Source organism: Drosophila subpulchrella, unplaced genomic scaffold, assembly GCF_014743375.2.
Source record: "Drosophila subpulchrella strain 33 F10 #4 breed RU33 unplaced genomic scaffold, RU_Dsub_v1.1 Primary Assembly Seq477, whole genome shotgun sequence".
Lineage (NCBI taxonomy): Eukaryota > Metazoa > Arthropoda > Insecta > Diptera > Drosophilidae > Drosophila > Drosophila subpulchrella.
The window spans coordinates 1325468-1469646 of NW_023665684.1; the positions used below are offsets into that span (position 1 = coordinate 1325468).

The following is a 144179-nucleotide window of genomic DNA, read 5'->3' on the forward strand; positions in this document are numbered from 1 at the left end:
TAAGCATGCAGATTCTATAGATTCTTACGGAGCGCAAGCTTATTTTTGTGCGTGCCACGCCCACAAACACCCATAACACTAAAACCTGTAAATTGTTAAAGATTTTGTAAAAGTGTTATTTGAAATTGATTATATTTATCAACACCTATCTAAATGCTGAGCATGGTGTCAATCATATTGGCTTTTAAACAGTTATGACTAACTAAGTTAAAAAGGGTCTGGCATGGCAAATAGTACCGCTACCGTCCGCTAGGTGCCGTGTCGCTGACACGTGTTGTGTGTGCCGCACTAATAGAAATGCCCTGGAATTTTATTTTATTTGAAATTTAAGCAGAGTAACGGGCATCTGATAGTCAAAAAACTCGACTGTAGCGTTTTATCTTGTTTTAAATTGGTTAACAAACGGGTACATATAAGGATTTTACTGCAGACTTTTCCATGGCCTAGTTTTTTATAATAGTCATTCACACACTATTTTTGCGAATTCATCTCAATGTAACACTGTATCAATGTAACACTGTACCTTTGCATATGTACTTATCTGTTTATTATCACGTATATATACATTAAGCTAAAAATACGAAAATGTAAGTATTATAAAAAAAATGTTTTTATAATAGTTTATGCAAGTACTATTAATATATTTATAAATGTATTTATACCCGTTACTCGTAGTGTAAAAGCGTATATTGTATTCGGGAAAAAGTACGTAACATGTAGAATGAAGCCTTTTCGACCCTATAAAGAATATATATTTCTAATCAGGATCTTTAGCCGAGTCCGTCTATCTGTAAACGCTTCTGACTGAATACAAGTTTGTTATCCGAATGTGGCACGCCCAATTTTACGCCCTCAACCCTAAAGACCATTCATTAAAAAGATATGAGCAATTATAGTTGGAGCCATTAGTTAATAATTTAAATTGGTTAGCGTAGTAAATGAGTATATGATAGTCGAGGCACCTTACTATAACGTTTGATCAAATTTTGGAAATACAGAAATTTATTATAATAAAACTTTATGACCAAGATGTCAAATTGGCTTCTTCAGTTCCATTCCTTTGCGCAGACACTGATTGACGGATTTTAATATATCGAATGTTTATCAAGAATAATTATTCCCGTAGTACTAAAAATACCATATTGAACTGCAAATTTCTTCTAATAGTTATATTACCTTATGAAAGGGAACAGACATAGTCTCTTAATGCGTTTCCTATACACTACACGTATTTATATATAATGTTTAGATACATGCAGTATAAATAATGTTGCCAAAGAGTATGACTTTTGGCAAAAGATACAGAAAATTTAGTTAGTCTGAAGTAATCTATTCAGTAGGTAAGGAGCTAATAATTACTAGGTAACAACTTTAAATTAAAAAATTAATTATAGAAACTAGAGATACAAAAATATTTAAAAAAATAAATGCTTTGTTGCCACAGAAATCACTTCAGCTCTTAGTCGTTTAAAATGTATATTGATGCATATAAAAATCTAAATGGGCGCTTTGCGATTTCTGTGGTACTACGACTAATAAAAAAATTCGGTGCATAAGTATGTATACAACAATTATATATCTATATATACATATATGCTATTTCCAGTTGCAACATTTTTATGAGGATTAACTCCAAGCAAATAACGTCATAATGGCCTACTCCTGGGATAATCGTGTTGATTTTGTAGTTCGATATATGTATGGTATGTAGAAAAGTATACTGTTTTAGTTTTTATAAATATATAATAAATATAATGCCTAACTAAGCCAACTAGTTAATTTTTTTTTAAGAAAAACGAAGAACATAAATGCTCACTCTGAGCGTCATTTACTCAGTTAGAGTAAAACTTTTTTAAAATAGAACTTACGAAAATGAGTACCTTTTTTTTTCTTTTAGAACATTCAGAATGAGAAATTATTTAAATCACTGTTTGAGAATGAATGTAAACTTTCTGAGACAAAATGAAACAAGTTCTCAAATCGGAAAACTTTTTGATTATAAATTGAGAGTGACATACTTGCTTTTAAAATGTTTTCTGAAACCATATTTTATATATATATGAAATATTTACTATATTCAGTCCGAATTTGCCGCTCCTGAGCCGAGGACCATTGACTTCGCGCGCTAACCGAACGCGTGTATTCAGAAATGGAGCCGCGTATAGAAAGTTTAAAGGAAAATATTTGAAGGTGTTGTTTATAAATTTTCTTCTTAAAACAAGAAAAAACTTTTTCACAAAAAAACTATTTTCACAACCTCTCCTAACGTCTTGTGCCCGCATTTGCCCCTTTCGTAATAGCTGGCCTACCGGTTAGTGCTTGCGGTCGTTAGTTCAATCTCAGGAGAAGACGGTATGACATTATAAAACTTATCCCTTTGTGTAAATATGAGCGAAGAGTATAAATCTAAGTAGAGAGCAACATGAGCAAACTTTTTATACCCTTGCAGAGGGTGTTATGATTTCAGTCAGAAGTTTGCAACGCAGTGATGGAGACGTTTCCGATTTCATAAAGTATATATATTCTTGACTAGCATCACTAGACGAGTCGATCCTGCCATGTCCGTCTGTCCGTATGACCGTCCGTTTCTACGCAAACTTGTCTCTCAGTTTTAAAGCTATAGGGCTGAAACTTTCCCAAAAGTCTTCTTTCTTTTGCAAGTAGTATATAAATCGGAACCAGCCGGATCGGACAACTATGTCTTATAGCTCCCATAGGAATAATCGGAAAAAGAATTTTAAAAGTATATCTTAGATGTTTTTTAACACATTAACCTCCTACGCTAGGAATCAATATTTTTTAATAAGCTCCAAATTTCGAATTTGATTTCATCAAAATCGGACGACTATATCATATAGCTGCCATAGGAACGATCGGAAAATTGGTGGGAAAATAATATGAAACAAGTCCTAGCTTCGGTGTTTTTTGACACATTATCTTATACTATTGGGAATTAAATTTTTTTTTCGAATTAAATTTAATAAAAATCGGACGATCCTAACACATAGCTGTCAAAGAAACGGTCAGAGAATTAATGAAATAATTATTTTAAAAAAAATGTGCGTTGTATATTTTGATCTATTTTCTTTTACTCTGGGGTATAGAATATTTTAACTTTTCAGCATTACGAATTTAGTTTTACACAAATATCACTGAAGCTAGCAACTATCCTTAAAATTGAACACGGTGTTACTAACATTGATTATTTCTTATAACTGCAAGTGTATACAAACTTCGGCTTGCCGAAGTTAACTTCCCTTATTGTTTTGTCATACGGCTGTCGGCAAGGCGAAAAGGAGAAAGAACTTGATTAATTATACCCGTTACTCGTAGAGTAAAAGGGTATACTAGATTCGTCGGAAAGTATGTAACAGGCAGAAGGAACCGTTTCCGACCCCATAAAGTATATAAATTCTTGATAAGGATCACTAGCCGAGTCGATCTAGCCATGTCCGTCTGTCCGTCTGTCCGTCTGTCCGTATGAACGCTGAGATCTCGGAAACTATAAGAGCTACAGTACTGTTTGCAAGTTTGTTTCAGAAGAGTGCCATGCCCATTCTAACGCCCACAAACCGCCCAAAACTGTGGCGCCTACAGTTTTGATGCTAGAACAAAGAGTTTAACTGAAATGTATTGTTCTCATCAATACCTACCGAATGACCTAAAAAATGTTTGCCACAACCACAAACCGCCCACAAACTTCAAAAAATCGTAAATATGAACGCGGATATCTCGGAAAATATCTAAGATAGAGAAACGGGATTTCAGACTTAGATTCCGTAGGCTTGAGCGCAGCGCAAGTTTGTTACGCGAATATGCCACGCCCACTCTAACGCCCACAAACCGCCCAAATCTGTGGCGCCCACAATTTTCATGCTAGATACAAAATTTTAACTGAAATGTATTGGTCTCGTCAATACCTATCGATTGATTTAAAAAAAACTTTGCCACGCCCACTTTAACGCCCACAACGCTTAAATCTGTCTACCGCCGGTAGGTGGCGCATTTGCTGCTTGCATTTCTCTATTTTCCTTTGGTCCCTTTAGCTGAGTAACGGGTATCTGATAGTCGAGGTACTCGACTATAGCGTTCTTCCTTGTTCTTAGATTTCGTTTATTGAGTACTCAATGCATAAAATGAAGTGGGCTTTGTGGTCAAACAATTCTTGACAAAATTAAATTTTTTTTGATTTTGATAGATCATGAGCAAAGAACTTTGAAACACTAAAAGGTTTTTTTGCAAAATGCTTTCAACTCAGTCAATGGTCATACTGGTTGAAACGTTGATTAGCGGTGTAAATGCGGTATCGATCCCCGTAAAGGCAAAACTTTTTTTGTAATACTGTCTTTTTTTTCCTTTTATTATAAATAGAGTTATTTGTATACCCGTTACTCGTAGAGTAAAAGGGTATACTAGATTCGTCGGAAAGTATGTAACTTGCAGAAGGAAGCGTTTCCGACCCCATAAAGTATATATATTCTTGATCAGGATCACTAGCCGAGTCGATCTAGCCATGTCCGTCTGTCCGTCTGTCTGTCTGTTTGGATGAACGCTGAGATCTCGGAAACTATGAGAGCTAGGATATTGAGATTTGGCGTGCAGATTCCTGAGCTTCTTACGCAGCGCAAGTTTGTTTCAGTAGAGTGCCACGCCCACTCTAACACCCACAAACCGTCCAAAGCGGTGGCTCCTACAGTTTTGATGCTAGAGTAAAAATTTAAACTGAAATGAATTGTTCTCATCAATACCTATCGTCGCCCACTTTAACGCCCACAAACCGCCCACAAACTTCAAAAAATCGTAAGTATGAACGCGGATATCTCGGAAACTATCAAAGATAGAAAATTGGGATTTTAGATTTAGATTCCGTAGCCTTTTACGCAGCGCAAGTTTGTTATTCGAATATGCCACGCCCACTCTAACGCCCACAAGCCGCCCAAACCTGTGGCGCCCACAATTTTCATGCTAGATAACAAATTTTAACTGAAATATATTGGTCTCGTCAATACCTATCGATTGATCCAAAAAAAATGTTGCACGCCCAATCTAAGGCCCATAAGGCTTAAGTCTGTCTACCGCCGGTAGGTGGCGCATTTCAATCTCGCTTTGCTGCTTGCTAATCTCCATTTCCCTTTGGTCCCTTTAGCTGAGTAACGGGTATATGATAGGCGAGGTACTCGACTATAGCGTTCTTCCTTGTTGATTATAGTTTCTAAACAACTAAAGCTACAGGTAGGTGGTTCATGTCCCTGAAAAGGTAATTTAATATTTTAATCACGCTGCCTTTGCTAAAGTTCTCCAAATGCAATAGATTTAAGGGTATAGCAAACATTTTTTAAGCAACTTTTTGCCTATTCATTCTAAACTATATAGGACTTTATATTTTGCAACTTTTGATTTAAAACACTTATTGAGCGAAAAAAAAGTGTAACCCAATTCAGTTCAGTACGAAAAACATACCACGCTGCCGTATGTCGTGCGGATAAATAGAGAAATAGTTCGAGGAAAAAAAGTTTTAAGTTCTGTGCTAAAAAATTTAGTATAGATAGATTTAAGAGAGGCAGAGAGTCCTACTTTGAGATAATAGTAGTCAAAACATAATACTCTGAAAGGTTCATGCAATTCATAGTCTACAATGATTTAATATTAGGGGGATGTTATTTCTTGTTAATCTGCATGGAACAAAAAAACTTAGCTGGCAAACCAAGTCGAGGCTACCTCGAATAAGGTTATAAGTAAAGACTGTTCCAAGCATAGTTCTGCGGTTGGCTAGGGAGGGAAAGTTAATAAATAGTAATCTACCAGAATAAAGAGTTCAAATGAGGTTTGCAAAAAGCAAAAAGCAGTTCTGCAGAGATTCAATACGATCAACATGAATTCCGTATTGGGGACTCCATACTCCAGTATCGGCCGGATATATTCGGGTTGACTAAGAGGTGCTACTCTAGACAGAAACACGCAGTCCGCTTATTAGATACAAAGCACAGGACCAGTAAACGGCCTAAAGGGTTTCTAATGTAGATAACTAGTTAATATATGTCAAGCAAATCATGAGTGAAGTCATGATAAGCTAATGGAAGTAAGACATTCGTTTTTTCATCTGGTGAACACGAAGTTCCAGGTATATTCAAATCTCCTAGAACTACAAGTTGGTCTCTATTATTAAAATTCCTCGAAAACATGTTTCTTTAATTCAGTACTTGACAAAATAACCAAGTAGACGTGACCTTGCCAACGGAAATATATATACTGATTTTAATGATATTTCAATGGCTCATATAAGTATTAGAGCTAATGTGAATAGAAATGCCATTTTTTAATTGATTCTTGAAAAAAAACTTCGGATATCAAGTTAAAACAGCACTTAACGAGGTAAGGTGTCGTTACGATCGCACCTTCATCTTACAAAATTTTTTATATCAAACTAATATGTCTCCATCCCTCTCACACTCTGTTAAGTTTGCTAATTATTACATACTAGATTTGTCAGAAAGTATGTAACAGTTAGAAGAAAGCGTTTTCGACCCCATAATATATATATATATATATATATATTTACATGAGTCGTTCTTCGCCCGAATAAAAATTCAGGAGATTTTTTATATTTGTTGGTTATTCTTTATTAGAACGTTGGAAAAAGACTAATTGTATGTTACAGAATTGGTTAGAATGAAACCTCGGTTTGCGTCTTAGAATTTACTGTTAGTGCATTAGGTGACGCAATCGCAAGTGGATGATGCGATCGACACTTCTTTGTTTATGTTAACATAATTCGGTCTTATTAGATTTTGCCATCTTATTGGATTTTAACGTTTATGGAATTACGTCATTGTTGACGTTCGGACTTAATCAATTTTCTTTGTTTGTTTGCATTGCGGGATCTCGAGCTTCTGTATCGTTTTTAATCAAAGCCGAAAGTGGCGATTCTGTTTATTTGTGAACGGTTCCGTTCTTTGAACTGGTGGCCGTTGAGAAATCGCAGTGCAGATACGTCACTCCCCCATCACTTAGACAAAATCATATGGTTATTTATGTGATTTTGGGGTAAAGCTTTGGTATTTCTTGTAACTGTTGTGTTTCTATTGTTGGGTCGTCACCTTTTTTGTAATTGTATTTTATAAGTATTCCTTTACGTATTTCCTTAAATTTATAAAGTAGGTACAGTGATATAATTAATATTAAAAGACCCAGTGTTACAATTAAAATTATTTTGTAAATCTGGTTTTCTTTATTTTGTTGATCAGGATCACTAGCCGAGTCGATCTAGCCATGTCCGTCTGTCCGTCTGTCCGTATGAACGCTGAGATCTCGGAAACTATAAGAGCTACAGTACTGGGATTAGGCATGCAGATTCCTGAGATTCCTGCGCAGCGCAAGTTTGTTTCAGAAGAGTGCCATGCCCATTCTAACGCCCACAAACCGCCCAAAACTGTGGCGCCTACAGTTTTGATGCTAGAACAAAGAGTTTAACTGAAATGTATTGTTCTCATCAATACCTACCGAATGACCTAAAAAATGTTTGCCACAACCACAAACCGCCCACAAACTTCAAAAGATCGTAAATATGAACGCGGATATCTCGGAAAATATCTAAGATAGAGAAACGGGATTTCAGACTTAGATTCCGTAGGCTTGAGCGCAGCGCAAGTTTGTTACGCGAATATGCCACGCCCACAAACCGCCCAAATCTGTGGCGCCCACAATTTTCATGCTAGACACAAAATTTTAACTGAAATGTAGTGGTCTCGTCAATACCTATCGATTGATTTAAAAAAAACTTTGCCACGCCCACTTTAACGCCCACAACGCTTAAATCTGTCTACCGCCGGTAGGTGGCGCATTTGCTGCTTGCATTTCCTCTATTTTCCTTTGGTCCCTTTAGCTGAGTAACGGGTATCTGATAGTCGAGGTACTCGACTATAGCGTTCTTCCTTGTTCTTAGATTTCGTTTATTGAGTACTCAATGCATAAAATGAAGTGGGCTTTGTGGGCAAACAATTCTTGACAAAATTAAATTTTTTTTGATTTTGATAGATCATGAGCAAAGAACTTTGAAACACTAAAAGGTTTTTTTGCAAAATGCTTTCAACTCAGTCAATGGTCATACTGGTTGAAACGTTGATTAGCGGTGTAAATGCGGTATCGATCCCCGTAAAGGCAAAACTTTTTTTGTAATACTGTCTTTTTTTCCTTTTATTATAAATAGAGTTATTTGTATACCCGTTACTCGTAGAGTAAAAGGGTATACTAGATTCGTCGGAAAGTATGTAACTTGCAGAAGGAAGCGTTTCCGACCCCATAAAGTATATATATTCTTGATCAGGATCACTAGCCGAGTCGATCTAGCCATGTCCGTCTGTCCGTCTGTCTGTCTGTTTGGATGAACGCTGAGATCTCGGAAACTATGAGAGCTAGGATATTGAGATTTGGCGTGCAGATTCCTGAGCTTCTTACGCAGCGCAAGTTTGTTTCAGTAGAGTGCCACGCCCACTCTAACACCCACAAACCGTCCAAAGCGGTGGCTCCTACAGTTTTGATGCTAGAGTAAAAATTTAAACTGAAATGAATTGTTCTCATCAATACCTATCGTCGCCCACTTTAACGCCCACAAACCGCCCACAAACTTCAAAAAATCGTAAGTATGAACGCGGATATCTCGGAAACTATCAAAGATAGAAAATTGGGATTTTAGATTTAGATTCCGTAGCCTTTTACGCAGCGCAAGTTTGTTATTCGAATATGCCACGCCCACTCTAACGCCCACAAACCGCCCAAGCCTGTGGCGCCCACAATTTTCATGCTAGATAACAAATTTTAACTGAAATATATTGGTCTCGTCAATACCTATCGATTGATCCAAAAAAAATGTTGCACGCCCAATCTAAGGCCCATAAGGCTTAAGTCTGTCTACCGCCGGTAGGTGGCGCATTTCAATCTCGCTTTGCTGCTTGCTTATCTCCATTTCCCTTTGGCCCCTTTAGCTGAGTAACGGGTATATGATAGGCGAGGTACTCGACTATAGCGTTCTTCCTTGTTGATTATAGTTTCTAAACAACTAAAGCTACAGGTAGGTGGTTCATGTCCCTGAAAAGGTAATTTAATATTTTAATCACGCTGCCTTTGCTAAAGTTCTCCAAATGCAATAGATTTAAGGGTATAGCAAACATTTTTTAAGCAACTTTTTGCCTATTCATTCTAAACTATATAGGACTTTATATTTTGCAACTTTTGATTTAAAACACTTATTGAGCGAAAAAAAAGTGTAACCCGATTCAGTTCAGTACGAAAAACATACCACGCTGCCGTATGTCGTGCGGATAAATAGAGAAATAGTTCGAGGAAAAAAAGTTTTAAGTTCTGTGCTAAAAAATTTAGTATAGATAGATTTAAGAGAGGCAGAGAGTCCTACTTTGAGATAATAGTAGTCAAAACATAATACTCTGAAAGGTTCATGCAATTCATAGTCTACAATGATTTAATATTAGGGGGATGTTATTTCTTGTTAATCTGCATGGAACAAAAAAACTTAGCTGGCAAACCAAGTCGAGGCTACCTCGAATAAGGTTATAAGTAAAGACTGTTCCAAGCATAGTTCTGCGGTTGGCTAGGGAGGGAAAGTTAATAAATAGTAATCTACCAGAATAAAGAGTTCAAATGAGGTTTGCAAAAAGCAAAAAGCAGTTCTGCAGAGATTCAATACGATCAACATGAATTCCGTATTGGGGACTCCATACTCCAGTATCGGCCGGATATATTCGGGTTGAGTAAGAGGTGCTACTCTAGACAGAAACACGCAGTCCGCTTATTAGATACAAAGCACAGGACCAGTAAACGGCCTAAAGGGTTTCTAATGTAGATAACTAGTTAATATATGTCAAGCAAACCATGAGTGAAGTCATGATAAGCTAATGGAAGTAAGACATTCGTTTTTTCATCTGGTGAACACGAAGTTCCAGGTATATTCAAATCTCCTAGAACTACAAGTTGGTCTCTATTATTAAAATTCCTCGAAAACATGTTTCTTTAATTCAGTACTTGACAAAATAACCAAGTAGACGTGACCTTGCCAACGGAAATATATATACTGATTTTAATGATATTTCAATGGCTCATATAAGTATTAGAGCTAATGTGAATAGAAATGCCATTTTTTAATTGATTCTTGAAAAAAAACTTCGGATATCAAGTTAAAACAGCACTTAACGAGGTAAGGTGTCGTTACGATCGCACCTTCATCTTACAAAATTTTTTATATCAAACTAATATGTCTCCATCCCTCTCACACTCTGTTAAGTTTGCTAATTATTACATACTAGATTTGTCAGAAAGTATGTAACAGTTAGAAGAAAGCGTTTTCGACCCCATAATATATATATATATATATATATTTACATGAGTCGTTCTTCGCCCGAATAAAAATTCAGGAGATTTTTTATATTTGTTGGTTATTCTTTATTAGAACGTTGGAAAAAGACTAATTGTATGTTACAGAATTGGTTAGAATGAAACCTCGGTTTGCGTCTTAGAATTTACTGTTAGTGCATTAGGTGACGCAATCGCAAGTGGATGATGCGATCGACACTTCTTTGTTTATGTTAACATAATTCGGTCTTATTAGATTTTGCCATCTTATTGGATTTTAACGTTTATGGAATTACGTCATTGTTGACGTTCGGACTTAATCAATTTTCTTTGTTTGTTTGCATTGCGGGATCTCGTATCGTTTTTAATCAAAGCCGAAAGTGGCGATTCTGTTTATTTGTGAACGGTTCCGTTCTTTGAACTGGTGGCCGTTGAGAAATCGCAGTGCAGATACGTCACTCCCCCATCACTTAGACAAAATCATATGGTTATTTATGTGATTTTGGGGTAAAGCTTTGGTATTTCTTGTAACTGTTGTGTTTCTATTGTTGGGTCGTCACCTTTTTTGTAATTGTATTTTATAAGTATTCCTTTACGTATTTCCTTAAATTTATAAAGTAGGTACAGTGATATAATTAATATTAAAAGACCCAGTGTTACAATTACAATTATTTTGTAAATCTGGTTTTCTTTATTTTGTTCAAAAAATATTTCTTTTGCTGTATGTATGATATTGGGTCTAATTTGGTGACATTATTTCTTGTGTATATGCTTTGTGTGTAGTCATGTTTATAATTGATTATGGATAAACCGTTAATGGCAATTAAGCAATTGTGTATTTTGATCATATTGTTTTCTTCAATTACATAATCATTAATTTGTGTAGTTAAGAGCGTTTTTGTGTACCTGCAACTAGTATTTGTTTGATTAACAAGACCTAAAAGACATGTGTTGGTGACAGGGTTTCTTGTTTCTTTGTTATACAAGCTGTTTCTGTATACGTAATATTTGTTTTGGGTATTATCTTGTAATTTTTTATTATTTTCATCTGGATAAGGTAATATTTCGTATACGGGAAGTTTCTTTATTTCTCTGGGTATGTGGGATATAATTAAATTTTCGTTTGAATCTGACCTAAGCCAAGTTGAGGTTTTTATGTTCAGTTTTTGCTTGGTTACAAACATTACACTCATTAATTAAATTCTGAATTAAATTCTGGCAGTCGGGATAATAACAGGTTTCTTTGAAAAGCCTTACCAGTTTTTCAATTCCTGGGTGCAATAGTTCTTCGTGGTTGCTAACAATAATTTCTTTAAATTCAGCGTAAGTTTTTGTCCTGTAATTTAATTACTGCTCTTACAATTTTTGTAGTAGAGTTCATGACTTGTTTAAAAGCTTGTTGAATGATTTCAAAATCAGAGTCGTGTTCGATGTAAAGTGCACTTGACTTGGTATAAAAGTGTTTTATTAATATTTGCTTAGCTTTTTCGATGTTTAATTCATTAAACATTATTTTAATCTTGACTTTCTTATAATAATTTTCACTTTCTTCACCTTCTGTATTGCTTCAAATCATTTCTACCTGTCTAGCGAAATGATTTATTGGTTTTTCAGTAATTGTTATTAAATTTTCATTATCTTCTTCAGCGCTATGTGCTGTTGCTTTGTTACTGCCATAGTATACTTCGTTAATTTTGATTCTTGACAATGCATCGGAACTTATAATTTTGTGGAACCATTCTTTGGGGTTGGTTGGGGTGTGGTTGAATTGAAAGAGCTGGGCCAGGATTAAATTGTTGGGTGGTGTACAAATTAGTGTAAGGGTAGGGGTTACGTGTATAATTTGTTTGTTGATGCTTTTAAATTTTATTAACATTACTATAATGTTTTAAATTTTCATTTTCTTCGTATAGCCCTTCTTGCTGAGCCGCTTGTTTCAGTTTAAGTACTGTTGAAATATCGCTTCTTGCTAATGTCATAAAAATTCTGTCAGGTAATTTTCGTTGTATTAGGTTCTTTGTAGTCCTAAACATTGCTTCCGTGTACAATATTAATTCATTTGGATTTCCCTCAAGTTCTAATTTGTTGCTTATAACTAACTGCTTAAGCTCGATCTCGTTACAAAATTTTCTTAGATTAACTTGAAAATTAGTATTGTATAATCGCCTTAATAGTTCCTCCACAGGGGTTTGCGTTTTGTACTCGTCGACTAGGGCTGCTCTAAGATCTGGCCAGTTGTTGACTTGTAGAACTTGCAGAATCCTCTGGGCATCACCGGTGATTTGAAGTTCTATTTCTCCAAATATGACGCTTGTCTGTCGATAATTGGTTGTAGGATACAGACGCAAAAGGTAGTTAACTCTTCTGACAAAGGTTCCTAGGGTAGATGGATCTCCTTCAAACGTTGGAATATTCCGGATCTGGGACAAAAGCTGACTTAAGTTTTGCTCCGTCAATGGATTGGGTGCCACACCAATTTGTGGTTGCCCTTGAGCTGGTGGTTGTTGGTCCATTTTGTTGTGTTTAATAAAATTCCACTCAACTTTATTACTGACCGAATTGAATTTATTCAGTAGTCGATTTAAATTTAATTTATTATAATATTTTTTCAGTGCCTTTAATTTGCACTTAGGTTCTTTTGCGGATCTCTTAGTTGCACTTTCTAGCTAGTCGAATAAATTGCTTACTTGTGGGCAATTCCACGCGCTGATCTGGATATCCCAGTAGTTTAGAAATATCCTTTTAATTGATCAGTAAGCTCCCGACTTTGTTTTTTCGCAAGGATATTTTTTTAAAGAGATCCTACCGACTGCGCCATTAGCATAAGTCGTTCCTTGCCCGAATATAAAATCAGGAGATTTTTTATATTTGTTGGTTATTCTTTATTAGAACGTTGGAAAAAGACTAATTGTATGTTACAGAATTTGTTAGAATGAAACCTCGGTTTGCGTCTTAGAATTTACTGTTAGTGCATTAGGTGACGCAATCGCAAGAGGATGATGCGATCGACACTTTTTTGTTTATGCTTACATAATTCGGTCTTATTAGATTTTTCGATCTTATTGGATTTTTACGTTTATGGAATTACGTCATTGTTGAAGTTTGGACTTAATCAATTTTCTTTGTTTTTTTTGCATTGCGGGATCTCGAGCTTCTGTATCGTTTTTAATCAAAGCCGAAAGTTTATTTGTAAACGGTTTCGTTCTTTGAACTGGTGGCCGTTGAGAAATCGCAGTGCAGATACATCACTTTATATATATATAAAAATAAATTATATCTTTGGTGTTTTTTAAAATATAACCTCCAAAGCTTGGAAATAACATTTTTTAATTAGTTTTGAGTTTCGAATTAAATTTTATCGAAATCGGACGACTATGATAGCTGCCATAGGAACGATCGCAAAATTGGTGGAAAAATAATATATCCGATCCGATTTTTGGCCAAAAATACTTTTTTTTTTTAAGAAAATGAACGAACTGAGTATGGAGTCCTTTTTATAATACAATAAACTAATTAATGCCAAAGTTTCAAAGAATTCGGGCGAGCAGTTTTCTTTTCCCGTATTTTTAAAGTAAAAAATTAATCAAATATTGATGGAAATGAAAAAAAAATGTAGAAGTCAAAGATGCTGATGTAGCTGTTCGACTTCTTTGCAAAACTTTTAGAAGTCAATATTAAATAGCTCGTATGCCTTACTTGTTTACTAAAAAAAAACTTTTTCGATGACTTTTATACCCTTGCAGAAGGTATATTGATTTCAGTCAGAAGTTTGCAATGCAGTGAAGGAGACGTTTCCGACCCCATAAAGTATATATATTCTTGATCTGTCCGTCTGTCCGTCCGTTTCTACGCAAACTTTTCTCTCAGTTTTAAAGCTATCGGGCTAAAACTTTCCCAAAAGTCCTATATCTTTTGCAGGTAGTATATAAGTCGGAACCAGCCGGATCGGACAACTATATCTGATAGCTCCCATAGGAATAATCGGAAAAAAAATAAAAATAAATTATATCTTTGGTGTTTTTTAAAATATAACCTCCAAAGCTTGGAAATAACATTTTTTAATTAGTTTTGAGTTTCGAATTAAATTTTATCGAAATCGGACGACTATGATAGCTGCCATAGGAACGATCGCAAAATTGGTGGAAAAATAATATGAAACAGATTATAGCTTCGGTGTTTTTTGACATATTATTTTATACTATTGGGAAAATAATTTTTTTTATATTTAAATTTAATAATTATAAGTGCAAGGGTATACAAACTTCGGCTTGCCGAAGTTAACTTCCTTTCTTGTTTTCCTTCAGGTTTTAATGTACGTCATGCGCGCCAATATTTGATTTTAGTTTGCCTAACATCTTACATCGGAAAAAAAATAAAAAAAAATATATCTTTCGTTTTTTTTTACAAATTAGATTAAGCTTAGAAATAACATTTTTTAATTAGTTTTGAGTTTCGAATTAAATTTTATCGAACGATCGGAAAATTGGTGGAAAAATAATATGAAACAAATTAAAGCTTCGCTGTTTTTTAACATATAACCTCCTACGCTTGGAAATAACATTTTTTAATTAGTTCTGAATTTCGAATTTAATTTTATCAAAATCGGACGACTTTATCATATAGCTGCATTGGAACGATTGGAAAATTGGTGGAAAAATAATATGAAACAAATTATAGCTTCGGTGTTTTTTGACATATTATTTTATACTATTGGGAAAATAATTTCTTGTATTTTTAAATTTAATAATTATAACTGCAAGAGTATACAAACTTCGGCTTGCCGAAGTTAACTTCCTTTCTTCTTTTTCTTCAAGTTTTAATGTACTTTATGCGCGCCAGTATTTGATTTTAGTTTGCCTAACATCTAAAATCTTCCTTATACCCGTTACTCGTAGAGTAAAAGGGTATACTAGATTCGTCGGAAAGTATGTAACAGGCAGAAGGAAGCGTTTCCGACCCCATAAAGTATATATATTCTTGATCAGGATCTCTAGCCGAGTCAATCCAGCCATGTCCGTCTGTCCGTCTGTTCGTCTGTCCGTATGAACGCTGAGATCTCGGAAACTATAAGAGCTACAATACTGGGATTAGGCATGCAGATTCCTGAGATTCCTGCGCAGCGCAAGTTTTTTTCAGAAGAGTGCCACGCCCACTCTAACGCCCACAAGCCGCCCAAAGCTGTGGCTCCTACAGTTTTAATGCTAGAACAAAAGTTTTAACTGAAATGCATTGTTCTCATCAATACCTACCGATTGACCTAAAAAAAAGTTTGACACGCCCACTTTAACGCCCGCAAACCGTCCACAAACTTAAAAAAATCGTAAGTATGAACGCGGATATCTCGGAAAATATCAAAGATAGAGAAACGGGATTTCAGATTTATATTCCGTAGGCTTGAGCGCAGCGCAAGTTTGTTACGCGAATATGCCACGCCCACTCTAACGCCCACAAACCGCCCAAGCCTGTGGCGCCCACAATTTTCTTGCGAGATAAAAAATTTTAGTTGAAATGTATTGGTCTCGTCAATACCTATCGATTGACCCAAAAAAAACTTCGCCACGCCCACTCTAACGCCCACAACGCTTAGATCTGTCTACCGCCGGTAGGTGGCGAATTTAAATCTCGCTTTGCTGCTTGCATATCTCCATTTTCCTTTGGTCCCTTTAGCTGAGTAACGGGTATCTGATAGTCGAGGTACTCGACTAAAGCGTTCTTCCTTGTTTTTTTATTCATTCTTTTATTTCTGAAACCAAACAATCGAATGTAATATCGAAAAGGGAAATATCCACTTTTTTGGCTCTTCTTTAAAAAATGTTGACAATTTCTGTCATTCATAAGGGAGGACTTAGTATGCCTAAAGGTATGCTGCATTTCTTGCACTTCCTTCGGATGAGAACTAAAATATATTATACAAATATATATGTAGCTTAAATAAATACGGAGTCGAAGGCTTCGTAGCTAGCACTACACCCCCTATGTTAGTATTCGTTTTGTAAACTTTACTATGATCTTAAATAAATTAATAAATAAATAAATGAAGCATACTTTTGTGATGACTTCAGAATATGTCAAATTAACATTAAACAAATTAAAAAACAATATTTTACAAACAATTTTTTTCTAATAATTTGATTATAAGAATCTAAAAAAGTAGTGGGAGTATACGAAAGCGGCGGTTTTCGCAGCGGCGGTTTGGACGCTGCCGAGACTGCCGCTGCGATGACCGCCGCTGCGGTCTTATACTCTAGTTTTTCTTATATGTTATACGATTCCTTTTGAGGAGTGTGTCTAGGAAAAATGAGCTGAAGAATCACTTTAATGTTCAAGTTGTATAAGACTTATAGGATCACTTTTCAGGGCTGAGGATATACAAAATTGTTTGTGTCTACGATAAAGTTAGACGGATGTCTAGGAAAAATGAGCTGAAGAATCACTTTAATGTTCAAGTTGTATAAGACTTATAGGATCACTTTTCAGGGCTGAGGATATACAAAATTGTTTGTGTCTACGATAAAGTTAGACGGCTGTGTATAGAAAAATTAGGTAGTGGGATCACTTAAAGGTTTATGTTTTAAATTTATTATTGGGAACACTTTTCAGGGTTTATATCTAGAGACCCAATAATATTTATGTATAGGATAAGAAGTTTAGTTTTAAGAATTTCTTAAAACGAAGCACTGAAGCGGAAAATTGTAACGAATTTCAAATTCTGCCTCCTCCCGTATATTCCCACTACTCGACTGAAAAAGGCAAAAAACGACGATGACCGCCGATACTGTAATTAGTATACCCCCTCACTAAAAAAAAAAAAAAAAAAAAAATTTGGTATCATTGGAAAGCATTTTTCAAGCCCTTTCCAATGGTATAATTTTCTCTGTTCTGCACATTTTGAACAAAACTCACAAAATTGAAATTTCACACCTTCGCGCACAAGCAATCATGAGCAAGGACTCGAGGGTAGGGGGTGAGATTCGGGTTCGTGGGTACACACGTTCACTTTCTCCTGCTCATTCTCAGAAGATAAAGAGGGGTCACAATATTTGAAATGCAATAAAACGGGAGGGTTCCGTGGAATACCAAACACACTGATTATGGGATGAGTATACGTTGCAATTAAAAACAACTCATACAAAATACATTTAAAACCGCCTAAAAAACCTCCGCAACCGCTTTTAATAGCTACTCTTAGCTTAAGGCTTAGGAAATTCGAATGGTTCATCGCGACATCTTATGCCAATGCTGGCCCGACCTTAACTGACCATTTATTCATATATTGCTTACACAGAGATTTCCTTTCCTTAACCTATGTCAAAGTTGTACACCTTCGATATTTACCTACATCCTAACCCCTCCTACACCACGTTCACCCCCGGTAACTTGTTATCAATACTTGTGTTCGTTTTCCTTCTAATAACCATTATACTGGGGTGTTGGGCTGCTCCTTATATTCGAGAACCAATCGGATTGGTTCTAGGAGTACAACATGCCTGTATGCACTCCCTGTAGATGTCAACCTGTTAAGTGAACATTCTAGACTATAAAAATGACACCACTCAAATTGCTCAGGATCAGTTCTTCAAATGCCTGAGTACTGTATTCTAATAAAATAATTAGATCCACATCGGTCCTTGTAATCGCGCCTAACAACTCAAATCGTTAAAACCTTTTTAACGAGTGGGTGAAAATTGTTAACAACATAACAACATATAACAATATATTTTTTGAATATTGTTAACAACATAACAACATATAACAATATATTTTTTGAATAAAAAAAATTAAAACTAAAACCCTAAAAATGGAGTCATTCATTGCTTGTGATTTGTGCACCAAAAATGTGGAGATGAGTGAGTTTGAAGCTCATTATGCTCAGTGCTCAAAGCCTCGGAATGCCTTCGAGGTTTTAATGTGTCAATCGAAAATAAGGTGTGACTTATGCTTAGTTCATAATTATGAATTTGACGAGCACTATCAAAATTGTAATGGACCAAAAAATGCATTCAATATTTTAATGAATGTTGAAAAACGGCAACCCCAAAACAAAAGGCAAAATCATCTGGACGATCATCCTACAACATCATCAAATGCTCTCAAACGGATGAGAATGGATGAGGGTAAGGAAGTAAGCAATCAAGAAAAAAAAGCTAAGATTAGCGAAAATAAAAAGGATTTAAAATTAGAACTTTTATGCCCTACTTGTGGTGACAAATATCTTGCATCAAGGGAACGTCAACACATATTGACCGATAAGCATAAAAATGCATCAGCCAGAGAAGTAAAAAATAATGAAAATATAATTCTTCTTAACTCACAAACTGTTTTTCCTGTAAAATCATATCGAATCAATAGTACAGTCCAAAGCACTATTGAATTAAAAGATTTTTATCAGCATTGGCAAAAAAATATAATTGAAATTATAAAGCATTGCATGATAGAATATAGAGCCATTAAATTCAACCTAAGAGTTTATGGTATGTAACGAACTGATTTTTGTATGTCTGCTCGCTACGAGATTCGTGCGGCTAGCTCAGAAGATTGTGTGTTCGTCCCACCAAATTTATATGACGTGACTGCCCCGTAGATCAGTGAGAAAACAAAGGTTCAAATGGCCACAGTGGGATTTATTCTCGTGGTATTGGTACAGCGGGTGTGTGGCTATGCTGGCTTCTGTATCTCCTCGTTCTGGTTCCGCCGGCTGCTGGTGCTCCTCCTTCTGGCTTGTCGACGCGTTGACTCGGCTTCCGCTTGGCTCCTGGGTCTCGGGACGCTCGTAGTGGCCGCCTCTGCTCACTCGCCGACGTGCTGCCTCGGGGTCACTTGTTGCGCCTTAGACTCGCAGAGAGTTCGGCCTTGTGGGCTTAGGGAAGCGTCACCGTTCTCAGACTAGGGTGAACAAGCCTTGCTCTCCAGGCCGACGCCATTCGAGGCAATACCTGTCCCTTGCTCTGTCCCGGACGGTCCCGCTAGGTTCTTGCTCAGATCGCGCTGACAGTCCAGGCTGTCGCCAGGAGGCTGCCTAGCAGTTCACTTCGCTTTACGCCTAGCGCAGACGAACGTTCCACCCGACTTCACCCTACTGCTTATCGTCCGTGACGCGCCTGCGCTCCCCAATGAGCTCCGCGCGGCGATGGTAACGTGGCTACCGGAAAATGTCTGCTGGCGTCGCTGCCGATGTCTTCTGCGTTGTCTCCTGACCAGTAGCTTGTCGTTCTGGCACTCGGGGAGTTGGGCGGTTGCTGTTCAGGAACTTCGCCGGTAATCGCAGGGCTCTCCAGGCGTTCGCCTCTTGAAACCGCAAATCGATCTACCGCTCGTCCGTCACGCCAGGTCCTGCTTGGTCGGGCAAGGTACGCTGGGTCTCAGACAACTTTCCTCCCCAAACTGACGGTTCCTCGTCGTAGGACTCTTCCGCTTGTCTCTGACAGACCCGCCGGGCGACTCGCCAGGGTGTGGTCGTGACAAAGTTGGAAAACGAACGCCTTGACTTAGCCGTGTGATGCCCTCCGGAACTCAGCCACTTGTGTCTCAATTCGGAGATTCCTGATGTCCCAATCCCGAACGTCTCGACGTGGCGATCTCGCTCCTTGTGTGCTTCCCACGGCGTTGCTTCCGACGACTCGCTTGGTTGTAGCTCCCTCGTAGATTACTTGCTTGACTGGTTGTTCACTTGGTACATTTGACTGATCTTGAAGGTTTGACTCCTCGTGATCGACTGATCCAGCTGCCAGCGCTCTGCGGCCTTATATAGGGCTTCCGGGAACCGTTATTCCCCTTTTGCGCACGGCACGCTGGATCTCTCCACTCCGGGTCCAAAGTCCGCGCCTCCTGGTTGACCCACTTGTCCTTCACGTACCGCTTCCAATCGATGCTCCGCCCACTGCTGATTCCCACGATGTTTGTGGCACGCCTGTGTGCCACTCCACTGCCGAGATGTGACACTTCTTCTCCCGGTCCAAAGTTCACGGGAGAGTCCAAAGTCCGGTGAAGTTCCGTTATCCGCTTTTGCACACGGCACTCTTGCTCTGCCCGCGAAGTCTCCATTCTCTCTCGATCTCCGCTCCTTGGTCTCCAATCTCTCTCGTTCTCCACCCAAGTCTCCAAACTCTCCTGTTCTCCATCCAAGTCTCCAAACTCTCTTGTTCTCTATCCAAGTCTCCAAACTCTCTCGTTCTCCTCGCCGCGCCGTTACTACGCGAATTCGCCGCGTATCTGGTAAGCGGCCGGCCATCTGCTGCTGCTTCTATTTGTGGGGAGTTATTCAACTCCTCACATTCCCCCCTTACTTCGGGAAACATTTAAGACTGGTTCCTACTCTCCGGCGTTTCCTTGCTTATCCCAGCCTTCGAGTCCTTGTGATTCCCGCGGCGCTCCCTCGATGCTCCCTCGACGCTCTTAACTCCGTTGAGTTTCTACAGCGCTGGTCATCCTCCTCGTAGCAACTTTAAATCTCCCGCGCCGATATTTCCTGTGTTCCCACTGGGACATCGATACTCCTGGGCTATCGATCCCCAGCTCGCTGCTCATTGCTGCGTTCCCTTCCTTTTATCGCTTCCTCCGCCTGGTCACACCATTCGTGCGTGATCGATGTTTATTCGTTTATCGATACCGACGGTGCGGCGTTGCCACCTGCTCGTTGCGAAATTTCCACCTTGGGCCGATATTACCATTTGACGTGTACCCATCGATCGCACTTTCATCTAATGCCAATCGACCGCCTATCGAGGCGCCCCCTTCCCTGGCTCGTGGTGATTTTGCAACTTTTTGATCTGACCGCACAGCTTCTGGCTGATCTGTCTTTTCCATTTTATCTTCTCAGCTCCTTCCAGCCTATGCCGTTCGTTGCCCTCAACCTCCAGTACAATGGCCCCAGCGGCCTTGAATAACGTTTGGCCTTCGTTTGTAGCAGAGCTTTTTTTTTCCGTGGTGAGTTGCACTTTTGGTTGAACCGGCATTTACTTTCCTTTCCTTTCAGGGTTTGTTCGTGTTTTTTTTTTCCTGTGAACCGTTGGTGCGATGCGTGTTTCTGTCTTTTGTTACCAGCTGGCTACGGTGTAGATCTGATTCTGCACCGTCCTCCCCCTTTCCTCGGGTAACAACTAGACGGGTTCGTCCGACGCCTTCCGTAAAGAATCTCCGGATGCTACGGTGTGCCTGGACTGCGCGCCTTGTGTTGCTTGTCTCCCTCCGCGCATACTCTCTTCTACGTGGCATAAACGGTTGACTCTGGCTCGCGCCCGACGCTGAAACCTGTTGCCTTGCCTGTCTGTTGCCGTTTTATAAGTGTCCCTTCCGCCTGGCGTAATCGCGGCTGACTCTGGCAACTGCCCGACGTTGAATCCTGTTGCCTTGCGGTTGGGATCACCAACCATCCTTATCCACGTCCTTGTGACCTATCCTTGTAATTGTCCTTTCTGCGTGGCGTGTGGATGACTCTCGCTTAGGCCTGACGCATAATCCTGTGGCCTCGCAGTCTGGATCAACGTGAAATCCTTATCCATGTCCATGTGCTGTCCTGATTGTCCTTTCCGTGTGGCGTATGGATGACTCTCGCTTCGGCCTGACGCCTAATCCTGTCGCCTCGTACCTGACGTTTCTGCTGTCTGCTCGTTTTGTTGTTGCTTGAGCTCGCCAACGTGAACCGTCCTTTCTTTCTTCGACTGTGTGTGGCGAATTTTGCAGATCACTGGAGAGACGAAATCTACCACCTGGTAAGGGCCATCGTACCTCGGGGCTAGTTTTGCAGCGAATCCTTCAGCCGCTTTGGACAGGTGATGTTCCTTGGCCCACACTATGTCGCCCACCGCTGGTGACCATTGCCTTCTTCTCAGATTATAGTGTCTGGCTTGGTCCTGGGACGCCTTTTCCATATTTCGCCGCACGATCTCGAATACCTCTCTTAGTTTGTTGGCATTTTCCTCAGGGGTCTCCGTAGCTCGTCCAGTTCCTAGGTTTTCCTTATCGTATAGGCTGTTGGGTAGACGTGGTTCCCTTCCCTGGGTAAGAAACGCCGGTGTATGGCCGGTGGATTCCGATGTGCTCGTGTTCACTGCTAGCATAATCTCCGGCCACTTCTCGTCCCAGTTTCTCTGGTCCTGCCCTGCGAACTGCGCAATCATGGTCTTGACCGTTCTGTTTGCTCGTTCGGTCGGATTCTCTTGTGGTGTGTATGGCGCGGTGAATTGTTGACTGATACCCATCTCAGCCAGGAAATTTTTAAATATGCGGCTTGCAAACTGTACTCCATTGTCCGTTATGACCACCTTCGGGACCCCGTACCTTGCGATTATGCGCTCCCTAAACGCCTTCTTGAGCGACTCTGCTGTCGCACTGCGTAGGGGCACCAGTTCCGTCCAATTCGAAAACCTGTCAATCATGACCAGCAGCATTTGGTTCCCGTGCTTAGATCTTGGTAGGGGTCCCACGAAGTCTGCACATACCGTGGCCCATGGTTCCTCCGCGCCAGATGTAACGAACTGATTTTGTATGTCTGCTCGCTACGAGATTCGTGCGGCTAGCTCAGAAGATTGTGTGTTCGTCCCACCAAATTTATATGACGTGACTGCCCCGTAGATCAGTGAGAAAACAAAGGTTCAAATGGCAACAGTGGGATTTATTCTCGTGGTATTGGTACAGCGGGTGTGTGGCTATGCTGGCTTCTGTATCTCCTTGCTCTGGTTCTGCCGGCTGCTGGTGCTCCTCCTTCTGGCTTGTCGACGCGTTGACTCGGCTTCCGCTTGGCTCCTGGGTCTCGGGACGCTCGTAGTGGCCGCCTCTGCTCACTCGCCGACGTGCTGCCTCGGGGTCACTTGTTGCGCCTTAGACTCGCAGAGAGTTCGGCCTTGTGGGCTTAGGGAAGCGTCACCGTTCTCAGACTAGGGTGAACAAGCCTTGCTCTCCAGGCCGACGCCATTCGAGGCAATACCTGTCCCTTGCTCTGTCCCGGACGGTCCCGCTAGGTTCTTGCTCAGATCGCGCTGACAGTCCAGGCTGTCGCCAGGAGGCTGCCTAGCAGTTCACTTCGCTTTACGCCTAGCGCAGACGAACGTTCCACCCGGTTTCACCCTAATGCTTATCGTCCGTGACGCGCCTGCGCTCCCCAATGAGCTCCGCGCGGCGGTGGTAACGTGGCTGCCGGAAATGTCTGCTGGCGTCGCTGCCGATGTCTTCTGCGTTGTCTCCTGACCAGTAGCTTGTCGTTCTGGCACTCGGGGAGTTGGGTGGTTGCAGTTCAGGAACTTCGCCGGTAATCGCAGGGCTCTCCAGGCGCTCGCCTCTCGAAACCACAAACCGATCTACCGCTCGTCCGTCACGCCAGGTCCTGCTTGGTCGGGCAAGGTACGCTGGGTCTCCGACAACTTTCCTCCCCGAACTGACGGTTCCTCGTCGTAGGACTCTTCCGCTTGTCTCTGACGGACCCGCCGGGCGACTCGCCAGGGTGTGGTCGCGACAAAGTTGGAAAACGAACGCCTTGACTTAGCCGTGTGTTGCCTTCCGGAACTCAGCCACTTGTGTCTCAATTCGGAGATTCCTGATGTCCCAATCCCGAACGTCTCGACGTGGCGATCTTGCTCCTTGTGTGCTTCCCACGGCGTTGCTTCCGACGACTCGCTTGGTTGTAGCTCCCTCGTAGTTTACTTGCTTGACTGATTGTTCACTTGGTACTTTGACTGATCTTGAAGGCTTGACTCCTCGTGATCGACTGATCCAGCTGCCAGCGCTCTGCGGCCTTATATAGGGCTTCCGGGAACCGTTATTCCCCTTTTGCGCACGGCACGCTGGATCTCTCCACTCCGGGTCCAAAGTCCGCGCCTCCTGGTTGACCCACTTGTCCTTCACGTACCGCTTCCAATCGATGCTCCGCCCACTGCTGCCGTCCCGCTGATTCCCACGATGTTTGTGGCACGCCTGTGTGCCACTCCACTGCCGAGATGTGACACTTCTTCTCCCGGTCCAAAGTTCACGGGAGAGTCCAAAGTCCGGTGAAGTTCCGTTATCCGCTTTTGCACACGGCACTCTTGCTCTGCCCGCGAAGTCTCCATTCTCTCTCGATCTCCGCTCCTTGGTCTCCAATCTCTCTCGTTCTCCACCCAAGTCTCCAAACTCTCCTGTTCTCCATCCAAGTCTCCAAACTCTCTTGTTCTCTATCCAAGTCTCCAAACTCTCTCGTTCTCCTCGCCGCGCCGTTACTACGCGAATTCGCCGCGTATCTGGTAAGCGGCCGGCCATCTGCTGCTGCTTCTATTTGTGGGGAGTTATTCAACTCCTCACATTCCCCCCTTACTTCGGGAAACATTTAAGACTGGTTCCTACTCTCCGGCGTTTCCTTGCTTATCCCAGCCTTCGAGTCCTTGTGATTCCCGCGGCGCTCCCTCGTTGCTCCCTCGATGCTCCCTCGACGCTCTTAACTCCGTTGAGTTTCTACAGCGCTGGTCATCCTCCTCGTAGCAACTTTAAATCTCCCGCGCCGATATTTCCTGTGTTCCCACTGGGACATCGATACTCCTGGGCTATCGATCCCCAGCTCGCTGCTCATTGCTGCGTTCCCTTCCTTTTATCGCTTCCTCCGCCTGGTCACACCATTCGTGCGTGATCGATGTTTATTCGTTTATCGATACCGACGGTGCGGCGTTGCCACCTGCTCGTTGCGACATTTCCACGTTGGGCGCCAGATGTAACGAACTGATTTTTGTATGTCTGCTCGCTACGAGATTCGTGCGGCTAGCTCAGAAGATTGTGTGTTCGTCCCACCAAATTTATATGACGTGACTGCCCCGTAGATCAGTGAGAAAACAAAGGTTCAAATGGCAACAGTGGGATTTATTCTCGTGGTATTGGTACAGCGGGTGTGTGGCTATGCTGGCTTCTGTATCTCCTCGTTCTGGTTCCGCCGGCTGCTGGTGCTCCTCCTTCTGGCTTGTCGACGCGTTGACTCGGCTTCCGCTTGGCTCCTGGGTCTCGGGACGCTCGTAGTGGCCGCCTCTGCTCACTCGCCGACGTGCTGCCTCGGGGTCGCTTGTTGCGCCTTAGACTCGCAGAGAGTTCGGCCTTGTGGGCTTAGGGAAGCGTCACCGTTCTCAGACTAGGGTGAACAAGCCTTGCTCTCCAGGCCGACGCCTTTCGAGGCAATACCTGTCCCTTGCTCTGTCCCGGACGGTCCCGCTAGGTTCTTGCTCAGATCGCGCTGACAGTCCAGGCTGTCGCCAGGAGGCTGCCTAGCAGTTCACTTCGCTTTACGCCTAGCGCAGACGAACGTTCCACCCGACTTCACCCTACTGCTTATCGTCCGTGACGCGCCTGCGCTCCCCAATGAGCTCCGCGCGGCGATGGTAACGTGGCTACCGGAAAATGTCTGCTGGCGTCGCTGCCGATGTCTTCTGCGTTGTCTCCTGACCAGTAGCTTGTCGTTCTGGCACTCGGGGAGTTGGGCGGTTGCTGTTCAGGAACTTCGCCGGTAATCGCAGGGCTCTCCAGGCGTTCGCCTCTTGAAACCGCAAATCGATCTACCGCTCGTCCGTCACGCCAGGTCCTGCTTGGTCGGGCAAGGTACGCTGGGTCTCAGACAACTTTCCTCCCCAAACTGACGGTTCCTCGTCGTAGGACTCTTCCGCTTGTCTCTGACAGACCCGCCGGGCGACTCGCCAGGGTGTGGTCGTGACAAAGTTGGAAAACGAAGCGCCTTGACTTAGCCGTGTGATGCCCTCCGGAACTCAGCCACTTGTGTCTCAATTCGGAGATTCCTGATGTCCCAATCCCGAACGTCTCGACGTGGCGATCTCGCTCCTTGTGTGCTTCCCACGGCGTTGCTTCCGACGACTCGCTTGGTTGTAGCTCCCTCGTAGATTACTTGCTTGACTGGTTGTTCACTTGGTACTTTTGACTGATCTTGAAGGCTTGACTCCTCGTGATCGACTGATCCAGCTGCCAGCGCTCTGCGGCCTTATATAGGGCTTCCGGGAACCGTTATTCCCCTTTTGCGCACGGCACGCTGGATCTCTCCACTCCGGGTCCAAAGTCCGCGCCTCCTGGTTGACCCACTTGTCCTTCACGTACCGCTTCCAATCGATGCTCCGCCCACTGCTGCCGTCCCGCTGATTCCCACGATGTTTGTGGCACGCCTGTGTGCCACTCCACTGCCGAGATGTGACACTTCTTCTCCCGGTCCAAAGTTCACGGGAGAGTCCAAAGTCCGGTGAAGTTCCGTTATCCGCTTTTGCACACGGCACTCTTGCTCTGCCCGCGAAGTCTCCATTCTCTCTCGATCTCCGCTCCTTGGTCTCCAATCTCTCTCGTTCTCCACCCAAGTCTCCAAACTCTCCTGTTCTCCATCCAAGTCTCCAAACTCTCCTGTTCTCCATCCAAGTCTCCAAACTCTCTTGTTCTCTATCCAAGTCTCCAAACTCTCTCGTTCTCCTCGCCGCGCCGTTACTACGCGAATTCGCCGCGTATCTGGTAAGCGGCCGGCCATCTGCTGCTGCTTCTATTTGTGGGGAGTTATTCAACTCCTCACAGGTACCTATATTAAACAAACAGACGAAGGAGTTACTGTTGAAACAATAAAACATTTTGGGACTGCATATTAATCTGTATACCAAAATGAAGACATTATCGATGAACTAAATATGGCAGTAGATAGCTTATTAGCATCGAGCAGTGAGTTTCAAGAAAAAGACTCTGGTTGGGCAATAAAAAATTTCAACTATTTTGAAATTACTATAATCAAGCTAGAAAACATTCCTGCTAGCGGATACATACAGGCCCCGAAGAATATAAGAGCCCGAAATGCACTTATAAACGTACAGAATACTGACGTATTTTGTTTCAAATGGTGCATACTGGCATTCATAGCTAATAAAACTCATGAGAGTGCTACCTTTACAACAGCAAAGCAAAAAAAGTATTCACGAGAGAAAATGACAAAGCCCACAACTTACCACATTAATATTAATAACGAAATAATTGTATATGACGGTATAAGATTGGATTTTTCAGGAATCGAGTTTCCAATCACCAATAAAGGAATTATTCATTTCGAGAAAAATAATAAAGATTTTAGCTTAAATATTTATGAGATCGATGCTGATGGTGACAAAATTATCGGTCCAACGTTTAGAACAAAATGTTTTCGAAGTAACCACATAAATGTATTGGGAATAAATAACGTTAACCAAGAAAGTATGCATTACGCTTATATTACAAGTGTAAAAAGATTATGCTACTCACAGCATTCCAAGGCTAAATCAGGAGGATATTTTTGTGATAACTGTCTACAGTTTTTCACGGTTAATAATACTACCCACAACAAATTTGAATGCGGAAAAGTGGCCTCGTTTTACCCTGAAGCAAATACTACAACTTCATTCAAGGGCTTTCACAAAAAATTATCTCCTCCGGTGGTGATATATGCCGATATTGAGGCTGTTCTTGAAAACTATAGAACATGCCTAAATTCGTCTTCAACGTCGTCAACAACAAAAGTGCAGAAGAATACTGCATGTGCCGTATCATTTTATATAGCTTATAAATATAATCCTGATCTTAACGAATTGTGGACATATGAAGGTATGTAAAAAACATCAAAAAATTAATATATTACTATTTTAAAAACTAATTCAAATTTTGTATAATTTTATAGGCGCTGACTGCATACAAAAATTCTGCAAATCACTAAAGGAAAAAACTACGAGCTTGTTTTACATGTACTGGTCAACCCCCAAAAACCCGATTGCTAGCACAATCCATGAACAGGAAGGCAACTGCTGTGCCTGTGAAAAGGAAATCAACGCTGACGACCTGGACAAATATTTTGATCAATTTTCTGGAAAATACATGGGTCCCATTCATAAAAATTGTAAGCCAAAGTACAAATTAAGTGATCCCTTCTTTCCTGTAGTATTTCATAACTTATCTAAATATGACATACATTTATTCATTACTGAATTAGAAGGAGACTTAAGCCCCATACCATGTAGTAAAGAGCTTTATATAGCGCTAACGCAGACAATTAAAATAAATGCCTCAAATAGATTCAAAATAAGATACATCGATTCGATTAGATTTTTAAATTCGAGCTTAGAAAAACTATCGAGCTACATGGAGGACAAAGATTTTAAAATTCTAAGTACTAAATTTCAGGGAGAAAAATTTAAGCAAATGCGTAGGAAGGGTGTTTTCCCTTACGACTATTTAGATAGTTTTGAAAAATTTGAGGATACCCAGCTTCCTGACATTGATAGTTTTTACAATTCTCTCAGCGAAGAAAATTGTAGTATAGATGATTACAATTTTGCCCGAAAGGTTTGGAAAACACTCAATTGTAATACTATAAAAGATTATATAAAACTTTATTTAGAAAGTGATGTTTTAATTTTGACCGATGTTTTCGAAAATTTTAGAAAAATTTGTCAGAAAATTTATAAGCTAGACCCTATTAACTATGTTACAGCACCGTCAATATCTTGGGATGCTATGCTGAAGTATACTAATGTAAATTTAGAACTTATTAGCGACGGAGACATGTACAATTTCTTAAAAAGAGCGATAAGGGGTGGGTTAACTCAATGTACCCAAAGAATTTCTACAGCTAATAATAAATATATAACTAACTTTGATTCAAGTAAACCAAATAACTATCTGAGCTATATTGATGCAAATAATTTATATGGTTGGGCAATGAGTCAACCTTTACCGCTATCAGGATTTAAATTTTTAAGTAATGATCAATTAGAATCGTTCGATTATAAAAATATTTCTGTTAAGGGAAATGTAGGATATATATTAGAAGTTGATTTAGAATATCCTACTGATCGGCATGACTCACATAACTACTTGCCTTTCTGTCCAGAAAACAAAGTTCCTCCAGGAGGTAAGCAGAAAAAACTTATAGCTGATCTAACGAATAAAAGCGAATACATTATCCACTTAAAACAGCTTCAACTTTGTATACAGCATGGTTTAATTGTAAAAAAAATACATAGGGTTTTGTCTTTTACACAATCATGCTGGTTAAAGCCTTATATTGATTTAAGCACTGATCAAAGAAAACTAGCCGAAAATGATTTTGAAAAAAATTTTTGTAAGTTAATGAATAATGCAGTATACGGCAAAACAATGGAAAATGTTGCCAAGCGAAGAAATATAGTATTAGTAAAACATTATAAATCAAGGCAAAATTCGCCAGGCTTCAGGCAACGCATAGCTAGACATGATTTCCATAGCGTTGAGATATTCGGGACAGCGATTGAATCAACACCATCAAAAATTATGTATGATAAACCAAAATATATAGGAGTTGCTGTTTTAGAATTATCTAAATGGTTAATGTATGAATTTTATTATAATTTTCTATTACTTAAAAGTCCTTCTTCGAAAATAATTTATATGGATACAGATTCATTTATTTTATCTTCAGAGGAAGACTTTTACGAAACTATAAAAGAAAATCCCGAACGATTCGATACCTCAAATTATAAACTAGATAACCAATTTAATATAGTTCAAGCTAATAATAGGGAACCTGGAAAAATGAAGGATGAACATGCAGGTAGGGTTATGACTTCTTTTGCTGGACTTAAGGCTAAGGCATACTCTTGTTTAGTTGATAAGGAAGGAAACGAAAACGAATGTATAAAAAAAATTAAAGGAGTTAAGAAATCAGTTATTAAAAAACTGAATCATGAAGATTATATAGAATGTATAAAATATAAAAAAACATTTTATGGATCCCAGCGAGTTATTCGAAGTAGGTCGCACATCCTCTATACTGAAATTATGAACAAAATAAGTCTTAATTATAAGGATGATAAGAGATATATTTTACCAGATAATTGTAATACATTGGCTCATGGTCATTATAATATTGAACATATATTAAATAGTATCCAAAATTAAACCCATTATTAAATAAATGCTTATATATTTATATTATAAGAATAAAAATTTGTAAATAAATAGATAAAAAATTAAACTTGTTATTGTTGCGTTTTATTACTTTAGCAGGTCATTTACAGATATCCATGAGTTGTGGCTGGAATCGAAACCGCTCCATTTTACAAGCACTTGATTATTTTTCCTTTTTAGTATTTTCTCTACTAGGAAAGCATTTTTGTCTTTCACTTGTTGAAGTTCCTCTTCATAAAATGACCTATTAATAGGGGTACCCATGTAATCTTGTATTTCATATGTTACGGGGTATGTAGACTTAACTTTTAAAACTTTAAAAACTTCTGTGGTCCAATTTGGTTCGTACCCTTTCATAAATGCTCCCTTGTATTTACTTTTTCTAACAAAATCACCTACTAAAAATTTATGTCTTGGAAATATTTTTGGTATATTATATACTGATTTTAAAATAAACTCTTCATTTTTCGTGCAGACATCTATAGGCTTCATTTTAATTGTTCGGTGATAAGAATTATTGTATTGATTTACGAGATAATTGATGTTATGAATCCACTTATATTTACCCTGCATACTAAACATTTTCCACATACGATTTTTAAATGTTCGATTAAAGCGTTCACATATAGAAGCCTTGAGATGCGTATAAGTATGATAATGATTTATATCAAATTTATCCATTAATTTCCTAAAAGTGGAATTAAAAAATTCTTTCCCTTGATCTGACTGAATATTCTTGGGTGTACTTTTACTCTTTTTAAAAACAGATTTCATTGCCTCTGCTACATCCAGGGCAGACTTTGTCTTAACTGCCTCGGCGTATGCATACTTTGAGAACGTGTCAATAACGGTCAGTAAATATCTAAAACCCTTATTTTCTTTCCAAAACGGTATCATTTCAACTAAATCAATTTGCCATGTGTCATTTATCCCTTTTTGAACGAACTTTCGCCGTATAAAGTTTTTTCGCGCTGCCTTATGAATTTCATCGACAACTTGTTGTTTGCTCATCTTAAGGTGTTGATTTATTAGTGTTATTTTTTATTTGATGACGATGGTTGCTTAGTCAATAATGCTTGCTTATATACAAGAACATCTCTTTTTATTTCTGTACGCATCTTCTTGGAAATTTCAAAACATAATCGGGTTAAATCTATTTGCACATCTTTATCATAGGTACTTTCTAAATCAGATAGTTGAATATCGAATTTTTGTAAAGATACACACTTAGGAATAATATGATTATTGTAAAGATATATTACTTGCTGTCGTAATATGGAGTTCCAACATAAAAATGTAGTAAAAAATATGCCTAATCTTAGTAATGATCTCCAGGACTCTGAATCAAACTCAATTTTGTTACCATACTGATTAATCACAAAAACGTATTGATTATCTGATTTCCTAAATCTAAAGTTACATTTTATGGAATGCAAGCACGGATGATCAATAATTGTATCAGGCATCAAGAAGTCATACTGGTCCAGTTTCAACTGAATAAATTCCTTATACGTAAGCAGTTGCATCCATTCGTCTTTGTCAAATCCAATGAAATTATTTTTACTTTGCTGCATCCAAACCATTGGCAAAAATTTTCGAGTAGTTGACAGACCACATTTCAATTTTAAGTTATGAACAACATAATACTCGAATCCAAAAATGACTTCGTGATCCTGTTTCTTTCGAGAAGTTTTATTTCTTTTAGTTACACACATGTCCATCAGGTAAGACTACTTTAAATAAACTGTAAATATGTTCTAGTCTTACCGGTATATAAAGGAGAAAGCCCCAGCAGGCACACCCTCAGTTGATTAAAAAATCTCAACCAATGATGAACACAGTCGATCGTAATTCAAGCATTATAGTAGATTTTCAATATGTACTTGGTAACAACAAACAAGTTTTCGTTAAAGAGCTGGCGTTTATGCCTGCTGGAACTGTTATACCTAATTTTTTCCATTTCAAACCGCCATATAACATAAAAGAATTGGATAATGGAGCTCTTAAGCAGCAGCACCTTAACCAGCAGAACGTAAACGGATTGGATTGGTCAGCTGGAGATATTCCGTACACAAGTCTTGAAGAAATACTAACACCACTCAATAAGTATCACGCAGTTCTTGTTCGTGGTGAAATTAAAAAGAATTTTTTAATCAAGTATTTATCAACAAACATTATCGATATAGATATTGGAAGAAGTTTAACTCAACTACCCAATTTTTTTACAAATTGTAGAATACATAAGAAAAAACTTCCACTTCGATGTTTATTAAATAATTTATTTAAGCTGTTTGTTTTCTTAGAAAACACCAATTACGAAATATATAGCAATGGTGACACATGTGTTTAAAATTTAGTAAAAAGAAATTCATGGTCCTATCAGGTTGTCTCTTATTATGGATTCTTTTAAGAGATTTTTTGGAAATGATCCCCGTAAAAATGGATACACGCAACTTATTTATTGTAATTATTGCGGATCTGATACTCATTTCGAGAAGAACTGCTCCAAGAAACGCGATCAAGAGAGTATTAATAAAACCTAGTGTAACTTTAAAACATTATATAAGCAATTAGTAATAATATAATATATTAAAATTCATTCCGAAGAAAATAAATTTTTTTAATAAAAAAAATGTTTGCAGAATTTATACATCCTTTTACAATGCTTATTTGTGGACCCTCAGGATCGGGAAAAACAACCTTTTTAGAAAATCTAATCACCAAAAAGAATGATCTTTTTAATATTTCAATAGATCGAATTATTTGGTGTTATGCAGAGGAGAGTGCCAAGCCCAATTTCGAAAAAATTGAATATTTTAAAGGAGTCCCTGAAACAGTTGAAAATGAAACGAATGAACCAATTCTTTTAATATTGGATGACTTGATGATGGGAGCCTTTAATAAAAATGTGTGTGAGCTGTTTGCAAAAGGATCACACCATAGGAATTTATCAGTAATAGTGGTAACTCAGAACATATTTCATAAATCTTCGCACACCAGAGATATTTCACTTAATACCAAATACATTGTTGCTTTCAAAAATCCTCGTGATAAGCTTCAATTTCAATGTTTAGCAAGACAAATATACCCAGAAAACCCAACGGAGCTATTTAGAATATATAAAGAAGTAACGGAACAACCTCACGGATATTTACTTATTGATCTCACTCAGGGCATTAACGATCTCTTAAAATTTAGATCTGACATTTTTAATTCAGAATATTCTGTGTGCTATTCAAATGAAAATGGTTTACAAAAAGAGCCTAAATCGCTTGAAAGCGAACAAACATTTATTGCATGTGCTCAAAAAGGCCGACAACAGACTACGTAAGGCAATTATAAGCAATAGTAATAGTGACCTGGTAAAAACAATAGTAGAGAATAAAGTTACTAAATCCCATCCCATAAAGTTACTAAATCCCATCTTAATGCTCTAAAAAAGTATAAAAATGCATTGCGCTACCTTTCGTGCCCAAAGCGTACATTAAACTCTAAGAGAAAAGTCCTTATTCAAAAAGGGGGATTTCTACCGATTCTAATAACTTCATTGCTTTCTGGAATTTTTGGAAAACTTTTAAAAAATGATTAAAAATAAACATAATTTAAGCAAAGTAATTTTAATGCATCCTAACAGCTATCAGAAATTGTTAAACAATGATAGAGGAAATGAATTAATAAATATAAAATTTTTACCAATTTTGAATAATAACAAAATAAGTAATTTCGATAAATGGCTCAAAATTCGTCAAGAATTAAGTTACTATCAAAATAAAAAACGTAATAAATCATGGAATCTTCAAAATGAACAAAAAGCGAATCCTATTACAACCAGAACAAGTGAATCCCAAACCACTGATTGGATAGATATAAAGCCCAGCACATCAAAATCAACATCAAAGCATGAACACTCACGTCAGGAAAAATTTGAGTTCCCCGATTTACCGCCTGAAAGTGATGATGAGGATTTTAGTTCAAATAAAAAAGAAAATGTAGTATCAGATAAACGAAAAGTGAGTGATACCTCTTTTTTAGATAGTCAAACAGATAAAAAGAAAATAGGATTAGAGAAACCAGTGCTCAAAGTGAAGCTTAATGAACGACAACGTAAATTAAAAGCAAAACTACAAAAATTAAAAACGGAAACTTTACCTTATCAAAATTTTAAATATGTAACAGGACGTCAAAGGTTAATGCGATCGGTTAGAACAAAAAACACAGTACAAACCGGTAAAAATAAATTAAATTGGATTTCATATCATTAACTTCCATAAAAAATCAGATATGGGATATTTAAATGAGATTTTTATCACATTGTTAAGTAATGACTCAATGAATGTTTTTCCTGACAACGTAAAGTGTGCATTTACAAACATTGTAAACATTCCAGAAGACATGAACGATGATTGGGAAGTCGGTATTACAGATATATATTTGAATAATTACATTAAATATACACCTAACCAAGATAAAAATGTCGTTGAAGAAACCGAATTTGTTAGTCTTGTAAATGCTGAAACATTTAGATATAAAAATGTATCCATTCAAACGAATATACCTGAAAAACGGATTGATTTTTATTTACACGGACATAATAAAACCAAGGTCAGTAGGTAGTAAAAGACCACGATGCCTTCGTGTATTGCATTATAATGGAAAGGAACAAAATATTCAATTTAATAATATTGAATATTATCCTTTGGACATATGGTCACCAAATGAAATCTCAATATTAATTACTGATTCCAATGGATATAAGGTACCATTTGAAACTTCAGCTGTTCCGATTTTCGTTACTCTTCACTTTAGAAGAAGGAGAAGGTCAAGACTATAAATAATGCATACCCAAATATTATTTATTTAGAACTAAAATAGTCATCATGGTGAAATCTTATCAGGATTATTATGTAAATCAGTGTGGTGGGGGCTTAAGTAATATCGGAAGTCTTTACATATCTCCCCATATAGTGCAACAAGGACTTTAGCGGTCTTTTTAATTACATAAAACCTCTTTTTCTTTCGGGCATAACTGCTATAAAAAATCAGGCTGCTGAGACTGGTAAGGCTGTAATCAATGAATTTGGGAGAAAGCCTTTAAGAGATATAATTCAAGAACAAAGTAAAATTGCTTTAACAAATCTTTCAAATAAAGCAATTGATAAAATTACCCGTTTTCAAAGTGGAAGTGGAAAAAGAAATAAAAGGCTAGGTAATAGGAAAAAACGACTTCATTATACATCTAAACGACAACGTAAACATACCCAAACGCAACCTAAAAAAAAAAAAATCAACAAGAAAATTAAATATTAAAGATATTTTTTCTAAAGCAAAATGAGTACGCATATCGAATGTATGAAAAGTGAATTAGATTTGTTTGCGGCAAACCCCACTCAAAGTTCTATCCTAAGAACTGAAGAAGTATCATACAATCCCATTGCTTCTTTTTACGGCGCCTCTTCAATCGAATTTGTTTGCTTGGGAAATGGTGAAACGTATCGAGATTTATCAAGTGTTTATTTACGACTTGTTGTGCAACTTAAAAAAAATGATAACAGCAGCATTGAAGGAAATGCTGTTGGTGTTGTAAACAATATTCTACATTCAATATTTAGAAGTTCATCAATTTATTTAAATAATATACTGGTATCGCAAAGTGATAATAATTATCACTTTAGAGCGTATTTGCAAACAATTTTAAACTATGGAAGTGACGCCTCTGAAAGTCACTTGGCCTCCCAAGGTTATTTTCCAAATTTTGGTAGAATAACAGCAGGAAAATATGTATATCCGGACTCGAATGAGACCCTTAAAAATATGTTTCAAAATAGTAACAAGGTTGAGTTATTCGGAAAAGTTCATGGAGATATTTTTAATCAAACCAAACTGCTTGTTAACAATGTTGATTTAAGAATTAATTTCAATATTGAAAAAACAGCATTTTATTTAATAGAAACTGGTACTGAATCAAATTTAAAGATACTAGAAGCACAACTTTTCATGAACCATATAACAGTTAACCCAAGCATTTTATTGGCTCATCATCATGTTTTACAAACAAAAAATGCTTTGTACCCATTCAGCAAGGTTGAAGTCAAATCATTTACAATATATCCAGGAAACAATACACTGTCGATAGACAACGCAGTTATTGGTCAAATACCAAATTTTCTGGCCTTTTGTATGGTTAAAAACCGCTCATACTCAGGAAACCGAACCTTAGACCCATTTCAATTTGAACATTTTAAAACTCAACGCTTTAACCTATTGGTTAATGGAGTTCAAGTTCCTTCCCAGGCTCTGGAGTTCGATTACTCGAACGCTGAAAAGGTTCAAAGCTCAAGAGGTTATAATATGCTTTTTAGATCATGTGGAATTAAACATTACGATCGGGGACTACAAATTACCAAGGAAATGTTTGATTCAAACAGTTTTATATTAGGCTTTGACTTAACTGCTGATCAATCAAATTCAACTATATGTTCAAATTTAATCTCTCAAGGTACTATAAGAATCGAAGGAAGATTTTCGGAACCACTTGCTGAAGCAGTTACTTGCTTGGTATACTGTGAATACGATTCAATGATTGATATTGATAAGCATAGAAATATTCGTACGCTCTTTTAAAATGAATACTTTACAAATTGAACATTTTCTTTCTAAGCATCCAAAGACAAAATCTATTTTTAAAGGAGTTTTTCCTTCGGAGAGGTTACCAAAAACTATTTTAAAGTATCCCGCACTAATAATTGCGAATACCGACACTTCAGATCAACCTGGAACTCATTGGATTGCATTTTATTTTGATAGTCGTAGGTCAGCAGAATTTTTCGATTCATACGGTCAATATCCCCAGAAAAAAGAATTTGTAAAATTTTTAAAATCTAACGCTTATAAATTTTTTTTTAATAAGCAACAACTACAGGGATACTTTTCTAACACTTGCGGACATTATTGTATGCTGTACGGTCTTTTTAAAAGTAAAAAGAAAACACTAGATTTTTTTTAAAGAAAATTCAAGAAAAACGACTATTCATTTAATGACAAATTAATAATAAAAATGTTTAAGAACCATTTTAAAAAATAAAAAACATATATATTTAAGTAAAATTAATTCGTTTTATTCATTGTTTTGGAGCAATACGTTTGTTTAACTTATAATATTTAATCATTAGATTAAGGGCTTCCTCTTTCAGTGCAGGCAGCATATGACACTGACATGTGTCTGGTCCAGATGAGGCACCATCGTCGCTCCAGGGACAAAGCTTATAATGGAATCCGAACTTCGAATGGATCAACTCTTTTTTCTCTAAATCCTCCAAAGTAGCTTTTAGGAACTCCATCCTTTGTAGGTGTTGCTCGAAAAGCATGCCTTTAAATTGCATCAAGAATAGTTCAATCTGTTGAGCGTACATTTTTAAGGAAAACTATTTCTTTTTCAGACCGATTTAAGACTGTTGTTGGATTAAAAAACTCAGCTCTTTATATTGAAGAATTTTATTTACTTTACTTATTTACTGATAAAAATTCAATTTGAGCACAACTATATCTGTTCAGATCTTTTCCTTTATATACCATATGAGTTATTCCATTCTCATTTAATTTCCTAAATGGTGTCTTTGTAGAAAATTTGTTCACATAACTTTTAGGTAGAAATATTCAAACATCTTTGTCGTCCTTGTCAGTTAAATACAGTGCTAATTTAGTTCCATATGGTGTTTTTTCAGCTTACACCCAGTGATCTTATACTCAAATCCAATACATAGATTTTCAATTTTTGTGTAGCCAATCACAGGCTTCACATCATTTAAGGTCTTTAAGAAGTCCTATCAAATTTAACAGAATTAGTTGATAATGTATTTACTTTTAATTTATATGCATACCATTTTTGATCCTCGTAAGATTGGATTCGTTGTGCACTAGTACCTAACTGTTGTATACTAATTCTTTAACCCGAAATTACATGGTCTTTTATACTTGTCAAAAACTATATATTTCTATCAATTCATGTGGAGTAAATGAGATAACAATATGTCTTCATTATACATATCAAAATACTTATTCAAACTATGTAATACTTGAGAATCAAGAAGAAGAATCAGAAATACATATCAGTATGTCTATCTCTTTTTATATTTATATAAATCTTTCAATAGCGTTAATATAAAGTTAGTGTATATAACGTAAGAATTGTCTCTCAGATGCTATATAAGATACATTTTTTATAGAAAAGTCAGTTTATTTTTAAAAACATCGAAATGGTGAAGTATCATTGCGAGTTGTGCTCAGAAACAAAATCCTTTACTACTCGCAGCGGCCTAAAAGCGCATACCTTAAAAATACACAACTTCGCCTATCAGAAATCTAAATCTTCCTATTATTATTGTTATTTCTGTCCTAAAGTACGGAAAATTTGGTTGCGATACGACTTTAATATGCATCGTCTGTTGGTTCACAACGCAGAGCTTAAAAGTATTTTTAAACCAAATAAAAATTGTCCAATAAATAAAAAACAATTATAAGATCTCAATTTAAAAAATAGTTTTTACTTTATTTTCCTTTATTTAATGTATATTTATAATTAAAAAGTTAAGAATCTAGATCAAATAAAACATCTACATAGTAATGCGTTGTCATCTCCATCATCCAGCAAAGTTAAATAATGGTTAGTCGGTGGCGGTTGAGGTCCCATAAGTTCTTCAAAGATGTGGTCGTCGTTAGGGAAAACATCTTCTTCTGGCCTGGATAGGTCGTCGTCCAATTGAAATTCCTGTGCACACTGATATTCACCTTCGCTTTCATCGTGTGTGATAAGGGATTCCAAAAAAGCCTGCGTAATAGTCCCTAATAGAAACTGGCTCCATTCAAGAGACTCCAATTCTCGGTCCCTTTTTTGGGTCGATGATGCAGCCGGTTGAAATACGCTTTGTAGAAGGCGATCAACCGAATCTTCTGATTCGGAAACCTGCACAAGGTCCAGATCCGAGTGTTCAACTATTTCAAGATCAGAATCTTGCGTGGGTGGTAATTCCAGGTTGTCAATCTCAACCTCGTTTTCCGAATCGACAAATTCAACGGTTAGATCCATAGGTATGCAGTACTGAGGCATTTGAAGAACTGATCCTGAGCAATTTGAGTGGTGTCATTTTTATAGTCTAGAATGTTCACTTAACAGGTTGACATCTACAGGGAGTGCATACAGGCATGTTGTACTCCTAGAACCAATCCGATTGGTTCTCGAATATAAGGAGCAGCCCAACACCCCAGTAGAATGGTTATTTGAAGGAAAACGAACACAAGTATTGATAACAAGTTACCGGGGGTGAACGTGGTGTAGGAGGGGTTAGGATGTAGGTAAATATCGAAGGTGTACAACTTTGACATAGGTTAAGGAAAGGAAATCTCTGTGTAAGCAATATATGAATAAATGGTCAGTTAAGGTCGGGCCAGCATTGGCATAAGATGTCGCGATGAACCATTCGAATTTCCTAAGCCTTAAGCTAAGAGTAGCTATTAAAAGCGGTTGCGGAGGTTTTTTAGGCGGTTTTAAATGTATTTTGTATGAGTTGTTTTTAATTGCAACGTATACTCATCCCATAATCAGTTTGTTTGGTATTCCACGGAACCCTCCCGTTTTATTGCATTTCAAATATTGTGACCCCTCGTTATCTTCTGAGAATGAGCAGGAGAAAGTGAACGTGTGTACCCACGAACCCGAATCTCACCCCCTACCCTCGAGTCCTTGCTCATGATTGCTTGTGCGCGAAGGTGTGAAATTTCAGTTTTGTGAGTTTTGTTCAAAATGTGCAGTTTTTATTTTAGAACAGAGAAAATTATACCATTGGAAAGGGCTTGAAAAATGCTTTCCAAAAATACCAAATTTTTTTTTTTTTTTTTTTTTTTTTAGTGAGGGGGTATACTAATTACGGTATCGGCGGTCATCGTCGTTTTTTGCCTTTTTCAGTCGAGTAGTGGGAATATACGGGAGGAGGCAGAATTTGAAATTCGTTACAATTTTCCGCTTCAGTGCTTCGTTTTAAGAAATTCTTAAAACTAAACTTCTTATCCTATACATAAATATTATTGGGTCTCTAGATATAAACCCTGAAAAGTGTTCCCAATAATAAATTTAAAACATAAACCCTTAAGTGATCCCACTACCTAATTTTTCTATACACAGCCGTCTAACTTTATCGTAGACACAAACAATTTTGTATATCCTCAGCCCTGAAAAGTGATCCTATAAGTCTTATACAACTTGAACATTAAAGTGATTCTTCAGCTCATTTTTCCTAGACATCCGTCTAACTTTATCGTAGACACAAACAATTTTGTATATCCTCAGCCCTGAAAAGTGATCCTATAAGTCTTATACAACTTGAACATTAAAGTGATTCTTCAGCTCATTTTTCCTAGACACACTCCTCAAAAGGAATCGTATAACATATAAGAAAAACTAGAGTATAAGACCGCAGCGGCGGTCATCGCAGCGGCAGTCTCGGCAGCGTCCAAACCGCCGCTGCGAAAACCGCCGCTCCCGTATATTCCCACTACTCGACTGAAAAAGGCAAAAAACGACGATGACCGCCGATACCGTAATTAGTATACCCCCTCACTAAAAAAAAAAAAAAAAAAAATTTGGTATCATTGTAAAGCATTTTTCAAGCCCTTTCCAATGGTATAATTTTCTCTGTTCTAAAATAATAACTGCACATTTTGAACAAAACTCACAAAATTGAAATTTCACACCTTCGCGCACAAGCAATCATGAGCAAGGACTCGAGGGTAGGGGGTGAGATTCGGGTTCTTGGGTACACACGTTCACTTTCTCCTGCTCATTCTCAGAAGATAACGAGGGGTCACAATATTTGAAATGCAATAAAACGGGAGGGTTCCGTGGAATACCAAACACACTGATTATGGGATGAGTATACGTTGCAATTAAAAACAACTCATACAAAACACATTTAAAACCGCCTAAAAAACCTCCGCAACCGCTCTTAATAGCTACTTAAAAAGATAACAAGCAGAAAAAGATAGAAAGTTTTGTTAGGTCGATTATTAAATAAACGTTGAAGTGGGAGCCTCCGAAAGTAGCAATTTTTAACGGTTCATAAATCTTTAACGACATAATCTTTCATAGTGGTGTTAGTTTTTATACCCGTTACTCGTAGAGTAAAAGGGTATACTAGATTCGTCGGAAAGTATGTAACAGGCAGGAGGAAGCGTTTCCGACCCCATAAAGTATATATATTCTTCATGTCCGTCTGTCCGTCTGTCTGTCCGTCCGGATGAACGCTGAGATCTCGGAAACTATAAGAGCTAGGCTATTGCGAGTAGGCGTGCAGATTCCTGAGCTTCTTACGCAGCGCAAGTTTGTTTCAGCAGAGTGCCACGCCCACTGTAACGCCCACAAACCGCCCAAAGCTGTGGCTCCTACAGTTATCATGCTAGAATAAAATTTTTAACTGAAATGTATGGTTCTCATCAATACCTATCGGTTGACCCAAAAAAGTTTACCACGCCCACTTGAAAGCCCACAAACCGCCCACAAACTTCAAAAAATCGTAAAAATGAACGCGGATATCTCGGAAAATATCAAAGATAGAGAAATGGGATCTTAGATTTAGATTCCGTAGCCTTGTACGCAGCACAAGTTTCTTACGCGAATATGCAACGCCCACTCTAACGCCCACAAGCCGCCCAAGCCTGTGGCGCCCACAATTTTCATGCTAGATAAACAATTTTAACTGAAATGTATTGGTCTTGTCAATACCTATCGATTGATAAAAAAACTTTGCCACGCCCACTCTAACGCCCACAACGCTTCGATCTGTCTACCGCCGGTAGGTGGCGCATTTAAATCTCGCTTTGCTGCTTGCATATCTCCATTTTCCTTTGGTCCCTTTAGCTGAGTAACGGGTATCTGATAGTCGAGGTACTCGACTATAGCGTTCTTCCTTGTTTTGAATTTGTTTTCTCTCATACTTAATCGTGTATGAAAATGGATTGAGTGCGACTTATAGTTATTTTTATAAAAATAAAAAACCAAAAAGTTCGTAAAATTTTTCGATTTTGCTATACCATATAAAATTCAATAAATTTTATTTTTAGTTCGTTGAAAAGTTCAATCTTTTAGCGGAAAAACGCAAAAAACTGCATTCTTCCATTAATTCCAGAAAAGAAATTACAGATTTTTGGCCAAAAAATTAACTTTCTGGCCCAGTGCTTGGCGTTTGCAGCGAACGATACATACAACGACTGTAAATAATCGACGTGAACTGCAAGTGGAGCTGCAATTATTCTCAGCGCTAAAAGAGCGCCCCAATGCATCAAACTGGAACCGAGAGGCGATGCGAGCTAAAACTGGGGAAATCAAATGTTACCAGTGTGGAAAACTAGGCCACAAAAAGCAAGACTGTAGATCTGGATCCCATGTTTCGGCAACTGGAAAGGAGTGGCGGTCAGGGTGCTACAGATGTCAGGAGCCGGGACACACAGCCACTAATTGTCAAAAAAAGTGCAGAATACCGGATTGGGAGTAAGAACGGAAAAAAGAGTGGAGCTATGCGCTATAGTGGAGCCTCAATTGAGTATGCTGGTCAATAGTGAGAGATTTCTAATTACCTTTGATTCGGGAGCTGAGTGCTCATTAATTAAGGAAAGCGTTTCTAATAAGATAGTTGGTAAGAGGATTCATAGCGTTATTTCTTTAAAGGGGATAGGTAATGCCAATACCTACAGTACCGCACAAGTTGAATCAAACATTATGATTGATGGAAATTCCTTGGTTGTTTTGTTTCATATAGTACCAGACGAATGTATGAAAAATAATATTGTAATCGGCAGTGAAATATTGGCTCAAGGGTTTTAAGTAGAAGTCTCCTACGATAATTTTAAAATTTTTTAAACTAAAGTTGTAAACATTTGTGAAACCGCAACCTACTATTTTGATAAGATTGAAACTGAAATGGTCGAAAATGAAATTGGAATTTTAATATCATTGCAAACGCAAACGCGTGTGATTACTGGGGAAATGCGTATTCGTTTGATTGAATCGACTAAGACTGTGCAAAGGCGACCATACAGGCTTAGTTCAAGCGAACGGGAGTTAGTCCGTGCTAAAATTAAAGAATTGATCGAATATAAAGTTATCAGGCCTAGTAACTCACCATTTGCGAGTACTGCATTATTAGTAAAGAAGAAAAACGGCTCAGCTAGACTTTGTGTTGATTATAGAGAATTAAATAAAAATACCGTAGTTGATAAGTTTCCATTACCGTTAATATCACATCAAATAGCTAGACTTAGGGGAGCTAAATATTTCACTTCTCTTGACATGGCTAGCGGGTATTACCAGATTTCAATGCAGTCTGAATCAATCGAATATACTGCTTTTGTTGCCCCTGATGGGCAGTACGAATTTCTTGCGATGCCTTTTGGATTAAAGAACTGAGCCTTGCTCATTCGTTTCTAATTGTTTATATGGACGATATATTAATTGTTTCAGAAACGAAGGAAGAAGCGTATGATCGTTTAAAACTTGTAATAGACGTTTTAGTGAAGGCAGAATTCTCTTTTAAAGTGCTTTTTCTTGAAAACTACAGTTCGCTACCTTGGCTATGAGATACAAGCGGGGGAGATACGTCCAAATCTTATCAAAATAGAATCACTAGTGGCGTTGCCTCCACCGAAGTCAGTTGCTTCTTTAAGACAGTTCATTGGGTTGGCGTCACGTTTCCGTCAATTCATTCCGGGGTTTTCTCAACTGATGAAGCCTTTATATCTTCTCTCATCTGAAAAGAATAGTTTTGATTGGCAAACACAACCTGAACAAATTCCCAGTAAAATCATAAGTGTATTAACAAACAAGCCTGTCTTGATTATTTTTCATCCTCAATTTCCGATAGAACTGCATACCGACGCCAGCTCTATCGGACATGGTGCCATCTTTTTGCACCGCATAAACTCTAAGCCACGTGTGGTTGCATACCTTAGCAGAGCAACTAGCCCCTGTAAGTCCAGGTATACATCATAAGAATTGGAAACGTTGGCTGTCGTGAATGCTGTAAAACATTTTCGTCACTATCTGCATGGGATGAAATTCGTGAAATAAAGTCGAGTTGTCATCTAAGATTTATCGTTGGTGGAAGTTTCTACAAACATTTGAATTCCAAATTTTATACAGGGATGGTAAACGTATGGCACACGTGGACTTTCTATCTAGGAACCCGGTGTGTCTAAAGAAATATTCAGTACTAAATAAAATAGAAGAAAAACGAATTGACTTAACAGAAATATCGGAGAACTGTATACTGGTGGAACAACAAAAGGATCCAGAAAATCAGAAATTTTAACTAAGTTGAAGAATGACGATTTACCATTGGCATTAGTGGCCACTTATGAAATTAGATCAAGTGTCTTGTATAGAAAGAATCAGAGGAATTCAGAAACGTACTTTTCGCTGGTCAGTTATAAATCAGGTATATGAGTCTATCATGCATCTAGGTTGGGAGGAAACACTGGATAAAGTGTACGATCATTACTGGTTTTCGGGTATGGGAAAATATGTTCGAAGATTTGTGGAGAACTGCATTACATGCAGAGTTTCTAAGGGTACGTCAGGAAAACCTCAGATGGAATTACACCTAATTCCAAAAATAAGCAATTCTTGGCACACTGTTCACATAGATATATCGGGAAAATTGAGCAGAAAAAGTGAATAAAGAATAAAGAATATATTATTGTAAAAATCGACGCTTTTACAAAATACGTTTATCTATTATCACACCTTTTCCTTGGATGCTAATACTTGTATACACACAATGAAATATTCGATTGCCATTTTTGGCGTGCCAACACGTTTAATTGCCGATCAGGGGCGCAGCTTCACGGGCACAAAGTTTGTGCAATTTTGTGCTAGCCAAAAAATACAATTACATCTAATTGGAACGGGCGCTAGTCGAGCCAACGGACAAGTTGAAAGGGTCATGAGTACACTGAAGAATCTGTTGATGGCTGTTGAGACAAGCTCTAGATCGTGGCAGGATGCACTGGGGGATGTGCAGTTAGCTCTTAACTGTACAGTTAATCGTAGCACTAAGTGTAGTCCCTTAGAACTTTTGATTGGTAAAGTTGGGCGACCACTGGGGTTGATACTTATTAGTGATACCGAAGATGAAATTGACAAGATTAAATCAAGGGAATTGGCCGCTAAGAACATGGAGCAGGCCGCTGGATATGAGAAGACCAAATTTTAAAAAAATATGGCTAAAGTAACAAGGTTCTGTGTGGGTGACATTGTGCTGCTTAAAAACAGCGAGAGACAGCAAACGAAATTAGATCCAAAGTTCAGAGGACCCTTTTTAGTGGTCGAGGTGTTGGACGAAGACCGATTCGTTTTAAAGTCTACACAGAACATTAGGCGTTACAAGTACCCACACGAAAGTTTGCGAAAGTTACCGGATGTGCAAGTTCCAGAAGAGCTTGATGTAAATTACAAAGAACACAATCAGTTGGAAAATCCTGTTGAAAAAGAGAGTGTACGTGAAGCCATGTGATTGGCGATGGACGAGAGTTGCTTTATACATAAATGTGTTTGATAATTTCGTGACGTCGAGTTGCTTTACAAATGTTTTTGATGAATTCGTGAAGCCAAGTTATGGGCGATGGACGAGGAATGTGGTTGATGAATTTGTGAAGCCATGTTTTTGGGCGATGGACAATTTAAATTGTTTGAAAATGTGTGAAGCCATTGTGTTTGGCGAAGAATTTAAAAGTTGGCTAGTAAAAGTCTAGTTTTGTATTTTGGCTTACGAATTAACCATTTGAACTGATTAATGTATAATTTGAAAATGTTTTATTGATCTCTTGTTTGGAAATGTAAATGAAAAAAAAAATGGGTTTTAAGAGAATATAACAGAGATATGTTACAATAGCCTACATGTTAAAAATAGAAGTTAACATTATATGGATTTGAGATTATGTGGTTAAGTTCTTCGGAAGCATTCAAAAAAAATTATTAAGTGGAATGAAATTCAGATGTTTATTATAGACACGAGGATGTGTATATGTCAGGATGGCCGTGTCGGAGAGGAGGTAATTCAGTCTTTCGTTAGGCATGAGACTTTAAGGTGTGACCATGGGTCGTGTTGGTACATACCAGTTCTGGTATGATGGGGACTCAGTTTGCGAACTGAGTTTTTGTGTGGATTCGTTGCGTTTCTAGACCTGGTCTCTCCCCTCTCTCTCGTCCCGAGCTATAGCGTGGTGTACAATTGAGGATTGCTAAAAGGTTAATTATTATAAGCAACAAAGGCAACGAAGACTCGCTGCATCAGCCAGAACACAATATGGAACAACAACAAGCAATCGATCAAGCGACTAATGAGAACCTGCATGGAGAAGGCTCCAATTTTCCTATATATATACATATATATATATATATATTTCCGTCTATCCGTCTATCTGTCCATTCATAAAGCTGTGATCTCGGAAACTACAAAAACGAAGAACATAAATGCTCATTCTGAGCGTCATTTACTCAGTTAGAGTAAAACTTTTTTAAAATAGAACTTACGAAAATGAGTACCTTTTGAGAGATTTTGAGAAATTATTTAAATCACTGTTTGAGAATGAATGTAAACTTTCTGAGACAAAATGAAACAAGTTCTCAAATTGGAAAACTTTTTAATTATAAATTGAGAGCGACATACTTGCTTTTAAAATGTTTTCTGTAACCATATTTTATATATATATGAAATATTTACTATATTCAGTCCGAATTTGCCGCTCCTGAGCCGAGGACCATTGACTTCGCGCGCTAACCGAACGCGTGTATTCAGAAATGGAGCCGCGTATAGAAAGATTAAAGGAAAATATTTGAAGGTGTTGTTTATAAATTTTCTTCTTAAAACAAGAAAAAACTTCCTTACAATCAGAACAAACGTTCTTAAGTAAAGAAAAAGATTTTCTTTTCTTCTTAAATCAATCTCAAAGTAGAGCGGGGCCTAGCGAGTAGATGGCTCGAAATATTTCCTTAGGAAAGCGCACACCGGAGGTCGAGTTCACGAAAAGACGTTCTGCAAATATTTTTATTTTCACAACCTCTCCTAACGTCTTGTGCCCGCATTTGCCCCTTTCGTACTAGCTGGCCTACCGGTTAGTGCTTGCGGTCGTTAGTTCAATCTCAGGAGAAGACGGTATGACATTATAAAACTTATCCCTTTGTGTAAATATGAGCGAAGAGTATAAATCTAAGTAGAGAGCAACATGAGCAAACTTTTTATACCCTTGCAGAGGGTATTATGATTTCAGTCAGAAGTTTGCAACGCAGTGATGGAGACGTTTCCGATTCCATAAAGTATATATATTCTTGACTAGCATCACTAGACGAGTCGATCCTGCCATGTCCGTCTGTCCGTCTGACCGTCCGTTTCTACGCAAACTAGTCTCTCAGTTTTTAAGCTATAGGGCTGAAACTTTCCCAAAAGTCTTCTTTCTTTTGCAAGTAGAATATAAATCGGAACCAGCCGGATCAGACAAGTATGTCTTATAGCTCCCATAGGAATAATCGGAAAAAGAATTTTAAAAAGTATACTTAGATGTTTTTTAACACATTAACGCTAGGAAACAATATTTTTTAATAAGCTCCCAATTTCGAATTTGATTTGATCAAAATCGGACGACTATATCATATAGCTGCCATAGTAACGATCGGAAAATTGGTGGGAAAATAATATGAAACAAGTCCTAGCTTCGGTGTTTTTTGACACATTATCTTATACTATTGGGAATAACATTTTTTTTTCGAATTAAATTTAATAAAAATCGGACGATCCTAACACATAGTTGTCAAAGAAACGGTCAGAGAATTAATGAAATAATTATTTATAATTTGTATATTTTGATACATTTTCTTTTACTCTGGGATATAGAATATTATAGAATATAGAATAGAATATAGAATATTAGTTTTACACAAATATCACTGAAGCTAGCAACTATCCTTAAAATTGAACATGGTGTTACTAACATTGATTATTTCTTATAACTGCAAGGGTATACAAACTTCGGCTTGCCGAAGTTAACTTCGTTTATTGTTTTGTCATACGGCTGTCGGTAAGGCGAAAAGGAGAAAGAACTTGATAAATTTTTAGATTTCGTTTATTGAGTACTCAATGCATAAGTTTAAGTGGGCTTTGTGGGCAAACAATTCTTTACAAAATTAAATTTTTTGATTTTGATAGATCAAGAGCAAAGAACTTTGAAACACTAAAAGGTTTTTCTGCAAAATGCTTTCAACTTAGTCAACGGTCATACTGGTTGAAACGTTGATTAGCGGTGTAAATGCGGTATCGATCCCCGTAAAGGCAAAACTTTTTTTGTAATACTGTCTTTTTTTCCTTTTATTATAAATAGAGTTATTTGTATACCCGTTACTCGTAGAGTAAAAGGGTATACTAGATTCGTCGGAAAGTATGTAACTTGCAGAAGGAAGCGTTTCCGACCCCATAAAGTATATATATTCTTGATCAGGATCACTAGCCGAGTCGATCTAGCCATGTCCGTCTGTCCGTCTGTCTGTCTGTCCGGATGAACGCTGAGATCTCGGAAACTATGAGAGCTAGGCTATTGAGATTTGGCGTGCATGTTCTCATCAATACCTATCGTCGCCCACTTTAACGCCCACAAACCGCCCACAAACTTCAAAAAATCGTAAGTATGAACGCGGATATCTCGGAAACTATCAAAGATAGAGAATTGGGATTTTAGATTTAGATTCCGTAGCCTTGTACGCAGCGCAAGTTTGTTATTCGAATATGCCACGCCCACTTTAACGCCCACAAACCGCCCAAACCTGTGGCGCCCACAATTTCCATGCTAGATAACAAATTTTAACTGAAATGTATTGGTCTCGTCAATACCTATCGATTGATCCAAAAAAAATGTTGCCACGCCCACTATAAGGCCCATAAGGCTTAAGTCTGTCTGCCGCCGGTAGGTGGCGCATTTCAATCTCGCTTTGCTGCTTGCTTATCTCCATTTCCCTTTGGTCCCTTTAGCTGAATAACGGGTATCTGATAGTCGAGGTACTCGACTATAGCGTTCTTCCTTGTTGATTATAGTTTCTAAACAACTAAAGCTACAGGTAGGTGGTTCATGTCCGTGAAAAGGTAATTTAATATTCTAATCACGCTGCCTTTGCTAAAGTTCTCCAACTGCAATAGATTTAAGGGTATAGCAAACATTTTTTAAGCCACTTTTTGCCTATTCATTCTAAACTATATAGGACTTTATATTCCGCAACTTTTGATTTAAAACACTTATTGAGCGAAAAAAAGTGTAACCCGTTTCAGTTCAGTACGAAAAACATACCACGCTTGCATTAAATGTCCAAAACTATGCAACAATATTTTGATAAAACAAAATTCTAATTATATATTTTCTTAGCATAACAAAACATTTAGATTTCCACCGACTACATTTTTTTAATACATAAATTATTAAAGTCCCGACAAATTTTGTAGTTTGAATTTTCGATGTCTAACTACAAATACTTTTATTTTTCTTTTTTCGCTCGGGATTCCACGGCCACACCTTTCGCCCAACCGACCGCTGCCGTATGTCGTGCGGATAAATAAAGAAATAGTTCGAGGAAAAAAAGTTTTAAGTTCTGTGCTAAAAAATTTAGTATAGATAGATTTAAGAGAGGCAGAGAGTCCTACTTTGAGATAATAGTAGTCAAAACATAATACTCTAAACGGTTCATGCAATTCATAGTCTACAATGATTTAATATTAGGGGGATGTTATTTCTTGTTAATCTGCATGGAACAAAAAAACTTAGCTGGCAAACCAAGTCGAGGCTACCTCGAATAAGGTTATAAGTAAAGACTGTTCCAAGCATAGTTCTGCGGTTGGCTAGGGAGGGAAAGTTAATAAATAGTAATCTACCAGAATAAAGAGTTCAAATGAGGTTTGCAAAAAGCAAAAAGCAGTTCTGCACAGATTCAATACGATCAACATGAATTCCGTATTGGGGACTCCATACTCCAGTATCGGCCGGATATATTCGGGTTGAGTAAGAGGTGCTACTCTAGACAGAAACACGCAGTCCGCTTAGTAGATACAAAGCACAGGACCAGTAAACGGCCTAAAGGGTTTCTAATGTAGATAACTAGTTAATATATGTCAAGCAAACCATGAGTGAAGTCATGATAAGCTAATGGAAGTAAGACATTCGTTTTTTCATCTGTTGAACACGAAGTTCCAGGTATATTCAAATCTCCTAGAACTACAAGTTGGTCTCTATTATTAAAATTCCTCGAAAACATTTTTCTTTAATTCAAACTACTTAACTACTACTTAACTACTACATACTTGACAAAATAACCAAGTAGATGTGACCTTGCCAACGGAAATATATATACTGATATTAATGCTATTTTAATGGCTCATATAAGTATTAGAGCTAATGTGAATAGAAATGCCATTTTTTAATTGATTCTTGAAAAAATACTTCGGATATCAAGTTAAAACAGCACTAAACGAGGTAAGGCGTCGTTACGATCGCATCTTCATCTTACAAAATTTTTGATATCAAACTAATATGTCTCCATCCCTCTCACACTCTGTTAAGTTTGCTAATTATTATACCCGTTACTCGTAGAGTAAAAGGGTATACTAGATTTGTCAGAAAGTATGTAACAGGTAGAAGAAAGCGTTTTCGACCCCATAATATATATATATATATATTTACATGAGTCGTTCTTCGCCCGAATAAAAAATCAGGAGATTTTTTATATTTGTTGGTTATTCTTTATTAGAACGTTGGAAAAAGACTAATTGTATGTTACAGAATTGGTTAGAATGAAACCTCGGTTTGCGTCTTAGAATTTACTGTTAGTGCATTAGGTGACGCAATCGCAAGTGGATGATGCGATCGACACTTCTTTGTTTATGTTAACATAATTCGGTCTTATTAGATTTTGCGATCTTATTGGATTTTAACGTTTATGGAATTACGTCATTGTTGACGTTCGGACTTAATCAATTTTCTTTGTTTGTTTGCATTGCGGGATCTCGAGCTTCTGTATCGTTTTAAATCAAAGCCGAAAGTGGCGATTCTGTTTATTTGTGAACGGTTTCGTTCTTTGAACTGGTGGCCGTTGAGAAATCGCAGTGCAGATACGTCACTCCCCCATCACTTAGACAAAATCATATGGTTATTTATGTGATTTTGGGGCAAAGCTTTGGTATTTCTTGTAACTGTTGTGTTTCTATTGTTGGGTCGTCACCTTTTTTGTTATTGTATTTTATAAGTATTCCTTTACGTATTTCCTTAAATTTATAAAGTAGGTACAGTGATATACTTAATATTAAAAGACCCAGTGTTACAATTACAATTATTTTGTAAATCTGGTTTTCTTTATTTTGTTCAAAAAATATTTCTTTTGCTTGTATGTATGATATTGGGTCTAATTTGGTGACATTATTTCTTGTGTATATGCTTTGTGTGTAGTCAGAATTATAATTGATTATGGATAAATCGTTAATGGCAATTAAGCAATTGTGTTTTTTGATCATATTATTTCCTTCAATTACATAATAATTAATTTGGGTAGTTAAGAGCGTTTTTGTGTACCTGCAACTAGTATTTGTTTGATTAACAAGACCTAAAAGACATGTGTTGGTGACAGGGCTTCTTGTTTCTTTGTTATATAAGCTGTTTCTGTATACGTTATATATGTTTTGGGTGTTATCTTGTAATTTTGTATTAATTTTCATCTGGATAAGGTAATATTTCGTATACGGGAAGTTTCTTTATTTCTCTGGGTATGTGGGATATAATTAAATTTTCGTTTGAATCTGACCTAAGCCAAGTTGAGGTTTTTATGTTGGGTTTTTGCTTGGTTACAAACATTACACTCATTAATTAAATTCTGAATTAAATTCTGGTAGTCGGGATAATAACAGGTTTCTTTGTAAAGCCTTACCAGTTTTTCAGTTCCTGGGTGCAATAGTTTTTCGTGGTTGCTAACAATAATTTCTTTAAATTCAGCGTAAGTTTTTATGTCCTGTAATTTAATTACTGCTCTTACAATTTTTGTAGAAGTGTTCATGACCTGTTTAAAAGCTTGTTGAATGATTTCAAAATCAGAGTCGTGTTCGATGTAAAGTGCACTTGACTTGGTACAAAAGTGTTTTATTAATATTTGCTTAGCTTTTTCGATGTTTAATTCATTAAACATTATTTTAATCTTGACTTTCTTAAAATAATTTTCACTTTCTTCACCTTCTGTATTGCGTCGAATCATTTCTACCTGTCTTGCGAAATGATTGATTGGTTTATCAGTAATTGTTATTAAATTTTCATTATCTTCTTCAGCGCTATGTGCTGTTGCTTTGTTACTGCCATAGTACACTTCGTTAATTTTGATTCTTGACAATGCATCGGCTACGTGATTTTGCTTTCCTTCTAAATATTTTATTTCGAAGTCATATTCGCCTAACCATATCTTCCATCTTTGCAGTTTCATATTAGGTTCTTTGATATTGTTTAGCCAGACTAACGGCTTACTTAATATCTCAAATCTTCTTCCGAATAAATAGGGTCTTAAGGTTTTTGTTGCCCATACTATAGCTAATAATTTCTTATCAATTGTACTGTAGTTTTCTTCATGTGCATTTAGAGTCCTACTAATGTAACTGATTGGTCTGTTATCCTGAGAAAGAACTGCTCCTAATGCAAAGTTGCTAGCATCAGTAGTTAATTTAAACTTTTTTCCAAAATCTGGACAAATCAGTATGGGATCGTTTATGATAAGTTGTTTTAATTTATTGAATGCTGCAATAAATGTATTCTCTTTGAATGTAACTTTAGAACCAGCATTTAAACATTTAGTTAAAGGCCTTGAAATGTCTGCGAAGTTTGGAATGAATTTTCTGTAATAGCCGCAAAGACCAAGAAATGATTTTATTTCATTTTGAGTTTTGGGAATTGGAAATTTATTGATTGCTTTAACCTTTTCTGGATTTGGCATTACACCGTTTGGTCCAACTATGTGTCCCAAAAATTCTGTTTCTTTTTTCAAAAATTCACATTTGTCTAGTTGTAATTTTAGATGAGCGTTTTTAAGTTTTTCAAAAACAATTTTTAATGAAGTAAGGAGTTCGTCAAGGGACGTAGAGAAAACAATTATATCGTCCAAGTATACAAGGCAATGCTTGTTTATTAATTCACGAAGGACATTTTTCATGCATCGGTGAAAAGTTGCAGGTGCATTTTTTAATCCAAATGGAATTCGTGTGTAGTCGTAGTGTCCGTACTTTGTGGAAAACGCTGTTTTGTTTATGGAATTTTGGTCCATTTCGATCTGGTGGAAACCTTTAGCCAAATCAATGGTGGTAAAATATTGACACCGTCCTAGCTTGCCTAGTATTTCGTCCATATTGGGAATGGGAAATTTATCACTAATAGTGATCTCATTTAAGCCCCTGTAGTCTACTACAAGTCTAAATTTTTGTTTACCTGAAGCATCTTTCTTTTTTGGTACTATCCACAATGGACTGCAATAAGGTGATTGGCTGTGCCTAATTATTCCTTGCCTTAACATATCCTGTGTTTGAGACTCAACTTCTTTTTCAAATGAAAAAGGATACCCATACGGTTTTTTATAAATTGGATTTTCATGATGAATTTTTATTTCATGCTGAACAACATTCGTAAAGGTCAAATTTTCACCATCACGATATTGAATGCATTTATATTGGTTAATTAATTTTAATAATTTAACTTTTTCTTCTTCATTTAAGTGTTCTAAGCGATAACTTTTTACCTCTGCTAATTTATTTTGTACAGCATAATTTATTTAATCAGTATAATTTTTAGATTTTATTTGTCATTTATTTGTCTTGGATTTTTTAAACTAATGTTTTTGTGTAAAATAATGCGCCCACTAATAGTAGTGCGATTATTTAAATAATCAATATTTGCCTGGTTTACCTCTAGTAACTTTCTTTAACTGGAAGAAAAGTCGTGAATATAAAAAATTTGTTCTTGAGTAAATAAACTATTAGGTGCAACTTTTACAAATTCATTTACTTCATAATGAGCTGTCATAGTGCGTATAATTGTCGGATCTTTATGTATGCTCCAGTTGAAAAAATTCTTTTTCATTAAGTTAATTGATAAACCGGTATCGACGAGGCAACGATGATAATGATTATTTATAGTTATTTCTATGTATGTAATTGGTCCAAGGCTTGCATTGGAAAATTTTCATTTTCATTATAAACATCTTCTTTGTACTCCTTATTTTGTTGATAATTTTCGTCTACTTGCATTCTTGATTGTCCACTATTACTTTCTCTGACTCTCTTTTGTGATTGGTTGGGTACTGAGCCCGATCGTCCACTTGGCTGTTGGCTTTGATTCATTGTATTATTTTGCTGTCCCTGAATTAAATTTCTTCGAAACTCTTGGTAACTTCCCCTATTTTGGTCAAAAGTATTATTTCTGTTATTCGATTGGAACCTATAATTTTGTGGAAACATTCTTTGCGGTTGGTTGGGGTGTGGTTGAATTGAAAGAGCTGGGCCAGGATCAAATTGTTGGGTGTTGTACAAACTAGTGTAAGGGTAGGGGTTACGTGTATAATTTGTTTGTTGATGCTTTTAAATTTTATTAACATTACTATAATGTTTTAAATTTTCATTTTCTTCGTATAGCCCTTCTTGCTGAGCCGCTTGTTTCAGTTTAAGTACTGTTGAAATATCGCTTCTTGCTAATGTCATAAAAATTCTGTCAGGTAATTTTCGTTGTTTTAGGTTCTTTGTAGTCCTAAACATTGCTTCCGTGTACAATATTAATTCATTTGGATTTCCCTCAAGTTCTAATTTGTTGCTTATAACTAACTGCTTAAGCTCGATCTCGTTACAAAATTTTCTTAGATTACCTTGAAAATTAGTATTGTATAATCGCCTTAATAGTTCCTCCACAGGGGTTTGCGTTTTGTACTCGTCGACTAGGGCTGCTCTAAGATCTGGCCAGTTGTTGACTTGTAGAACTTGCAGAATCCTCTGGGCATCACCGGTGATTTGAAGTTCTATTGCTCCAAATATGACGCTTGTCTGTCGATCATTGGTTGTAGGATACAGACGCAAAAGGTAGTTAACTCTTCTGACAAAGGTTCCTAGGGTAGATGGATCTCCTTCAAACGTTGGAATATTCCGGATCTGGGACAAAAGCTGATTTAAGTTTTGCTCCGTCAATGGATTGGGTGCCACACCAATTTGTGGTTGCCCTTGAGCTGGTGGTTGTTGGTCCATTTTGTTGTGTTTAATAAAATTCCACTCAACTTTATTACTGACCGAATTGAATTTATTCAGTAGTCGATTTAAATTTAATTTATTATAATATTTTTTCAGTGCCTTTAATTTGCACTTAGGTTTTTTTGCGGATCTCTTAGTTGCACTTTCTAGCTAGTCGAATAAATTGCTTACTTGTGGGCAATTCCACGCGCTGATCTGGATATCCCAGTAGTTTAGAAATATCCTTTTCATTGATCAGTAAGCTCCCGACTTTGTTTTTTCGCAAGGATATTTTTTTAAAGAGATCCTACCGACTGCGCCATTAGCATACGTCGTTCCTTGCCCGAATAAAAAATCAGGAGATTTTTTATATTTGTTGGTTATTCTTTATTAGAACGTTGGAAAAAGACTAATTGTATGTTGCAGAATTGGTTAGAATGAAACCTCGGTTTGCGTCTTAGAATTTACTGTTAGTGCATTAGGTGACGCAATCGCAAGTGGATGATGCGATCGCCACTTCTTGGTTTATGTTTACATAATTCGGTCTTATTAGATTTTGCGATCTTATTGGATTTTTACGTTTATGGAATTACGTCATCGTTGACGTTCGGACTTAATCAATTTTCTTTGTTTTTTTTTGGCATTGCGGGATCTCGAGCTTCTGTATCGTTTTTAATCAAAGCCGAAAGTGGCGATTCTGTTTATTTGTAAACGGTTTTGTTCTTTGAACTGGTGGCCGTTGAGAAATCGCAGTGCAGATACATCACAAACCGCCCAAAGCTGTGGCTCCTACAGTTTTTATGCTAGAACAAAATTTTTAACTGAAATGTATGGTTCTCATCAATACCTATCGGTTGACCCAAAAAAAGTTTACCACGCCCACTTGAAAGCCCACAAACCGCCCACAAACTTCAAAAAATCGTAAGTATGAACGCGGATATCTCGGAAAATATCAAAGATAGAGAAATGGGATCTTAGATTTAGATTCCGTAGCCTTGTACGCAGCGCAAGTTTGTTACGCGAATATGCCACGCCCACTCTAACGCCCACAAACCGTCCAAGCCTGTGGCGCTCACAATTTTCATGCTAGATAAAAAATGTTGATTTAAGTGTATTGGTCTCGTCAATACCTACCAATTGATCTATAAAAACATTTGCCACGCCTACTCTAACGCCCACAAACCGCCCAAGCCTGTGGCGCCCACAATTTTCATGCTAGATAAACAATTTTAACTGAAATGTATTGGTCTTGTCAATACCTATCGATTGAGAAAAAAAACTTTGCCACGCCCACTCTAACGCCCACAACGCTTAGATCTGTCTACCGCCGGTAGGTGGCGCATTTAAATCTCGCTTTGCTGCTTGCATATCTCCATTTTCCTTTGGTCCCTTTAGCTGAGTAACGGGTATCTGTTCGAGGTACTCGACTATAGCGTTCTTCCTTGTTTTGAATTTGTTTTCTCTCATACTTAATCGTGTATGAAAATGGATTGAGTGCGACTTATAGTTATTTTTATAAAAATAAAAAACCGAAAAGTTCGTAAAATTTTTCGATTTTGCTATACCATATAAAAATTCAATAAATTTTACTTTTAGTTCGTTGAAAAGTTCAATCTTTTAGGAGAAAAACGCAAAAAACTTCATTCATCCATTTATCCCAGAAAAGAAATTACAGATTTTTGGCCAAAAAATTAACTTTCTGGCCCAGTGCTTGGCGTTTGCAGCGAACGATACATACAACGACTGTAAACAATCGACGTGAACTGCAAGTGGAGCTGCAAGTATTCTCAGCGCTAAAAGAGCGCCCCAATGCATCAAACTGGAACCGAGAGGCGATGCGAGCTAAAACTGGGGAAATCAAATGTTACCAGTGTGGAAAACTAGGCCACAAAAAGCAAGACTGTAGATCTGGATCCCATGTTTCGGCAACTGGAAAGGAGTGGCGGTCAGGGTGCTACAGATGTCAGGAGCCGGGACACACAGCCACTAATTGTCAAAAAAAGTGCAGAATACCGGATTGGGAGTAAGAACGGAAAAAAGAAGGGAGCTATGCGCTATAGTGGAGCCTCAATTGAGTATGCTGGTCAATAGTGAGAGATTTCTAATTACCTTTGATTCGGGAGCTGAGTGCTCATTAATTAAGGAAAGCGTTTCTAATAAGTTAGTTGGTAAGAGGATTCATAGCGTTATTTCTTTAAAGGGGATAGGTAATGCCAATACCTACATTACCGCACAAGTTGAATCAAACATTATGATTGATGGAAATTCCTTGGTTGTTTTTTTTCATATAGTACCAGACGAATGTATGAAAAATAATATTGTAATCGGCAGTGAAATATTGGCTCAAGGGTTTTAAGTAGAAGTCTCCTACGATAATTTTAAAATTTTTTAAACTAAAGTTGTAAGCATTTGTGAAACCGCAACCTACTATTTTGATAAGATAAATGGTCGAAAATGAAATTGGAATTTTAATATCATTGCAAACGCAAACGCGTGTGACTACTGGGGAAATGAGTATTCGTTTGATTGAATCGACTAAGACTGTGCAAAGGCGACCATACAGGCTTAGTTCAAGCGAACGGGAGTTAGTCCGTGCTAAAATTAAAGAATTGATCGAATATAAAGTTATCAGGCCTAGTAACTCACCATTTGCGAGTACTGCATTATTAGTAAAGAAGAAAAACGGCTCAGCTAGACTTTGTGTTGATTATAGAGAATTAAATAAAAATACCGTAGTTGATAAGTTTCCATTACCGTTAATATCACATCAAATAGCTAGACTTAGGGGAGCTAAATATTTCACTTCTCTTGACATGGCTAGCGGGTATTACCAGATTTCAATGCAGTCTGAATCAATCGAATATACTGCTTTTGTTGCCCCTGATGGGCAGTACGAATTTCTTGCGATGCCTTTTGGATTAAAGAACTGAGCCTTGCTCATTCGTTTCTAATTGTTTATATGGACGATATATTAATTGTTTCAGAAACGAAGGAAGAAGCGTATGATCGTTTAAAACTTGTAATAGACGTTTTAGTGAAGGCAGAATTCTCTTTTAAAGTGCTTTTTCTTGAAAACTACAGTTCGCTACCTTGGCTATGAGATACAAGCGGGGGAGATACGTCCAAATCTTATCAAAATAGAATCACTAGTGGCGTTGCCTCCACCGAAGTCAGTTGCTTCTCTAAGACAGTTCATTGGGTTGGCGTCACGTTTCCGTCAATTCATTCCGGGGTTTTCTCAACTGATGAAGCCTTTATATCTTCTCTCATCTGAAAAGAATAGTTTTGATTGGCAAACACAACCTGAACAAATTCCCAGTAAAATCATAAGTGTATTAACAAACAAGCCTGTCTTGATTATTTTTGATCCTCAATTTCCGATAGAACTGCATACCGACGCCAGCTCTATCGGACATGGTGCCATCTTTTTGCACCGCATAAACTCTAAGCCACGTGTGGTTGCATACCTTAGCAGAGCAACTAGCCCCTGTAAGTCCAGGTATACATCATAAGAATTGGAAACGTTGGCTGTCGTGAATGCTGTAAAACATTTTCGTCACTATCTGCATGGGATGCAATTCGTGAAATAAAGTCGAGTTGTCATCTAAGATTTATCGTTGGTGGAAGTTTCTACAAACATTTGAATTTCAAATTTAATACAGGGATGGTAAACGTATGGCACACGTGGACTTTCGATCTAGAAACCCGGTGTGTCTAAATAAGTATTCAGTACTAAATAAAATAGAAGAAAAACGAATTGACAACGGAAATATCGGAGAACTGGATACTGGTGGAACAACAAAAGGATCCAGAAAATCAGAAATTTTAACAAAGTTGAAGAATGACGATTTACCATTGGCATTAGTGGCCACTTATGAAATTAGATCAAGTGTCTTGTATAGAAAGAATCAGAGGAATTCAGGAACTCGTTGTTTACCTGTAGTGCCTCGTACTTTTCGCTGGTCAGTTATAAATCAGGTATATGATTCTATCATGCATCTAGGTTGGGAGGAAACACTGGATAAAGTGTACGATCATTACTGGTTTTCGGGTATGGGAAAATATGTTCGAAGATTTGTGGAGAACTGCATCACATGCAGAGTTTCTAAGGGTACGTCAGGAAAACCTCAGATGGAATTACACCTAATTCCAAAAAAAAGCAGTCCTTGGCACACTGTTCACATATATATATATCGGGAAAATTGAGCAGAAAAAGTGAACAAAGAATAAAGAATATATTATTGTAAAAATCGACGCTTTTACAAAATACGTTTATCTATTATCACACCTTTTCCTTGGTTGCTAATACTTGTATACACGCAATGAAATATTCGATTGCCATTTCTGGCGTGCCAACACGTTTAATTGCCGATCAGGGGCGCAGCTTCACGGGCACAAAGTTTGTGCAATTTAGTTCTAGCCAAAAAATACAATTACATCTAATTGGAACGGGCGCTAGTCGAGCCAACGGACAAGTTGACCCTTTCAAATGAGTACACTGAAGAATCTGTTGATGGCTGTTGAGACAAGCTCTAGATCGTGGCAGGATGCACTGGGGGATGTGCAGTTAGCTCTTAACTGTACAGTTAATCGTAGCACTAAGTGTAGTCCCTTAGAACTTTTGATTGGTAAAATTGGGCGACCACTGGGGTTGATACCTATTAGTGATACCGAAGATGAAATTGACAAGATTAAATCAAGGGAATTGGCCGCTAAGAACATGGAGCAGGCCGCTAGATATGAGAAGACAACATTTTAAAAAAATATGGCTAAAGTAACAAGGTTCTGTGTGGGTGACATTGTGCTGCTTAAAAACAGCGAGAGACAGCAAACGAAATTAGATCCAAAGTTCAGAGGATCCTTTTTAGTGGTCGAGGTATTGGACGAAGACCGATACGTTTTAAAGTCTACACAGAACATTAGGCGTTACAAGTACCCACACGAAAGTTTGCGAAAGTTACCGGATGTGCAAGTTCCAGAAGAGCTTGATGTAAATTACAAAGAACACAATCAGTTGGAAAAGCCTGTTGAAAAAGAGAGTGTACGTGAAGCCATGTGATTGGCGATGGACGATAGTTGCTTTATACATAAATGTGTTTGATGAATTCGTGACGTCGAGTTGCTTTACAAATGTTTTTGATGAATTCGTGAAGCCAAGTTATGGGCGATGGACGAGGAATGTGGTTGATGAATTTGTGAAGCCATGTTTTTGGGCGATGGACAATTTAAATTGTTTGAAAATATGTGAAGCCATTGTGTTTGGCGAAGAATTTAAAAGTTGGCTAGTAAAAGTCTAGTTTTGTATTATGGCTTACGAATTAACCATTTGAACTGATTAATGTATAATTTGAAAATGTTTTATTGATCTCTTGTTTGGAAATGTAATTGAAAAAAAAAATGGGTTTTAAGAGAATATAACAGAGATATGTTACAATAGCCTACATGTTAAAAATAGAAGTTAACATTATATGGATTTGAGATTATGTGGTTAAGTTCTTCGGAAGCATTCAAAAAAAATTATTAAGTGGAATGAAATTCAGATGTTTATTATAGACACGAGGACGTGTATATGTCAGGATGACCGTGTCGGAGAGGAGGTAATTCCGTCTTTCGTTAGGCATGACACTTTAAGGTGTGACCATGGGTCGTGTTGGTACATACCAGTTCTGGTATGATGGGGACCCAGTTTGCGAACTGAGTTTTTGGGTGGATTCGTTGCGTTGCTAGACCTGGTCTCTCCCCTCTCTCTCGTCCCGAGCTATAGCGTGGTGTACAATTGAGGATTGCTAAAAGGTTAATTATTATAAGCAACAAAGGCAACGAAGACTCGCTGCATCAGCCAGAACACAATATGGAATAACAAGAAGCAATCGATCAAGCGACTAATGAGAACCTGCATGGAGAAGGCTCCAATTTTCCTATATATATATATATATATATATTTCCGTCTATCCGTCTATCTGTCCATTCATAAAGCTGTGATCTCGGAAACTACAAAAGCTAGAAAGTTGGGACTAGGCATTTAGATTCTAGAGATTATTAGGCAGCTCAAGTTTATTTCACCAATAAGCCACGCCCAATCTAACGCCCACAAGCCGCCCAAAATGGTGGCTATTAAAGTTTAAGTGCTAAAATAAAACTTTACTTGATATGTATTATTTTCGTCAATATCTATCGATCGACCCAAAATATGCTGCCACGCCCAATTTAACGCCCACACGTCAAAAAATCATCCCTATGAACGCTGAGATCTTGAAAACTATTAAAGATAGAGGGTTGGTATTTATACCCGTTACTCGTAGATTAAAAGGGTATACTGGATTCGTCGGAAAGTATGTAACAGGTAGAAGGAAGCCTTTCCGACTCCATAAAGTATATATATTCTTGAATAGGATCACTAGCCGAGTCGATCAAGCCATTTCCGTCTGTCAGTCTGTCTGTTCGTCCGTATGAACGCTGAGATCTCGGAAAGTATAAAAGCTAGAAAGCGTGGATTTGGCATGCAGATTCTGGAGACAGCGCAAGTTTATATCAGCAGGGTGCCACGCCCACTCTAACGCCCATACGCCTACGCTGAAGCCTGTCTAGCGCCTACATTTTCATACCCGTTACTCGTAGAGTAAAAGGGTATACTAGATTCGTTGGAAAGTATGTAACAGGCAGGATCAGGATCACTAGCCGAGTCGATCTAGCCATGTCCGTCTGTCCGGACGAACGCTGAGATCTCGGAAACTATAAGAGCTAGTCTATTGCGATTAGGCGTGCAGATTCCTGAGCTTCTTACGCAGCGCAAGTTTGTTTCAGCAGAGTGCCACGCCCACTCTAACGCCCACAAACCGCCCAAGCCTGTGGCGCCCACAATTTTCATGATACATAAGAAATTTTAGCTGAAATGTATTGGTCTCTTCAATACCTATCGATTGACCCAAAAAAAAATTTGCCACGCCCACTTGAACGCCCACAAAAAAATTCAAAAAATTGTAAATATGAATGCGGATATCTCGGAAAATATCAAAGATAGAGAAATGGGATCTCAGATTTAGATTCCATAGCCTTGTACGCAGCGCAAGTTTGTATTTGTCTTGTCAATACCTATCGATTGATAAAAAAAAACTTTGCCACGCCCACTCTAACGCCCACAACGCTTAAATCTGTCTACCGCCGGTAGGTGGCGCATTTAAATCTCGCTTTGCTGCCTGCATATCTCCATTTTCCTTTGGTCCCTTTAGCTGAGTATCTGATAGTCGAGGTACTCGACTACAGTGTTCTTCCTTGTTTTGTTTAAGTTTAATGAGATTTTGTCTTGATTTTCAATAAATACCAATGCCATCGAGCGAGGAATATGTAGATTATAACTTTTAAACGAATGGTTTAATTTGAATAGTTTTTGGGTATTGTAATAGATGGGTATTGATAATAAGAACAAAGTCTCATTCAAATTGTTACGAAATTAAAATAAAATTGTGGACCCTGGACAGGTTTGAGCGTTATGGCCTTTAGAGTGGGCGTAGCACAATGCTGAAATAAACTTGCTGAAATCTATATGCCATAGGGTCGGAAACGCTGCGTTCTACCTGTTAAAAAATTTCCGACGAATCTAGTGTACTCTTTTACTGTACGAGTTACGGGTATAATCATCCATTTCTGAAAGTATAAAAGTCTATGTATAAGGATTAGCAAATAATTTTAAAACTAAGAGCAAATATACAAAATTAAAAAATCATTTTTACTTACAGTTTTTTTTAAGACTTAAGAACTCTTAAATAAAAACAAGGAAGAACGCTATAGTCGAGTACCTTGACTATTAGATACCCGTTACTCAGCTAAAGGGACCTAAGGGAAATGGAAAAGCGAGATTGAAATGCGCCACCTACCCGTGATCTCAATATATAGATGTGGGCGGTAGAAAGATTTGAGCGTTTTGGGCGTTAGAGTGGGCGTTGCAAATTTTTTTGGATCAATCGATAGGTATTGACGAGACCAATACATTTCAGCTAAAATTTCTTATGTAGCATGAAAATTGTGGGCGCCACAGGCTTGGGCGTTTTGTGGGCGTTAGAGTGGGCGTGGCATATTCGCGTAACAAACTTGCGCTGCGTACAAGGCTACGATTTTTTAAAGTTTATGGTCGGTTTGTGGGCGTTAGAGTGGGCGTGGCACCCTGCTGAAACAAACTTGTGCTGCGCGAAATTTCAGGAATATGCATGCCTATTCCCAGTAATCTAGCTTTTAAAGTGTCCGAGATCTCAGCGTTCATATGGGCAGACGGACATGGCTACATCGACTCGGCTAGTGATACTGAACAAGAATATATATACTTTATGGGGTCGGAAACGCTTCCTTCTGTCTGTTACATACTTTCCGACGAATCTAGTATTCCCTTTTACTCTACGAGTAACGGGTATAAAAACAATGCCAACGGATCTTGATTTAAGAAATTATGTTTTAAATAAAAAACATTCGGTATTCACTCAATTTTATGACCAAACGTTCTTCAATTAGAAACATTTTTGCATATGCTGTCTCTACCTAATACATATGTACTTTTTTTGTTTAAGCTTAGTTCTAGTATTTTTAAAATAATTTTAACGTGCACTTCAAGTGTGGAATTCTTTTCAAGAAGCATTTAAGAACAGGTAAATGAACTAGACATTTTGGACGGGACTTGACATTAACGATATGACATGTTTGCTACCTTATCTTACCCACCGGGATACCCTACCTTAGAATAAAATGTTTCGAATTTTAAATTACTTTTAGATATTGACAACAATGGATTCTTGGACCAGAATGACTTTCTTTGCATGGCAGTTAGAGCTTGTGTCGTTGAAGGAAAGGGAGATTGCAGCACTTCTCGATTAGATGACTATAAAAAACTTATGAAAAACTTATGGGAGGAAATTTCTGCGATCGCTGATGATGATAAGGTATATTTATATACATGGTTTTAATACCTGTAACACAAACAAATACTAACTTTCATAATCATAGTGTTGCTTTTATTTGGATTTTTTAAACTGGATAAACCATATACGTATACAAATTTTTAAAAGTCCAAGTTAAAATGATGCAAAGTTGAGTTTATTCTTACAGTTAAAAAAATTTGTTTCTTTTTTTTCGAACATGCTACCCTTTTTATACCCGTTACTCGTAGAGTAAAAGAGTATACTAGATTCGTCGGAAAGTATGTAACAGGCAGAAGGAAGCGTTTCCGACCCCATAAAGTATATATATTCTTGATCAGGATCACTAGTCGAGTCGATCTAGCCATGTCCGTCTGTCCGTCTGTCCGTCTGTCCGTCTGTCCGTCTGTCCGTCCGTCCGTCTGTCCGTCTGTCCGTCTGTCCGTCTGTCCGTCTGTCCGTCTGTCCGTATGAACGCTGAGATCTCGAAAACTATAAGAGCTACAATACTGGGATTAGGCATGCAGATTCCTGAGATTTCTGCGCAGCGCAAGTTTGTTTCGGAAGAGTGCCACGCCCACTCTAGCGCCCACAAACCGCCCAAAACAGTGGCTCCTACAGTTTTGATGCTAGAACAAAAATTTTAACTGAAATGTGTTGCTCTCATCAATTCCTAGCGATTAACCTAAAAAAAGTTTGCCACGCCAACTTTAACGCCCACAAACCGCCCACAAACTTCAAAAAATCGTAATTATGAACGCGGATATCTCGGAAAATAGCAAAGATAGAGAAACGGGATTTCAGATTTAGATTCCCTAGGCTTGAGCGCAGCGCAAGTTTGTTACGCGAATATGCCACGCCTACTCTCACGCCCACAAACCGCCCAAATCTTTGGCGCCCACAATTTTCATGCTAGATAAAAAATTTTAACTGAAATGTAATGGTCTCGTCAATACCTATCGATTGATTTAAAAAAAAACTTTGCCACGCCCACTCTAACGCCCACAACGCTTAAATCTGTCTACCGCCGGTAGGTGGCGCATTTGATGCTTGCATATCTCCATTTTCCTTTGGTCCCTTTAGCTGAGTAACGGGTATCTGATAGTCAAGGTACTCGACTATAGCGTTCTTCCTTGTTTTCATATATAGTCAATTGGGTTAAGTTGGCATATTATTGGCCGAGTCCTGAAAAGCCAAGGGGGAGCTTCCAAAGATCAGGCACCATTTTTGCCGGCATAAACTACGTCGCATTTGGGTAGTGGGATCTTTGTAAGCCTCTCCCCTCTTCAACCAATATTTAGAGTGCCTGAAAAGTAATATTAGAGCGTGAAGTTCGTCAGTCGTCACTCCACACTGCCCCACAAGCTTTGCTGTCGCTTAATCGCAATACGATCGAGGTATGCTTCGGCCATATTCCCTCCCCTTCACACATGCGTGTGATAAATGGATCGTCGAGGTTGTCCGTCGAAAATTATGTCATTGTTCTTGACCTACTCCACTTCTCGCGTCAGCACACCCCCTCCCACACTTTGTTAAAGAATATATAGTTAAATGTTTATAAGTTATTAATTGAGTCGAGCTAATGCAACGTCAATTGCCGAAGGCAATACCTTTCCATTGATGCCAAAGTTTACAAGAAGTAAGTTCAAATTATGACTATACTTAACTTTTGTTTTGTCAAAATACTTATGCCGACCACTGTATTTATAATGCCGGAGACATGCGACGTCTTTAACGGCTGGTGGAGAGACTCGTCTTTTCTTATTGTTCATCATGATTCGAACTTTGTCTATCGATTCGGTTTACTTAAATGTATTCAATATATTTTGAATGTTTTTATTTTTACTTGTCCTCCAAGTGATTTGTAGTGGACTATCGGACTTTGGTTATGTATAAGTTTACTTTTGATTGGCTCTATTAACACATATTTATTGTATCACTACTTTTCCCAAAGTATTCTATTGGTGAACACGCCATTGAACGAATGGCGCGTACATCTTAACAATTTCCAGGAGCATGGGGATCACGAGTACTTCGGCCACAGACATCACAGTATGCCGGATGTCGTCCTTATGGTTGATTCTCTCCACGATCTTTGATTACTCTTGCAGCGGTGGTCCGACGCTTAAGAATCTTTCGAGCTGCTATTCGGGTCCTCCTCAAGGACAGTTGGATAGAGTAGCTGGTCCTGGTAGCGTAGACTCCGTGGGCGGATGCCCAAGCCCATGGGAAAATGGCTTTTTTTCGGAGCTGGCGGCTCCCGTACAAAATGAATTCTCGACTTCTCTACTCAGCTTATGTCTTTTATACTAGATTACAAGAACTACACAGAAAAAAAATGAGTCAGGATCAATTTGACATGCGCATGGTAAACTTGTGTTTTTTATACACATATAATTTTTACCATGAAATAATGTCATATTGATACCAAACAAGGAAGAACGCTATCAGATACCCGTTACTCAGGTAAAGGGACCAAAGGGAAATGGAGATATGCAAGCAGCAAAGCGAGATTGAAATGCGCCACCTACCGCCGGTAGGCAGATTTTAGGTATTGACGAGACCAATAATTTTCAGTTAAAATTATTAATCTAGCATAAAAATTGTGGGCGCCACAGGCTTGGGCGGTTTGCGGGCGTTAGAATGGGCGTGGCATATTCGCGCTGCGTACAAGGCTACGGGATCTAAATCTGAGATCGCAATTCTCTCTCTTTTATAGTTTCCGAGATATCCGCGTTCATATTTACGATTTTTCGACGTTTGTGGGCGTAACCGTGGGCGTACGAAACTTTTTTTTAGGGCTAATCGATAGGTATTGATGAGGACAATACATTTCTGTTAAAATGATTATTCTAGCATCAAAACTGCAGGAGCCACAGTCTTGGGCGGCTTCTGGGCGTTAGCGTGGGCGTGGCACATTGCTGAAACGAACTTGCGCTGCGTAAGAAGCTCAGAAATCTACATGCCAAATCTCAATAGCCTAGCTTTTATAGTTTCCGAGATCTCAGCGTTCATCCGGACAGACAGACGGACAGACGGACATGGCTAGATCGACTCGGCTAGTGATCCTGATCAAGAATATACATACTTTTTGGGGTCGGAAACGCTTCCTTCTGCCTGTTAAATACTTTCCGACAAATCTAGTATAGCCTTTTACAAGGTGAGTTCGAAAGTAAACAGGACTTGTAAAAAAAAGACAGAACAAATAGTTTTTTCGGCAAAATCAATTTATTTTCTTCAAAATAGTCCCCTTCCGCTTTAATACAGCGTTTTGCACGGTCCAAAAGCATGTCGAACGAGTGTTTTAGCTCGTTGCCCGGTATGGCCGCCAGTATGCCGGTGCAAGCCTTTTGAATGGTCTCTACGTCTTCATAACGCTTTCCTTTCATCGGCAAATGCATTTTTCCGAAAAGGTAGAAGTCGCACGGTGCCATATCAGGTGAATACGGGGAGTGGTTGATGGTTAAAATGTGATTTTTGGTCAAATAGTCGGACACAAGTGTCGATCGATGAGACGGCGCATTTTCGTGCAACAAACGCCAACTTCCATCTTCGCGATATTCGGGCCGAACACGTCGAATACGGCACACCGAACGCTTCAAAACTCCAAGGTAGAATACCGTATTAACGTTTTGGCCGGGTGGAACAAATTCTTTGTGGACAATACCCTTGGAATCATAAAAACAAATCAGCATTGTCTTCACTTTTGACTTCTCCAGGCGCGATTTTTTGGGTTTCGGCTCGTCCGGCGCCTTCCATTCAGCACTCTGGCGTTTCGTTTCGGGATCATATTGAAAACACTACGTTTCGTCATCAGTCGCAATCTTGTAAAGGAAGTTCGGGTCTTTTTTTGCCTCTTTAATGATGTCCTTCGAATGTTGAATTCTGAGCAATTTTTGGACGTCAGTCAATTTGTGCGGAACAAACCGTGCACACACCTTTTGTAAGCCCAAATGTTCGGTCAAACTGCGATAAATCGATGTTTTGGAGATGTTCAATTCTATTTCCATGAATTTCAATGATGATTTCAGCTGATTTTTTATGAATTCACGCACAGTTTCGATGGAATTTTCGGTGATCGTGGATTTTGGTTGGCCCACATGCTCATTGTCATGAAATGTCATGTAATTTTTACTGGAAGTCGATAAACGATAGCAGATTCTAACGCACCAGTTGACATATAGATGGCGCCACTAGAGGGCGATAGATTCAAAAAGTCCTGTTTACTTTGGAACCCACCTTGTACTCTACGATAACGGGTATAAAAATGTCAAGTTGTCGATTTCTCTCTTTTCGGAAATCCCTTGACACCGAAAAAGAGAGGATATAGCAATATGGCGACATCAATCACGTGAGTGGAAGGTAAAAATATATATTCGAAATTCGAATTGGTATACTTCGATCATGTTGACTCGCTTGCACTAACATACGTCTTAGTGGATATTTCGCCACTTGAGTTTTATCGTGAAGCCGGTCAGACGTACAGTGTCAGTGTTTCACTTAGCGCAGAACAAGGAAAAGGTGAGTCAACTTTATATACAATGTGTGTATGTATAAAGTGTTATGAGATTAATAATAACATAATAAGTGGAAAAAACTTAAATCGTGTGCGGTTTTCTGACTGCCCTACGACAACGAAAGCACTTGCAACTATGTATGTACATACATACGTATGTACGTAAGCGTGTTGATGTGTACACCCAAAAAAAAATCGTCATCAATATGCCATTATTTAGGTGTCAATGTGATACTATTGAGTGTCAAAAAATCTCTGATACGAAGCACATCTAATTGACACTATTTTGGTGTCATTTTGATAATTTCGAAAATATCAATTTGACACTTTTTGGTGTCAAAAGGACACTACGCATTGGCATTTTTTAGTAAGAATATGTGGTCACATTGACAATATTTCGCAGTAATTTGATACTCATTCGGGGTAAAAAAGGGCCATTTTTTTGGGGTCAACTTGATACGATTTTAGTATCAATATGAAACGAATAAATTGTTGATTTCACACCCAAAAAAAGACTAATAATTTATTTATCATTTTTTTTAATACAAATTTGGCTTTTTTATTGAAGTTATGTGTATATTTTTAATTTTATAAATTTGCTGCCGTCGACCAGGTGTACATACGTGGATAGGCGGGCCATCTGCATAGAAACGTTGTCCTCCGTAGTGAACTTAAATGAGAAAAAAAAATATTGCATTAAAAAATTGCAAGCGATGTCACCGTCAGTGCTTACATGCTTACATATATATATATGTGCAGTGTGTATCTATGAATTCGAAGATCGCTGTAACGAATAGATAAACATTCTTGCGTAAATATGTATGTATGTAACCGCAAAGTACATTACATATTACATATTATATTATTAGGGATGTACTTACCTGATTCAATAAACACTAGCACCTTGCACTGAAATATTTGTCTGTTTTACGCAATGTCGAGCTGACAATGATTTATCGATAACTGCGCTTGCTTGCACGATAGGCGCAGTTCGAATTTCGAAAATAAAAATACAATTATTGGTATCGACGAGACCCTGGATTTGGTCAAAATGACACTAATTAGGATCAAAATGATTTTTCATACAATGTAGTATACTTTTGACACTCACTTAGGATCAAATTGATCCCAAAAATTTGATCCTAGGTGTAGTGTCATTTTCACCCACACTTATCAAATTGACACTCGAAGATTTTTTTTTGGGTGTAGAGGCTGTGCCATCGTGAAAACAAAATTTATAAGTATGTCTATCTAACATTAAACATAATTGCATTTAAACATAAACATATTTTAAAATGCGCTTAAGTTTATGTTTAGATGTATGTACATTAGGGCGGTGCACATTTGTTTGGAAATTTTTAAGGTCCTCTCTCAACGGCCTATACGGACCACCCTAATGTACATGCCTATTAATTATACCTGTTACTCGTAAAGTAAAAGGGTATACTAGATTCGTTGGAAAGTATGTAACAGGCAGAAGGAAGCGTTTCCGACCCCATAAAGTATATATATTCTTGATCAGGATCACTAGCCGAGTCGATCTAGCCATGTCCGTCTGTCCGTCTGTCCGACTGTATGTCCAGACGAACGCTAAGATCTCAGAAACTATAAGGGCTAGGCTATTGAGATTTGGCATGCAGATTCCTGAGCTTCTTACGCAGCGGAGTGCCACGCCCACAAACCGCCCAAAACTTTGGTTCCTACAGTTTTGATGCTAGAATACAAATTTTAACTGAAATGTGTTGTTCTCATCAGTACCTATCGATTGACCCAAAACAAGTTTGCCACGCCTACTTTAACGCCCACAAACTTCAAAAAATCGTAAATATGAACGTGGATATCTCGGAAACTATCAAAGATAGAGATCTGAGATTTAGATTCCGTAGCCTTGTACGCAGCGCAAGTTTGTTACGCCCACTCTTACGCCCACAGACCGCCCAAACCTATGACGCCCACAATTTAAACTGAAATGTATTGGTCTCGTCAATACCTATCGATTGATCCAAAAAAAAGTTTGCCTCGCCCACTCTAACGCCCGTAACGCTTAAATCTGTCTACCGCCGGTAGGTGGCGCATTTTAATCTCGCTTTGCTGCTAGCATATCTCCATTTCCCTTTGATAACTTTAGCTGAGTAACGGGTATCTGATAGTCGAGGTACTCGACTATAGCGTTCTTCCTTGATTTTTTGTCTATGCCGCCCTGCAAAGTCTCTTCTCATACACACATATACTATGTTTATGCTATGAATATCATGCATTCTCCAACATATGAAATTATAACAGCCTCTGTTTATACAACACAGACCAACTCACGAAATAATATTAGTAAAGCTGTAAATTTTTTGGAATTTTATTTAGAGCTCTATAGAGTAGTAGGCTGTGAAGTAGGCTGTGCCTCAGCATTTCGTATATTGGGACTGAATTCATATACTGCGTTTATGCGATGGCCATTTCACGCTTTCATTTCATGAAATGTGCTGATTCGTGTGTGCATAAACACCGTTTCATGAATTCGACAACACACGAAAGATGACTATGAATTCAACCTCAAAGCGTGAAATGGTGACAATTAAACTCCGGTAACTCTATATAACTATCGGAGTTGCCAGATCGATATAAATACATAAATACACCTTACAATAAAAAAATTATTTGTTCATTCAGTGCCAATGGAAACTAATTTTCATCTTTTATTTTGAAGGTAAAAAATGTTATGTTAATGTAATATTAGCAAGATTATTTCATGTGAATCGAAAAAAATAATCGGCTTAATAATCCCTAACACCTTTTTCCACCGGTCCGGCATCTCTGTCAGCTGAGATTGATAAAATGCATGAATTCGTCCGTGTCGCATAAACAGGAGCAAATTTTATTTCACGCCTTTAAGAAATCATGAAACCCTTAGCATAAACATAGTAATAGTCAACTTTCGTGTGTTATCGAATTCATTAAATGGTGTTTACGCACACGCGAATTTGCTTATTTTATGAATTTATTTCATGAAATAGGCATGGCATAAACACAGTAATAGTTACGTACATATATGTACAAAGGATTACTCATCCACATTATCTCACGCAAGCTAGACCATAACACTCAGGAAAGATGGGAGGAGGTACTACCATCTGGCAAGCTGCCCAGCTGGGCTGATATATCAACCTTCTGGAAAGGAGATGTCGCTACTGGAAAATCTCAATAGCGCTACGGTACCAGCACAAAGCCTTCAGGTGAGCCGAAGCTCCCATAGATAAATCGAAGCTCTTCCATTTTCACATTCAGCAATAAGCAGCGATTCTGTCTATGCACTATATCGTGAAGTGCCCACACCCAAAAAAAAATCTTCGAGTGTCAATTTGATAAGTGTGGGTGAAAATGACACTACACCTAGGATCAAATTTTTGGGATCAATTTGATCCTAAGTGAGTGTCAAAAGTATACTACATTGTATGAAAAATCTTTTTGATCCTAATTAGTGTCATTTTGACCAAATCCAGGGTCTCGTCGATACCAATAATTGAATTTTTATTTGCGAAATTCGAACTGCGCCTATCGTGCAAGTAAGCGCAGTTATCGATAAATCATTGTGAGCTCGACATTGCGTAAAAGAGACAAATATTTCAGTGCAAGGTGCTAGTGTTTATTGAATCAGGTAAGTACATCCCTAATAATATAATATGTAATATGTAATGTACTTTGCGGTTACATACATACATATTTACGCAGGAATGTGTATCTATTCGTTACAGCGATCTTCGAATTCATAGGTACACACTGCCCATATATATATAAGTATGTAAGTATGTATATAAATATGTAAGCATGTAAGCACTGACGGTGACATCGCTTGCAATTTTTGAATGCAATATTTTTTTTTCTCATTAAAGTTCACTACGGAGGACAACGTTTCTATGCAGATGGCCCGCCTATCCACGTATGTACACCTGGTCGACGGCAGCAAATTTATAAAATTAAAAATATACATATATCTTCAATAAAAAAGCCAAATTTGTATTAAAAAAATTATAAATAAATTATTGGTCTTTTTTTGGGTGTGAAATCAACAATTTATTCGTTTCATATTGATACTAAAATCGTATCAAGTTGACCCTAAAAATGGCCCTTTTTTACCCCGAATGAGTATCAAGTTACTGCGAAATATTGTCAATGTGACCACATATGCTTACAAAAAAATGCCAATGCGTAGTGTCCTTTTGTCACCAAAAAGTGTCAAATTGATATTTTCGAAAATATCAAAATGACACCAAAATAGTGTCAATTAGATGTGCTTCGTATCAGAGATTTTTTGACACTCAATAGTATCACATTGACACCTAAATAATGGCATATTGATGACGATTTTTTTTGGGTGCATTATTTATAGATCTGTCTCCAAGCTTGCGTCTCAAGGAAGCCAAGCGATTAAATCTATGCCTAAACTGCCTCCGGAAAGGTCATGACTTACTGCAATCTCGCTCGGGGATTGCAAGCATTGTCAACAAAAACACCAATCGCTGTTGCACTTAGCCTCTTTAACGGCTCATGTGCACCTGGCTCGCAGCTTGCAATAGCATCCCAGCCAAGTACACCAGATGTATCAATGCCTTCATCTTCCGCTCTCTTACGTTTTGCTTCCTACTGCAATTTCTAACGCCAGAAGCCATGCATGCGTACATATACCATTCATATATACCCAAAAAAAATCGTCATCAATATGCCATTATTTAGGTGTCAATGTGATACTATTGAGTGTCAAAAAATCTTTGATACGAAGAACATCAAATTTACCCAAATATAGGATCACTATGCCACTTGAAAAAAGTTTTCTACAAAAAAGCTTTTTGTCACAAAAAAGCATTTTGCAGCTTGATAAAAAATATAGGAGTGGCTCAGACTGCTAGCGCCTGAGGGTTAGTGGTTCGAGTCCCGCTCATGACAAACTCTATTTTCTTTTTTATTTGAAATCTGGAAACGTTTTAAATATAACTTTTTTATTACAATTGATAGAGAAATGTTACACCAAAAAAAAATCGTCATTAATATGCCATTATTTAGGTGTCAATGTGATACTATTGAGTGTCAAAAAATCTCTGATACGAAGAACATCTAATTGACACTATTTTGGTGTCCTTTTAATATTTTCGAAAATATCAATTTGACACTTTTTGGTGTCAGAAGGACACTACGCATTGGCATTTTTATACCCGTTACTCGTAGAGTAAAAGAGTATACTAGATTCGTCGGAAAGTATGTAACAGGCAGAAGGAAGCGTTTCCGACCCCATAAAGTATATATATTCTTGATCAGGATCACTAGTCGAGTCGATCTAGCCATGTCCGTCTGTCCGTCTGTCCGTCTGTCCGTCCGTCCGTCTGTCCGTCTGTCCGTCTGTCCGTCTGTCCGTCTGTCCGTCTGTCCGTATGAACGCTGAGATCTCGAAAACTATAAGAGCTACAATACTGGGATTAGGCATGCAGATTCCTGAGATTCCTGCGCAGCGCAAGTTTGTTTCGGAAGAGTGCCACGCCCACTCTAGCGCCCACAAACCGCCCAAAACTGTGGCTCCTACAGTTTTGATGCTAGAACAAAAATTTTAACTGAAATGTGTTGCTCTCATCAATTCCTAGCGATTAACCTAAAAAAAGTTTGCCACGCCCACTTTAACGCCCACAAACCGCCCACAAACTTCAAAAAATCGTAATTATGAACGCGGATATCTCGGAAAATAGCAAAGATAGAGAAACGGGATTTCAGATTTAGATTCCCTAGGCTTGAGCGCAGCGCAAGTTTGTTACGCGAATATGCCACGCCTACTCTCACGCCCACAAACCGCCCAAATCTTTGGCGCCCACAATTTTCATGCTAGATAAAAAATTTTAACTGAAATGTATTGGTCTCGTCAATACCTATCGATTGATTTAAAAAAAACTTTGCCACGCCCACTCTAACGCCCACAACGCTTAAATCTGTCTACCGCCGGTAGGTGGCGCATTTGATGCTTGCATATCTCCATTTTCCTTTGGTCCCTTTAGCTGAGTAACGGGTATCTGATAGTCAAGGTACTCGACTATAGCGTTCTTCCTTGTTTAATAAGAATATGTGGTCACATTGACAATATTTCGCAGTAATTTGATACTCATTCGGGGTATAAAAGGGCCATTTTTAGGGTCAACTTGATACGATTCTAGTATCAATATGACACGAATAAATTGTTGATTTCACACCCAAAAAATAAAAACCAATAATTTTTTTTGCATTTTTTAAAAATAAAAATTTGGTTTTTTATTGAAGTTGTATGTGTATTTTATAATATTTTGAATCTTATAAATTTCCTGCAGTCAACATATATATATAGATTTTATTTATTTCTAAATAACAAAAAAAATAATAATAAAAAAATATAATTAAATAAATATTGTTCAATTAATTGTGTAACAGCAAACGAACCAGTTAAATTTGTTAGACATCCTTCGTCTAAATTGGTTTCCTCAACAAATTTGAGCAGCTTCTGCATAGCAACGTTTTCCTCCATAATGAACTTAAATGAAAGAAAAAACAAATGCATTCAAAAATTGGTAGCGATTTAATCGCAGTAACGAATATATACACATTCCTGCGTAAATATGTATGTATGTAACCACAAACTACATCTTGTGCATTCTCTTGTGCAATTGCATTAAACCATTAATATGAATATTTATTCCTACACCCAAAAAAAAATCTTTGAGTGTCAATTTGATAGTGAACTTAAATGAGAAAAAAAAATATTGCATTAAAAAATTGCAAGCGATGTCACCGTCAGTGCTTACATGCTTACATATATATATATGTGCAGTGTGTATCTATGAATTCGAAGATCGCTGTAACGAATAGATAAACATTCTTGCGTAAATATGTATGTATGTAACCGGAAAGTACATTACATATTACATATTATATTATTAGGGATGTACTTACCTGATTCAATAAGCACTAGCACCTTGCACTGAAATATTTGGTCTGTTTTACGCAATGTCGAGCTGACAATGATTTATCGATAACTGCGCTTGCTTGCACGATAGGCGCAGTTCGAATTTCGAAAATAAAAATACAATTATTGGTATCGACGAGACCCTGGATTTGGTCAAAATGACACTAATTAGGATCAAAATGATTTTTCATACAATGTAGTATACTTTTGACACTCACTTAGGATCAAATTGATCCCAAAAATTTGATCCTAGGTGTAGTGTCATTTTCACCCACACTTATCAAATTGACACTCGAAGATTTTTTTTGGGTGTAGAGGCTGTGCCATCGTGAAAACAAAATTTATAAGTATGTCTATCTAACATTAAACATAATTGCATTTAAACATAAACATATTTTAAAATGCGCTTAAGTTTATGTTTAGATGTATGTACATTAGGGCGGTGCACATTTGTTTGGGAATTTTTAAGGTCCTCTCTCAACGGCCTATACGGACCACCCTAATGTACATGCCTATTAATTATACCTGTTACTCGTAGAGTAAAAGGGTATACTAGATTCGTTGGAAAGTATGTAACAGGCAGAAGGAAGCGTTTCCGACCCCATAAAGTATATATATTCTTGATCAGGATCACTAGCCGAGTCGATCTAGCCATGTCCGTCTGTCCGTCTGTCCGACTGTATGTCCAGACGAACGCTAAGATCTCAGAAACTATAAGGGCTAGGCTATTGAGATTTGGCATGCAGATTCCTGAGCTTCTTACGCAGCGGAGTGCCACGCCCACAAACCGCCCAAAACTTTGGTTCCTACAGTTTTGATGCTAGAATACAAATTTTAACTGAAATGTGTTGTTCTCATCAGTACCTATCGATTGACCCAAAACAAGTTTGCCACGCCTACTTTAACGCCCACAAACTTCAAAAAATCGTAAATATGAACGTGGATATCTCGGAAACTATCAAAGATAGAGATCTGAGATTTAGATTCCGTAGCCTTGTACGCAGCGCAAGTTTGTTACGCCCACTCTTACGCCCACAGACCGCCCAAACCTATGACGCCCACAATTTAAACTGAAATGTATTGGTCTCGTCAATATCTATCGATTGATCCAAAAAAAAGTTTGCCTCGCCCACTCTAACGCCCGTAACGCTTAAATCTGTCTACCGCCGGTAGGTGGCGCATTTTAATCTCGCTTTGCTGCTAGCATATCTCCATTTCCCTTTGATAACTTTAGCTTAGTAACGGGTATCTGATAGTCGAGGTACTCGACTATAGCGTTCTTCCTTGATTTTTTGTCTATGCCGCCCTGCAAAGTCTCTTCTCATACACACATATACTATGTTTATGCTATGAATATCATGCATTCTCCAACATATGAAATTATAACAGCCTCTGTTTATACAACACAGACCAACTCACGAAATAATATTAGTAAAGCTGTAAATTTTTTGGAATTTTATTTAGAGCTCTATAGAGTAGTAGGCTGTGAAGTAGGCTGTGCCTCAGCATTTCGTATATTGGGACTGAATTCATATACTGCGTTTATGCGATGGCCATTTCACGCTTTTATTTCATGAAATGTGCTGATTCGTGTGTGCATAAACACCGTTTCATGAATTCGACAACACACGAAAGATGACTATGAATTCAACCTCAAAGCGTGAAATGGTGACAAATAAACTCCGGTAACTCTATATAACTATCGGAGTTGCCAGATCGATATAAATACATAAATACACCTTACATTAAAAAAATTATTTGTTCATTCAGTGCCAATGGAAACTAGTTTTCATCTTTTATTTTGACGGTAAAAAATGTTATGTTAATGTAATATTAGCAAGATTATTTCATGTGAATCGAAAAAAATAATCGGCTTAATAATCCCTAACACCTTTTTCCACCGGTCCGGCATCTCTGTCAGCTGAGATTGATAAAATGCATGAATTCGTCCGTGTCGCATAAACAGGAGCAAATTTTATTTCACGCCTTTAAGAAATCATGAAACCCTTAGCATAAACATAGTAATAGTCAACTTTCGTGTGTTATCGAATTCATTAAATGGTGTTTACGCACACGCGAATTTGCTTATTTTATGAATTTATTTCATGAAATAGGCATGGCATAAACACAGTAATAGTTACGTACATATATGTACAAAGGATTACTCATCCACATTATCTCACGCAAGCTAGACCATAACACTCAGGAAAGATGGGAGGAGGTACTACCATCTGGCAAGCTGCCCAGCTGGGCTGATATATCAACCTTCTGGAAAGGAGATGTCGCTACTGGAAAATCTCAATAGCGCTACGGTACCAGCACAAAGCCTTCAGGTGAGCCGAAGCTCCCATAGATAAATCGAAGCTCTTCCATTTTCACATTCAGCAATAAGCAGCGATTCTGTCTATGCACTATATCGTGAAGTGCCCACACCCAAAAAAAAATCTTCGAGTGTCAATTTGATAAGTGTGGGTGAAAATGACACTACACCTAGGATCAAATTTTTGGGATCAATTTGATCCTAAGTGAGTGTCAAAAGTATACTACATTGTATGAAAAATCTTTTTGATCCTAATTAGTGTCATTTTGACCAAATCCAGGGTCTCGTCGATACCAATAATTGAATTTTTATTTGCGAAATTCGAACTGCGCCTATCGTGCAAGTAAGCGCAGTTATCGATAAATCATTGTGAGCTCGACATTGCGTAAAAGAGACAAATATTTCAGTGCAAGGTGCTAGTGTTTATTGAATCAGGTAAGTACATCCCTAATAATATAATATGTAATATGTAATGTACTTTGCGGTTACATACATACATATTTACGCAGGAATGTGTATCTATTCGTTACAGCGATCTTCGAATTCATAGGTACACACTGCCCATATATATATAAGTATGTAAGTATGTATATAAATATGTAAGCATGTAAGCACTGACGGTGACATCGCTTGCAATTTTTGAATGCAATATTTTTTTTTCTCATTAAAGTTCACTACGGAGGACAACGTTTCTATGCAGATGGCCCGCCTATCCACGTATGTACACCTGGTCGACGGCAGCAAATTTATAAAATTAAAAATATACATATATCTTCAATAAAAAAGCCAAATTTGTATTAAAAAAATTATAAATAAATTATTGGTCTTTTTTTGGGTGTGAAATCAACAATTTATTCGTTTCATATTGATACTAAAATCGTATCAAGTTGACCCTAAAAATGGCCCTTTTTTACCCCGAATGAGTATCAAGTTACTGCGAAATATTGTCAATGTGACCACATATGCTTACAAAAAAATGCCAATGCGTAGTGTCCTTTTGTCACCAAAAAGTGTCAAATTGATATTTTCGAAAATATCAAAATGACACCAAAATAGTGTCAATTAGATGTGCTTCGTATCAGAGATTTTTTGACACTCAATAGTATCACATTGACACCTAAATAATGGCATATTGATGACGATTTTTTTTGGGTGCATTATTTATAGATCTGTCTCCAAGCTTGCGTCTCAAGGAAGCCAAGCGATTAAATCTATGCCTAAACTGCCTCCGGAAAGGTCATGACTTACTGCAATCTCGCTCGGGGTATTGCAAGCATTGTCAACAAAAACACCAATCGCTGTTGCACTTAGCCTCTTTAACGGCTCATGTGCACCTGGCTCGCAGCTTGCAATAGCATCCCAGCCAAGTACACCAGATGTATCAATGCCTTCATCTTCCGCTCTCTTACGTTTTGCTTCCTACTGCAATTTCTAACGCCAGAAGCCATGCATGCGTACGTATACCATTCATATATACCCAAAAAAAAATCGTCATCAATATGCCATTATTTAGGTGTCAATGTGATACTATTGAGTGTCAAAAAATCTTTGATACGAAGAACATCAAATTTACCCAAATATAGGATCACTATGCCTCTTGGATAAAGTTTTCTACAAAAATGCTTTTTGTCACAAAAAAGCATTTTGCAGCTTGATAAAAAATGTAGGAGTGGCTCAGACTGCTAGCGCCTGAGGGTTAGTGGTTCGAGTCCCGCTCATGACAAACTCTATTTTCTTTTTTATTTGAAATCTGGAAACGTTTTAAATATAACTTTTTTATTACAATTGATAGAGAAATGTTACACCAAAAAAAAAATCGTCATCAATATGCCATTATTTAGGTGTCAATGTGATACTATTGAGTGTCAAAAAATCTCTGATACGAAGAACATCTAATTGACACTATTTTGGTGTCCTTTTAATATTTTCGAAAATATCAATTTGACACTTTTTGGTGTCAGAAGGACACTACGCATTGGCATTTTTATACCCGTTACTCGTAGAGTAAAAGAGTATACTAGATTCGTCGGAAAGTATGTAACAGGCAGAAGGAAGCGTTTCCGACCCCATAAAGTATATATATTCTTGATCAGGATCACTAGTCGAGTCGATCTAGCCATGTCCGTCTGTCCGTCTGTCCGTCTGTCCGTCCGTCCGTCTGTCCGTCTGTCCGTCTGTCCGTCTGTCCGTCTGTCCGTATGAACGCTGAGATCTCGAAAACTATAAGAGCTACAATACTGGGATTAGGCATGCAGATTCCTGAGATTTCTGCGCAGCGCAAGTTTGTTTCGGAAGAGTGCCACGCCCACTCTAGCGCCCACAAACCGCCCAAAACAGTGGCTCCTACAGTTTTGATGCTAGAACAAAAATTTTAACTGAAATGTGTTGCTCTCATCAATTCCTAGCGATTAACCTAAAAAAAGTTTGCCACGCCAACTTTAACGCCCACAAACCGCCCACAAACTTCAAAAAATCGTAATTATGAACGCGGATATCTCGGAAAATAGCAAAGATAGAGAAACGGGATTTCAGATTTAGATTCCCTAGGCTTGAGCGCAGCGCAAGTTTGTTACGCGAATATGCCACGCCTACTCTCACGCCCACAAACCGCCCAAATCTTTGGCGCCCACAATTTTCATGCTAGATAAAAAATTTTAACTGAAATGTAATGGTCTCGTCAATACCTATCGATTGATTTAAAAAAAAACTTTGCCACGCCCACTCTAACGCCCACAACGCTTAAATCTGTCTACCGCCGGTAGGTGGCGCATTTGATGCTTGCATATCTCCATTTTCCTTTGGTCCCTTTAGCTGAGTAACGGGTATCTGATAGTCAAGGTACTCGACTATAGCGTTCTTCCTTGTTTAATAAGAATATGTGGTCACATTGACAATATTTCGCAGTAATTTGATACTCATTCGGGGTATAAAAGGGCCATTTTTAGGGTCAACTTGATACGATTCTAGTATCAATATGACACGAATAAATTGTTGATTTCACACCCAAAAAATAAAAACCAATAATTTTTTTTGCATTTTTTAAAAATAAAAATTTGGTTTTTTATTGAAGTTGTATGTGTATTTTATAATATTTTGAATCTTATAAATTTCCTGCAGTCAACATATATATATAGATTTTATTTATTTCTAAATAACAAAAAAAATAATAATAAAAAAATATAATTAAATAAATATTGTTCAATTAATTGTGTAACAGCAAACGAACCAGTTAAATTTGTTAGACATCCTTCGTCTAAATTGGTTTCCTCAACAAATTTGAGCAGCTTCTGCATAGCAACGTTTTCCTCCATAATGAACTTAAATGAAAGAAAAAACAAATGCATTCAAAAATTGGTAGCGATTTAATCGCAGTAACGAATATATACACATTCCTGCGTAAATGTGTATGTATGTAACCACAAACTACATCTTGTGCATTCTCTTGTGCAATTGCATTAAACCATTAATATGAATATTTATTCCTACACCCAAAAAAAAATCTTTGAGTGTCAATTTGATAAGTGTGGGTGAAAATGACACTACACCTAGGATCAAATTTATGGGATCAATTTGATATTAAGTGAGTGTCAAAAGTTTACTACATCGTATGAAAAATCTTTTTTGGTCCTTATTAGTGTCATGTTGACCAAATCCAGGGTCTCGGCGATACCAATAATTGTATTTCTATTTTCGAAATTCGAACTGCGCCTATCGTGCAAGCAAGCGTAGTTATCGATAAATCATTGTGAGCTCGTCATTGCGTAAAAGACGACAAATATTTCAGTGCAAGGTGCTAGTGTTTATTGAATCAGGTAAGTACATTCCTAATAATATAATATGTAATATGTAATGTAGTTTGCGGTTACATACATACTTATTTACGCAGGAATGTGTATCTCTTCGTTAAAGCGATCTTCAATTCATAGATACACACTGCACATATATATGTATGTAAGCATGTAAGCACTGACGCAAAGCAAGCAAATTTATAAGATTATAACTTCAATAAAAAAAAACAAATTTGTTTTAAAAAAAAAAATTAAAAATAAATTATTGTTCTTTTTTTGGGTGTAAAATCAACAATTAATTCGGGTCATATTGATACTAAAATCGTATCAAGTTGGTCTTTTTATACCTCGAATGAGTATCAAAATACTGCGAAATAGTGTCATATTCTTACTAAAAAATGCCAAAGCGTAGTGTCCTTTTGACACCAAAAAGTGTTAAATTGATATTTTCGAAAATATCAAAAGGACACCAAAATAGTGTCAATTAGATGTTCTTCGTATCAGAGATTTTTTGACACTCAATAGTATCACATTGCCACCTAAATAATGGCATATTGATGACGAATTTTTTTGGGTGTATAAGATTAGTTTAAACTTAGCATATGAACACGTCGATGTAATTAATTTTTCTTTTTGCGTACTTTGCCGACACTTTTTTTCGAATTGCGCACTTACATACTTTCTAAATATTTAACTTAGTGCAAATATACTATTAGATATGTACTCACCTGATTTAATGAACACTAACACTAAAACTTTTGAATTTAATCACATTCGGCAAAACGTCGTCTTTTTCTTTGCGTCGAGCTCATAATGATATATCGATAACTACGCTTGCTTGCACGATAGGCGCAGTTCGAATTTCGAAAATTGAAATACAATTATTGGTATCGACGGGACCCTGGATTTGGTCAAAATGGCACTAATTAGGATCAAAAAAGATTTTTCATACAACGTAGTATACTTTTGACACTCATTTAGGATCAAATTGATCCCAAAAATTTGATCCTAGGTGAAGTGTCATTTTCACCCACACTTATCAAATTGGCACTCGAAGATTTTTTTTTGGGTGTAGATATTATTCTTAAAAATCGTACAGCATGGTCGCGCACTTGAACCGGGGACCTTTCGCACTAAGGGCATTTTTAGGGTCAACTTGATACGATTTTAGTATCAATATGACACGAATTAATTGTTGATTTCACACCCAAAAAAAGACCAATAATTTCTTTTTCATTTTTTTTAATACAAATTTGATTTTTTTATTTAAGTTATATGTGTATTTATACCCGTTACTCGTAGAGTAAAAGGGTATACTAGATTCGTCGAAAAGTATGTAACAGGCAGAAGGAAGCGTTTCCGATCCCATAAAGTATATATATTCTTGATCAGGATCACTAGCCGAGTCGATCTAGCCATGTCCGTCTGTCCGTCTGACCGTCTGTCCGTCTGACCGTCTGTCCGTCTGTCCGTATGAGCACTGAGATCTCGGAAACTATAAGAGCTACAATACTGAGATTTGGCCGGCAGATTCCTGAGATTCCTGCGCAGTGCAAGTTTGTTTCAGCAGAGTGCTCCTACAGTTTTGATGGTAGAATAAAAATTTTACTTGAAAAGTATTGTTCTTATCAATACATATCGATTGACTTGCCGTGGGAGTGGCCACAAACCGCCAACAAACTTAAAAAAATCGTAAATTTGAATGCGAATATCTCGGAAACTATCACAAGTAGAGAATTGGGATCTCAGATTTTGATTCCGTAGCCTTGTACGCAGCGCAAGCTTGCTACGCGAATATGCCACGCCCACTCTAACGCCCACAAGCCGCCCAAGCCTGTGGCGCCCACAATTTTCATGCTAAATAAAAAACTGAAACTGAAATGTATTGGTCTCGTCAATACCTATCGATTGATCAAAAAAAAAGTTTGCCACGCCCACTCTCACGCCACCATAACTCTTAAATCTGTCTACCGCCGTTAGGTGGCGCATTTCAATCTCGCTTTGCTGCTTGCATATCTCCATTTCCCTTTGGTCCCTTTAGCTGAGTAACGGGTATATGATAGTCGAGGGACTCGACTATAGCGTTCTTCCTTGTTTTAATCTCTTAAATTTGCTGCCGTCGACCAGGTGTACATACGTGGATAGGCGGGCCATCTGCATAGAAACGTTGTCCTCCATAGTGAACTTAAATGAGAAAAAAAATATTGCATTCAAAAATTGCAAGCGATGTCACCTTCAGTGCTTACATGCTTACATACTTATATATGTGCAGTGTGTATCTATGAATTCGAAGATCGCTGTAACGAATAGATACACATTCCTGCGTAAATATGTATGTATGTAACCGCAAAGTACATTACATATTACATATTATATTATTAGGGATGTACTTACCTGATTCAATAAACAATAGCACCTTGCACTGAAATACTTGTCTCTTTTACGCAATGTCGAGCTCACAATGATTTATCGATAAGTACGCTTGCTTGCACGATAGGCGCAGTTCGAATTTCGAAAATAGAAATACAATTGTTGGTTTCGACGAGACCTTGGTTTTGGTCAAAATGACACTAATTAGGATCAAAAAAGATTTTTCATACAATGTAGTATACTTTTGACACTCAATTAAAATCAAATTGATCCCAAAAATTTGAACCTAGGTGTAGTGTCATTTTCACCCACACTTATCAAATTGACACTCAAAGATTTTTTTTTGGGTGTAACTGACTACCAACCGATCTTTGACTTCGACATCTCCAACTGGAGCATTACTAAAAGCATATCGCACGTTTTTCAAATTTCGGAGAATTTATTTATTGCTTGAAGCTGGTCTATTTTTATACCCGTTACTCGTACACAAAAAGAAAAATTGATATGATATGATGGTCAATTTGATGAAATCCAGTATTAATTCGGCCTTGATACGGCACATATCAATTTGATATGTTCGAAATGGTAAAAGCGATATTTCGGTAATATCAATTTTACATTATATACGGAATATAAAAAATTTTTAAATCCAGTTATGTTCGGTTGTATTTTGGCCTTACAGGCACTCGTTACCGTTACTCGTAGAGTAAAATGGTATACTAGATTTGTCGGAAAGTATGTAACAGGTAGAAGGAAGCGTTTCCGACCCCATAAAGTCTATATATTCTTGATCAGGATTAGCCGAGTCGATCTGGCCATGTCCGTCTGTCCGTATGAACGCTAAGATCTCGGAAACTATAAGAGCTAGGCTATTGGAATTTGGAATGCAGATTCTTGAGCTTCTTGCGCGAGTTTGTTTCAGCAGGGTGCCACGCCCACTGTAAAGCCCAAAAACCGCCCAAAACTGTGGCTCCTACAGTTTTGATGCTAGAAAAGTTTGCCACGCCCACTTCAACGCCTACAAACCGCCCACAAACTTCAAAAAATGGTATATATGAACGTGGATATCTCGGAAACTATGAAAGATAGAGAATTGGGATTTCAGATTTCGATTCCGTAGTCTTGTACGCAGCGCAACTTTGTTACGCGAATATGCCATGCATACTCTAACGCCACAAACCTGTGGCACCCAGAATTTTCATGCTACATAAAAAATTTTAACTGACATGTATTAGTCTCGTCAATACCTACCGATTGATACAAAAAGAGAATTGGGATTTCAGATTTAGATTCCGTTGCCTTGTACGCAGCGCAAGTTTGTTACGCGAATATGCCACGACCACTGTAATGCCACAAACCTGTGGCAACCACAATTTTTATGCTACATGAAACATTTTATCTGAAATGTATTAGTCTCGTTAATACCTATCGATTTATCCAAAACAAGGTTTGCACCACCCACTCTAACACCCACAAACCGCCTAAGTCTTTTGGCGCTTAGAATTTTCATGCTAGAACCATTTTTTTTCCAGAAGACAAAACTAGGTTGGGTGGCTTGGGGTGGACACTCTCTCGTTCGCAACGGACATTCATCTCTCGCAACCCTTCGTAAAGTCCCTTATGCTGAGGAAGACTCCTTATCAGAGATTACTAAAAGATTCTGGGAATTCGACAATCCCTGCGTAGAATCTAACACAATATCCGCTGATAACAAAATGTGCGAGCAGCATTTCCTACAGGGCTACTCTAGACATAAGTCAGGTCAGTCATCAGTTAGGTTGCCGACTAAATTCAGCATTTGGGCCGTTCTTTTACAAACCGAACAGCTTTTTTAAGTTGACATTTTTGATATGCCTGAAACTTTTTTTACATATACTATTCGGTAAATAAGTAAGCACGTTTATCAGGATTTGGCCGAAAAAAATTTATTTTTTAGTTAGAACTTTTTAAAGTTTGTAAAATAAAGCTAGTTTTCAAAAAGGACCTTCTGTTTGCAAGTCTATATCTCCATCTGTAGTTATCCGATTGATTTTATGTCTTTTGCATAAAATCCTCTGAAACCTCTAATCTTTGAATAAATTTTTTTTAACACACAAAATTTTTAATTTCCTTATAATAAAAAAAAATTTTAAGTTTAAAAACTTTTTTAACTATTGCCCCCACAAAAAAATTTTTTTTTGATTTTAAAATATGCCCCCATTTGTCACCTACAATCGGTTTTTTTTATAGGTTGGACCCATTTTTATACCCGTTACTAGTAGAGTAAAAGGGTATACTAGATTCGTCGGAAGTATGTAACAGGCAGAAGAAAGCGTTTCCGACCCCATAAAGTATATATATTCTTGATCAGGATCACTAGCCGAGTCGATCTAGCCATGTCCGTCTGTCCGTCTGTCTGTCCGGATGAACGCTGAGATCTCGGATACTATTAGAGCTAGGCTATTGAGATTCCTGAGCTTCTTACGCAGCGCAAGTTTGTTTCAGTAGAGTGCCACGCCCACTCTAACGCCCACAAGCCGCCCAAAACTGTGGCTCCTACAGTTATGATGCTAGAATAAAAATTTTAACTGAAATGTATTGTTCTCATCAATACCTATCGAATGATAAAAGAAAAGTTTGCCACGCCCACTTTTTTTTTTATATTTATTTTTTTTATTATAAGGAAATTAAAAATTTTGTGTGTTAAAAAAAATTTATTCAAAGATTAGAGGTTTCAGACGATTTTATGCAAAAGACATAAAATCAATCGGATAACTACAGATGGAGATATAGACTTGCAAACAGAAGGTCCTTTTTGAAAACTAGCTTTTTTTTACAAACTTTAAAAAGTTCTAACTAAAAAAATAAATTTTTTTCGGCCAAATCCTGATAAACGTGCTTACTTATTTACCGAATAGTATATGTAAAAAAAGTTTCAGGCATATCAAAAATGTCAACTTAAAAAAGCTGTTCGGTTTGTAAAAGAACGGCCCAAATGCTGAATTTAGTCGGCAACCTAACTGATGACTGACCTGACTTATGTCTAGAGTAGCCCTGTAGGAAATGCTGCTCGCACATTTTGTTATCAGCGGATATTGTGTTAGATTCTACGCAGGGATTGTCGAATTCCCAGAATCTTTTAGTAATCTCTGATAAGGAGTCTTCCTCAACATAAGGGACTTTACGAAGGGTTGCGAGAGATGAATGTCCGTTGCGAACGAGAGAGTGTCCACCCCAAGCCACCCAACCTAGTTTTGTCTTCTAGAAAAAAAATTGTTCTAGCATGAAAATTCTAAGCGCCAAAAGGCTTAGGCGGTTTGTGGGTGTTAGAGTGGGTGGTGCAAACCTTGTTTTGGATAAATCGATAGGTATTAACGAGACTAATACATTTCAGATAAAATGTTTCATGTAGCATAAAAATTGTGGTTGCCACAGGTTTGTGGCATTACAGTGGTCGTGGCATATTCGCGTAACAAACTTGCGCTGCGTACAAGGCAACGGAATCTAAATCTGAAATCCCAATTCTCTTTTTGTATCAATCGGTAGGTATTGACGAGACTAATACATGTCAGTTAAAATTTTTTATGTAGCATGAAAATTCTGGGTGCCACAGGTTTGTGGCGTTAGAGTATGCATGGCATATTCGCGTAACAAAGTTGCGCTGCGTACAAGACTACGGAATCGAAATCTGAAATCCCAATTCTCTATCTTTCATAGTTTCCGAGATATCCACGTTCATATATACCATTTTTTGAAGTTTGTGGGCGGTTTGTAGGCGTTGAAGTGGGCGTGGCAAACTTTTCTAGCATCAAAACTGTAGGAGCCACAGTTTTGGGCGGTTTTTGGGCTTTACAGTGGGCGTGGCACCCTGCTGAAACAAACTCGCGCAAGAAGCTCAAGAATCTGCATTCCAAATCCCAATAGCCTAGCTCTTATAGTTTCCGAGATCTTAGCGTTCATACGGACAGACGGACATGGCCAGATCGACTCGGCTAATCCTGATCAAGAATATATAGACTTTATGGGGTCGGAAACGCTTCCTTCTACCTGTTACATACTTTCCGACAAATCTAGTATACCATTTTACTCTACGAGTAACGGTAACGAGTGCCTGTAAGGCCAAAATACAACCGAACATAACTGGATTTAAAAATTTTTTATATTCCGTATATAATGTAAAATTGATATTACCGAAATATCGCTTTTACCATTTCGAACATATCAAATTGATATGTGCCGTATCAAGGCCGAATTAATACTGGATTTCATCAAATTGACCATCATATCATATCAATTTTTCTTTTTGTGTACGAGTAACGGGTATAAAAATAGACCAGCTTCAAGCAATAATTAAATTCTCCGAAATTTGAAAAACGTGGGATATGCTTTTAGTAATGCTCCAGTTGGAGATGTCGAAGTCAAAGATCGGTTGGTAGTCAGTTACACCCAAAAAATGAGAATTCTAGACGACATTCAGCTCTACCACTTATGGAAAAACTCGATAGTTTGGCGGTAAGATATGTCGTTAGAAAGGTATTTTAAAATACTTTGTACGCCTTTCTAACATGGTTTGTCTAAATACGACCGTTTCAATAACATAATGATTTTTAAGAGCAACCAAAAAAAATACATCTAAAAAGTTGTAGTAAAATGATGAAAAAAGAAAAAAATACATATTTAAAAAAAAATGTAAAATAAAACACAGCTTTAGAGTAGAATCGAACCCCGAACGCTCTATCCGCGGGCCACTAACTTATGCAATGCGCTACAGTCCATTTATAATTGTTCAGCGCAATGTGTCTTTTAGGTTGATTTCTTTTCGTCTACTTAGTTAAAAAATTGACTAATGAGTCAAATACTGAATTTCGACTTTTTGGCATCGCGGAGTGTCGGGAGCGAGAGAGCAAGTGACAGAGAGAGAGAGAGAAGCCAGGTAACGGCACTCCAAAATTAGATTCATATTCGTGTGAGCCATGTTTGCAATAATGACCCCGCCTGTGTATGCACATTTTTATACTCTTGCAGAGGGTATTATGATTTCAGTCAGAAGTTTGCAACGCAGTAAAGGAGACCTTTCCGACCCCAAGAAGTATATACATTCTTGATCATCATCACTAGACGAGTCGACCTAGCCATGTCCGTCTGTCCGCCTTTCCCTCCGTTTCTACGCAAACTATTCTCTCAGTTTTAAGGCTATCGGGCTGAAACCTTCCAAAAGTCTTCTTTCTGTTGCATGTAGTACATAAGTCGGACCCAGCCGGATCGGACAACTATATCTTATAGCTCCCATAGGAAAGATCGGAAAACAAAATTTAAAACAAGAAAGAACGCTATAGTCGAGTGCCTCGACTATCAGATACCCGTAACTCAGCTAAAGGGACAAAAGGGAAATGGAGACATGCAAGCAGCAAAACCAGATTTAAATGCGCCACCTACCCGCGATCTCAATATATGGTGATGTGGGCGGTAGACAGACTTAAGCCTTATGGGCGTTAGAGTGGGCGTGGAAAACGGTTTTTTGGATCAGTCGGTAGGTATTGACAAGACTAATACATTTTATTAACAATTTTATACCTAGTATGAAAATTGTGGGCGCCACAGGCTTAGGCGGCTTGTGGGCGTAAGAGTGGGCGTGGCATGTTCACGTGACAAACTTGCGCTGCGTACAAGGCTACGCAATCTAAATCTGAAATCCCAATTCTCAATCTTTCATAGTTTCCGAGATATCCGCGTTCATATTTACTATTTTTTGAAGCTTGTGGGCGGTTTGTAGACGTTAAAATGGGCGTGGCAACCTTTTTTTTGGGTCAATCGATAGGTATTGATAAGAACAATACATTTCGGATACAATTTTTATACTAGTATCAAAACTGTAGGACCCACCGTTTTGGGCGGCTTGTGGGCGGTAGAGTGGGCGTGGCACCATGCTGAAACAAACTTGCGCTGCGCAAGAAGCTCATGCAATGTTACTTACTTTCCGACGACTCTAGTATACCCTTTTACTCTACGAGTAACGGGTATACAAATTATATCTTTGGTGTTTTTTAATATCTCCTACGCTTGGAGATAACATTTTATAATTAGTTCTGAATTTCAAATTTAATTTTATCAAAATCGGACGACTATAGCATATAGCTGCCATAGGAACGATCGGAAAATTGGTGGAAAATAATATGATACAAATCATAGCTTCGGTGTTTTTTAACATATTATCTTATACTATTGGAAATATAATTTTTTGTATTTTTAAGAATATCGAATTAAATTTAATAATTATAACTGCAAGGGTATACAATAATTTGATTCCTTTCTTGTTTTACTCGTGGTAACGCATCTTGGTATTTTATAGTATTTGGTTCTTCCTTGGTGCGTCTCAGACCGCGTATAGGATATATATACTTGATCAGCATCACTAGCCGAGTCGATCTATCCATGTGCGTCTGTCCGTGTATCGCTGTGAGCTCGACTGAGATTTTAGACTTACACAAACCTGGCGCCCCCAACCCGCCCAAAACTGTGGCTCCTACAATTTTAGTGCTAGAAAAACTCGACCTACAAATAATGTTGCCACCCCCACTTTAACGCCCACAAACCGTCCACAAACTTCAAAATATCGTAAATTTAAACCCTGATATCTTCTTAACTAAATTACGTTAATAACTGATTTATTCTTAAATTGACACTACTTGAAATACGGGAGCTTAGTGTAATGAATAGCGAAATGAGTATTATTCTTAAGGAGGTCAGGGAATTTTGATTATGGTAGCAGTTTGCGTAGTTGGCTCGACTGACACTGCAAAACGTACTGACCGCATTGGCGGGTCAATGTGCCGTTGACTCGATGAGGTAGTGAGACATAATATGCAGATCAGCAATTCTCATCTGCAGTGGGTACTGAGCGCCTGGTACTGATCCCAACTTGGCTACTGCTTGATTTGTTGGGTGCTGGTCATGTTGAGCACCCTTGGGTACGAACATTCTCCCCCATTGAGGGATACCCTCAATTAAGGCGTGATGTTGGTCAAGCCCTGGCCGAATTGTATAGAAAGCATCTTCTTGATACTGCCTAACGCTCCCCTTTGCGACAAAAGTGGCATTGCCGTTGGGACTGAAATTTTTCCCTCGTAGAAATTGGCCGTTTGGCACGTTTATAGGATGTGGACCTCCTGCAACCAAGCTAGATATTTCTTGGTAAAATTTAGATATGTTGTATAAAAGTCAGAACTCTTGTAGTTGTTAAGTTGATGAGAAGTCGGTTCTATATTGATTGGTTTTTCTCTTGCAGTATAATGTTCAGTCAGTGGTCGTCGATCGGACGAGTCAGTGTCGCTAGTTCTTGATTGGCTAAATAAATCTTTTTTTTTAGATTTTACACTAATCCAAGTCTTGATCATGGTTTCGTGGCGTGCAGACGCGTTTTTGCATTGCTGCGAAATTCTTTGTAAAGATTCTATGGGCAAGTCAAATCAATTTGTATTTGTAAGTCAGGCAGCTAAAGCTGTGCTCAGACTCTCCGTTAGCTCTGGTGAGTCGCGAAAACAAGTGAAACAGAGATCAAAAGGCAACAGTTGCAATTTGTTGATCTGGCAAATCACCGCTACAGTTCAGCAGTCTTTCTTGACGTCAAAGAAGCTTTTGACCACGTTTGGCACGATGGCTTGCTAGGTTAGGTTAGAGCGGCTGCCAAATCATTGACACACTTAGTCCTTAAAAGGTCCATTGTGGTACCGCGTGGATCTGTATCCCCTTTCTTAAAAATCTGCTGCCATTATTGCAGCTGGCTTAGCATAATTCCCATCCGGTTGCTTTAATGAACTTTATTATTCGTTTTAGGCTTATGTTCGCCAGTTCGGATAGACTGCTCATGAAGGGATTCCCTAAGTGGTACAGTCTAGATCTGCACAGGGCCGGGCAGGAACAGAGCAGGTGTTCCACCGTTTCCTCTTCCTCCTCGTCCCTGCAGCTTCTGCAGAAATCGTTTCGGGGCGCGCCCAATCTGCTTGCGTGTGTGCCAACCAACCAGTGGCCTGTTAACACTCGTATTACCATTCCGCACTCGGTACGGTTTAGTTTTAATAGTTCCGAAGTTCTCTTCGCGTCGATGATTGGCCATGTCTGGCGAGAGATGCGACAGTGCTTAACATGTGTCTATGCTAGGCTCGCAAGTTTCTTGTATTGATTTCTAATGTTAAGCTTGCAGGTGGCCATCGGCATACCAATGTTCTCCTTGTCCGGAAGGAGAGGAACGGTAGTGCCATGCCTGGCCAGCTCATCTGCAATACAATTGCCTGTAATGTTCCGGTGACCCGGGACCCATATCAGGTAAATTTTAAACTGCAGAGCCATCTCGTGCAGAGATTTGCGGCAGTTTGATATGGTGTGGGAGTTTGTATTGGTCGAGATAATCGACCTGATAGCCGCTTGACTATCACTATAGATGTTAATCAGTTTATTCTGACAGTTTGCATCGTTCAGAAGCATCAAAGCTTCAATTATGGCAAATACTTCCGCCTGGAAGACGCTACAGTGATCCGGAAGTCTGAAGGATTTCCTGATATTAAGTTGTTCGGAGTATATGCCTCCTCCGACTTGATTATTTAATTTTGAGCCGTCAGTGTAGAAATTGACTGCCTCTGTAGGGCCCGGCTGGCCTTGTTCCCAGTCTTCTCTGGTTGGGAGCAATGCTTCAAATGGCTTGCTATTTAAGCTGAAAACTCTCCTGCCTACTGCCCAATATCTTCTCCCGAAATCATATCTCTTAGAACGAAATTTTATGGTAGGTGTGAGAGGCGAAAGATCGTCCATCAGATACATTCGAGCTGGCGTACCTCAGGGTAGCGTTTTGGGTCCTGTTCTATACACTCTGTATACCGCTGACCTGCCAAACCCTAGGGAACTGGGTACCCTCTCAGCCTTTATTGCCAACTCCACGTGTCGAATTGAAACAACTTAAATCACACAAAACTTTTTGGATTTGTATGGCGAATGGACGAATCGATGGAATATCTCGATAATCGGAAATAAGTCTCAGCACTGCAACTTCTCTCTTAGAAGTAAAATTCTCCCCAGAGTGAAATTCCAGGACACAGTCATACCGCAATCAGCCCAGGCTCAGTAATTGGGCTTGATTTTGGAGGCAGCACATCACTAAAATTACAGCAACATGTCGCGCTAAACTGCGGAAACTAAATTGGATGCTTAAAGGTACAAGTGAGCTCAGCCTTAGCAACAAGATGTTGCTGTACAGGTCGATAGTGGTTCCTTCATTCACTTATTGCATACAAATATGGGGTACCGCTTCAGACTCAAATGTCATGATGGTCCAAAGAGTGCAAAACCGGGCGCTACGTACGATTGCGTACGTACGATTGGTACGTAAGGAACGATGTCCTAGCTTGCGATCTTCACATCCCCACGGTGCGAGAGCAGATAATCATGCCCTCAAGCCGTTACAAAGACCGTCTACTAGCCCACTCGAACCATCTAGCAGCATCCCTGGCAATCCAAATTACAACGAGAAGATGACTGATGCGTCGGCACCCTGGCGATCTCTGGGCACGAGGACGTCATCGTACCCGTGTCTTAAAACAATAATGTAGAAGTGTCACTGTTATAAATTTGTTAACTTCCTTATCTCTGTTATGTTTCATGTTATTTTTTCCTTTATTACTTCCATGCGTTTTATAGCCATAAGGTTGGCTGATCAACGCTTAAATAAATATTAGCACGCTATCTTCTATAACAAATTGGTTATTATTCACCGGATTTTCATCTTTCTATGGCTCATAAGCAGAGTTCGGTCATGCAAGATCGTCTACGTCTTCTTCCAAAATAGGGGTGATTTCCGTAATAGATGAGATTTCTTTATTGAGAAAACCTGTGACTACATAACCAAGCCTTGTGCCTTGTGCCAAAGATTTATTAGGTCCTAGTCTAAGGAGTTCACCGGTCATTAAACAAGAATATACACCAAAACCCAAGTCAATGGGTCCAGGTTGCCGAAAGTCAGGCTCTGCTTACGGTAGTCCGTCGGGAATATTAAGATCGTTTGAAAATAACGGTCGGTTAATAATGATTGTGGGAATAATAAATTCCTCTACTAGTGTTTCAAAACCTGATGTTAATAATGAGAGCTTTAGTATTGATCTAATTGCAGTAGTTAGTTCCAGATATTTCAATCGGGTACGACATTTCCTTAAGAGATAGCAGACCTGCTATCCTCCTTGAGATAAGATTCACCTGTGATCTTGGCGGTCGCGAGCAGAAGATATCCTCTAGGGTTGTCGTAGCCTGCAAAAATTGCTGCGCCGACCACTGGATTGCTAGTCGGTCCTTGGTATAACAGTGAATGATGCCGTCGCTGGCAGACTCGACAAGTGGCCAGTGATCCACAGTTTTCAATTTTATGAGCTGAAGACAAACAATTTGTGCATGCTCCTACTTTAATAATGGCTTGGAGCCGCGTTTTGGGGTCCATTTCCTGGAAACGGCTACATGCTCTGAGATGATGTGGTCCTAGGTGACAAATCGTACAGCTCTCTTTGTTGTGAACTGACTGATGGCGGAGCGTTGTTGTAGGTTGTGCGCTTATCGTCTCCAGCATGCAACCGCGCCGTTCAATAAAAGTCAGTACACTTCTTAACGTTGGAATTTCCGTTGGTGAGTCCGCTGAATTTTTTAGTATACTGGTCAAGCTTTCGACGCACTAGAAACCCTATAATTGGATCCCAGGTTTTTGTGCAGATGTCCAGGTTTTTTAGAGTATTCATTGAGTTTTTGATAGTGCCATGGAGGGCCCTTAGTTGCGGCGAGGAGCCGTCTACAGGCTCATAGTCAACCATTTTTGCTGTGGCGGCGAAGACTAGTATTTTTCCGTTCTGGTACCTGGCCTTCAATTACAACCAGGTGTCGTCATAGCCAACCTGCGAGAAGGCTGTAGTTTTGGACTGGCCGAATATGGTTTATTACGTACCAATTCTAAAAAAAGATCATGGAACCGTGGCCAGTCTAGATACTCGCCGTTGAACTCCGGAATGCTAACTGGCGGACGTGCGAGGTTTAGGCTCCTTGGGGCGTCGTTTTCTCGAAGCAGGTTCATTTCGTATTCCTCGTATAATGTGTGGAATTGAGCTAGCTCTGCTACTGCCAGAGCTGGTTCTCCAGGTGTGCTATCCAGTTCGTCGCGGGCTTGCCTCAGTAGAGCCCAATGGAGGTCCAGGTGCCTTTGCACTAGAGGCTAATGTTAAGGTCGGAGCGTGCTTTAGATGAATCAAAAAATCGATTTTATTGGGAAGGATAGAAATGTTCAATTAAAATGAAACTTTCCGGTTTCGTTGTTATATATTTCAGCAGTCTTCTCAAATTTTTTCAATTAAATATATGTAATATTATGCCTGGTACAAGCATTTCGCCGAGGCGCTTCAAGTGTGCATATGTCCTGCGACGGGAGAGATGCATTTCGCAATTTCTATCCGAGACAAACAAAACTAAAAAATTGTATATATTTAATAGTGTAGCTTCTAGTTAAACCCAATAAATTGAACAAAAAGTGAAAAATTAAAAACTTTTTTTAAATTAAAAAAAATTACCTTTAGATTGCGTAAAAATTAGGTTAATCATAACTTTGTAAAGTATTTTTAGGTTCAACTAGAATATAATTGTATCACGAATACAATAAATGTTGTCTCGTTCTGATAGGCCGTACACTTTTTCGCTATCTTTCCCGACAATTCGGTAAAATCGTAAAATGTAAAACCGAGAAATCGCACGTCAAAGTCTTCCGGCCGCTCGAATACCTGCTCGACTGTTGCTCACTTTTTCTTTCGAAACCTTAAAAGTACTTGGAATTTTTTTTTAATTTTTGTGGACACATTCTTGGATAGTTTGGGTACACATTTATGCAAAATAAAATCGATTTTTTGACGCCTCTAAAGCAGGCTCCCCCCATAATGATGATTCCAGTTAGATGCATCTTCTCTGCAACTGTCGGATAACCGTGTCAATTGTGAAGTCTCTCTTGACTTGATATCCTGTTGTAATATTGATGTTGGCCGAAGTTCGTCTGCGGGCCTTGGGAAGCCCGCTTCCAGTCGGCATGCTGTCCAGAAATATTTGTTAATATTTTTCGACCAGCACCTTAAGTGGTACTAGTCGTGAAGCGTAATCACTTCCAGTGGGTAATGCCGCTTGCTGGACCTCTTCATCTAGATTACAAAATTGTTGCCAGAGCTCCCTTAGTTGTTCTAATCTACCGGCATGAAACCCTTCTCGGTGGCGTAGTTCTGCAGAATCCTTGCCATAATTCTTAATGAGCTGTTGGATTGGGCCTTGCAGGTCGTTTTGGTCATCTAAAAGACGATTGTGTAGGTCGATTCTGCTTTGGTTCGTTTGTTCTATGAATGAAGTTAACATAATGTGATAAGTTAAAACTCGTGTTTTGCAAACGAAGAATCCATTGTAGCCGGATAAAGCTGTGTGTTCTGTGAAGCTGGATTAAGCTGACTATCCTGTGAAGCTGGATGAAGCTGAGTATCCTGTTAAGCTGGATTAAGCTGACGATCCTGTGAAGCTGGATTAAGCTGCATATCCTGTGAAGCTGGACGAGCTATGGTTTTCAGGGTTTCTGGGTCACGCCGCGGGACAAGGTGGTAATTAGCACTTGTCGCTGGCACGGGGACGCTTTGATGGCAGGACGATTGCGTCGCGGCAATGGAAGCGATGGTTACTACGATTCCGGACCACAGGCGATGCTGGAACTGCGCTCAGGTTTAGCTAACGTAGTTTAGATGCTAGTTGAGTGTAGGATTACGAGCTCTTTTCTCGGAGGTGGAAAGTAGAACCGCAGAGCTCTAAGCTGTGTTGATACCTGATTTATTCTTAAATTTATATATGCTTATATACTACTTGGAGTAAAATTAGATATATTATCAAAGCGCAGAGGGCTAAGGGTCTAGTCCCTTAACTGCTGAACTTGTGGGACCGAGTTAAACTCCGAATGAAAACAACCTTTGACCTTGAAACATAGGTTGGACAGATCATAGATATTTATTACTGTTTCGATTTCCAACATCATGAGGGAAATCATGCTAAGTTCGACAGCTCTGCAGAATATATCCCATACCCATTGAATTGACCTGGAGCCGATATTTTGTAGGATATATTGACAAGAGATCGAAAATATGTGGCAATTATTTAAAAACAAGTAGACAGATTGAATTCCCCTTTCAAAATTTGCATTGCTGAATAAAAGTTTTCTTGCTGTACAAGCATTGCAAGTGGTTTAACTCCCCAGATAAATGTTAAAGTAGCTATTCGCAGCAGAACGCCCAAACTTCATTGTAAGGGGGTATACTAGATACGTCAGAAACTATGTAACAGGTAGAAGGAAGCGTTGGCCATACCCACAAGCCGGCCACACACTTAAAAAAATGGTAAAAATGAACTCGGATATTTCGGAAACTATCAAAGATTGACAACCGGGACTTCAGATTAAGATTCCGTAGCCTTGTTCGCAGCGCTAGTTTGTTACGCGAACATGCCACGCTCACTCTAACGCCCACAAAGCGCCCAATCCTGTGTCGGCCACAATTTTCATGCTAGAAAACAAATTTTAACTGAAATGTATTTGTGTCTGGGCCACCTATCGATTGACTTAAAAAAAGTTTACCACACCTAACGCCCATTACGCTTAAATCTGTATGCCCCCCACAGAACCATATATTGCGATTAACGGTAGGTGGCGCAATACAATCTCGCTTTGATGCGTGTTCATCTCCATCTCTTTGCTCCCTTTAGCTGAGTAACTGGTATCTGTTAGTCGAGGCACTCGACTATACCGGTCTTCCTTGTTATTACCCTTACTCGTAGAGTAAAAAAAAAGATTACAAAACTGTAACCAATGGAGTGACCCAAGAATATTTGCCACGGCCATTCAAACGCCTACAAACCGCCCAAAACTGTGGCGCCTACAGTTTTTATGCTCCTTCACTGCGTTGCAACTTCTGACTGAAATCATTATACCCTCTGCAAAGGGTGTAACGATGTAGGAGCCGAAGCTTATGAAAACAATTTGATTAAAACGGCCACATTAGTAGCATAGCACCTTTAATTTTAGAGGAACTGATCACGTAACGCATTGTTCTCTTTAAATATATTCAACAAGAATGGAAGCCAACTTTGGCATGCCAAATTTTCTACACGCTTGCATTCAGTTCGCGTGGGAGCATTGTATACACAGAGGTTTCAGATTTGCTGCTTGGTCTTTTCCATCTTTCTTTTGATCCTTTGTGCTGAGTTACGGGTATCTGATAGTCGAGGCACACGATCATAGCGTTCTTTCTTTTTATACCCGTTACTCGCAGAGTAAAAGGCTAAAAGCCGTCTCTCCGTCAGTCCGTATGAACGCTGAGATCTCGGAAACTATAGCTGTTAAGCTTTGGAGGAAGCTTTGGTGACCCAGCTGACAATTTATATACCCTTGCAGAGGCTATAATGATATCAGTCAGAAGTTTGAAACGCAGTAATGGAGACGTTTCCGAACCCATAAAGTTGATATATTCTTGATCAGCATCACTAGACGAGTCGATTTGGCCATTTCCGTCTTTCCGTTTCTACGCAAGCTAGTATCTCAGTTTTAAAACCATCGGGATGAAGCCTTCTCAAAAGACTTATTTCTATTGTAGGTAGATTATAAGTAGAAGCCAGTTGTCCGATGCGGCCGATATCATATAGCTCCCATAGCAACGATAAAAAAAAATAATTTTTTTTTATTGTAAAAAATTATAATCTTGGTGTTTTTTGACATATATCCTTTTACTCTTGAGAATATCATTCTTTTTATGTTTCACAGTTTAGAAAAAAATTAAAAAAAACTGGACGACCTTATCGTATGGCTGCTATAGGAACAATCGGATAATTAATGTCAAAATAATACGAAGACTGTTATTTTTCGTTTTGGGTATCGAACAAATCGAACATTATCCTAAAATTTCTGTAAATAGTTTTTAGTTTTCCTAAAATCGGAAAGCTGTGTACATACAATGCTTCCACGGGAACGAACTGCAAGAAACTTCGGCGTGCCGAAGTTGTCTTCCTTTCTTGTTAAATTTCAAGTCATTCAGCCCTTAATATTCCTCAACGAAGGAAGATACTGTAACCAAGCAGAAGTGACCTCGTCACCGGAAATATATATTGATTACAAAAGCTCATATGAGTACCACAGCAATAATGAATAGAACTCCCATTTAATAATTGATTTTTAAAACAAAAACTTCTGACACCCAATAAAAACACCTCTTAACGAGGTAAGGGGTCGTGACGATCGCACCTTCAACATACATAAGTTGTGATATCAAATTTAGCGACGAAAAATTATTGTTTATTTGACTAAATAACTACATATGTTCTCATTTATGCAGTATGCTTTAAAGCTTAATATTTTGCTTAAGCGGGCAAAATGTCAAATAATTCAATTATTTTTTGTCACTAAATTTGATTCAAGAAGTAGAACCATCATGTTGTGAATACCTTACTTTCTACAAGAATGAAATAAAATGTGATATTACGATTAGAATTTTCAGGACCCAAAAATACAGTTTTGGGACGACCGACATAATGATAAGCCAAACACAATTTTCATTTTGAGAAGTCCTCCAAAATCTTGTTTTGCGTAAAACTTTTCAACGGAGCATCGGATTTTAATAAATGAGGTGTCATTCGACGCGTTTTTTAAGTGAGAATACAACTGGACTAATGAACTTCTGAACTTCTTTCTCCCAAACCAATTTTTTTTTTAAGTATTGGTATGCAATCCTCTTAGTTTTTGCAATACCTTTTGATGGGTATGTCACGTATGTATCGTAACGATCAAACGATCGATAGAATTTAATCATCTAATTTGTTCCTTAGTTTTGATTCCTGTATTAAAAACTAAAATTTACCCTCATATGCTTCAGCCTTAGTTTGTGCAGTTTTTCCCTTTGTTGTGTCCCGTCTTTATTTGCTCCATCCTTCCTTGCCGAACCGTATTTTTCCCGAAATGAGAAATGGACCCACTTGCTTGTGTTGCTCTTAGTGCATCAAAGAAAAGCGAGATTGAAATGCGCCACCTACCCGCGATCTCAATATATTGTTATGTGGGCGGTAGACAGATTTAAGCGATAAGGGCGTTAGAGTGGGCGTGTCAAACTTTTTTTGGGTCAAACGATAGGTATAGACGAGACTAATACATTTCAGTTAAAATTTTTTTCTAGCATGAACATTGTGTGGGTTTGTCGGTTTGTGGGCGTTAAAGTGGGTGTGGCGAACTTATCGATCGATAGCTATTGATGAGAACAATACATTTCAGTTAAAATTTTTATTCTAGCATCAAAAGTGTAGGAGCCACAGTTGTGGGCGGTTTGTGGGCGTTAGAGTGGGCGTGAAACAAACTTGCGCTGCGCAAGAAGATCAGGAATCTGCATGCGAAATCCCAATAGCCTAGCTCTTATAGTTTCCGAGATCTCAGCTTTCATACGGACAGACGGTTATGGCTAGATCGACTCGGCTAGTGATCCTGATCAAGAATATATATACTTTATGGGGTCGGAAACGCTTCCTTCTGCCTGTTACATACTTTCCGACGAATCTAGTATACCTTTTTACTATACGAGTAACGGGTATAAAAACCAAAAAAATAAAGCTTAGGCGACAATCTCGACTATCGGACACATGTTACTCACCTAAAGGAATCAAAAGGGCGATGCAGATACACAAGCAGCAAAGAGCCATCTTTACGCGAATTCAATACGAGTAAATGGTAATGTGGGTGGCAGACAGATTTAAGCGTTTTGGTCGTTTGTGTGCGTTAAAGTGATCAGTCGGTAGGTATTGACGAGACTAATACATTTTAGTTAAAGTTTGTATCCTTTGTAGGAGCCACAGTTTTGGGTGGTTTGGCGTAAAAAATTTGCGTTGCTTACGAAGCTAAAGAAACTTAATCTTAAATCTTAACTTTCTAGCTCTTTTAGTTTTCTAGATCGACTCGGCTAGTGATCCTGATCAAGAATATATAGTTTATAGGGTCGGAAAAGCTTCCTTTTACCTGTGGCTGTGACTGTCGCCGTTTTCAAACTCGAAGCATTAGCTCACTCAGCCAAACAGTTTCTGTTATCCAAACACTCAAAATAAAAGACCAAAATTGTCATTAGTTATTCGCCATTGATTGGAGTCGATGGCGGTTGACCATATATTTAAGAAAGGGGTGTTCTTAAATATAGAAAAAAAATTTTAAAAAGGAGAAATACCTTTCTAAATTTAATAAAAATGTAACTAGTAGAAGGAAGGAATTCCGACCACATAAATTATCAAGCAAAAACACCACATAACGAGCTAAAACAATAGTGATAACCGCACCTTTAACATACGAAAGTTCTGATATCGACTTTTTTGACGAAAATGAACTATACGATGTATTATACGAAATGGATAAGAAGATCGCACGCCGCTTTTATTTAATCGAGAGCTCAACTTTTGGCACATTTAATATAGCTTATTTATTTTATCGAATGTAATATGATTTTTCGTCACAATTGTTGATATTAGAAATTTTTGTTAAAAGCGCGTCCGCCACTAAGAGGTGTTTTTGTTTGATATCAGAATTTTTTTTTGCACAAGACTTTTAAGTACCCCAATACCATACTAGGAGTCGTCCCCATATGGTTTGGCTTTTGAAAAACCAATCTCACGGATTCGACCCCTAATCTTAGCCGAACGCCACCTTAAATTAGGCACTGTAGCGTCATTACCAGTCTGCACCCTCGAGGAGGGTTCAGTATGGGGATTTTTGCCAACCAAAACAAATGTAAATATTTTATGCAATAACTTAAATTATGTTTACTACACTTTATACTTCTTTGTAACTATAGATACTAAATTTAAACACTTATTTCTCTTTATAAAAACGTATATAAATATATTTGCTGTTCCGGGGCCAAGAAGATTTAGTTATTGTTGCATCATCGGCTTTGTATAGATTTCCATCTTTTCGTAAAATAGACGTATAATGTCCTTCGTTAAAACCTTGACCATGATGAAATATTGCACTTGATAAACAGTATCTCTTATTTTCAAATCTTAACTCACTTTGTGGGGTGTTTGTTAAATTAAAATTGGTTATCTTCGAATACGCCTGATCGACTAAACTAAGTGAGAACACAAGTATTTGGCCTAAATTTTCAATAAGGGACTGACGTTGAATATGACTGGCGCAATGCGTTCAAATTCTGATTTCAATAGTTCGCCATGAACTATAATTATAGCTTATTAATTCTTTTATTGTACATTTTCTACTTTCGGGAATATGAAGTTGAGCAACCAAGTTTTCATCTATTTGTCTGTTTCTCCTATCATCACAGTTAGAGCACTTTATAATTTCTATATGCTTATGTATAAAAAATGGTTTAATTTATTGCAAGGAAGGACATTCCGAAAACTGGCTCAAAAAATCTCCACTGTCTTGTTGTTCAATATTATTAAATATTTCCGAACGAAAATCGGAAATGTCTAAATTTTTCCCAATTAATAAAGGGTTTGTGTAATGTAAAAATGGTGCCTTTAAAATGTTATTATTCGGATCATTTAATACTGATTCCTTGATAAACCTAATACTTATAAGGCACTGAAAAACCGAGCTCGCACATATTTGTAAAAGAACGGCTCATATATATATTAGCAGGACGAATGATGGAAATGGTAGAAATGGCCAAAATGACTCCATAATATCAATAATAAGAGTATTTATTAAATACTATTAAAATGTTCTTAATATTAACTGTTTCTGAATAATACCCCTCTTTAACAAGTTATATTTCTCCTTTAGTTATGCATAATTTTTGGACTTAATAATGATAACACCGTAACATTTACGGTGCGAATGTTTTCTAAAAACAACATAATTATAGGGAAAGTACTTGCATATATTCCTGAAATCGTTCGTTTATCCTAGGACATACAATCTCAATACTCATTTTCAGTGAGTTATATGTCCCAATTCCTGCAAAAGTAATATATATACATAGATACATTTGTATGCACCTTTTGCTTGGATACTAAAACAGAATAGATCCATAATATTTGCCGGACGTTCTGAAAGTACAAAGTAATCATTGGAGAAGTATTTGCTTATTTCTGAAATGGTTCCTTTATTTTCCTGAAATAGTTTTTTATTTATCCAAGGACACATAATGTCAACACTTATTTTCAAAGGGTAATATTTTCCAATACCTACAAAAGTAATCTATAAATATATGTACAATGTACATTATGTAATTGTTACGTAGCTACTAAAATGTTCTAAGAATTGTAAGATAAGTTTTTTAGTTTTACTTTAGTTTTTTAAGTAAATAAATATATAATTCTAAAAAATGTATAAAGACCATAATAAACTTTCACGTTCCACTTTGGCATAACTTTATTCTAATAAGGTATGGGTATGTCGTTTCTTTTATTCCCCGCCAAACTAGCGGGTTTTTCCAAAGTGGTAGAACAAATAGATCAAGTTTCCTATTTCGATTAGCTTCATGCAAGTAAAGGACCCTAAACCCATGATAGATTTTCCGTTTGAAAAATCTAATAGGAATATTTTTCATCAAATTGGTTTCTTTCTTGTTTATTCCAATAAGTATGAAGTATTTCGTGTACGGAGCTGAAACGAGTTGCACAGTTGCAGTTTATCGCTTAATATCTTCCAAACGGCAATTTTTTGGGCAAAAAGTGTTATACATCAAAAGTTGAGGAATCTCAAGGGCTATATGATTTGAAATTTAAAAAGAAATCGGTTGTCTCAATTTTGAGAAAATAGTAAAAAAGTGGTTTTAAAAAATTACTTTTTGTCATAACTTTAAATCTATTATATTCAGACAATTTTACTATATGAAAAATATTTAGCAAAGTAAATTATCTTTTCACAGATATATAGCACGTTTAGTTGTTTAGATACTATACGCATTTTAAATCTGGCTTTTTTTTTTAATTTTCCGCTAAACTAGCGGGTTTTTCCAAAAGTCGTAGAACAAACGTTTTCTATTTCAAGCTACTTTATGCACCCATAGGGTTTTCAAAACCCTAAAACTAAGATGGGATGCATACAAATCCACAAATGGACAAACATTTTCATTTTGGGAATAAGAAAAAAATCTTGTTTTTGAATTACTTTTGAAATGGACTTTTCGGATTTCAAAAAATGAAGTGCCATTCGACGCGTATTCTCAGTAAGAATAAAACTAGCTAAACAGCTGGGGGCTTTATCCCCACCGTATCCAGCAGCTCCAATTTTCTAAATTTTAACTTTTACACTTTCACCGCTTTTTCTCCCAAACAAATCTATATTTCGAAAGTCTTCGTATGCAATCTTCTTAGATGTTGCGATACCTTTCGATTGGTGTATTACTCGTTACGATCGGACCATAATGTCAGATTTTCAATTCTGCGTCTATATATAGTAGTTGTCTTCGCACGCTCTCTTGCGCGCTTCGCCATTACGTGTACTGCTGTCCACAGTGATAATATTTTGTAAAAATTTAAATGAGATTTTGTTCTTACAATCAATACCCATCTACATGCGAAGTATTATTAAAATGAACCATTCAAAAAAAGTTATAGCCAAGAAATAATAAAAATCAGCAAGTGCAATAGAATGCGAGAGAGATAGAGATATATTCATATAGCAAAATGGTTGCTTAAGAAATTTCACTAGCTCCACCTAGGTTTCACGTTATGTGTCGTGTTAGTGAAATCTCGTTAACAACCGATAGGAATGAAAGATAGGTTGCGCTTTGTTAGCTGAGTAACGGGTATCTGATAGTCGAGGCCATCGACAATAGCGTTTTCTCTTATTTCTATATTTATCTTAAAAACTTGAAAACAAAGCATTCAAATGTTCCCTTACCTTGAAGCCTTTCCCCTCGTGACATCGCTTTAGCGAAAGAAAGCAAGAAACGAAAAGAAAGAAAGCGAATCAATCTCGTGTTTTGTTGTAATTGCACTCGCTCTCTTGGAAAATTAAAAATCTATGAAAAATACTTGAATGCATGTTGGAGATTTGAAAAAAAACAAGGAAGAACGCTATAGTCGAGTATCTCGACTATCAGATACCCCCGTTACTCACCTAAAAGGACCAAAGGGAAATGGAGATATGCAAGCAGCAAAGCGAGATTGAAATGCGCCACTTACCGGCGGTAGACAGATTAAGACGTTATGGGCGTTAGATTGGGCGTGGCAAATTTTTTTTGGATCAATCGATAGGTATTGACGAGACCAATACATTTCAGTTAAAATTTATTTATCTAGCATGAAAATTGTGGGCTGCACAGTAAAAGGGTATACTAGATTCGTCGGAAAGTATGTAAAAGGCAGAAGGAAGCGTTTCCGACCCCATAAAGTATATGTTTGTGCTTAACCGAAGTACGGGGGCGCTTTGCTGGCAGGACGATCGCGTCGCGGCAATGGTAACGATGGTTACTGCGATGCAGTTGAGCTAACTTGGTTAGCTGCTAGTTAAGATAGTGAATTACGAGCCCTATTCCCAGAGGCAGGAAGTAGAACCGCGGAGTTATGAGGTGCGTTGATAGCTGATTTATTCTTCATTTGACACATGCTTATATACTACTTGGAACACGGAAGTTTGGTGTAATGTTTAGTGAAATAAGCTATATTCTAAGGAAAGTCAGGGAATTATGATTATGGTAGCAGCAAAGACCATAGAATAACAAGATGCGTAACAGCCATACAACGGAATGTACGGCAAAATTTTTGGTGTGGATTTTCGATGTGGATTTTCGATTTTGCTAGTGTGCGTTGTCCGTGTAAAGCTCTTTGGTTGTGTTGGTGAATCATTTCGTGTGGTCTGCTGCAATAAGGGCTCAATTTTGCATTTGACTAACGTGAGGTGTCAATGGCCTGTAGGCCAGGGGTCTAGTCGGTCAACCGCGGGAATTGCAGGTCGGAGTTCAACCCCGACTGGGAACAACTTTTCTTTTTATGCAATCGTTTTTTTTTTTTAGATTAATGAAAATCATGAGTGTTATTCACATAAAATGCTAATGTTAGATAAATTGATTACAGTTTTGCTGTACAAACATTGTTAGTGGCTAGACTCCCCAGACAAATGTAAAAGTAGCAATAAGCTAAATATACTTCGTCAAAAATAAATAAATATCTGGGGGTTATGAACAGTAAAGCTTTAATCCATTTATCAAAAATTTGCATTTTGCACTCACCATGTTCAAGAAAATATAATGAAAAATCGTTTTCTTGAGTACACATTACGCTTTTATTCAAAGTGAATTACTTATTGTGTTCATGTTTTTATTGTTATTAGATATTTTTCTAAAGCCTTCGATATGTAATTTACACAAAAAAAAATATATCTCTAGGAGCGATTAATTGCTAAAGTCCCAATTGGTACATTTAAAAAAAATTTCGGCTATAAAAACATAATGTAAAATAATAAAAAAACTAAAAACAAACTAAAAAAAAATTGTCAAAAATGTACAGCTAAAAAATATTAAAATAAAAAAAACTATAAAAAAATTAAGTTGAATCCAGCCTCTGAGTGGACTCGAACATGGAAATCAAATCCATTATCCACGGGTCACCAACATACGCAGAGCGCCACAGCCCGCTTATAATTCGCATGAGCAATGCGTCTCTTAGATCGATTCCTTTTCGTCAACATAATTCAAGAATCGACAATTGAGACAAAAATTGAATTTTGACTTTTTCACAGCGCGAAGAGGGAGAGAGAAGGAAGCAAAGCAACGGCATTCTAAAAATAGATTCCTATACTTGTAAGGGTTTCTTTGCAAAAAATTAGCCCGCCTGTGTACATTTTCTTACTCCTAGTTACGCATCTTGTTATTCTATGGGCTTTGGTAGCAGGTTGCGTAGTTGGCTTTGCTGACACTGCAAAATGTGCTGACTGCACTGGCGGGTCAGTGTGCCGTTGAGTCGGTGAGACAGTGAGAAATCTAATATGCTGATCAGCAATTCTCATCTGCAGTGAGTGCTACTGAGCGCGTGGTACTGTTCCCAGCTTGGTTACTGCTTATTTGTTGGGTGTGGTCATGTTGAGCACCTTTGGGTACGAACATTCTCCCCCCCATTGAGGGGTACCCTCAATTAAGGCGTGATGTCGGTCAGCCATTGGCCGAATTGTATAGAAAGCACCTAACAAATCATTGTCCGAGGAGGATTTTTCCTTCAACTGCGGCGGTTCATGTTTGTGATTCAGGTCCTTCACATCTTCTTGATGCTGCTTAGCACTCCCCTTTGCGATTAAATTGACATTACCGTGGGGGCTGAAATTGTGCCCTCGTAGAACTTGATAATTTGGCACGTCTATGGTATGTGGACCTTTTGCAACAAAACTAAGATTTTTCTTGGTTAAGTTTAGAAATGTTGAACAAAAGTCAGACTTCTTGTAGGTTTTAAATTGATGAGAATTCGGTTCTATATTAATTGGGTTTTCTCTTGCAGTATAAAGTTCAGTCAGCTGCAATGAATGATTCTCGATCGGACGAGTCAGTGTCGCTAGTTCTTGATTGGCTACATACATCTTCAGTCTCTTTTATTTTATGATCCACCAATGCTACGTTCGTTAAATGAATCCTGTCTTCATCGAGTGAAATCTCATTTTGCCTTTTGCTTTCTTCTATATCAAATTGATTATTATTCATCGGATTTTTATCTTTCGTTGGCTCATAAGCAGCGTTCGGTCCTACAAGATCTTCTCTGCCTTCTACCAGAATAGGGTTGATTTCCGTATCAGATGAGGTTTCCTTATTGAGAAAACCTTTGATTACATAACCAAGCCTTGTGCCTTGTGCCAAAGGTTTATTAGGTCCTCGTTCAAGAAGTTCACCGGTTATTACACGAGAATACACCTCAACCCCTAAGGTTAGGTCAATGGGTCCAGGTTGCCGAAAGACGGAATCTGCTAACGGCAGTCCCTCGGGAATACTAAGATAGGTATAAATCGGTACTGACGGTTGGTCTGTAATGACTGTGGGAAGAATAAATACCTTTATTAGTGATTCAAAGTGTTGATCTGATTGCTGTTGATATTTTTCCTCCGATTCCAGATATTTCAATCTGTGACATTTCCTTAAGAGATCGCAGATCTGCCATCCTCCTTGAGATAAGATTCACCTGTGATCCACCATCTATTACAGCGCGACATGTTTGTAGTTGACCGTTTGGCCCTTGTTATGATGCCTTGGCGGTCGCGAGCAGAGTATATCCTCCTACGTGGTCGTAGCCTGCAATGGTTGCTACTCCGGCAACTGGATTGTTAGTCGGTCCTTGGTGTAACTGGCTGGTGATCCATTGTTTTCAACCTTATGAGCTGTAGACACACAATTTGTGCATGCTCCTACTTGAATAATGGCTTTGCGCCGCGTTTTGGGGTCCATTTCCTGGAAACGGCTACATGCTCTAAGATGATGTGGTCCTAGGTGACAAATCTTACAGCTCTCTTCGTTGTGAACTGACTGATGGCGGAGTGTTGCTGTAGGTTGAGCGCTTATCGTAACCAGCATGCAAGCGCGCCGCTTAATAAACGTCAGTACACTCCTTAACGTTGGAATTTCCGTTGGTGCATCCGCTGAATTTTCCAGAGCAGCTAGAGGCTGCTGGTCTAGTTTTCTTCTGATAATAAAACACAGGATTGGATCCCAGAATTTTGTGGTGACATCGAAGTTTTTAAAAGTACTTATTGAGTTTTTGATAGTATCATGTTAGGCCCTTAGTTGGCGCGAGGAGCCGTCTATAGGCTTATAGTCAACCTTTTTTGCTATAGCGGCGAATACTAGTATCTTTCCGTACCTGGCCTTCAATCGCAACCATGTGTCGTCTTAGCCCTGTGAGAAGGCTGTGTCTGTCAAAACGTTCCTCGCTTCACCACGAAGCGAACTCTGTAGAATATGTAGTTTTTGACTGGCCGAATATGGTTTATTATATAACAATTCCACAAAGAAATCATGGAACCGTGGCCAGTCTAGATACTCGCCGTTGAACTCCGGAATGCTAATTGGTGGAAGTGCCAAGTTTAGGCTCATTGGCGCGTCGGGTTTTCGAAGCAGGTTCATTTCGTGTTCCTCGAATAATGTGAGGAATTGGGCTAGCTCTGCTTCTGCCAGAGCTCCGGCCCCAGGTGTGCTGTCCAATTCGTCGTGGGCTCGCCTCAGTAACGCCCAATGGAGATCCAGTTGCCTTTCGGCAACTGGCTAATGTTAATGATGATTCCAATTCGTTGCATCTTCTCTGCAACTGTCGGATCACCGTGTCAATTGCGGAGTCTCCTTTGAATTGATCTCCTGTTGTGATCTTGATGTTAGCTGAAGTTCGTCTGGGGGCCTTCGAAAGCCCGCTTGCAGTCGGCATGCTGTCCAGAAAGATTTTCTGGTATTTTTCGACCAGCTCCTTAAGTGCTACTAGTCGTGAAGAGTACTCACTTCCAGTGGGTAATGCCGCTTGCTGGACCTCTTCATCCAGATCACAAAATTGTTGCCACAGCTCCCTTAGTTGTTCTAATCTACCGGCATAATAGCCTTCTCGGAGGCGTCGGTCGCCAGAAGCCTTGCCATAATTCTTAATGAGCTGTTGGATTTTCCCCTGCAACTCGTTTTGGTTGTCTAGTAATCGATTGTGTGAATAGATTCTTGTGTGACTTGTTTTCTCTATGAATGACGTTGACATAATGTGTGTCTTGGAAACAAAGAATCCTGTGAAGCCGGATAAAGCTGTGTGTCCTGTAAAGCTGGATGAAGCTGTGAGTCCTGCAAAGCTGGATTACGCTGACGATCCTGTGAAGCTAGATGAAGCTGACGATCCTGTGAAGCTTTATGAAGCTGAGTATCCTGTGAAGCTAGATGAAGCTGAGTATCCTGAGAAGCTGGATGAAGCTGAGTATCCTGTGAAGCTGAATTGAGCTGAGTATCCTGTGATGCTGGATTAAGCTGAGTATCAAGAAGCGTATCCTATGAAGCTGGATTAAGCTGACGATCCTGTGAAGCTGGATGAAGCTGACGATCCTGTGAAGCTTTATGAAGCTGAGTATCCTGTGAAGCTAGATGAAGCTGAGTATCCTGAGATGCTGGATGAAGCTGAGTATCCTGTGAAGCTGAATTGAGCTGAGTATCCTGTGATGCTGGATTAAGCTGAGTATCCTGTGAAGCTGGATGAGCTATGATTTCCAGGGCGGGTGGATGTAGTGAACTTAACGGGTCTTCTCACCATTCAGAGGTTTAGCTTTTTGTGGAAAGGGGGTTGCTGGAGTGTGATCCTTTGTTGGTTAAGGATCACGTCGGGGTCACCAATGTTTGTGACTAACCGCAGTAGACACTTCTGTGTCACACCGCGGGACAAGGGGGTAATGAGCACTTGTCGCTGGCACGGGGACGCTTTGCTGGCAGGAAGATCGCGTCGCGGCAATGGTAACGATGCCGGACCACAGGCGATGCTGGAGCTGCGCTGAGGTTGAGCTAACGTGGTTAGCTGCTAGTTGAGATAGTGTATTACGAGCCTTATTCCCAGAGGTAAGAAGTAAATCCGCGGAGCTATGAGGTGCGTTGGTAACTGATTTATTCTTCATTTGATACATGCTTATATAGACATTTCCAGGGGTCGCGAACGTACGTTCAAACGCACTTAGTGCAAATAAAAAAAAGAAAAAAATCTTTTCTGAAATTTTTTTCTTTGCTATTGGATACCATTTGGTTAGTTCTTTGCTTAGTGTAAATGATGGGATTTATTGAGCTATCGTTTTCATAATATTGGCAAAAACATGCGGTCGCGAACATACACAAAATGGAAGTCGACATTGGCCTCATCTAGTAAAATGCAAATATCTGCAAATTGGGACGGAATATTCTAAAGCAATAACTTTACTTTTAAAATGGATTCATGTAGCTTTCATTCGAGTCTGTTCCCAAGGAAATATCTCCATTTGTTTTTTTTTATTGAATTAAGTACCGGTCGCGAACGTACGGTTCGCGAACGTACGATTTTTCCATGTTGTTTTAATAACAGTAATTTGACAATTTTTCAGTTTTTAGGGAAATTTCTGCAACTAAACAAATGAAATATGCTTTGGTTCCACTGTGTTATAAAAATATGGCCATTGATTTGTAAAAATACGAAAAAAATTCGTTGATTTTGAAGATTTTTTTGTTTTGGTCCTGGTTGACCATTTGGCGGATTTGCCCATATACTACATGGAACACGGAAGTTTGGTGTAATGATTAGTAAAATAAGCTATATTCTAAAGTAGGTCAAAGAGTTATGATTATGGTAGCAGTTTGCGTAGTTGGCTCGGCTGACACTGCAAAATGTGCTGACTGCATTGACGGTGAGTTGGTGAGACATATAATATGCTGATAAGCAATTCACATCTGCAGTGAGTGCTACTACTCCTACTGCTAAGTGCTACTTGGCTACTGCTTGATTTGTTGGGTGTGGTCATGTTGAGCACCTTTGGGTACCAACAGTATATATATTCCTGATCAGGATCACTAGCCGATTCGATCTAGCCATGTCCGTCTGTCCGTCTGTCCGTATAAACGCTGAGATCTCGGAAACTATGCAAGCTACACTACTGGTATAAGGCATGCAGAGTCCTGAGATTCCTGCGCAGCGCAAGTTTATTTCAGCAGGGTGCCACGCCCACTCTAACGCCCACAAACCGCCCAAAGCTGTGGGTTCTACAATTTTGATGCTAGAATAAAAATTGTAACTAAAATGTGTTGTTCTCATCAAGACCTATCGATTGACCCAAAAAAAAAGTTTGCCACGCCCACTTAAACGCCCACAAGCCGCCCACATGTCGGATATGTCGGTATCTATCAAAGATAGAGAATTGGGATCTCAGACTTAGATTCCGCAGCCTTGTACGCAGCGCAAGTTTGTTACGCTAACATTCACTGCCCACTCTAACGCCCACAAACCGACCAAACCTGTGGCGCCCATAATTTTCATGCTAGATAAAAAATAAATGAAATGAAAATAAATGAAATAAATTGTTCTCATTAATACCTATCGATTGACCCAAAAAAAAAATTTGCCACGACCACTTGAACGCCCATAACGCTTAAATCTGTCTACCGCCCACATAACCATATATTGACATCACGGGTAGTTGGCGCATTTCAATCTCGCTTTGCTGCTTGCATATCTCCATTTGCCTTTGGTCCCTTTAGCTGAGTAACGGGTATCTGATAGTTGAGGTACTCGACTATAGCGTTCTTCTTGCTTTTTTTTTTATACGTGGGCTAAATATTTGTTTTCTCGTTTAAGATTTTTTTTTTTCATAAACAAAATATTTGTGAAAATATAAATATAATAAAAAAAACACATAAGGAGTTATGGGGCATTTAAAATTATTTATTTTGCTCCTTAAGTCTTATTTTGGAGCTGTTTGGAGTCACTGGGGGGACATATCGAATATTAGTGGGCACCTAGGCCCCTATGAAATGTTGAGTTAAAATTGGCTGCTCTAGCTCTTACGGTTTGCACTGTGGACGTATCCCCTTAATTATCGCTTTTTCAAAATATATTTCTTTAGAGATGAGGTTGTAAATGGTGGTGCTTGGTGGAGCTCGTTAGCAATGTCGGAAACAGTCGCTTTGCTCCTGTATACTCTCTTAAGGTATTTCTGATAGACGTCGTACTTGACTATATCATTATTTGTTTTTATTATTTATTATTATTATTAAAAAATTAGGATTAAGCATACGAACTCTAGGGGTTCTGACGATGCGCAAGATTGTTTCAGCGCAGTGCCACGCCCACTCTGACGTCTACAAACGACCATTGACTATAACCTGTCCAGCGCCCACATTTTGGAGCATGTTGTAAAAGTGTTTGTTAAATCAGACCATTCAATAAAAAGTTATAAGCTAATAAATTGTGCAATCTCGGAATCGGCGATTTGCTGCATGCATTTCTCGATCTCCATCGCATTCCCTTTAGTATCTAATAGTCGAGGCCGTCGTTTATTAAAAAGCATACAAAAAAATTCAAGATTAGACTGAAAGTTCCTTTAAGGGATATATACAATTTTTTAAGTTTAATAAGAAAGCGATATACAACTTAAAACTAAATTTAACTCTGCTTATTGGTTCTTTTAAGGATGGAAAAATATCTAATCAAGAGTTTAAGGATGCAGTAAAAAAAACGTGTGTGGGTAAAAAATACGAGGAATTTCCACAGGTAAGAAAGTTGTTTTACACAAAAAAAATATATATATTAAAAAAAAAAAACAGTAAGGTTCTCGCATAGAAAGGCATAATATATTGCAGCGTGCAGAATGAGAACATTCTAGAAAGTCTATTTATTCTGTTGAACGCACACGAATTGGTTCTGTGTGTATACTTTCCCAAAAGGTGTATAATTGTTTTGATTGATTGATTGTTTTTGACACTCAATAACTGCTAAGCGCAAATTTTCTTGATAACGTGTAATACTTCAAAAGTTGAAAAATTTAAAGTGTTTACAAGTGCTAAAGGTGTTTAGAAATATTTAGGAATAGTTTAGGAACTGTGACCCTTTAAACTTTATCCTTTTCTAACTTTTGTCCCGCTTAACTAGTGCGTTTTTCCAAAAAACTTGTTGATCAAATAGTTTTTAGCTCAATAGCTGAATACGACAAAAACAATCCGAAGACCGTAACACAAAAACTAAGGCAAGCCGACAATCATTATTTTTGGTCTTAGTCTGAAAATGGCCTATAATTCATTTAAATTACATAACGTTGCAATAATGTATCGAATTGCAATTGTTTAAGTACCAATAGACGCGTATTTCGGATAAGTATATATTTAAATAAATAAATAAATTGATCTTTACTTTTTTCTTCTGCGCTTTCTCTAGCTTAAATCTTCTAAGCCTAACTTTTTCTACATTCACAGCAATTTCTCCTGAGCCAATCGACTTATAAAAGGGTATTTGTGCCTAATCGGTTAGGCACGGTAGACACTCGCAAGACTTACTGCGATGCCGGACTACAGGCGAAGCGGGAACTGCGCTGAGGCTAAGCTAACGTGGTCAGCTGCTAGTTGAGATAGTGTAGGATTTCGAGCTCTATTCCCGGAGGTGAAAAGTAGAGCCGCGGAGTTTTGAGTTGCGTTGATAACTGATTTATTCTTCATTTGATACATGCTTATACACTACTTGGAACATGGAAGTTTAGTGTAATAATTAGTGAAATAAGCTATATTCTAAAGTAGGTCAGGGAGTTTTGATTATGGTAGCAGTTGCGTAGCTGGCTCGGCTGACACTGCAAAATATGCTGACTGCATTGGCGGGTCAGTGTACCGTTGAGTCGGTGAGACGGTGAGTTAGTGAGACATATAATATGCTGATCACCAATTTTCATCTGCAGTGGGTGCTACTGAGCGCCTGGTATTGATCCCAACTTGGCTACTGCTTGATTTGTTGGGTGCTGGTCATGTTAAGCACCCTTGGGTACGAACATTCTCCTCCCATTCAGGGGTATTGTATGGAAAGCACCTAACAAATCATTGACCGTGGCGGATCTTTCCTTCAGCTGCGGAGGTTATTGTTTGTGATTAAGGTCCTTCGTATCTTCATGATGGTGCTTAACACTCCCCTTTGCGATAAAATTGGCATTACCGTGGGGACTGAAATTGTGCCCTCGTAGAACTTGATCATTTGGCACGTCTATGGTAATTGGACCTCCTGCAACAAAACTAAGGTATTTTTTGGTTAAATTTAGAAATGTTGAACAAAAGTCAGAATTCTTGCAGTTGTTAAGTTGATAAGAAGTCGGTTTTATATTGATTGGATTTTCTCTTGCAGTATAAAGTTCAGTCAGCTGCAATGAACCATTACATGTAGCGGTTGATACTCGATCGGACGAGTCAGTGTCGCTAGTTCTTGATTGGCTACATATATCTTAAAGCTCTTTTTTTTTATGATCCATCAATGCTAAGTTCGTTAAATGAATCCCTTTTTCATCGAGAGAAATCTCATTCTGCCGTTTATATATCAAATTGATTATCATTCACCAGATTTCTATCTTTCGTTGGTTCATTAGCAGCGCTCGGTCCTGCAAGATCATCTGCGTCTTTTACCAAAATGGGGGTGATTTCCGTAACAGATGAGATTTCTTTATTGGGAAAACCTGTGACTACATAACCAAGCCTTGTGCCTTGTGCGAAAGATTTATTAAGGACTAGTCTAAGGAGTTCACCGGTCATTACACAAGAATATACACCAACCCCCAAGTTTAGGTCAATGGGTCCAGGTTGCCGAAAGTCAGGCTCTGCTTACGGTAGTCCTTCGGGAATATTAAGATCGTTTGCAATGGGAAATAACGGTCGGTTAATAATGATTGTGGGAATAATAAATGATGTTAATAATGAGAGCTTTAGTATTGATCTAATTGCAGTAGTTCGTTCCAGATATTTTAATCGGGGACGACATTTCCTTAAGAGATAGCAAATCTGCTATCCTCCTTGAGATAAGACTCACCTGTGATCTTGAAGGTCGCGAGCTGAAGATATCCTCTAGGGATGTCTTAGCCTGCAAAAATTGCTGCGCCGGCCACTGGATTGCTAGTCGGTCCTTGGTATAACAGTGAATGATGCCGTCGCTGGCAGACTCGACAAGTGGCCGGTGATCCACAGTTTTCAATTTTATGAGCTGTAGACAAACAATTTGTGCATGCTCCTACTTTAATAATGGCTTGGAGCCGTGTTTTGGGGTCCATTTTCTGGAAACGGCTACATGCTCTAAGATGATGTGGTCCTAGGTGACAAATCTTACAGCTCTCTTTGTTGTGAACTGACTGATGGCGGAGCGTTGTTGTAGGTTGTGCGCTTATCGTCTCCAGCATGCAAGCGTGCCGCTCAATAAAAGTCAGTACACTTCTTAACGTTTGAATTTCCGTTGGTGAGTCCGCTGAATTTTTTAGTATACTGGTCCAGTTTTCGATGCACTAGAAACCCTATAATTGGATCCCAGGTTTTTGTGCAGTTGTCTAGGTTTTTTAGAGTATTGATTGAGTTTTTGATAGTGCCATAGAGGGCCCTCAGTGGCGGCGAAGACTAGTATTTTTCCGTTCTGGTACCTGGCCTTCAATTGCAACCAGGTGTCGTCATAGCCACCCTGTGAGAAGGCTGTAGTTTTGGACTGGCCGAATATGGTTTATTATGTACCAATTCCACAAAAAGATCATGGAACCGTGGCCAGTCTAGATACTCGCCGTTGAACTCCGGAATGCTAACTGGCGGACGTGCGAGGTTTAGGCTCCTTGGAGCGTCGTTTTCCCGCAGCAGGTTAATTTCGTATTCCTCGTATAATGTGTGGAATTGGGTTAGCTCTGCTTCTGCAAGAGCTGGTTCTCCAGGTGTGCTATCCAGTTCGTCGCGGGCTTGCCTCAGTAGAGCCCGATGGAGATCCAAGTGCCCTTGTAGGGCTGGGGTGACAGTTGGGGCGTTCGAGGCTAATGTTAATGAAGACTCCAATTCGTTGCATCTTCTCTGCATTGGCGGGTCAGTGTACCGTTAAGTCCGTGAAATGGTGAGTTAGTAAGACATATAATATGCTGATCAGCAATTCTCATCTTCAGTGGGTGCTACCGAGCGCCTGGTACTGATACCAACTTGGCTACTGCTTGATTTGTTGGGTGTTGGTCATGTTGAGCACCCGTGGGTAAGAACAAAGGGGCTAGTACGGAACATTGAAGAGTATTGCAATACCTTTCAAACGGTGTTATACTTGTTCGATCGAGTTATCGTTGTAGATTTTCAATTTACGGTATCTGTAGTAGTCAACGTTTTGGGACAAACTGATAAAAAACAACGAAGAACGCCATAGTCGAGTACCTCTACTATCAGATACCCGTTACTCAGCTAAAGGAACCAAAGGAAAATGGAGATATGTATGCACGCAGCAAAGCGACGTTGAAATGCGCCATGCGGTCTCAATATATTGTTATGTGGGCGGTAGACAGATTTAAGTGTTATGGGCGTTAGAGGCTTGGCGGTTTGTGGGCGTTAGAGTGGGCGTGGCATATTCGCGTTACAAACTTGCGCTGTGCTCAAGCCTACGGAATCTAAATCTGAAATCCCATTTCTCTATCTTTGATATTTTCCGAGATATCCGCGTTCATATTTACGATTTTTTGGAGTTTGTGGGCGGTTTGTGGGCGTTAAAGTAAGCGTGGCAAACTTTTTTTGGGTCAATCGATAGCTATTGATAAGAACAATACATTTCAGTTAAAATTTTTATTCTAGCATCAAAACTGTAGGAGCAACGGTTTTGGGCGGCTTGTGGGCGTTAGATAGGGCGTGGCACTCTGCTGAAACAAACTTGCGCTGCGTAAGAAGCTGAGAATTCTGCACGCCAAATCTCAATGGCCTAGCTCTTATAGTTTCCGAGATTTCAGCGTTCATCCGGACGGACAGACAGACGGACAGACGGACATGGCTAGATCGACTAGGCTAGTGATCCTGATCAAGAATATATATACTTTATGGGGTCGGAAACGCTTCCTTCTGCCTGTTCCATACTTTCCGACGAAGTATACCCTTTTACTCTACGAGTAACGGGTATAAAAACCAAAATAACATTTCATTTTATTACATATTATACATATAAGAACAAAAAGAAACCAATTCATTTAAAACAAAATATATTCTTCAATTACATACTCAATTATGAAAAATAAAATTAGAATTAATCACTCTCTGACGAGTCTTTAGTGTCTGTTGTCGTAGGCCGGCTTTCTTTAAAAAAAAATTGGTGCAATGTTTGCTGAGCTTTTTTTTTTAAGCGTGAAATACATTTCCTTGTAGTAATTAATATTCGTAGCTACCGCTTGGGACACATTTAGACTCCTTTCGCTGTCGGGATCGTTTTTTAATAAAATATCCATACCTTCGTCAATCAAACACATCACACAAACGACTTCTTCCCAAAACAACGCAACATCGAAAATCTAACGACGCACAATGAAAATTAGTTCTAATTAAGAAGCGAAACGACGCAAAGCGAGGGATAGGTGTACACATTAACATATATATGATGTTTACTCAACTTTTCCTTGTTCTGTGCATTTGGGGAAACACTGACAATGTACATACATGACCGGCTTCACAATAAAACTCAAGTGGCGAAAAATCTTTTACGTATCCCTGTGTAAGCGAGACAACATGTTCGAAGAAGGCCAATTCGAATTTGGAATATATCTTTTTTGATTGATTGATGTCGCTATGTATATATATATTGCTATATCCTCTCTTATTTATTGTCAATGAACTTCCAAAAAGAGAGAAATCGACAACATTACATTTTTTGGTATAATTTTGACAATATTTCATGGTAGAAATGACATGTGACTAAAAAACACAAATTTACCATGCGCATATCAAATTGATCCAGACTCGTTTTTATACCCATTACTCGTAGAGTAAAAGGGTATACTAGATTCGTCGGAAAGTATGTAACAGGCAGAAGGAAGCGTTTCCAACCCCATAAAGTATATATATTCTTGATCAGGATTACTAGCCGAGTCGATCTAGCCATGCCCGTCTGTCCGCCTTTCCGTCTGTCCGTCTGTCCGTCCGTCGGGATGAACGCTGAGATCTCGGAAACTATAAGAGCTAGGCTATTGAGACTTGACGTGCAGATTCCTGAGCTTCTTACGCAGCGCAAGTTTGTTTCAGCAAAGTGCCGCGCCCACTCTAACGCCCACAAACTTCCCAAAACTGTGGCTCCTTCAGTTTTCATGCTAGAATAAAGATTTTAACTGAAATGTATTGTTCTCATCAATACCTATCGATTGACATAAAAATAGTTTGACACGCCCACTTTATCGCCCCCAAACTTCAAAGAATCGTAAGTATGAACGTGGATATCCCGAAAATCAGCCAGTTAAGTTATATATATTTTAGAGCCGTAAGCAAGAATTCAATATTGCCGTACGTTTTCTTCATGTCTACTGAGTGCCCAACAGGCACGGAATCATGCTAATACTTATGAATCAAAACTGCCCTTAAACATCTTTTTGAAGAGTCAATAAAAAGTCTCAAATCAGCTGGATCAAAGTCGTCAATACCAACACAAACTGTTTACAAGTACTTAATGATAATAATAATACTTGTTACTCGTAAAGTCAATATAGCCATGTCCGTCCGTCTGTCTTTCCGTCTGTTTCATGCACGTTCTTCATGTTTGTTTCATCGCGGTGCCACGCCCACTCTAACGCCCTAATACTAAAGACTTCCTAGCGCCCACATTTTCAAAAGTTTTGGTAAAGTTTAAGGGTGTGTTATCTTATATTTTTTGAGTGCTTATATCCAATAATATAATATCCGACGAACACAAGACAGTTTTCCAGCAAAAATTTTAATATTCCTAGTGTCATTATACCCGTTACTGGAAGAGTAATAGTGTAAATTAGATTCGGCGGAAAGAATGTAAAGGGTACAAGAAAGCGTTTACGACCCTATCAAGTATATATAATCTTGATCAGGATCACTAGCCGAGCTCGTCCGTAGGTCTGTCTGTCCTTGGACATAAGAAGATCACGGACCCTGCAAGCAAAAGGGCGATATTTCTATCGCCTGTCGTCCAGAAGTCACTTAGTAACTTCTGCGCGATAGAAACACGATAGAACACATTTTACAAAAACAAAATATATATACAAGTATTCTTTATCAGCATCACTAGACGAGCCGATCTAGCCATTTCCGTCTGTCCGTCCGTTTCTACGCAAACTAGTCTCTCAGTTTTAAAGCTATCCGGCTGAAACTTTATTTCCTTTGCAGGTAGTATATAAGTCGGAACCAGCCGGATCGGACAACTGTATCTTATAGCTCCCATAATAATCGAAAAAAAAACTAAAAAAATTATATCTTTAGTGTTTTTTAACATATAACAACCAACGCTTGGAAATAACATTTTTTAATCAGTTATGAATTTCGAATTTTTATCAAAATCAGACAACTATATCATATAGTTGCTATAGGAACGATAGAAAAACAAGGAAAAACGCTATTGTCGAGTACCTCGACTATCAGATACCCGTTTCTCAGCTAAAGGGACCAAAGAGAAATGGAGATATGCAAGCAGCAAAGTGAGATTGAAATGCGCCACCTACCGGCGGTAGACAGATTTAAGCGCTATGGGCGTTGGAGCGGGCGTGACAAATTTTTCTCGATAGCTATATCAATCGATAGCTTTTGCGAGACCAATACAATTCAGTTACAATTTTTATCTAGCATGAAAATTGTGGGCGCCACAGGTTTGGGCGGCTTGTGGGCGTAAGAGTGGGCGTGGCATATTCGCGTAACAACCTTGCGCTGTGTTTAAGGCTAAGAAATCTAAATTTGAGATCCCAATTCTCTACTTACGATATTTTGAAGTTTGTGGGGGGTTTGTGGGCGTTAAGGTAGGCGCGGCAAACTTTTTTTGGGTCAATCGATAGGTATTGATAAGAGTAATACATTTCAGTTAAAATTTGTATTCTAGCATAAAAACTGTATGAGCCACAGTTTTGAGCGGTTTTTGGGTGTTAGAGTTGGCGTGGCACTCTGTTGAAACAAACTTGCGGTGCATAAGAAGCTCAGAAATCTGCACGCCAAATCTCAATAGCCTAGCCTTTATAGTTTCCGAGATCTCAGTGTTCATCCAGACGGACGGACAGACGGACATACGGACAGACGGACAGACGGACGGACGGACGGACGGACGGACGGACAGACGGACAGACGGACAGACGGACAGACGGACAGACGGACAGACGGACAGACGGACAGACGGACATGGCTGGAATCACTCGGCTAGTGATCCTGATCAAGAATATATATACTTTATGTGGTCGGATACGCTTCCTTCTTCCTGTTACATACTTTCCGACGAATCTAGTGTTCCCTTTTACTCTACAAGTAACGGGTATATTTAATGGGAAAATAATATGAGACATATTATAGCTTCGGTGTTTTATATCTTATATATCTTATACTACTGGGAATATAATTTTTTGTATTTTTATACCCGTTACTCGTAGAGTATAAGGGTATACTAGATTTTTCGGAAAGTATGTAACAGGCAGAAGGAAGCGTTTCCGACCCCATAAAGTATATATTCTTGATCAGGATCACTAGCCGAGTCGATCCAGCCATGTCCGTCTGTCCGTCCGTCCGGATGAACGCTGAGATCTCGGAAACTATAAGAGTTAGGCTATTGAGATTTGGCATGCAGATTCTTGAGCTACTTACGCAGCGCAAGTTTGTTTCACCAGCGTGCTAAGCCCACTCTTACGCCCACAAACTGGCCCAAACTGTGGCTCATACAGTTTTTATGCTAGAATACAAATTTTAACTGAAATGTATTGTTCTCATCAATACCACGCCCACAAACCGCCCAACCCTGTGGCGCCCACAATTTTCATGCTAGAAAAAAGTTTTAACTGAAATGTATTAGTCTAATCAGTACCTATCGATTGACCCAAAAAAAAAGTTTGCCACGCCCACTCCAACGCCAATAACGCTTAAATCTGTCCACCGCCCACATAACCATATATTATGATCAGGGGTAGGTGGCGCATTTCAGTCTCGCTTTGCTGCTTGCATGTCTCCATTTCCCCTTTGTCCCTTTAGCTGAGTAACGGGTATCTGATAGTCGAGGTACTCGACTATAGCGTTCTTCCTTGTTTTCCACTGGTCTTACTGTGTTTTTTCCCCGACGAATAAAAGATTTGTCCTTAAGATAAAAGTAGAATGTTTAAAAATAAAGTTAAAGTATTACCCGGCTTTGCGCTTTGTAAGGAAAAATGTTGACAAGCTTGTGCAAAAACTTAGAAAATTATGCGGCTTGAACAACAATATTGTTTTGGAAAATTTCTTTTGGGCTGTTTGTGGGCGTTAGAGTGGGCGTGGCATATTCGCGTAACAAACTTGCGCTGCGTACAAAGCTACGAAATATAAATCTGAAATCCCATTTCTCTATCCTTGATAGTTTTCGAGATATCCGTGTTCATCAGGGCGGTCCACATTTGTATTGAAAATTTAAGGTCCTACTCTCACCCGCCTTTACGGTGCGCTTTAAGGTATTTAATGTATACCAAAAGAAATTTTTTGAAAAAAACGCGTTTTAGGGTCTGCGAATTGGTTTCAATGTATATATCTCATACGCACTGTTGCCCCTGATCAATTGAATCATTTTCGTATGGGTGGCCTTGACTTGGTTTTATATCTCAAATTCGTTTGTCACCTTTACGAACTACTTTGAAAGCTTTAAAAATTTAAAAAGTTTTCTAGTTGCTAGGACCAGAATTTACATGGTCGTACAAGATCGAATTGGATTTAATTTTTGAAAATATTGACAATAAGATATTAAAATCCTCGAGTTGCATAATAAGTCATTTAAAACATTTCGCAAATAATTTTATTTATTTTTGAAAATAACCGTTTCATAAATGGACCTTCTCTAAACGCTTATATACCCAAATGAGGAAGGACAAAGAAGGCAATACTTAATTACATATGTTTATTTATGATTTAAAAATTGCCATCAGTTACATTGCCATCACTTTCTTCCGACAAAGCAGATGAAGATGCCATGGCATCATGATATTAAAGCGTTCATTTAACATGATTCTAAAACGACATTCCCTGTTTCGGTGAAGCTCTCCTTTTTAATTAACATTTTTTTTAGGCTAAAAAAATCTTTGAGAAGCCGCGATATGCATTTAATAGTATGATGGTGAGGCCGGACTAGAATTCCCCTTTGACTCCAAATGGTAACTACCACTTGTGTTACATCTTTGGCGCTTTGTAACAATTTTTTTCCGGAAAATCTAGTCCTGTAGAGGACACTAGATAATACGGATCTCTTAGATGGTAAATCCGTTGTGTCAAATTCGGATTTTAGATGTCCAACCAAAAACATATTGGAATTGTCAATTTTTTAATAATATTGACTGATACTGTTCGTACCCAAAGGTACTCAACATGACCACACCCAACAACAACAAGTTGGGAACAGTACCAGGTGCTCAGTAGCACTCACTGCAGATGAGAATTGCTGGTCAGCATATTATATGTCTCACTAACTCACCGTCACAACGATACGCTGACCCGCCAATGCAGTCAGCACATTTGCGGTGTCAGCCGAGCCAACTACGCAACTGCTACCATAATCATAATTCCCTGACCTACTTTAGAATATAGCTTCTTTCACTAACCATTACACTAAGCTTCCGTGTTCCAAGTAGAATATAAGCAGGTATCAAATGAAGAATAAATCAGTTATCAACACACCTCATAACTCCGCGGTTCTACTTCCTACCTCTGAGAATAGGGCTCGTAATACACTATCTCAACTAGCAGCTAACCACGTTAGCTCAACTTCAGCGCAGTTCAGCATCGCCTGTGGTCCGGCATTGCAGTAACCATCGTTACCATTGCCGCGACGCGATCGTCCTGCCGTCAAAGCGTCCCCGTGCCAGCGACAAGTGCTCATTACCCCCTTGTCCCGCGGTGTGACCCAGAAGTGCCTACTTCGGTTAGGCACAAACATTGGTGACGCCGACGTGATCCTTTACCAACAAAGGATCACACTTCAGCAACCCCCTTCCTACCAAAAGCTGAACCTCTGGCTGGTGAGAAGACCCGACAAGTTCACTACATCCACCCGCCCTGGAAACCCTAGCTCATCCAGGATACACTTCGTCATCCAGCGTCACAGGATCGTCAGCTTAATCCAGCTTCACAGGATACGCTTCTTCTTCCAGCGTCACAGGAACTCAGCTTAATCCAGCTTCACAGGATACGCTTCTTCTTCCAGTGTCACAGGAACTCAGCTTAATCCAGCTTCACAGGATACGCTTCTTCTTCCAGCGTCACAGGAACTCAGCTTAATCCAGCTTCTCAGGATACTCAGCTTCATCTAGCGTCACAGGAACTCAGCTTAATTCAGCTTCACAGGATACGCTTCTTCTTTCAGCGTCACAGGAACTCAGCTTAATCCAGCTTCACAGGATACGCTTCTTCTTCCAGCGTCACAGGAACTCAGCTTAATCCAGCTTCACAGGATACGCTTCTTCTTCCAGCGTCACAGGAACTCAGCTTAATCCAGCTTCACAGGATACGCTTCGTCATCCAGCGTCACAGGATCGTTAACTTTATCCAGCTTCACAGGATACGCTTCTTCTTCCAGCGTCACAGGAACTCAGCTTAATCCAGCTTCACAGGACACTCAGCTTCATTCAGCTTCACAGGATACTCAGCTTCATCCAGCTTCACAGGTTAATCAGCTTTATCCAGCTTCACAGGATACTCAGCTTCATCCAGCTTCACAGGACACACAGCTTTATCCGGTTTCACAGGATTCTTTGTTTCCAAGACACTTAACATGTCTACTTCATTCATAGAGGAAACAAGTCACACAAGAATCGATTCACACAATCGATTACTAGACACCAAAAACGAGCTGCAAGGGAAAATCCAACAGCTCATTAAGAATTATGGCAAGGATTCTGTCGACCGACGCCACCGAGACGGCTATTATTCCGGTAAGCTAACTCAGTTAAACGATCTCTGGCAGCAGTTTTGCGACCTAGATGAAGAAGTCCAACAAGCGGCATTACACACTGGAAGTGAGTACTCTTCACGACTAGGAGCACTTAAGGAGCTGGTCGAAAAATATCAGAATATCTTTCTGGACAACATGTCGACTGGAAGCGGGCTTCCGAAGGCCCCCAGACGAACTTCAGCCAACATGAAGATCACAACAAGAGATCATGTCAAAGGAGATTCCCTAATTGACACGGTGATCCGACAGTTGCAGAGAAGATGCAACGAATTAGCGTCATCATTAACATTAGCCTCGAACGCCCCAACCGTCACCCCAGCCCTACAAAGGCACTTGGATCTCCATAGGGCGTTACTGAGGCAAGCCCACGACGAATTGGACAGCACACCTGGGGCCGCAGCTCTGGCAGTAGCAGAGCTAGCTCAATTCCACACATTATACGAGGAATACGAAATGAACCTGCTTCGAGAAAACGACGCGCCAATGAGCCTAAACTTGGCACTTCCGCCAATTAGCATTCCCGAGTTCGACGGCGAGTATCTAGACTGGCCACGGTTCCATGATCTCTTTGTGGAGTTGGTACATAACAAACCATATTCGGCCAGTCAAAAACTACATATTCTACAGAGCTCGCTTCGTGGTGAAGTGAGGAACGTCTTGACAGACACAGCCTTCTCACAGGGTGGCTATGACGACACCTGGTTGCGATTGAAGGCCAGGTACCAGAATAGCAAAAATGGTTTACTATAAGCCTATAGACGGCTCCTCGCGCCAACTAAGGGTCTTACATGACACTATCAAAAACTCAATGAGTACTCTTAAAAACCTCGATGTCAACACGAAATCCTGGGATCCACTCCTAGGTTTTATTATCAGAAGAAAACTAGACCAGCAGTCTCTAGCTGCTCTGGAGAATTAAGCGGATGCACCAACGGAAATCCCAACGTTAAGGAGTGTACTAACGTTTATTGAGCGGCGCGCTTGCATGCTGGAGACGATAAGCGCTCAACCTACAGCAACATTCCGCCATCAGTCAGTTCACAACGAAGAGAGCTGTAAGATTTGTCACCTAGGACCACATAATTTAAGAGCATGTAGCCGCTTCCAGGAAATGGACCCCAAAACGCGGCGCCAAGCCATTATTCAAGTAGGAGCATGCACAAATTGTTTGTCTACAGCTCATAAGATTGAAAACTGTGGATCACCAGGCACTTGTCGAGGCTGCCAGCAACAACATCATTCACTGTTACACCAAGTACCGACTAGCAATCTAGTGGCCGGAGCAGTAACCACTGCAGGCTACGACCATTTAAGAGGATATACGCTGCTCGCGACCGCCAAGGTTTTATTACAAGGGCCAAACGGCCAACAACAAACATGTCGCGCTGTAATAGATGGTGGATCACAGGTGAATCTTATCTCAAGGAGGATGGCAGATCTGCTATCTCTTAAGGAAATGTCACCGATTGGAATATCTGGAATCGGTGGAACAATATCAGCAGTAATCAGATCAGCACTAAAGCTCTCATCAGTTACATCAGGGCTTGAAACACTAATAGAGGTATTTATTATTCCCACAGTCATTGCAGACCAACCGTCAGTACCGATTGATACCGATCTTAATATTCCCGAGGGACTGCCTTTAGCAGATCGTAACTTTCGGCAACCTGGACCCATTGACCTAACTTTAGGGATTGAGGTTTTTTCTCGTGTAATAACCGGTGAACTTCTTGAACTAGGACCTAATAAGCCTTTGGCACAAGGCACAAGGCTTGGTTATGTAATCACAGGTTATCTCAATAAAGAAACCTCATCTGATACAAAAATCAACCCTATTCTGGTAGAAGACAGAGATGATTTTGCAGAACCGAACGCTGCTTATGAGCCAACGAAAGATAAAAATCCGATGAATAATAATCAATTTGATGTAGAAAAAGCCAAACGGCAAAATGAGATTTCACTCGATGAAGAAGGGATTCATTTAACGAACGTATCAATGATGGATCATACAATAAAAGATACTGAAGATAGAAGTCTCCAATCAAGATCTAGCGACACAGACTCGTCCGATCGAAATTCATACGATACAAATAATGGTTCATTGCAGTTGACTGAACTTTATACTGCAAGAGAAAAACCAATTAATATAGAACCGACTTCTCAGCAATTTAAAACCTACAAGAAGTCTGACTTTTGTTCAACATTTCTAAACTTAACCAAGAAATATCTTAGTTTTGTTGCAGAAGGTCCACAAACCATAGACGTGCCAAATGATCAAGTTTTACAAGGGCACAATTTCAGTCCCCACGGTAATGGCAATTGTATCGCAAAGGGGAGTGTTAAGCAGCATCAAGAAGATGTGAAGGACCTGAATCACAAACAGAAACCGCCGCAGTTGAAGGAAAGATCCTCCTTGGTCAATGATTGTTAGGTGCTTTCTATACTATTCGGCCAAGGGCTGACCGACATCACGCCTTTAGTTGAGGGTATCCCTCAATGGGGGGGAGAATGTTCGTACCCAAAGGTACTCAACATGACCACACCCAACAAATCAAGCAGTAGCCAAGTTGGGAACAGTACCAGGTGCTCAGTAGCACTCACTGCAGATGAGAATTGCTGGTCAGCATATTATATGTCTCACTAACTCACCGTCACAACGATACGCTGACCCGCCAATGCAGTAAGCACATTTGCGGTGTCAGCCGAGCCAACTACGCAACTGCTACCATAATCATAATTCCCTGACCTACTTTAGAATATAGCTTCTTTCACTAACCATTACACTAAGCTTCCGTGTTCCAAGTAGAATATAAGCAGGTATCAAATGAAGAATAAATCAGTTATCAACACACCTCATAACTCCGCGGTTATACTTCCTACCTCTGCGATTAGGGCTCGTAATACTTTATCTCAACTAGCAGCTAACCATGTTAGCTCAACTTCAGCGCAGTTCAGCATCGTCTGTGGTCCGGCATTGCAGTAACCATCGTTACCATTGCCGCGACGCGATCGTCCTGCCGTCAAAGCGTCCCCGTGCCAGCGACAAGTGCTCATTACCCCCTTGTCCCGCGGTGTGACCCAGAAGTGCCTACTTCGGTTAGGCACAAACAGATACTATGTTCATGCTATGTTTATACAACACAGACCAATTCACGAAATGATATTAGTAAAGCTGTACATTTTTTGGAATTTTATTTAGAGCTCTATAGAGTAGTAGGCTGTGAAGTAGGCTGTGCCTCAGCATTTCGTATATTGGGACAGAATTCATGTACTGCGTTTATGCGATGACCATTTCACGCTTTCATTTCATGAAATGGGCGGATTCGTGTGTGCACAAATACCGTTTCATGAATTCGACAACACACGAAAGATGACTTTGAATTCAACCTCAAAGCGTGAAATGGTGAATTAAACTCCGGTAACTCTATATAACTATCGGAGTTGCCAGATCGATATTAATACATAAATACACCTTACGTTTAACAAACTATTTGTTCATTCAGTGCCAATGGAAACTAGTTTTCATCTTTTATTTTGACGCTAAAAAATGTTATATTGACTTGCACACAATTTATCATTAATATTAGCAAGATTATTTCATGTGAATCGAAAAAAATAATCGGCTTAATAATCGCGAACACCTTTTTCCACCGGTCCGGCATCTCTGTCACCTGAGATTGATAAAATGCATGAATTCGTCCGTGTCGCATAAACAGGAGCAAATTTTATTTCACGCTTTTAAGAAATCATGAAACCCTTAGCATAAACATAGTAATAGTCAACTTTCATGTGTTATCGAATCCATGAAATGGTGTTTACGAATTTGCTCATTTCATGAATTGACTTCATGAAATAGGCATAGCATAAACACAGTATGAGTTTAGAGTGTTGACAAAGTTGGGGGTGGGAAACCGATTTTATCGAATAAATTTCTGGCTGGAACACATGTCGTATGAGTAATTTTAAAGCAAACTTTGAGGACCATTCGCAAGGTCTAAGCCTCAACAAAATTTTTTTTACTTTTGATTACATTTTTTACAGACCTTTATCTACCATGTACAATTGTGAGAGCCAGTTCTCATTTTTTGCACCACCCTAGTGTTCATATTTACGATTTTGTGAAGTTTGTGGGCGTGGAAAACTTTTTTTGGGTCAATCGATAGGTATTGATGAGAACAATACATTTCAGCTAATATTTTTATTCTAGCATCATAACTATAGGAGCCACAGTTTTGGACGGTTTTTGGGCAGTAGAGTGGGCGTGGCACCTCGTTGAAACAAACTTGCGCTGCGCAGGAGTCTCAGGAATCTGCGTGCCTAATCCCAGTATTGTAGCTCTTATAGTTTCCGAGATCTCAGCATTCATACGGACAGACGAACATGGCTAGATCGACTCAGCTAGTGATCCTGATCAAGAATATATATACTTTATGGGGTCGAAAACGCTTCCTTGTGCCTGTTATATACTTTCCGACGAATCTAGTATACCCTCTTACTCTACGAGTAACGGGTATAAAAATAATTGTGAACAATGTAAAATTGAACGACATTAAAGAGGCCCGATTAGAGTGTGGCCTGTAAAGTCACGCAAAAGAATAGGTAGGAAAAACCTGTATTAAACAAAATATATATATTAAACATATGAATAGTAACAGAATTGGCAAAACAAAAGAAGATATTTCTGGAAATACATTCCTAAATATGGGTTGAATGGATTCAAAGGCGGTAGACTCCACCGCAAACGTCATAAATAAAGTAGAGATGGAAACACCTGATTTAAAAATGGTTAATATAATGTTAATTATAATTATAATACTGATGTGCATAAATGCATTTATAACAAGAAAGGAAGTTAGCTTCGGTAAGCCGAAGTTTGTATACCCTTGTAGTTATAATTATTAAATTTAATTCGAAATTCTTAAAAATACAAAAAAATGATATTTCCAACAGTATAAGATAATATGTCAAAAAACACCGAAGCTATAATGTGTTTCATATTATTTTCCAACCAATTTTCCGATCGTTCCTACACCAAAGATATAACTTTTTTAAATTTTTTTTTCCGATGGGAGCTATAAGGTATAGTTGTCCGATCAGGCTGGTTCCGGGTTACATACTACCTGCAAAAGAAGAAAGACTCTTGGAAAAGTTTCAGCCCGATAGCTTTAAAACTGAGAGATCAGTTTGCGTAGAAACGGACGGACAGACGGACATGACTAGGTTGACTCGTCTTGTGATGCTGATCAAGAATATACATACTTTATGGAGTCGCAAAGGTCTCCATCACTTCGTTGCAAACTTCTGACTGAAATCATTGTACCCTCTGCAAGGGTATAAAAATATACAAGACGCACAATAAGTGCTTTAAGAAAAAATATATAAGCAGAGCTAACGATCTAGACAAGATCTAGAAATATAAGTAAAAGCACATTTTTCATGTTGAAAAATCTAAATAAATAAACAAACAAACAAAAAAAATTGTTAAATACGCAACAGAAATAAAATTTAATAAACGAAAATTAATGAAAGTATGGAAGGGATAGAGTTAGCTAAAGAAATTTATAAGGTTAAGGATAAATATGACAAGGCATACAAATGCATAAATAAAGATACGGTAATAAAAACAGAATTGTTGATATTTCACATAATGACGGTAATATCACAATATAATAAAATGGTAGACATCGTTAATAAGTTCAGAGATAGCTCTAAGTAATAGAGTGAGAAACATTGGCGTTAGAAGAAATATTGATACTAACCTTTTGAACATCATGTTTAGTTCATAGAAAGTTAGCTTGCAGACTTAGATGAGTTAGATGTCAGCATCTGACAGTGATAGTGTATAAGAGTCTTTATACGAACAAGAAGAAATGGCTTTCACACCAATTGAATTTTAACAATTAGCCTAATCTGTCATTCCTGAGTTTGATAGTAAGACCGAAATTTAAAAAGTTGGTTAGAATCTTTAAGTTTGGTAAACTCCCTGAAGGAATCGCATAAAGGTCTATCAGTTAGCCTGATCAAGACTAAGCTTAAAGGCCATGCAATAAACCTAATAAACAACGAAAATTTAATTTTCGAAATAATAAACAAACTAAAAAATAAAGTTAAAGGAGAATCAGTAGATTTCATTTCGGCAAAACTATTAAATCTCCAACAGAGACAGAAAACAGCCAACCCATACTGTACGCCTGGGGGGGTAGCGGGGTACCGTCGGCGCTGGTAGCTGGCGTGGGAGGCGGAGGCGGAAACTTGCGGCGTCGGTTTGCTGCTGCGCGCTGGGCTTCGGTGTATGCTGCTGGCGGGCGTCGGATGCGGCGAACTGCTTCAAAGCTGCCGGGGAGAAACCACACGATACGCGAAGTACTCCGTTGACCGAAAGAAATGACACTTGATGTTCACTTTATAAAATAGGCGGGGGAGCGACCGCGGTTTATTTTCATGTACTGCCAGAATCGAACTACTTAAATCTATGCTGAGTTCCGCGCTCCAAAGCGCAGCGCAGACTTTACGGAGGGGAGCTGGAAACAGAGCGGAAGAGCGAGAGAGCGGTGCAGTAGGAGAGCGGTGCCGGGGTCCAGATTCGCCGGACAGTGGGCCTGAACATTCCGCTCCCCTTGCAATCGCTAGCGTTGCAAAAAGGGACGGAAACCCGGCCAGTCGCCTATGCCTTAAGCCAACGTACAGGCGCCGGTGAGGATCCACCCGAACACCGTCTTTTGGGATACTGGCAGTCCTTCGTCGACCATGTGGTAGCCCGGCTGTACACCCGGCGGTGTCAAACGTCTTCTCCCCGATCTCGACGATCACCAAAGCAGTTGGGAGAACGTTGACGCTATGACGTTGGAGAAGTGCCGCGAGCGACGGAGCTGATTTCGAGGATGCCGAGCGCGGTGGAGGGGCAAGCGCTTGGCGAGTTGGCGGATCTTGCCGGCGCGAACGCTGCGGAGAAGCGGGCTGTCGCTGGGAGCCGGACTTTTTCTATGAAACATGTTCGTGCTTGTGGAGCAGCGTGTGATGGTTCCTGTCGCACGTTCTGTACCGGTCACCGCTACGACAGCTCCCAGTAGAGTGCTCGTGTGCGAGACAGCTTGCGCAGTACTTGTTTATTATAACTGCCCGCAGCCGCTGCTCTGCGCTCAGCTTTAGGAACCTCTGACACTTCCGGAGAGGATGGATTCCGCGGCGGACTCGGCATCGGTAGGATTGAATACCTCTCGTACGTCTGCTATCCAATGCCTGAGCGCTACGTGGACGGGAAGCCATTTTCCTGGTTAGAGTGTGGATAAGGAAAAAACAAACAGGGCTGATTAACAATGACGTGGATAATGGTTACGGACTAAGGTGTATAAGAAACGCGGCTCGTTACTAGATAGTTTTGGAAGACTCTCTTGGAAGAAGAACCACCTTGGTCACTGGACGTTTGACAATGCCGCGTGCCGTACGAGTGTCGACTACGCGGACATTGCCATCGGTTTCCGGAAAAACGGAGTCTATTCTTCCGAGTCGCCACTCACTTGAGGGCAAATTGTCATCCTTAATGACGACCAGGTCGCCGACGCGCAGAATTTCTGTGGGAAGTTGCCACTTGTTGCGCTTGTGGAGCTACTTAAGGTACTCATCCTTCCATCAAGTGCGGAATTGTTGATGGAGAGACTTTAAGTGCTGCCACCGGTTCAGAATGGACCTGGATTCGCCCTTTACTTCAGGTTCCACTATGGATAGAAGAGGTCCACCGACAAGAAAGTGCCCTGGCGTCAACGCTAAGAGATCAGTTGAATCCTCTGACATGGGAGATAGCGGTCTGAAATTCAGACAAGCTTCGATTCTGGCTGGGAGGGTGGACAGCTCTTCAAAGGTGTACTTCCGTGTAGCGGTGGACTTGTAAAACAAGGTCTTGAAGCTCTTGACACCAGCTTCCCATAGGCCGCCCATATGGGGTGCCCCAGGAGGAATGAATTGCCAGGTGAGCTGCTGATGACTAGACGCATCGGTCACAGACTCTTTAACGGCTTGCAGGAAGTCTCGGGAAAGCACGGTGGAAGCGCCGACGAAGGTCTTTCCATTGTCGGACTGGACTTGGCGAGGACACCCTCTTCTAGATAAAAAACGAGCAAAGGCGGCAAGAAACTTTTCAGTCGTTATGTCGGCTGTAGGCTCTAGATGGATGGCCCTTGTATAAATGAAAACGAAAACCAACACATACCCTTTTGTAATGAGACAAGCTCTTCCGGTATAATAATACCCGTTACTTGTAGAGTAAAAGGGTTTACTAGGTTCGTCGGAAAGTATGTAACAGGCAGAAGGAAGCGTTTCCGACCCCATAAAGTATATATATTCTTGATCATGATCACTAGCCGAGTCGATCTAGCCATGTCCGTCTGTCCGTCTGTCCGTCTGTCCGTCCGTCCGGATGAACGCTGAGATCTCGGAAACTATAAGAGCTAGGCTATTGGGATTTGGCATGCAGATTCCTGAGCTTCTTACGCAGCGCAAGTTTTTTTCAGCAGAGTGCCACGCCCACTTTTACGTCCACAAACCGCCCAAAACTGTGGCTTCTACAGTTTTGATGCTAGAATACAAATTTTAACTGAAATGTATTGTTCTCATCAATACCTATCCATTGACCCAAAAAAAGTTTGCCACGCCAATTTTAAGGCCCACAAGCCGCCCACAAACTTCAAAAAATCGTATTTATATGAACGTCGATATCTCGGAAACTATCAAAGATTGGGATCTCAAATTTAGATTCCGTAGCCTTGTACGCAACGCAAGTTTGTAACGCGAATACGCCACGCCCACTCTAAAGCCCACAAGCCGCCCAAACCTGTGGCATCCACAATTTTCATGCTAGATAAAATATTTTAACTGAAATTGATTTAACTGATTTGGATTGATCAAAAAAAAAAATTTCCACGCCCACTCTAACGCCCATAACGCTTAAATCTGTCTACCGCCGGTAGGTGGCGCATTTTAATCTCGCTTTGCTGCTTGCATATCTCCATTTCCCTTTGGTCCCTTTAGCTGATTAACGGGTATCTGATAGTCGAGGTACTCGACTATAGCGTTCTTCCTTGTTGTTTATATCAAACGGGCCGGCGTAGTCCATCCCTATGTACGTGAACGGACGGGAACTCGCTCTATCGGAAAACTTCCCATCATCTGGACTTGCAATCTCTTTTTGTGGATAACGCAGACCTTGCAGGAGTTATCTCGGTCACCGGCAGGTCGGTTCCCTCGCTGGGCCAATGATCGCGTGGAATCTGAATCTGCGTGCCTAATCCCAGTATTGTAGCTCTTATAGTTTCCGAGATCTCAGCATTCATACGGACAGACGAACATGGCTAGATCGACTCAGCTAGTGATCCTGATCAAGAATATATATACTTTATGGGGTCGAAAACGCTTCCTTGTGCCTGTTATATACTTTCCGACGAATCTAGTATACCCTCTTACTCTACGAGTAACGGGTATAAAAATAATTGTGAACAATGTAAAATTGAACGACATTAAAGAGGCCCGATTAGAGTGTGGCCTGTAAAGTCACGCAAAAGAATAGGTAGGAAAAACCTGTATTAAACAAAATATATATATTAAACATATGAATAGTAACAGAATTGGCAAAACAAAAGAAGATATTTCTGGAAATACATTCCTAAATATGGGTTGAATGGATTCAAAGGCGGTAGACTCCACCGCAAACGTCATAAATAAAGTAGAAATGGAAACACCTGATTTAAAAATGGTTAATATAATGTTAATTATAATTATAATACTGATGTGCATAAATGCATTTATAACAAGAAAGGAAGTTAACTTCGGTAAGCCGAAGTTTGTATACCCTTGTAGTTATAATTATTAAATTTAATTCGAAATTCTTAAAAATACAAAAAAATGATATTTCCAACAGTATAAGATAATATGTCAAAAAACACCGAAGCTATAATGTGTTTCATATTATTTTCCAACCAATTTTCCGATCGTTCCTACACCAAAGATATAACTTTTTAAAAATTTTTTTTCCGATGGGAGCTATAAGGTATAGTTGTCCGATCAGGCTGGTTCCGGGTTACATACTACCTGCAAAAGAAGAAAGACTCTTGGAAAAGTTTCAGCCCGATAGCTTTAAAACTGAGAGATCAGTTTGCGTAGAAACGGACGGACAGACGGACATGACTAGGTTGACTCGTCTTGTGATGCTGATCAAGAATATACATACTTTATGGAGTCGCAAAGGTCTCCATCACTTCGTTGCAAACTTCTGACTGAAATCATTGTACCCTCTGCAAGGGTATAAAAATATACAAGACGCACAATAAGTGCTTTAAGAAAAAATATATAAGCAGAGCTAACGATCTAGACAAGATCTAGAAATATAAGTAAAAGCACATTTTTCATGTTGAAAAATCTAAATAAATAAACAAACAAACAAAAAAAATTGTTAAATACGCAACAGAAATAAAATTTAATAAACGAAAGTCCATGAAAGTATGGAAGGGATAGAGTTAGCTAAAGAAATTTATAAGGTTAAGGATAAATATGACAAGGCATACAAATGCATAAATAAAGATACGGTAATAAAAACAGAATTGTTGATATTTCACATAATGACGGTAATATCACAATATAATAAAATGGTAGACATCGTTAATAAGTTCAGAGATAGCTCTAAGTAATAGAGTGAGAAACATTGGCGTTAGAAGAAATATTGATACTAACCTTTTGAACATCATGTTTAGTTCATAGAAAGTTAGCTTGCAGACTTAGATGAGTTAGATGTCAGCATCTGACAGTGATAGTGTATAAGAGTCTTTATACGAACAAGAAGAAATGGCTTTCACACCAATTGAATTTTAACAATTAGCCTAATCTGTCATTCCTGAGTTTGATAGTAAGACCGAAATTTAAAAAGTTGGTTAGAATCTTTAAGTTTGGTAAACTCCCTGAAGGAATCGCATAAAGGTCTATCAGTTAGCCTGATCAAGACTAAGCTTAAAGGCCATGCAATAAACCTAATAAACAACGAAAATTTAATTTTCGAAATAATAAACAAACTAAAAAATAAAGTTAAAGGAGAATCAGTAGATTTCATTTCGGCAAAACTATTAAATCTCCAACAGAGACAGAAAACAGCCAACCCATACTGTACGCCTGGGGGGGTAGCGGGGTACCGTCGGCGCTGGTAGCTGGCGTGGGAGGCGGAGGCGGAAACTTGCGGCGTCGGTTTGCTGCTGCGCGCTGGGCTTCGGTGTATGCTGCTGGCGGGCGTCGGATGCGGCGAACTGCTTCAAAGCTGCCGGGGAGAAACCACACGATACGCGAAGTACTCCGTTGACCGAAAGAAATGACACTTGATGTTCACTTTATAAAATAGGCGGGGGAGCGACCTCGGTTTATTTTCATGTACTGCCAGAATCGAACTACTTAAATCTATGCTGAGTTCCGCGCTCCAAAGCGCAGCGCAGACTTTACGGAGGGGAGCTGGAAACAGAGCGGAAGAGCGAGAGAGCGGTGCAGTAGGAGAGCGGTGCCGGGGTCCAGATTCGCCGGACAGTGGGCCTGAACATTCCGCTCCCCTTGCAATCGCTAGCGTTGCAAAAAGGGACGGAAACCCGGCCAGTCGCCTATGCCCTAAGCCTACGTACAGGCGCCGGTGAGGATCCACCCGAACACCGTCTTTTGGGATACTGGCAGTCCTTCGTCGACCATGTGGTAGCCCGGCTGTACACCCGGCGGTGTCAAACGTCTTCTCCCCGATCTCGACGATCACCAAAGCAGTTGGGAGGACGTTGACGCTATGACGTTGGAGAAGTGCCGCGAGCGACGGAGCTGATTTCGAGGATGCCGAGCGCGGTGGAGGGGCAAGCGCTTGGCGAGTTGGCGGATCTTGCCGGCGCGAACGCTGCGGAGAAGCGGGCTGTCGCTGGGAGCCGGACTTTTTCTATGAAACATGTTCGTGCTTGTGGAGCAGCGTGTGATGGTTCCTGTCGCACGTTCTGTACCGGTCACCGCTACGACAGCTCCCAGTAGAGTGCTCGTGTGCGAGACAGCTTGCGCAGTACTTGTTTATTATAACTGCCCGCAGCCGCTGCTCTGCGCTCAGCTTTAGGAACCTCTGACACTTCCGGAGAGGATGGATTCCGCGGCGGACTCGGCATCGGTAGGATTGAATACCTCTCGTACGTCTGCTATCCAATGCCTGAGCGCTACGTGGACGGGAAGCCATTTTCCTGGTTAGAGTGTGGATAAGGAAAAAACAAACAGGGCTGATTAACAATGACGTGGATAATGGTTACGGACTAAGGTGTATAAGAAACGCGGCTCGTTACTAGATAGTTTTGGAAGACTCTCTTGGAAGAAGAACCACCTTGGTCACTGGACGTTTGACAATGCCGCGTGCCGTACGAGTGTCGACTACGCGGACATTGCCATCGGTTTCCGGAAAAACGGAGTCTATTCTTCCGAGTCGCCACTCACTTGAGGGCAAATTGTCATCCTTAATGACGACCAGGTCGCCGACGCGCAGAATTTCTGTGGGAAGTTGCCACTTGTTGCGCTTGTGGAGCTACTTAAGGTACTCATCCTTCCATCAAGTGCGGAATTGTTGATGGAGAGACTTTAAGTGCTGCCACCGGTTCAGAATGGACCTGGATTCGCCCTTTACTTCAGGTTCCACTATGGATAGAAGAGGTCCACCGACAAGAAAGTGCCCTGGCGTCAACGCTAAGAGATCAGTTGAATCCTCTGACATGGGAGATAGCGGTCTGGAATTCAGACAAGCTTCGATTCTGGCTGGGAGGGTGGACAGCTCTTCAAAGGTGTACTTCCGTGTAGCGGTGGACTTGTAAAACAAGGTCTTGAAGCTCTTGACACCAGCTTCCCATAGGCCGCCCATATGGGGTGCCCCAGGAGGAATGAATTGCCAGGTGAGCTGCTGATGACTATACGCATCGGTCACAGACTCTTTAACGGCTTGCAGGAAGTCTCGGGAAAGCACGGTGGAAGCGCCGACGAAGGTCTTTCCATTGTCGGACTGGACTTGGCGAGGACACCCTCTTCTAGATAAAAAACGAGCAAAGGCGGCAAGAAACTTTTCAGTCGTTATGTCGGCTGTAGGCTCTAGATGGATGGCCTTTGTATAAATGAAACCGAAAACCAACACATACCCTTTTGTAATGAGACAAGCTCTTCCGGTATAATAATACCCGTTACTCGTAGAGTAAAAGGGTTTACTAGGTTCGTCGGAAAGTATGTAACAGGCAGAAGGAAGCGTTTCCGACCCCATAAAGTATATATATTCTTGATTATGATCACTAGCCGAGTCGATCTAGCCATGTCCGTCTGTCCGTCTGTCCGTCCGTCCGTCCGTCCGGATGAACGCTGAGATCTCGGAAACTATAAGAGCTAGGCTATTGGGATTTGGCATGCAGATTCCTGAGCTTCTTACGCAGCGCAAGTTTTTTTCAGCAGAGTGCCACGCCCACTCTTACGTCCACAAACCGCCCAAAACTGTGGCTTCTACAGTTTTGATGCTAGAATACAAATTTTAACTGAAATGTATTGTTCTCATCAATACCTATCCATTGACCCAAAAAAAGTTTGCCACGCCAATTTTAAGGCCCACAAGCCGCCCACAAACTTCAAAAAATCGTATATATATGAACGTCGATATCTCGGAAACTATCAAAGATTGGGATCTCAAATTTAGATTCCGTAGCCTTGTACGCAACGCAAGTTTGTAACGCGAATACGCCACGCCCACTCTAAAGCCCACAAGCCGCCCAAACCTGTGGCATCCACAATTTTCATGCTAGATAAAATATTTTAACTGAAATTGATTTAACTGATTTGGATTGATCAAAAAAAAAAATTTCCACGCCCACTCTAACGCCCATAACGCTTAAATCTGTCTACCGCCGGTAGGTGGCGCATTTTAATCTCGCTTTGCTGCTTGCATATCTCCATTTCCCTTTGGTCCCTTTAGCTGATTAACGGGTATCTGATAGTCGAGGTACTCGACTATAGCGTTCTTCCTTGTTGTTTATATCAAACGGGCCGGCGTAGTCCATCCCTATGTACGTGAACGGACGGGAACTCGCTCTATCGGAAAACTTCCCATCATCTGGACTTGCAATCTCTTTTTGTGGATAACGCAGACCTTGCAGGAGTTATCTCGGTCACCGGCAGGTCGGTTCCCTCGCTGGGCCAATGATCGCGTGGACGTTGCAGCCAAGTGGGTCCATGCCACAAAAGCGGGTTATCCACCAGCTCTTGAAGGGGAACTCCTCGACTAGCCAAATCAGCTGGATTATGTTCGGATTGAACTTGTGAACTAGCTGCCTCTGTGGACTCGGTGATCTTCGTCACCATGTTGGCAAAGAACCTTGTCCAATGACATGCTGGTTTGGCTAACCATGCTAGCACAATCGTGGAATCGGTCCAACAACGGAGTTTTGAGGTCAGCCTCGTCATATTAGGAAGAATGGCTTCGGCTATCTTGGACAAAAGGAGAGCCCCACATAACTCTAGCCTGGGAAGCAGTGTTGCCAACATTTGCTGAGAAAAAAAGCTGTTTTCGGCGGGGAAAGGGTGGTAAAAAAGCTGTTTTTTTGCCAAATAAAGCTGAAAAAAAGCGTAAAGATTTTCAAACAAATTTTGCTAATTTAGAAAATAAAAATATCTGTATTATTTGAAAAAAACAAGAAAGGAAGTAAACTTCGGCAAGCCGAAGTTTGTATACTCTTGCAGTTGTAATTATTAAATGTAATTCGAAATTCTTAAAAATACAAATATTGATATTCCCAATAGTATAAGATAATATGTCAAAAAGCACCGAAGCTATAATTTGTTTCATATTATTTAACCACCAATTTTTCAATCGTTCCCATGGCAGCTATATGATATAGTCGTCCGATTTTGATAAAATTAAATTCGAAATTCAGAACTAATTAGAAAATTGTATTTCCCAGCGTAGGAGGTTATATGTTAAAAAACACCGAAGCTATAATTTGTTTCATATTATTTTCCCATCAATTTTACGATCGTTCCTATGGCAGCTATATGATATAGTCGTCCGATTTTTCCAAGCTTAGAAGGTTATATGTTAAAAAACACCAAAGATATCATTTTTTTATATTTTTTTCCGATTATTCCTATGGGAGCTATAAGATATAGGAGTCCGATCTGGCTGGTTCCGACTTATATACTACCTGCAAAAGATATAAGATTTTTGGGAAAGTTTAAGCCCGATAGCTTTAAAACTGAGAGACTAGTTTGCGTAGAAACGGACGGACAGACGGACATGGCTAGATCGACTCGTCTAGTTATGCTGATCAAGAATATATATACTTTATGGGGTCGGAAACGTCTCCTTCACTGCGTTGCAAACTTCTGACTGAAATCAATATACCCTCTGCAAGGGTATAAAAATGAAATAAAAGAGCACTAGGTTTTTCCTTTAGCTTTCTATTAAAATGAGTTCCAAATAATGTTTTTTTAGTATTAAGGATTATATATTATAATATATTTAATATGCCATCTTCAACATCAACCGTATCATTCTTTATATCCTTGTCATAGGCCTCTAATGTGCCTATAAGCTTATTAAATTCAAGGGGGTCTACGCAACATTTAAGAGTTAAGAGTGGTAAGGTCCATTCTATTTCTCTGTTTTGATTTTACAATGTTTACTTGGCTAATCGCACGTTCTTCTTCAGCGTGGCATGGCAAGGACAACACCTGAATCGCAAACGAAGATAATTCAGATAATCTTCCGCCCAAAACTTTATTGTATCGTCAATGCTCTAGATATATATATAGATGTATATCATTATATGGGCGCTGTATTCTGCCGATATCTTCAACAGAAAACTGTTCCAATGTGGGGAACAAAGTTGGATTTTTTTGGACATACAATAAAGATGACACTCTCGAAGACGATTCGGATCGATAATAGAAAATCTGCTGTGACATAATATCGATATAAAAAAGCTGATATAATATTTAAAAAAACCGGAATTCCCGCTTCTGTCGATACATTTTCTCGATATCGGCACTGTAGACGTATCGGAAATATTCAGGATCTGGATAGTTAGATCGGACTGTAAGACTGGACTAGCATGAAGGATATCATTTAAAGTGACTACATTCTCTGAAGGGCTGGAGGCATTGAAAACCACACGCAGTTTGCTGGTTGTACTTTCCGGCTTGAGCACGGCATGATGTGAAAGGTAATAACTGGCAGAACTATGGGTAGGTCAGACTTGTTTCATGTGATGGAGGTCGAGATACTCTTGAATCGCGGAATCGTATTTGGTTTTCAGCTGACTGTCCCTCTTTAGGCGTTGCTCGGTTCTTAGGAACGCGGAGGATCTGGAGTGACCGAGGGCGGATTTTACGTTTTCAGGATCACGAAACGGAAGACTTACGACATACCTGTCGTTATCGTCTCTCGTAGTCGTCCGGAGAAAATCTTCCTCACAGGTCAAATCTGAAGATTTTGTCACTTTTACTGGCAGATCCTCCACCTCCCAAAATTTGGTGAAAAGCCTATCCAGGGACGGGTCAACCGTGTGGGAGATTCGATGGCAGTACGTCGACCTCGACCAGAATATCTATCTGTGCGCTCTCGTAGAACTTTGGATCCGCTAGTGGCAGCTCGGGAAGATCCCTTAGAAACTGTTGCGGAATCGGACAAGATGGGAGGTTTCCAGCTAATTGAGGAAGAACATAGGCCGTCGTGTTTATTTGCAAGCCAGGCCTGGTCGGACAACGGATGGTAAACTGACAGAGCTTTTTGGATTCAGCGGATACTGTCTGGTTTAAGCCTGATACTTGGTGAGGCAACTAAATGAACAGCCGCTCAGAAATAAAGGTTGCCTCTGATCCTGAATCTATCAAGGCACGAGCTCTAAAATTCGACCCCAGGTGATGTCAATTATGGCGGTGCCCAGCAAGACGGATGTATACCCCGTCGCGAAGTAATTTTGGACTGTAGAGTCCGTGGACCCGGTAGCGGTGGCAACTGGCGTTTTTGGTCTTGATCTGGGTCTCGGAGAAGGATTTGAAGGCGATGGGGAGGAGTTGCCTCTGTATAATAGGGTGTGATGGCGGCCGTGGCACGTAAAACAACTATGAGTGCTCTCGCAATCACGCAGCTGATGCCCTCGTGCGAACAAGATCAGACACAGCTGCTTTCTCTTTTTATATGCCGACCGCTCGTAGACTGTCATCTGGAGAAATCGTGATGTTCGGACAGAATGGTTTTCCTTCTTACAAAGGCAACATCCTTTGGGCTTGGGTGCTACCTTTTTCTCGTAAGAATTTATTCATCGAGGCGCTGCACTGGGGGCGGAAGTTTTTGGCAGAGATTGACTCGAGCCTGACGGCCGTACGTCGTCTATAGCTTCTAAGGTCCGGTGACGCTCCGTAAGGAATGCGTTCAGCTCCTGCCACGTCGGAATCTCGGCCTTGTTGTGCAGGGACTGTTCCCACAAAGATAGCGTGAGATTAGCAAGTTTGGAGGAGCAAATGTACACTAGGAGGCGATCCCAATTTTCGGTTTGAATTCCGGACATTTCTAAAGCCGTGAGGCAACCCTGGATGGTGCGTTGAAGTTCACGGATAGCTGACCCAGATTTCTGATTAACGGACTGGACATTGAAAAGTATTTTTAATTGGCTATTTACTAACAACGGCTTGTTTTCGAAACGCTCAGTCAGGTTAGCCCAAGCTGAGCAAAAGCCATCGTTAGTAAGGGGGGAGTTCAAAACTATTGTGTGTGCATCGCCACTTGTTTTGGCATTTAGGTGAAACAGTTTTTCGACTGGCGTCAGCCTTGGATTGTTTATATAAATGGCCGTAAACAGATCCCTAAAGGTCGGCCACCGCAGATAATCTCCGGTGAAAACCTCGGTTTCGCACGGAGGCAGCCGACAGCTAGAGGAAATGTAAGTCTGGGTAGGAAGAGCTTGAACTTGGGGAGCTTGGGCTATCATATCCGCGATCTTAGCGCCACATCTCTCATAAACGGAATAGCAGTAGCCGTACTTAGCTTTGAGAATTGGCAAACTAACAGCTGCACTATCTTCGGCTTCTGCTATGCACCCGGTGCAGTCGTCGTATTCTGCCTTGATTCAGTCCCATAACGCGCGTATTTCTTCGCGGCGAATGTTAAGCATGGAAAGAGTAGGAGGGACAGGCAAAGGAATGTTTGTCCTGGTTTCAAATTCACTCAGGCGATCTGAGACCTCAATAAGTTTGCTTAGAGTAATTTGGGAAACTGTTAGTGCCATTTTGACGTTTGCACTGGTGAGCCTTTTTCGGGGCGACGAGGACTTAGCGGTTAGTTCGGGTGTGGGCGGATCTAAGGATATTCCTGGGACTACGACAGGTAGAATAGACAACTTGTTGTTATCACTTGACCTTTTTTGGGTCAGAATCTGCTCGCCTTTGTTTATGTCGAATAAATAGGAAACCTGGCCCACTTTTGGAACAGTGGAACGAGGTGTCGACAAAAAAGGTCGTGGATCGGAGAAATAGAAATGTGAGCACGTACCGACCTGGTTACTTTGCGGAATTAAAACCAATGATACGGACTAGGAACGGTGAGTCCGGTGAGTAAGAAGTTCGTATATCACCCGTGGAGAAAAAATACTATGGTATTTCATATTTTTGGTATATGTATATTGTAATATGGTATAATTGGAATCAAGTTTGGTATATTTTTTTTAATGGTATTATTTTGCCTTTGAAATAATTTGAGGAGACAAAATACCAAATATGTGTTAATATGTATTATAGTCCCCGGTGGAGTTATAGTATTATTTCGCCTTTACTTAAGTTTCTAAGTGAATAAAAATACCAAAATATGCCAATAAGTTTTTGGCCGGAGGATGCTATTTGTTGATTATTTAGTACTAGAGTATTCATTTAATTTTATTTAATATTTCGAGGGAAAAATACTAAAATATACCGAAAAAAGTTTGTGGACGGAGGGTGATATGCACGCGGATGAGTTCTGGTATTATTTTCCTTGGATAAAATAATTTTTACGGGGTAAATATTAAATACCGAAAAAATACTAAAAAGTTTTCTGGTTGTTAAGTCTAGTACTCAGATCGGCTAAGAGTTTCACTAGTCGAAAAATCTTATTCTTTGTAGTGTGACCGAAGTTTACA

At 39.1% G+C, this 144179-nt stretch overlaps 2 protein-coding genes across 3 annotated transcripts; both read left to right on the forward strand.

Annotated features, from left to right (window-relative positions):
* The first annotated feature begins 1291 nt into the window (after positions 1 to 1291).
* Positions 1292 to 113733, forward strand: LOC119562446 (sarcoplasmic calcium-binding protein, alpha-B and -A chains-like). 2 transcript variants are annotated; one of them, XM_037875631.1, is made up of 4 exons: positions 1292 to 1340; positions 1607 to 1703; positions 64326 to 64492; positions 113569 to 113733. In XM_037875631.1, exons 2-4 carry the CDS (start codon positions 1652 to 1654, stop codon positions 113716 to 113718), a joined length of 369 nt encoding a protein of 122 aa, XP_037731559.1. In that variant the 5' UTR covers positions 1292 to 1340; positions 1607 to 1651; the 3' UTR covers positions 113719 to 113733. The 2 variants fall into 2 exon arrangements, with proteins under 2 accessions (XP_037731559.1, XP_037731560.1); XM_037875632.1 differs by having other exon boundaries at positions 1323 to 1362.
* LOC119562445 lies at positions 26747 to 30288 on the forward strand. The gene is made up of 2 exons (XM_037875630.1): positions 26747 to 27921; positions 27995 to 30288. The coding sequence occupies exons 1-2, from the start codon at positions 26982 to 26984 to the stop codon at positions 30247 to 30249; spliced, it is 3195 nt and encodes a 1064-aa protein (XP_037731558.1). The 5' UTR covers positions 26747 to 26981; the 3' UTR covers positions 30250 to 30288.
* Positions 113734 to 144179: the final 30446 nt, after the last annotated feature.

Bases quoted from the DNA above. Each gene is read 5' to 3' on its own strand.
- LOC119562446 (XM_037875631.1), top strand. From the start codon at position 1,652: ATGGCCTACTCCTGGGATAATCGTGTTGATTTTGTAGTTCGATATATG. The intron at 1,704-64,325 runs GTATGTAGAAAA...AATTACTTTTAG, and splicing joins TGTAGTTCGATATATGTATG to ATATTGACAACAATGGATTC. The intron at 64,493-113,568 runs GTATATTTATAT...GGTTCTTTTAAG, and splicing joins CGATCGCTGATGATGATAAG to GATGGAAAAATATCTAATCA.
- LOC119562445 (XM_037875630.1), top strand. From the start codon at position 26,982: ATGGCAGTAGATAGCTTATTAGCATCGAGCAGTGAGTTTCAAGAAAAA. The intron at 27,922-27,994 runs GTATGTAAAAAA...ATAATTTTATAG, and splicing joins CGAATTGTGGACATATGAAG to GCGCTGACTGCATACAAAAA.